This window comes from Wolffia australiana, chromosome 14 (assembly GCF_029677425.1).
Source record: "Wolffia australiana isolate 7733 chromosome 14, ASM2967742v1".
Lineage (NCBI taxonomy): Eukaryota > Viridiplantae > Streptophyta > Magnoliopsida > Alismatales > Araceae > Wolffia > Wolffia australiana.
Window position 1 is genome coordinate 15,668,014 of NC_135848.1, and position 137,845 is coordinate 15,805,858.

The 137,845-nt window shown below is 42.1% G+C and overlaps 10 protein-coding genes, 2 long non-coding RNA genes and 2 other non-coding genes across 16 annotated transcripts; 7 read left to right on the forward strand and 7 right to left on the reverse strand.

Annotated features, from left to right (window-relative positions):
- Positions 1–26,673: 26,673 nt before the first annotated feature.
- Positions 26,674–34,234, reverse strand: LOC144711794 (dehydratase family). The gene is made up of 14 exons (XM_078585850.1): positions 33,564–34,234; positions 32,942–33,013; positions 32,568–32,615; positions 32,145–32,299; positions 31,874–32,068; positions 31,684–31,795; positions 31,360–31,429; positions 31,220–31,278; positions 30,956–31,079; positions 30,804–30,874; positions 27,453–27,554; positions 27,294–27,374; positions 27,063–27,221; positions 26,674–26,974 (listed from the first exon to the last, which is right to left on the reverse strand). Exons 1-14 carry the CDS (start codon positions 34,143–34,145, stop codon positions 26,924–26,926), a joined length of 1,881 nt encoding a protein of 626 aa, XP_078441976.1. The 5' UTR covers positions 34,146–34,234; the 3' UTR covers positions 26,674–26,923.
- A 555-nt stretch (positions 34,235–34,789) lies between these two features.
- LOC144711950 (uncharacterized) lies at positions 34,790–36,202 on the forward strand. The gene is made up of 3 exons (XR_013583694.1): positions 34,790–35,067; positions 35,429–35,575; positions 35,643–36,202. It is a non-coding gene; the product is annotated as an uncharacterized LOC144711950 (long non-coding RNA).
- A 14,125-nt stretch (positions 36,203–50,327) lies between these two features.
- On the forward strand, positions 50,328–52,546 carry LOC144711723 (Pentatricopeptide repeat (PPR) superfamily protein). Its single transcript, XM_078585741.1, has one exon. It carries the CDS (start codon positions 50,678–50,680, stop codon positions 52,316–52,318), a length of 1,641 nt encoding a protein of 546 aa, XP_078441867.1. The 5' UTR covers positions 50,328–50,677; the 3' UTR covers positions 52,319–52,546.
- Positions 52,547–52,644: 98 nt separating this feature from the next.
- LOC144711720 (uncharacterized) lies at positions 52,645–57,296 on the forward strand. Of its 2 annotated transcripts, none has more exons than XM_078585736.1 (12): positions 52,645–52,847; positions 53,173–53,352; positions 53,456–53,576; positions 53,664–53,715; positions 53,941–53,993; positions 54,074–54,126; positions 54,241–54,393; positions 54,510–54,751; positions 54,847–55,769; positions 55,868–56,632; positions 56,694–56,994; positions 57,080–57,296. In XM_078585736.1, exons 1-12 carry the CDS (start codon positions 52,789–52,791, stop codon positions 57,136–57,138), a joined length of 2,961 nt encoding a protein of 986 aa, XP_078441862.1. In that variant the 5' UTR covers positions 52,645–52,788; the 3' UTR covers positions 57,139–57,296. The 2 variants fall into 2 exon arrangements, with proteins under 2 accessions (XP_078441862.1, XP_078441864.1); XM_078585738.1 differs by having other exon boundaries at positions 53,664–53,703.
- Positions 57,202–58,958, reverse strand: RIC7 (ROP-interactive CRIB motif-containing protein 7). Its single transcript, XM_078585742.1, has one exon. It carries the CDS (start codon positions 58,768–58,770, stop codon positions 57,316–57,318), a length of 1,455 nt encoding a protein of 484 aa, XP_078441868.1. The 5' UTR covers positions 58,771–58,958; the 3' UTR covers positions 57,202–57,315.
- Positions 58,959–59,664: 706 nt separating this feature from the next.
- NOP10 (nucleolar RNA-binding Nop10p family protein) lies at positions 59,665–61,909 on the forward strand. The gene is made up of 4 exons (XM_078585743.1): positions 59,665–59,754; positions 59,907–59,998; positions 60,677–60,719; positions 61,594–61,909. The coding sequence occupies exons 2-4, from the start codon at positions 59,945–59,947 to the stop codon at positions 61,689–61,691; spliced, it is 195 nt and encodes a 64-aa protein (XP_078441869.1). The 5' UTR covers positions 59,665–59,754; positions 59,907–59,944; the 3' UTR covers positions 61,692–61,909.
- Positions 61,910–73,280: 11,371 nt separating this feature from the next.
- LOC144711721 (pentatricopeptide repeat-containing protein At3g09040, mitochondrial-like) lies at positions 73,281–76,216 on the forward strand. The gene has a single exon (XM_078585739.1). The coding sequence runs from the start codon at positions 73,343–73,345 to the stop codon at positions 76,145–76,147; it is 2,805 nt and encodes a 934-aa protein (XP_078441865.1). The 5' UTR covers positions 73,281–73,342; the 3' UTR covers positions 76,148–76,216.
- Positions 76,217–76,360: 144 nt separating this feature from the next.
- Positions 76,361–76,433, reverse strand: TRNAR-CCU (transfer RNA arginine (anticodon CCU)). Its single transcript has one exon. It is a non-coding gene; the product is annotated as a tRNA-Arg (tRNA).
- A 20-nt stretch (positions 76,434–76,453) lies between these two features.
- On the reverse strand, positions 76,454–82,787 carry HAP6 (ribophorin II (RPN2) family protein). The gene is made up of 19 exons (XM_078585740.1): positions 82,551–82,787; positions 81,353–81,545; positions 81,150–81,239; positions 80,922–80,978; positions 80,739–80,808; positions 80,527–80,591; positions 80,067–80,121; positions 79,588–79,715; positions 79,356–79,471; positions 79,019–79,088; positions 78,524–78,628; positions 78,278–78,367; positions 78,041–78,183; positions 77,682–77,793; positions 77,503–77,586; positions 77,338–77,418; positions 77,021–77,245; positions 76,787–76,909; positions 76,454–76,711 (listed from the first exon to the last, which is right to left on the reverse strand). Exons 1-19 carry the CDS (start codon positions 82,703–82,705, stop codon positions 76,595–76,597), a joined length of 2,079 nt encoding a protein of 692 aa, XP_078441866.1. The 5' UTR covers positions 82,706–82,787; the 3' UTR covers positions 76,454–76,594.
- Positions 82,788–83,009: 222 nt separating this feature from the next.
- On the forward strand, positions 83,010–84,485 carry LOC144712519 (pentatricopeptide repeat-containing protein At5g66500, mitochondrial-like). Its single transcript, XM_078586812.1, has one exon. It carries the CDS (start codon positions 83,010–83,012, stop codon positions 84,483–84,485), a length of 1,476 nt encoding a protein of 491 aa, XP_078442938.1.
- TTN8 (Structural maintenance of chromosomes (SMC) family protein) lies at positions 84,195–99,128 on the forward strand. The gene is made up of 18 exons (XM_078585735.1): positions 84,195–85,193; positions 85,676–85,912; positions 86,540–86,773; positions 87,240–87,478; positions 87,809–88,075; positions 88,159–88,429; positions 94,848–94,972; positions 95,483–95,592; positions 95,686–95,793; positions 95,880–96,019; positions 96,196–96,285; positions 96,388–96,596; positions 96,693–96,862; positions 97,518–97,627; positions 97,710–98,092; positions 98,234–98,485; positions 98,585–98,809; positions 98,893–99,128. The coding sequence occupies exons 1-18, from the start codon at positions 84,756–84,758 to the stop codon at positions 98,936–98,938; spliced, it is 3,654 nt and encodes a 1,217-aa protein (XP_078441861.1). The 5' UTR covers positions 84,195–84,755; the 3' UTR covers positions 98,939–99,128.
- Positions 99,129–101,221: 2,093 nt separating this feature from the next.
- TRNAR-CCG (transfer RNA arginine (anticodon CCG)) lies at positions 101,222–101,294 on the reverse strand. Its single transcript has one exon. It is a non-coding gene; the product is annotated as a tRNA-Arg (tRNA).
- Positions 101,295–110,612: 9,318 nt separating this feature from the next.
- On the reverse strand, positions 110,613–112,456 carry LOC144712318 (2-oxoglutarate (2OG) and Fe(II)-dependent oxygenase superfamily protein). Of its 2 annotated transcripts, none has more exons than XM_078586555.1 (3): positions 111,302–112,456; positions 111,131–111,205; positions 110,613–111,067 (listed from the first exon to the last, which is right to left on the reverse strand). In XM_078586555.1, the coding sequence occupies exons 1-3, from the start codon at positions 112,177–112,179 to the stop codon at positions 110,827–110,829; spliced, it is 1,194 nt and encodes a 397-aa protein (XP_078442681.1). In that variant the 5' UTR covers positions 112,180–112,456; the 3' UTR covers positions 110,613–110,826. The 2 variants fall into 2 exon arrangements, with proteins under 2 accessions (XP_078442681.1, XP_078442682.1); XM_078586556.1 differs by having other exon boundaries at positions 111,135–111,205; positions 111,302–112,446.
- Positions 112,457–123,122: 10,666 nt separating this feature from the next.
- On the reverse strand, positions 123,123–126,337 carry LOC144712433 (uncharacterized). Its single transcript, XR_013583795.1, has 4 exons — positions 126,265–126,337; positions 124,893–125,002; positions 124,739–124,818; positions 123,123–123,471 (listed from the first exon to the last, which is right to left on the reverse strand). It is a non-coding gene; the product is annotated as an uncharacterized LOC144712433 (long non-coding RNA).
- Between the last annotated feature and the right edge of the window lie 11,508 nt (positions 126,338–137,845).

Here is a 137,845-nt window from a genome sequence, read left to right on the forward strand (position 1 = left end):
GGTGCTGTCGGGCAATGATAAATCCAAATATAGGTTTGGATGTCGTCGTTACTATTTGGATTTAAACAATAAAATTTATCTTCCCTTAACTAATCTATATGAAAAATATAGCAAGAGTGAGGAGTCGGTCCATAGGGAGCAGGAATTAACAAAGTAGAAATTTCAGTTCATTTAGTTTTTTAAAGGATTTTTAGATAGGTTCAACTATTTACTCTTTAATGTCCTAAGCAAAATAACTATACTGAGAAGAACTAACCTAAATAGTTATTATATATCTAGAATGTGGAAAATAATCTTCAGTATTTTCTAGGCATTAAATGATAGAAGCTCTAAATTAGAGAAATAGTAAAAACAAATACATGTACCTCCGCTAGATCACCGACGGTGTCCAACGGCGTAGCGGTGGCACATGGGTGCAAGAGCGCAGTTGTCAAGCGCAGGCGAGCGGCGGTCTGCAGTGGGCACAAGGTTGCTTTAGAACTTAGCCAAAATTTGGATAAATCCAGAATTGAAGGTGATGGGCGCTCCCGTTGGGCACTCAGGCAATAGCGGATGTTGAATAGTAGAGGATGCTTCACTCAAGCCACCATAACTCAAGCTATAGAGCTCCGATTGGGGCGACCTTGGTGGCGTTAGAAATAGGAGAGACAGAGCTTTCCAATGCTAGGTAAAATATCTCAATTAGAGAAGATAAAAGGGGAAAAAGGCAGATGGACACGGGGTATTTTTCACTCTCTTGTGATCACACCTAACTAGGGATTATTGATCTCCAAGGGAGGCTTTCTCACTTTCTGGCTATCTCTGTCCCTACAAGGGGTTCTTCTTCAATCCGCTCTAGGTCAGGATCTTCACAAAAACCTCGAGCAAAATTTTCATAAAAATCAAGACAATCTTACAAGAGAAGAAAGAAGAAAGATGTAAGTAGAGGAAGTTAGGTTGATCTTGGCCATTGGATCCTCAAATGGAATGAATGGCCAAATTTACTTTTGGAGCCTTGAATTGGTGATCAAGGCCTACTCCAATTGGCTTTCAGCTCCCAATATAACAATGGAAGGGATGACCATCCATTTAATTATTGTGGGCTTCTCTTCTTTCTATTTATTTTTAGAGCCGCGATTGAAGTGGACTTCTTATAGCTCTTGAATGGGCTCCTACGCTAGTCGGGGCCCATGGTTTTGGGCTAAGGATGGGTCTCTTTTACTTCCTAGAACCATGCCCCAATCCACTCCAGCTCGTCATGCTTTCTAGTTACTATGCATATTCCTAAATCCTACTATACACAAACACTTGAGAGATAATTAGATGTTTCACCACTTGACTTGGAAGGTCAAGTGGGGTTAGTTCTGATATTCAATAATTAACACAAAATGAGGATTCAGGACTAAATATTGAACAATCATGATTATTTAGTAATTATGGCATTTCATTCATTTATCTAGCTATATTAGGATAATTAATCATTCAAATGCTCTTAATTAGATGTGATAACTTAGAATTATCAGGGGGGGCTGCAGGCCTCGAGGCGCAGGAGCGCCCCTACCAAGGTGCGTAGCGCCTCATCTCGTTACTTCGTTAACAACTCTGGTTTTCTCTTGTGTCATGCTTGTGACGACTATGTAACCCTTTTATGATATCAATGCAATGACCTATTCATCAACGGGGCTATGTCCCCACCCTCTCCTCTAACCCCTTCTATGCGATCTTAAGCTATTGCAAAAGACTTCCACTGTAAGAGATCAAGGCTGCTCAATGTTCTACTTTAAGCACTGAGGCCGGCACGCACCAGATTCCAGCAATTGTCCTAGCTCGGAATTTTACCGCGTGACAACTATGCTTAGCATCTTTGGATGGATTTACATTTCTGCATATCTCGGTCATAGGACTTGCATTTTTCAAAATTCATAGCATATCATTTTCATTCACATTCATTTTCTCTTACAAACTTGTATCCTGTACTTAGTATCTGGCTAGGACAATGATTCGGACGCGTAGCACCGTCCGAGGAAAGTACATGTTGGTTTAGGGATGGGAGAATGACCCCGTCACTTACGAACTTCTGGTGGAAGATCAACTTTATACTCATTATTGGGGCACTTACCCCAATGATGATGACCTGGACACCTATCCGAATGATAGAGAATCACCTTTTCACAATTCTACCTCACCTCGTAGATAGAGACGACCCACCAATGTCGATTCCGGTGATATCAGTCTCCCGAGCCGGTTGTAGCCATAGTTTATGGAAGGAACCTGACTCGTGGGATGATCGTTTCCCCGCTAGCCCCTCAACCCTACCCACCTGCGTATGCATATCTGCCTTTGCAGGACTACGCTTTGGGTTACATATTCACCATCACATCCACCTTACGTGCATCACACCCCCCTTACTCCCCGATGCCGGCAGGGTTATATACGCCTCTAGCCCCCTACTATGCTTAAGACCCACATGGGGATGTATACCCCCATGTGTCGTCATACCTACACACCTTGTAGTATCCCTAAGGCACCACTTTATGGGGCTCCACTGGCACTCTTGGCCACGCCCGAGTATCTTGCGCCTTACGCGCAGACCTACCCAGCGACACACGAAGGACACAATTCCCCACCGCCCCCCCAGACATCAAAGGCCCCTTACATCCAGTAGCCCCTTTTGCAGCATATCCTTATGGGTTGCCTCATGGAACCCTGGCACAATACCCGCCATATGCGCTGGCGCTGACCCACGTGCCGCACGCTCCTTATGATGCACACAACATGCCACTGGCACCTCAAATGCCTCTGCCACAACATTCCTACCAGCAAAGAACATTTACCATGCATTATGTTGCCCCGATGCCTTTTTGTTCTGCCACCGGTAACGCCTGCCCCTTACACGCCCCTCGTCCAATATGGGTAGTATGCCCCACTGACACCACCATTCCCATTACTCAAAGCGTGCCTAAGGAACATCATATTAGGTGGCATTCGGATAATACAGGGCCTTGGACCTTGACTCCGACACCCAGCGCCGCCAAGCTTGCTCTGGATACCCCCTCAATTTTTGAGTGATCACGAGACTTAATATGATACACACAATTGCAGGGGGGATGACTATCCTACTAGGGCTGTGAGAATCGATAGGTTGGATGATCTGATCTACCGAACACACTCCCACCATCGTCACTCATCTACCACATTGGCAGCGAAGCCAGCCGCCCCTACTACCCCATAGCGGGTCCTCAAGACTACCCCCACACGGGCTTCTCCTATAGTATTGTCGCGTGCTTATGCGATGAGATCCCCGAGCCCTGCTCCCACGATCCCCTACTACCCCCTCCAAGGGTTCCCGAGACCGCCCCCAAGCGGGCTTATCCTTCAACACCGCTGCATGCTTCTGTGACGAGATTCCCGATCCCCACTCCAATGGAGGCTCCACGAGCCCCTACTGCCCCACCGTAGGCCCTGGAGATTACCCCCACATGAGCTTCTCCTACTGCGGCGGCATGCTCTTCTGCGACGAGGTCAATGAGCCTCAGTCCTTCACAAGGGCTCCTACTCTGACTGATCCATAATTGGCCTAGTAGCACGTCACGTTGCCGACACTATCACTGGCTCCACACCCTACCACTCCTACAGCCCCACATCGGGGCCATGAGGCCATCCTCGCATGAGCCTCACCAACACTACCGTTGTGTCACTCTAAGAGAAGACCTCTGAGCCCTACACCTTTACACTAGGCTCTTGATCATATTTTTGGGAAGTTACTACGTCCCACTGTGGGAGATAACTTCATGACTTGGGATCTTATCATCCCAAAGGTCGACTTCACCTTCAATTTGATGGTGAACTACTATATTAGACATGCCCCATGAGAGATTGTTTTCGGCCAGATACCACATAAGCCTCCCTGCCACACACCCTTAGTCATGCATTTTAGGCTCTCACAGTACGGAGTTGCATTCGCGCATCATGTGAGAGAGTTACATGATGACATTCATGCACGCATTGCATTCCAACATGAGAAGTAAAAACTCTCGCCGACTTACATCGACGCCCAGTTAGTTATTGTGAGGGAGACTTGGTTATGGATAGGTTGAGACATGACAGATATTCTCTAGGGGTCACTATGAAGCTCTGTGTCCATAGTGTCGGGCATTTCTCGATAGTCCAGATAGTTGGAAAGATTGCATATGTCACGAGTATCCCTCCAATTGGGGATGTGTCCCATAATAAACGTGTTCGACCATGCATCGTACCATTCCATGCCATCTCTTTCTCCTCCAAAAGGCCGTCCCATTTTAGCCTGAGTAGTCCACGTTCAATTGTGAGCGAGTTTGCTAGACCATCTTCCCCATTTTACGGGCCACCTTGGCATGAGAGCACAGTGGAGGTACTGGAGGAGATAATTAACATTGTAGGGAAAGGCGGCGCACGACGATTGTTCCTAATTTGATGGGAGCGTCAACCCCCCCCCCCCGAAAAAAGACTCGTCGATAATGAAAGACGAGCTCTGACAACCCCGTCTGGGTTACCTACCCCTTGGGATGATGTAGTTGGTCCCAAGCTTGACGGTGTTGAGCTTTCCCCACCCTTGGAGGATGATGGGGGACAATCTAGCTTCAAAGACTCCCTCCCAACCAGTTCATCGAGCGAAGGCTGACACGCAAGATCCGGCCTTCAAAGTACTCGGCGTAGTCAACCAGCTGCGGAGGTTGACATTATTTTTCCCTTATCTTTTCTTATTTTGTAGACCTTTAATGTAGGCTGCGTATGTGTTTGTGGGTGTTTGTTCGCACATGTTTGGACCTATGTATGGTACGACATGTTTTTGTGTTTGTGAGCCCGTGTGTGGGCCAGTTTGTGGCACGCTCTCCTATTAGGGGCCCATAGGACCCTTTATTTGGGCCTTCTCCTCTTTATTTATAAGGGGGGAGGCCCATATTTTCCCTCTGTAAGAGGGGGGGGTGGGGGGAGGTACCCATCGGAATAGAGAGAAGAAAATAAAAAAATGTGATCCTTGATGGTTTTTTTCATTACTTAAGTGTTTTCATTTCTAAGTATTTACAAAAAGGCCATTAAGATTTTGAAAAAAAATCTGAAATCCTAATCCGGTCGTCGCTGTCGTCGCCAACTATTGTTTGCCTGTCCGGATACCAATATCAAATTACAGTATCGGGACGGATGATGAATCGGATACCAAAAGGAAATTTCCGGTATTCGTCTTTTCCGATATCTGGATATAGGATATTGGTATCAGTTGCTACAGTAATGATATCATGTATTGATATCCGTCTCGATGTCACCATCCGCCATATTCTCAGGGGGAGGATGATGATATCGGATAGTGGAGTTGGATATCAGATTTTGATATCCAACTTTGAATATTGCTATAAAAATATAATTAATCGTCATAGTACGACGGTTGGAGAAGATTTACGTGGGCCAACGGGTAAGAAGAGAGCTTTCTAATTTATTATACAGCTCATTTAATATATACAGCCCATACCTTTTTTCTTCCATATGGGATCACAAGAGTTTAATCTTAAAGTCCGAATTCTTTCGTCCAATATGGAAGAAATTAGAAATTTTGAACTCTATATATTGAACAAGTAACATATATCTTAAATATATGTAATTAATAAAATATATTCCTCATTTACAGACTAAAAATGTAGTTATTATTTATTAATATATTATTATAGTGTTTAATATATTTCCTACATCGTTTAATATATAGAGCTCACTATTTATGTTTTCCTCCATATGGGACAATTGAATTCGGAGTTAATGTTAAACTCTGAATCATGTTATCCCATATGGAATAAAATCAAAAGTTTTAGCTCTTTATATAAAACGAGGTAGAATACATGTTAAAAACATATGGCATTGTTAAAATAGAGGATCTAAGATGATGATAAATATTGATTTTGCTGTTGATATCAGATATCGATATGCGGATACCGATTCTGATAAACGGATATCGAAATCTGATATCCAGTATATGATATCTGTCTCGTCCCTACCCATTCAAAATCTGTCTCCACTATTCATCTTCAACTATTGGATGGATATTGTTTGATATTCGATATACGATATCCGATGTCAGGCACCGCCCCATTTTTTCTAGATATCGGATGTCGAATGTCTGATACCGGATATGAGACGAACAATCACTATCGCCAATGCCACCTGTTGCTGCGGGCGCCCCAGCCCACAGTCTCTTGGCCGCCTCCGTTGTCACCTGCAAAGGCCACCCGCGGCCGCCCCGGTGCCTCGCTTGCAGCCCATCTACGGTGGTCGTTGCCGCCACAATCGCGACCTGCCTACGGTGAGCACCGCTGCCACCACCACGGCCCACATGCATTCGCCTATGCCTACATCCGCCAATCGCCCAGCCATCGACTGCCGTCGTTGCGCCAGCCATTTGTGCCCACCGCTGCGCCTATGCCCACAACCCGTGCTGTCATCACGCTCTTTGTTGCACCTACTCGCACCGCCTTGCCTACTTGCGTCACCACGCCGACCCACGCCACTGCGTATATTGGTGTCACAATCACGTCTACTCATGGCGCTCGCCAACCTCTGCCACCCCGCACCCCACCGCTACTAGTACACTCATAATTACCCTTTTGGTATTATATTATTTCTTTCAATTCCTCCGAACATTGTTCCATCGCTGGTGTTAGAGTAGTGATAGAAAGGAGTAACGTACAATAGGAAAGGTTTCTATCGATACAACCTTGGTTGGCGTGTCAAAGGTGCACGCACCAGCAGTAGTATCCGTGTTCGCACCGTTGGCCTTTAACCCATTGTCTAGGTCCTCGAGAGCATGGTGGCACTCCCAGTTCATGCTTACCGTAACTTAGTGGTCGTTGGTGTCCGTCGACGTCAGGTTTATACTTCTCATCGATTTCATCATCGCGTTATCCTTTGCCTTTCCCCCCCCATTATCATCTCCGCTGCCTAACATGATTTTCCCACCCTCCATGTGGTGTAACACGAGCCGTTCGATCTTGGCATCCTTCATGTCACATCAGCATGAATACGTCTAGAGACTGCACACAAGAGCATCTCAACTCATCTCACTCTAGGATCCAATAAATCATGGATGCAATCCATGCACATGTTCTTCGTTTCATGATTTTGTTGATGATGTTACAATTTGTTTAAGTACATTGCATATCATTTTGAATTGTTCATCCATATCAAGGCCTATAAAACCCAACACCTCTATCCCTCTTTACTATAAAATATGGTAAGATCAAAAATAATAATGACAAGAATAAAAGAGAGAGAGATGATAACATGCATCATGTTCATGCATATATACATCAAATTCATGTTTTTAAGGTTTGAGTTCATTCATAATGACGCATGTTCTCATTTTTTAAAGTAATTTTCCCCATGGGCATGTCAATCGCTCACATTCTGAATTTTTAGATAATTAATGACAATTATATTATTAAGTGATAGTTGCCCTTTCTCAAGGTCAACTTGTTTTGAGATTAATTATTCTCTTGAGCAAAATGATGCATGATTTGAGTGGATGTGCAAGCGAAGAAGACGATAAGAAGATGTGAGGAGAAATTTGAAGTCAACTCTTTTAGTTGACTTGGTTTTTTCTAATAAGGAATAATTCGGTAGTTTGAGCATATTAAATTTTTCTTATCTTACCTTTGGTTTCAGGTGACATTATATTAAAGAGAATTAAATTTAGAATCCAAAGTAAATTCAACAGAAATAGCTAAGTATTTTAATTTTTATGATTTTTAGAAATTTAACATATTTACTATTGTTTTTAAATGCATTAAAAAAATAGGCTAAAAAGGCAGGCCATGTGCGCACAATGGACTTGGCAGCACCGCCAAGTGGCAACGTGCTAGTGCACCAACATAGTGTAAAATAGCCTACATGGAGCACAACAGGGCAATGACGTCACGGATGCGATGGTTGCATCGCCAAGTTGGCTGTGATAGAAGTAAAGGAAGATGGAGAGACAGCAAAAGAGAGATTGAGAAGAAGATGAAACTGGGATTGGAGAGGGAAATCCCATGACCAAAATAGAGTCTCGAGTTCAATATTTATAGGCGACGGAGGCGATAGTGCAGTTAATGCTTCAAGTATTAGCCACGATGTCTGTCACCATACTGTCGTGCATGATGACAGACACAGGTGGCCATATCTGGTCGGACGGCGTGAGGTGCATCGGGATGATGCGACAGCAGTCTTCGAGTCCCATGTTGCTATCACATCAGAGTGATGGTTGAGGTAGCCAACCGTGTTTGTACACTTTGGTAGAAGCTTCTAAGGTTCTTTGTGTCTTGAGCTGTACCCGGTCCTAACACTCGTAGGCAAGTCATAATTCCAGAATGGCAGCACTTCGTGGCAGTTTAATGCTCTTGCAGGAGGCAGGTCATGATTACAGGGTGGCAGCGCTTCATGGCAGTCTGATTCTATAACAAGCAGCACCCAACAAGCCACTGTAGTGCGTGCAAGTGCGTGTTAGCGCATAGAGGGTGCGAGGGGGTGCCCAATCATTAGAGAGAGGATTGATTTTAAGCTAACTAAGGATTGACGCAGTAATATAACCGTTTCAGATCCTAAAAAATACTCAATGTGGGACTGAAGTCCCATCATTTTACTTTTATCGCAGGTGCAACATGGCAAAATCTTAGATGTAAGATGCAGTAGGGTAGAACGGAGATAGTAGATGTGAGAAGCCCAGCTGCCGAATCAAAACTAGACTACATATATAGCTGCCGAACCACATCGCGATGTGGCCCATCATGTCGTAGAACACGACATTCTCTCAACTGTCTGATCTTGCTTAAATGGATCAAATGGTTCAGAGTCCCCGAGTTCTTATTTCTACATTTATAAATCTCGTTCCTCTAAACAGGAAAACTATCATTGAATCCTTACAAAGCTGCACGTCAGGCCATGTTCTCCGATCAAAATCAAGAGCTGGATGTGTTGAGACTTAGACATCTGTTGAGGCATTGAGAGCTCACAGATTGGTCAACGGAATAGTGATATTTGACCCCTTCACGCCAACTTATTGTGAAACCATAATTTTGGTAAAGATTGACCCTTAATCTTGTTAGCAGGCTTTAGGTTTGATGGAGTTGGGTAGGAAACTCAATGTTCCTCCTGCCTTGACCTCAATATCTTAGATTTTTTTTAGTTTAGATTTAAAATTGAAATTTGATTCAAACTTACCGCAATTCATCCATTTTGTTGTAATGTCCTAGAAGAATTGATTCGGTGATTTCTCTCTAACAGTTAGATGAATTCGAGTGATTCCTATGTTATTCAAATCTCTGTATCTTCTAGAGCAAGAGTGTAGCTTGGCATTCCACTAGCTGATGAGATAACCAATTGATTAGGTTAAATTGATCGTAATTCACTTATAAATGTAACATGCGTAATTAATAAAATCAGCCAATAAATATTGGGGCATTAAAGTTATTAACTAGAATAAGACATGAGCCTAGAGGGCCACACATGCACGATTTTCAGACCTTTCTGGATATACTCTTAAGTTTAGGGTTTTTATTAAATGTTCCCAAAGGTTGGAACTTTTGCAAAAAATTCCCACAGGTTGGGATCATTTCCTCAAATAGTATTACTATAGGGGGAACCCTATTTTGATACCCATGCAAGTCTGTTTGAGTGGCCCCTTCCTCTTCTTCTTCCAAGGTGTTGCTTCTGTTGAGATTGGATGGGAAGGAAATTGGATTTCCAGAAGCATGGTTTGAGAGAAAGAAGAGGAAATATATCAATTTACAGATGGGATTAAAGATAGGTCTAGAGGTTGGATTAGCAACTCCACCTACAATACCACTTATTGGAACAAGTGATATTAATGGATTATTACTCACCACTCTTATCACTATGAGAGAATTTTTTCCCCTGGTCAACAGAAGAGTCTTCTTTCCCAGATCTTCTTATCACCATGAAGATTTTAAATAACACTAAGAAGGGGGGTTGAATTAGTGTTTGAAACATTTCCTCTTATATTTTTCTAAGTTTAGTTTTTATATTCATGGATTCTTGCTTGCCACTCTTATCACTATGAGAGAATTTTTTCCCCTGGTTTGGGAATCAACCTCCTTGGTTCGGTAATCTAGCCAAATAGAGACAATAAAACCTTGGTTGATATTTAGTCTATAAATTAAAATTTCTTCTATGTTACAAAATGAATCTGTAATATTTTCACTCTCGTCACTCAACTCTCAATATCTCCAGAATGGAGACATTTTAAACTCTCCCCTTTGATTCTTCTTCAAAAGCACCTTTGAATGCTCATTTCCCAGATGTTAACAGGTCTCTGAAGATTTTACATCTCCAAGCCTTGTTTGGTACTCTCCCTGGTAAGTCTTCTCGACCTCGGTGCTTCAATCTGAAATTTCAGTTCATAAATCCCCTGCTACAGATATCTTAGTTTTTCCTTTGATGTTTCAAATGGTTTCTTTCAAAATATGTGAAGTAACACAATGATCGGAGTTGATACGCCGTGTAGCGCTTAGCGATTAGATTCTAAATACAATGAAATTATGTGAACTTAACACAGATGATTTTGAGAAATTTAAAATGAGAAATATTACAATCGTCAGAAGAAGAGAGTGGTAGACCAATTAGGCGACACATGACGGGTTTAGTCACGATCGAGTTCCCAATGATCCACGTAACCAGATAGAAGGGTCCGACGTGGTGGGGGGCATTTTTCGTCCTAGTGCATCCACACCGCCCATGTAGACGTTCAGTTCTGGCACCGTCAATAAGGCTCCTAACACTAATCAGGTGGCTAATTGCAAGAATTCACATTCAACTCTCACTAGGCAGAGGAACATTCATAAATCAGCACTGAAAGACGTAATTAAAACTGAATAAATGGAGGGAGTGAATGGAAGTGACCTTGGCCGTAAAGTCAATAACCACTGTCTTGACAGAGCAGATTGATCACCATCTTGTGGAGAGGAAATTCAGGCACCACTCCAAGTATTCAATACGTTCGAGATGCTGCAGCTGAGAATGGGCATGGAACGAGAAGGCAATGGAGAACCAATCCGAACTGTGACTTGGCACTTGGGTGCCTTAAGCCGATCACAGTGGGTCTAGAAGAGGGCCCAATACACGAATTTCAAGAGGATGAGACCAAAGACTTTGGCAGCTTAATCACATTCTTCCTTCCCGATCCATTTTGTTTGACCCAACTAGGAATGTCGTAGCAAGCTGAATGGATCTGGAGTAAGAAGTCGTGCTCGGAATATGATTATTGGATAAGATCTAGGGCTTTGCGGTAGTCGTTGGCATCCAGAAGCAGAATTAGCGCAGCCGATGCAAGAATGCTCTCTTCACAACAGAGAAAAAATAAAGGAAAATCCACCACGAGCAGCAGAAGGAGGTTCTGTAGGCACAATCGTCGCGGTAAGAAATTTGGAGTCCATATTCACCCACAGAGATCAATACGGGGTTGGTCAAGACAATATCCTTGAGATGGTCGTATTTACGAGCATAATCGACGATCTCGTTTCCCAGTCGACCGTGCAACGATTCAAGTGGTCGGCTTTTCTTCTTCAGACAGCCAGACAAAGCTCCAGGCAGCGGCCTTCTTCTTCAGCTAAAGATTCAATGAATGATGGTCGGTCAATGTCAGATGAGAACCATCAGGAGGGCAATGAGGATCCCGAGAAATCTTCACGCCAGAAATAAATTCAATCCATGACCAAGTACTATAATGATGCCAAAATAATATTGATAAAACCAGAGATCGATGGACGGCAACAAATATTGATGATCTAGTAGTCGATGGTCGGTTGTCGAGATAGCAGCCAATATATTACGGTCGGGACAAATCGGTACAGCAATAGAACAGAATTTCAATCATCAGTAGGGGCAATCAATTTCGCTTGATCTTCTTCTATGATTTCTTCTTCTTCTTAAGCAGACAACCACAATGGGAATAGGACACCTTCTTCAACAAGAACAAAAAAAGATAAATGCCAATAGAAAACGATAGGTCTGAATTCTTCAACACAATGACATCCTCCTCTAACTTCCACTTCTCCCTCTTCTTAAAAGGTGGGGGGAAGTGGCAGTTATGGAAGCCCAACTGGGCCCCCTTTAAGGGGAAGGCCTATTGGGCTCCCCCTTAAAAGAAATTCTTTAGGGGGAGAAGAAGCCCATTATGGAGTTCCTCCCCCTAAAGATGAAAATTAAAATGATTAAAATAAACACAAACGACGGGGGAGGCCTGAACTCACGCAGGAGGGGCCTCCAAAAATTCAAAAAAAAACGATGAAAAGGAAAAAAGAACACGAAGTTGCCTCGGCACTCTCCAAGATGACGTGATTGTTGCTTCAAGCTTGATAGTGGAAGTGTTGGTTCTTCTCATCGGCTCTGGCTCTGCGTAAGGGCTGGCGACGAGCCTGGGCATGATCAGCTGGTTGGTCTTCCATCAATATGGTTCCTCAATTTCACCAAAAGGTATGTGTCAATGGCTACGTCGTAAGAAGTAAATATTTCAATATTTAAAAGCATTATGAAAAAAAATCTGATAGTGCGGATAGTTCAATTATCGGAATGCTTCAAATAGTTAAGATTAAATAAAGCTATGAATCATAAATGTCGACCATTTTGCAAATAAATTTTATTTGACACTAAAACTAATTTTTCAGAGAGAGAATGAAGGATCACAATAGGATAAAGTTGAAGAGAAATTTCAGATCCAAGACGGAAGAGATTTCAACAGAAATTTCAGATCCAAGACGAAAAGGAGTTTAACAGAATTTTCATATTCAAGACGGAAAGGAGTTTTCGAGAACTTTCAAATTCAAGATGGAAAGGATTTTTCGAGAACTTTCAGATTCAAGAATTTTTTATAGAACTTTTAGGTTTTTGAATGAAGAGAGTTGCAGAGTGAGGTTCAGCATTTATTACTGTAAATAATTGCAGAATGAGAGCTGAAGATTTTAATGCTTTGAAATTTACATACAAATATCTAAGTTGATGTAGTAGGCCATTTTCCAGAAAGAGAGATAACGATTTTGATACTGTAAAAATTGATGATAAAGATATAAATTGACACTGCAGGTAATTTTTCAGAAAGAGGGTTGAAGCTTTTAAAGATTTGAAAATTGAAAGCTATATTTGGATTGTTGTAGACAATTTTAAGAAACCAAAATCAGCTTCATATTCCTTCATATTTGGGTATTCAAAATTTAGGATTCTCTGTAGACACTATTGAAAATATCTCTGTAGATGTATTCCTATCTCTATAGACTGGGAAATTATGAGAGGAAAAAATCTCATAAATCAATTGATCTCCATTGATCACTCAGAATCATTATTGGGTAAATTGAAGAATACTTTGGAACAACATCCTTTCAGTCTTATGCATCGAAATTAATCAAATATATGAGAGGTTCACTTTATGAATCTTTTAAGTTCCTAGAAAGAAAACCTAAAGTTTTAAGTAAATGAATATCTCAATCAGATTTCATATTAAGAGATGATAAATGAGAATGATCTCTAGTAAACGTTGCACAAGGAATGATATATGAAAATGATATCTAGAAATACAATAGGGAGAAAGAGCTGATATCATTTTCACCAAAATGTCATTGCAGGAAACAAGAAATGTAATAATTCTCATCCAACACGTTGAAGGAAACAAGAACCGAGATACTTTTTATATAATACAATTGCAGGAAGCAAGAAACAAGATGGAGAATCCGAGACACCCAGGACCACCGAGAGAGAGAAAGGCCAGATCGTGAGAGAAAGAATGCCAGAAAGAGAGAGCTAGGTCGCCCAGAAAAAATGTCATCGATAGGGAGAGAGAGAGAGCTATGTCTTTCTGAAAGAATTCTAGGGAGAGAAAGAGCTGTTGAGAATCTTGAATCTTGAGGAAAAAGAGAGATTGAGAAAAAAGAGAGAAGAGGAGACAGAAGAGACACAAGAAGAGTTGAAAGATCGTTGTATTCCATAGAGATAAAAACGTAACATTGGTTGAGTATTTATAATATGTATATGGTAGTGTAAAAATAACAAGTTTCTGTTTGTATAGATATATCCGTTGTAACGGTTTACAACAGATATATTTTTTTAAAAACCAGATTTGACAGGACCATTATAACAAAATGGGTGCACCGATCACAGCCGTTGATTGGTGCCATAGACCCATTGTTCGTAACGGATATATGTGATTAAACCCTAACCGTTATAATCCTAACTAATGTTGAATCCTAGACATCTATATTGAATCCAATTCTATATTTGAACCTACATTGAATCCTAGCATCTAAGTCGCCAACAAGTATACGTTATATATTCATTTTACTATCTAATCTTGATTAAATCCTTACAAGAGATCCACGTCGAGTTTGCCGAGTTTGCTGAGATTGAGACTCCTTCCTCAACACCCCCCCCAAACACAACGGAGTAGGGAGGACGTTGAGCTTGTCCTTGAGCTGATTGAACCTTGTTGCTGGAAGAGACTTTTTAAGTACGTCAGCCACCTGCCCCTCGTTGTTGACGAATTGGACTATGATTGATTTAGCCGCTACTTGCTCCTGGACGAAATGAAAATCTATATTGATGTGCTTCATTCGTGCATGGAATATCGTATTTTCAGCCAGGTAGGTAGCCCCAAAATTGTCACACCATAGAGTTGGAGGTGTGGTTGTGGATAGTTTCAGTTCGCAAAGAATTGATTGAGGCCATAAAACTTCAGCTGTAGCATTGGCGATGGCTTTGTATTCAGCCTCAGTACTAGACTGTGCAACTGTTGGCTGCTTTTTGGAGCTCCAGGAGATGAGATTCTTTCCAAGAAAAATTAAAAATCCACTTGTAGACCTGTGGTCCACTTGATCCCTTGCCCATTCTGCATCACAAAAGATACTTATAGAGCAATCAGAAGTTCTATTAGTAAAAAGACCATCTAGAATTGTTCCTTTAAGATATTTTAGAAGATGGTTTAAAGATTTTCAATCACTAGTAGTAGGATTATGCATTTTTTTAGAAGCTTTATTAACAGCAAAGGCAATGTCAGGTCTTGTTAAAGTGAGGTATTGTAGATAACCAACAATTTTCCTATAAAGTGTGGGGTTTTCAAAGAGTTGGGTGGAATGAGAAAATTTTGCCAGGCTAGAAGGAGTGGTAATTGGTTTGCAATTTTCCATATTGGCACTTTGGAGATTCTGAAAAAGATATTTATCTTGTGACAAAAGATAACCGTTATCAGTCGGTACAAATTCTATGCCCAAAAAAATGTGAGCTGGTCCTAAGTTCTTGATAGCAAATGTGCCTTGCAGTTTCTGAACGAACACACTAATGGTGGAGGTAAAAGGTGAGATAACCAATATGTCATCAACATATATTAAGAAAGACACTTGTTTCCTTTGAGAGATTTTAAAAAACAAAGATGTGTCCGTTTTATTACCGATAAACTCTAGCTTAGAAAGAAACTGAGTTAATCTAGTAAACCAGGCTCTAGGTAATTTGTTTAAACCATATATAGATTTCTAAATAAGGCACACATGATTGGGAAACTCAGGATTTTTAAATCCAGTAGGTTGTTCCATCTAGATTGTTTCAGATGAGTCTCCATGCAAAAATGCATTGGAGACATCTAATTGATGAATGGCCCAATTATTTCTAATTGCAATTGATAGCAGTAGTCGTATAGTGGTGTGTTTTATTACAGGACTAAAATTCTCTGTAAAATCAAACCCTTCTTGATGAGTATATCCCTTTGCAACAAGCCTGGCTTTGTATTTATCAACTTCCCCATTTTGTTTGTATTTAACACAATAAACCCACTTACATCCTATTACATGTAAGTTGGAATTTCTAGGCACTAATTTCCATGTTTTATTTTGTAGTAATGATTGTATCTCCTCTTTCATGGCATGCATCCATTCAGAGCTTTTGGACGCAATCTTGTATGAAGGAGGTTCCACAATAGTTGGCAAGTACGTTATGAAGCATTGAGGCAAATTATGTTTGATAGCAGTAAAGACTAGTCAATTCCGTTTTGAATAAGAGTCAGTAGATTGATGATCATTCTGAAGATAAACATCTTTAACAGTTCTAGTTTTCCAGAGATCTCCCAGTTCAGCAGAGTAATCTAAAGTAGGGAGGATGGGAAGTTCAGCTTTTGACGGATTGTTGGGATCAAACAGCTGAATTGACTTTGAGCTATGAGATTCTGTCTCAGTCAATTCAACTTCTGATTATGTGGATGACATACAACTAATGTTGATGATTGAGTTAATGATAAGAGAGTCATCATTAGTGGAGGTAGGAGGAACATTCTCAGATTCAGAACCTTGTGTTTCATTTGAGAAATTTTGGACATTAGAATTATTAAAAGATCCTAATAATCAATTATTCTGATTACTCATGTTGATTTGATAAAAGGGAAAGGTATCTTCAAAAAATATAACATGACGTGAAATAAAAAACTTACCTATGTGAGAGATAGACACCGATATCCGAGATGCAAGGCACAGTATCCTCGAAATACACACTTCACTGATCTGGGTTCAAGCTTATGTTTGGTATAAGGTCTAAGATATGGATAGCGTAGGTACCCAAACGTTTTGAGAATAGTATAGTCAGGTGGAACATTGAAAAGAATTTCATAAGGAGATTTGTTATTTAAAATGGGAGTAATCAGACGATTCATTAGAAACGCGGCTGTCACAACAGCTTCATCCCAGAACTGCTTTGGTATTTTGGCGTGATGAAGAAGTGTAAGAGCTGTTTCTACTAAATCTCTGTGTTTTTGTTCTGATGTTCCGTTTTGTTCAGGAGTGTGGGAACAAGACACTCTGTGAACAATACCTTGAGTTTGGAGATAGTTATGGAGAGATTGATAGTCTCCTCTCCAATCTGATTGTAAGTACTTAATTTTTTAATTAAATCGTCGTTCGACTTGTTTTTGAAATGTGATGAAAATATCTAGAAGATCATTTTTTTCATTTCAAGGGATAAATCCAGACATATTTACTATAATCATCGACAAAGACAACGTAGTAAGAAAAAGAGGAGTGGGAAACTAAGGTAGCTGGCCCCCAGCGATCAGAATGTATTATTCCAAGACATTTAACTGAGTGATGCAAAGTGCTAGAAAATGGGAGTTATGAGCTTTTGAGACATTACATGAATCACAAATAAAGAGTTTCCTAGTATGTAAAACTGGAAGACCATAGTTTTGAATTAAATATTTTAAGGTCTTGAATAGGGGATGTCATAGTCTCTGATGCCAAGTAGCTTCAAAGGTTTTTACCCCAATGCAAGCAGTTTTATGTGGCTGTCTATCCAAGAAGTAGAGTCTGTTTCTAGTTATTCCTTTGAGAAGAATCTTGTTGGTGACTTTGTCCTTCACACGAAGAAAAGAATTATGAAATTCAACTAACGCGTTATTATCAGAGGTTAGTTTTTGAATGGATAATAATTTTTTAGTAATTGATGGAACATGAAGTATGCTTTTTAGATAAAGAGTTTTATCGCACGTAGTTATCTTGGAGTTTCCAATTGCAAGGATATTCAAACCAGTACCATTACCTATTTTAAGATGATCATTTCCTTGGTATGCTTGAATTTGTTGCATGGAATTTGGGTCAGCCGTGACATGGTTAGTGGCACCACTGTCTGGGTACCATCCATGTTGTTCTGGAGAGTAAGCTTGAGGATACTCACCCTGTCTACTTTGATGATTTGCAGAGTTCCCCGAAGATAATCTTATGAATTCCTGGCATTCTCTGGCTCGATGCCCATATTGGGAAAAAATTTGGCATAAGTGGGAATCCATTGATTTCTTCCTCTTCAGTTGTCATTTCTGGAGCTGTGTACTTGTTCCGTAGTGCTTCTTTGAAAATTTTCGTTCTTGAAATAGCGTCCCTGATCAGCAGAGTTTCTTTGAATATTATCACTTCTTCGATTTTGATCAATGTTTTTGTAGTTTTGCCTTTGAATTGAATTTGCCATAAGCGGGAATCCATTGGAGCTGCCTTTGTGGTAATGATTTAAATAATCATCATGAGCCTTCAAATTTGTGACAATCTTCTCAAATCCCATATGATCGATGTTGACGTTGATGCTAATTATAAAAGAAGAATATTCTGGAGGTAACCCCTCAGAAAGGTGTAAATCTTTGAGGGCTCATTGACAGGATGACCTGCAATTTCTAAAGCTTCAACTATTGATCTAAACTGCTTAATGTAATCTTCAATTGATATTGTACCTTTGGCAATGTTGAAAACTTGTCGATTCAGTTCCATTATTCTAGATTGACTTCTTCCTACAAAGGTATTTTCTAGAGTTTCCCAGATTTCCCTTACTAATTTTGCTTTGACAACACATGGCAGAATTTTTTCGGAGACAGTTGATTGGATGAAACCAAGAATTTTTTTATCAACTCTCCGCCAGCTTTCAAATTCAGGATATCCACTGAATTTCCATTTTTATCTGAAATAGAAACAGGAGGTGGTGCAGTACCATTAATAAATCTATTCAAACCATTCCTGTTCAGCAGTGGATGGATGATATTCTTCCACATTTGATAATTGTTGGAATCAAGCTTGACCGGAACTCTAAGTCCTAGAGGGATAACAATAGGCATTGGTCCGAAGATAGTTGAGCTCAAAGGATTTGCAAATTGAGGGCCGGCGATCATAGAAGCTTGGTTTTCTTCTCCCAAGCTTGAATCGCCTCGCTCTGATACCATGTTGAGACTCTTGAATCTTAAGGAGAAAGAGACATTGAGAAAGAAGAGAGAAGAATAGACAGAAGAGACACAAGAAGAGTTGAAAGATTGTTGCATTCCCTCGAGATAAAAATGTAACATTAGTTGAGTATTTATAATATGCATATGGTAGTGTAAAAATAACAAGTTGCCGTTTGTATAGATATATCCGTTGTAATGGTTTACAACAGATATATTTCATTTAAACCAGATTTGAATGGACCATTATAACAAAATGGGCGCATCGATCACAGCCGTTGATCGGAGCCATAGACCCATTGTTCGTAACGGATATATGTGATTAAATCCTAACAGTTATAATCCTAACTAATGTTGAATCCTAGACGCCTATATTGAATCAAATTCTATATTTAACCTACTTTGAATCCTAACATCTAACTCTCTAACGAGTATACGTTATATCTTGAATCCTATTCTATATTTGAACCTACATTGAATCCTAGCATCTAAGTCTCCAACAAGTATATGTTATATATTCATTTTACTATCTAATCTTGATTAAATCCTAACAGGAGATCCCCGCCAAGTTTGTCGAGTTTGCCGAGTTTGAGACTCCTTCCTCAACAAGAGCTAGATCGTTGGATTAAGAGACAGTTAGATCCTTGGAGAAAGAAAGTGTCAGAATACGTGAAAGAGAGTCGGATAGTAGGAGAAAGAGAGAGTCATATCGTGAAAAAAAACATTGAGAGAGAGAGAGAATGTAACACAGTTGAAGGCGAGGGAGAGAACTCCAAAGAGGAAAATCTCCAATACTTAGAGAGAGAATGCCATATTTTTATTTTTATTATTTCTAAATGAGCCTTTCCTCATATTGGAATATTTTTTTTTTAGGGTTTTTACCATTTGAATTATCAATTTAAATAGTTTAAGAACCCTAAAAAGAAATTGTAATTACCTTCTCAAAATGTATCATATTCTTCATGATTTCTACTCATTTTTTCTGAATAACCAACTCAGATACTTCCACATTCTTTAAAATGATAGCAATAAAAATAGTCAAAATAATGCATATAGTCAACTAAATAATATCATCAAAAAATTGTCGATGTCATTCTCAACAATGAAGTTTTTCAAATAATTTAAATCTGAGGGACCTTGATTTGGTGCTCATAGATATTTTTCAGTGATATACTAGCAAAATAAATATTGATTCATCATATTTAAATTAAGTTACTTTCTAGGTTTTATGAAGATCCAAACTTAGTGATGAGATCTTCTAATCATGTTCATGTTCAATAAATAGCATCAATCAAGGCAATTAGACATTTAAGAATTGATGTACTATCTATTGTGTGTCATCACATGTGTTCAAGGATCTTTATGGATTCGCTTTATCTTTCAATATGTGTATAAAAACAATGAGAAATTAATAAAATATGTTAGGAGGATCAAACTGACCCTGTAACCTTTATTATTTCATCTATACGCCTTAAAAATAGAAAAGGTCTGCCTTTTAAGAAAATTCCCATGTACATAATTGATAGAATGTATCTTTATAAATTCATTTAGGAGACACAATCAAATAACTATATGTTCATACAGCATCAACCCACACATACAAAGGAGATTGAAAATAAGACTGCTTGACACCTGATAGCATGCTAATTCTTGGGTTACTATCACTACATTTACATGTTTATTCACATCAAAATAACTATATATGTATGCTATCTAGTTGAAATGATGAAACTATTGTTGATAGTGTTTTAAATTTCGCGGATTCTAGGTATTTCAGGGATTTAGGTATTTCAAGTCATCATGTTCTAAATTTACTTTAAAAAAAACAAAATATAAATTTATATGGATTTCTGATATTAAATTAATGAAGATATTATTTTCAACGTCAAAACTTATATTTTTATATTATTTTGAATTATATTTTATTTTCTATGAGTCAATTAAGGGTTTTGTCTTAATTCCTACCCTACAACATGTCACCATTTTATTTTTTGAATTGCAACCAATCAGCACAGCTAACCATTGCAAGAAGATGGCATTATGGTACCACAAATAACGATATCATAACAGCCAATGATTGAATGCCACATTTTTATTTTTTTAATCTCAGGGATGACATGGAATCATAGAAACAAGGGTGTGTTGTAATATATGCATGTGCAATGACCTAGGAAAATGACTTGTAAATTTTCCTTATTTTATTCATATTATACATGGATATACCTAGCGCATACACACGTACACATGGTGGACACATGTGTACATGGAAGAGAAGAAAAGCATTGGCATGGCTCACGCTTACCCAAAACCATGTGACATGCTCATCATTATTAGTATGCTAATTTTTAGCTTTTAAATGCAAGGACACATATCACCTCTATGAACGGTTGATTGAGAATGATGCAACAAATCTGGGCCAATAATTACATTGAATTTAAGAAAAATAACCCTAGAAGTGACGTAGCAACCGCGGCAACGAGAGAGAATATTTTTACAATGGTTATGATTTCTGATAATGATATAGAAGGTCGATCAATCCGAAATTTGTAAAGCTTCAACTTTATCTCTTTTCATCCATGGCCTCAAATCTATAAGATGAGGTGCAACTCACAGTAAAAAAAAATCTATGAACTCGCTTCCTACATTGGTAGAGTGATTGAAAGACAGCGAGTTTGAAGATTTATAAACAACTTCATGGTGTCTTCTGTGAATGAGAGGGCATGCATCATCAAATTATCGTGGTCCTAGCAAAACTCAAGGACCTAGGTAAGTCTTCTTGCCTTACAATGTCTCGTCATCATCATTGCTTTTAGCTTAAATTCATCCCCTTATATCTTCACATCTCATTTTACCATCATCGTCAGCTCCTTCCTCATCATCTTCACATAGTCTACTCATCTCATCTTTACTTAAACCTAAACCCTAATCTTAATATATCCTTACCTCCATCTCTTTATCCATCTCATATTGTCACAGTCTCTTTGATCCATCGCCCATTTATATTTTCCACTTTCATATCCTCCATCCTTCATATTGCTCATCTTAATTTTATTAAATACTATCACCTTCTCACTAACCACTTTCGTCATTTCACTCTCTTTTTTATACATATCTACTCTCAGTTATCTAACTGTCATTTAAGGAATATAAATTCCTAATCATCATTCCTTATGGAGATGACCCATACTCTCCACTAGCTAAAATTATTTCGGGGAGTGCAGGTTCTTATACATTTGTTGATTAAACTTTCAATTTTTATGCCTTGGTTCAATTATGAAGACAAGTTTGTCGATTGTAAATCAATCTTTGAACAAATACATCACATGTACTTTATGGGAAACTTTTTCTACCCTTTACCTTCTTACTTTGAAATCGTTCTAAAGACGTTCATGTGCCCCACTGATAAATCCAAAATGAGTCATGTAATTATACATATATTAAGGGCATTTTGGGATCATTTCATGTGTATTTTACCCAGTTTCATAATAATGTTACATTCCCTGCATTATATAGAGAAAGCATCAAAATAATGCATTTTAAGGTCAATTTTATGCATGTTTTAGAATTTCAAAAATTTGTTAGTAAAAAAAAAATTAGGACCTTCTAATTTTCTCATTTTCTATTTAGTATGTTGTCTATGAAGCTGTAGGGGTGAAAAATCTGTATTAAATTTGAAGAAAGAAAAATATATATAATTAAAGATAATAAAGGGGAATCATATCGGGCCGGCTAAGGAACAACCAAGCAACAGGCTTCCAAAGCCAGCAGCCAGGCCAGTGAGCATTGAGCGCTTTAGCTGACCCAGCCGCCGGCAAAGCCCATGCACAGCACAGGGAGCCCAAGAGCGCACGCCCTAATCGTGCCCTAATCAAGTCCAACATGAGATGCTAAGCTCGCGTTACAGAGGTTTGTGTTTGGATTTCATTAGTAGTAAATCGCCACATATCATATAGTATATTTTATTCATAAAATTTTCAATATGGAATGCAAATCCCATGTTTATTTTGTCTGCATCGGGCCAGGCCACAGAGAGAATACAATCGCGGCCCAAGAGGTCGAGACCTTAAGAAAATAAGAAAAAAAAAATGAACCGAGCTTCAGGCCAATCTGGCCCGAAGCCCGGCTCTTTTTGGGATTATTCAAAAGACGAATATGATCGTAGCCGTCCGATCTTTTTAAAGAAGATCGAACGGCAGAGATCTACTCTGTCTCTATAACATATTTCTATTTTGGGCTGACACAGCCGTGGGACCCCTCGACGGACGAATCAGAAGAAGCACAGCTGACGGGGTGACTGACCGTGCTCGCTAACGTGGTGGCATATTTCGATGAATAATCTCCAACGGCCAGGGGTATTTTGGTCCACCCTCGCCCCTGGCCATCAACGCCGCCGGCCGGAGGCTGTTTTCGGCCGGCGAAAAGGACCATTTAGCAATCCAACGGTGGGGGAAGACTCCCAAGTCCTTCCCCTCCATCGGACGACTTAAGTCGTCCCTCCCAAGCCATTAAAAGGGGATGGAGAGCCCCAATTTGAGTATCTCCGGCCGCAAGAAAAGAGGGACGGCGGAGGGCTCTCGCATGTGACCCAGTACCTGGTGAGGCGCAGTGACACGCCTCTAAAGGCTCAAAGGACTCTCGAGAAGACCTGGGAAGTCAGATCTCCATCGAGTCGCACCCGGACGGAGGAGGAGAGCAGGTGAACGACTAAACGGAAGCTCGACGACAGCGACCGGCACCCCTAACCCGATTCTCCAAATCAGGGCGTTCGATGAGATTTAAACTTCTTAGATTATCCCTCAGATATCCGTTTTGATCTTAGCAGAGATTTTCACCAAGTATTTCACTATATATTGCATTAACGATTGATTTTGATTCACGGATTTTGTTGTGGCATTTCATCGAACACCTAGCGTGTTCGATCAATATTCTTTGATTTAACTAAGTTCTAGGCTAATCAACCATATCAAAATAATAGAATATATTCCCTCTTCTTTTGAGCATTCGGTCGAATAGCTCACGGGCGTTCGACAGAATCAACCCTTTTATCTCCTCTCACTTACTACTCGAAATCTATCGGGCATTCTGTCAAACACCTCACGGGCGTTCGACAGAAACACCCTCTTCTCTTTATAAAACCTATATAAAATATTTAAAAACTTACTATTAAGTAATTATTATATAAATATCTGTTCTTCTACCCCCCTTACGGGCATCTAGTCGAACACCACTTGGGTATTTGACTAAAGCGACCCAATATTCTTGAAATCGAATATAAATAAACATGTAGACTATACAAAATCTTCTAAATAGTACATTAACTCCTATTTCGACTTCGTTTGAGCATTTGGTCGAATACCTATTAGGTGTTCGACTAAATCGAGCCTTATAATCTCAGAAGTCGAACTTAAAATGCCATAAAAATATATATAGAAATATAAAAATGTTTAAAACTACCTATATTAATTCTGTGATAAAAATATTACTTATATGAGTAGTACTCTATAATTCTAACCTATTCTATAGTTCTATAAAGACTTCTTATGATTATTATTATCCTTTCACTTCTTCCCAATATTATAGTTAGATACTCATTTATTCTCTTCCTATCTATCTTATTAATATATAAATACTTCTCTATTCCCTTTGTTCTCTCTTAGTATATATATATACCCATCTATATAACTCTTCTTTTTTCTGCCATCCTCTTATTACTAATTACTCTTATTAAGTACTTTATATTTCTTCACTAGCTACCTAGTATCTTAATTCTTTCTTATTCTTAGTAGCTATAATAGATATATCCATATATCTAATATTCCCCTTTCTATACCTATCTTATTAAAGTAATATCCCCTATAGTTATTAATTAGTATCTCTTCTTATTACCGTTATCTTTAGTATTATTATTAAATTTTATTAACTAATAACTCAACTATTGAATCTACACCTAAAGGCCAGTCCCTGTGGAGACGACCTTACTCTCACGTATACATCTTTGAGTAAGTTTCTATTTTTACAAATTTATTTGATTGAAGGCAAATTAAATTTACAGCGACAATTAAAATAACTACGCAATTTTCCTCCGTCACCCACCTCTAAAATTATCCATGTGATAACATTGCTCTTAGGTCTCTTTTTCTTCTTCTTCAACCCTCCTTGAAAACACTCTAACTGGTTGAGTAGAGAAGACATCAGAGTAGAGATAGGGGACTCGCAATTCTGTATGGCAGGGGTGTTTCAAATGGGTGCTCCTTCCCAATTTATGTTTTACTTAAGTTTTTCTCAAAACCCCATTAAGTAAAATATAGTCACCAACAGCCTTATGATCTTATACGCGTGACCCCCTAGGCTCACGTATCATTCTAGTTAATAAATTTAGTGGCTCAATAATAATTATTAGCCAACCTAATTAGTTAATTATATCGACATATAGATTAATTATCTGAATATCAATTTAATCCAATTGATAGGTTAAGTTTCCAGCTCGTGGGGTGCCAAGCTACACCTCGTGCTCTAGAAGATACCGAGATGTGTTTGAACTCTCTCATGGAACCTTTACCATCATCTATTACCGTATATCTATAATCTATCATCAGCGCGAGACTCTCTAACGACTTAGGGTATGGTTTATCGTCAAACCCTAATGTGTCATTTAATTAGTACCGATGCGTAACGAGGATCATGGTAGAACGCCTTCTCCAACATCCTCACTACCTTGGCCAGGGTTTTGTGGCATCGTCTTCCTTGAGTCAATCTCCTCTTATACTAAGGGCAGATGATCATATCTTGACTTCTCAATCACCTCCATGAGTTTCCTACAACATCCAAGCTATGGCTTTTTTGAATTCCATGATTAGAGGCTCATAAGTCGTAGACAAAATGTGGTCGTCCATCCACAAAATGTCTTTAGTGTCTCAAGTCCATGGATCCCTTAAACCATTCACTTAACCACCTGATTGTTGTTTAGATATAACACCTTTTAGGGATTCTTCAAATCAAGTTAGTAAATTATTTTTCCAAAGAGCACCCACTATTTGTCCTTAGTGTAGCCACACTAAGGGCCACGAGATCAGCTATACTTAGCATAAGTAAGATTGATTAGTGTTATTTTATCTGGATAATTCGGTGTCCATCTTGACTATCCATCAAATATGAATATTTATAAACTAGTGATCATTGTAATATTATCCCATCATAATTCACAATGTCGTGGCATGTATTCATAGACTTCATTATAAACACCACACTGGAATAATAATGAACATAATAGTTTTATTCAATGAACTTAAATAAAACATGGTGGTGTGATATAACTTAGACGACCACATAATATCCATCATAACCTTAGCATCATCTACGATTTACATTAAAACACTAATTTTGAACCTATCAACACCATTTTTATAAATATATGTTGAAGCTGTAAATACGTCAGCAGATAGATTTGAAGTACAATGGCACATTGACTGGGTGAAATAAGATAAAATTTCAATTGAAAACTGAAAAAAAATCAGCAAAGGCTATTTTTTAATGGCAAATTAAAGGACTTTGCTTCAATATCAAAGATTAAACAGATATTAATACTACATAAGATACAACTGGGAAAGTACATAATTGAGTAGATGTGACATTCTCAATACAACTGCATAAGTGTAAATACAACTGCATTCTCTAATAAACCAGTTCAATTTTCATGAGGCATTTAATTAATGGTTTAACACTGTTAGACACATTATATTTGTACTAGATTGGTTAATTTTCTCCGTATTACGCCCTCACCCTCTTCTCCCTCATTCTTCTATACCCACTCAAGCCAAAACTGTACATTTGCCGGTCAACAGGTAGCGATCAAGGGCATAGATAGTGTACCATCACAGAACTTTCCAACTGAGGCTACATTTCAGACAACCTTATATTAGTTCACAGCGTGTAATAGTTATTCAATGGGGGAATAAAGATACTTATTCATGAAAAGGGCGAAGATTTTTAGATTGGTACCAATGAACGTAATCATGACCAAATTCTACAAATCCACGACGAAAGTCCTCAGTTGATTGACCTACTACGTTTATTGCATCTCAGAGGAGAGATTAACAGAGAAAATCTTTCCAAGAGATGGAATGCCGCAAGACTAGTTAAGCACAAAGAAATGCTTCAAAACAGATCTCTGAAAAAGATCTGCACCTTCAAAATTGGAGGATCAACAACAGTTCACTCGTCCGTCACGCACCCTCTTGAAGCAGTTTGCACATTCTTTATGTACTGTTGGAGGAGAAGAGCATGCAAGGTAAGATAAAGAAACAAGGAATAAGAAATGGGACAAAAGTCTTCAGAGAACACAGGCCCTGACCTTGTAGAGAACACCCCTTGAAGCCTTGTAAGGAGGTGCAGTCCACTTGCTTCTCCTCTGAGCCAGCTCCTCATCAGTCAAGTGGACATTTATACTTTTCTTCTCAATGTCAATCGTTATTACGTCTCCGTTTTCCACCAATCCGATGGGTCCGCCTTCCTGGAATATCATCAATGTCGATCTAATGAGAAATAATAACTAGGCAAAAAAGTGAAACCGAGTTAATTGAACCTGTGCTTCAGGGCAAATGTGGCCAACAACATATCCATGGGACCCACCAGAGAACCTGCCATCGGTGAGCAACGCGACCTCCTACAATTGGTAGATATTAAAAATAGGTTAATGCTTCAGCGATAAGCATGTATTCAGCTTTAAAGCACAGATTAATACCTTGCCAAGACCAGCACCCATAATAGCACTGGTAGGCGATAGCATTTCGGGCATGCCTGGACCGCCCTTGGGTCCTTCCCCTCTGATAACTACAACTTTACCCTGAACAGAACATAAACAAAAAAGGCCGTTTGAATTCATTAATATGAGTATTCGTCGTTCAATTCCCAAGCCTACAAGACTTTTAATGATTTCCATCACCACACCAGCTGGAGTTCTTTTTTTTTTTAACTAAAAAAGGTAGAAGACAGGATGCAAGGACAGGACGAGAAGCGTCCCTGTCTGACGCCCTGGAATTCATGTCCCATCCTGCATTCTATGAGGGTGAACAGGATGCTGGGAGATGTCCAGGAAGGGACTCGGTAATATTTATGGAATTTTTGTAATAGTTAGCATACAGATATTCTCTTCTTTCTTTTGTCTATTCCATATGTGGGTCAGGAGTTATATATGGCCCAGGACTTGTTCCAACTTGTGACAGTGGGCCTTGAATAAATGGCCCGTGTATGCCAGTATTTCATAAGCTAATTTGAGCGTAAAAGAAGAGGGTTTTATTTTTTTGTCTTTCTTTCTCCACTTTTTCTGATCGAAAGAGAGGAGAATACTGGTGACGGTGAACTGGGGGGATATTTCTAATCGACAGTAATGTTGCCGTATAGACATTAGGGATCAAATCAAAGCAAATTTAATCAATTAAATTTTGATCGGGCAAGTCGAACGATCAAAATACAATTCAACTTGATCTGATCGAATTACTCAAAGAGATAGAGAGAGACTGAGCAAGAGAGGGCAAGCAAGAGAAAAAGAGATAGAGATGGGGGTGGGTGGGAGAGGGGAGAGAAGGCAAGAAAGAGAGGCTGAGAGTAAGAGAGAGAGCCTGAGAGCGAGAGAGGGCAAGCGAGAGAGATCAAAAGAGCGATAAAGTGAGAGATTGAACAAGAGAAAAGTGAGTGAGAGAGAGAGAAAGATTGAACGAGAGAAAAGTGAGTGAGAGAGAAAGAAAGATTGAACGAGAGAAAAGTGAGAGAGAGAGAGAGAAAGATTGAACAAGAGAGAAAATGAGAGAGAGAGAGAGAGAAAGATTGAACAAGAGAGAAAATGAGAGAGAGAGAGAGAAAGATTGAACAAGAGAGAAAATGAGAGAGATTGAACGAGAGAGAGTGAGGGAGAGAGAGAGTGAACGAGTAAGAAAGTGAGAGAGAGAGAGAGATTGAAAGAGAGAAAGATTGAACAAGAGAGAAAATGTGAGAGAGAGAGAGAGTGAACGAGAGAGAAAGCGAGACAGAGAGAGATCGAAAGACAGAAAATGAGAGAGAGAGAGATACTGAACGAGAGAGAAAGTGAGAGAGAGAGGGTGTGACCGTACGAGAGAGAAAGAAGGCAAGAGAGAGTGCATGAGAAAGCGAGAGAGAGATTCAGAAACACAGAGAAAGCAAGAGAGGGAGAGAAAGAGGGTGAAAGATAGAGAGAAGGCAAGAAATAGAGAGATTGAGAGAGAGAGAGGAGGTGAGAGATGAGAGACTGAGAGAGAGAGAAAGCGAGAGATAGAGAGACTGAGATAGGGGGTGAGAGAGAAGCCGGGAGATGGAGAAACTGAGAGAGAAGGCGAGAGATAGAGAGACAGAGAGAGTGAGAGAGAAGGCGAGAGATAGAGACTGAGAGAGAAAGAGGGAGAAAAGGTGTGAGATAGAGAGAGAGAGAGGAGGTGATAGATGAGAGACTGAGAGAGAGAGAAAGCGAGAGATAGAGAGACTGAGATAGGGGGTGAGAGAGAAGCCGGGAGATGGAGAAACTGAGAAAGAAGGCGACAGATAGAGAGACAGAGAGTGAGAGAGAAGGCGAGAGATAGAGACTGAGAGAGAAAGTGAGAGAAAAGGTGTGAGATAGAGAGACAGAGAGAGAGAGAGTGAGAGAAAACGCGAGAGATAGAGAGACTGAGAGAGAAGGCGACAGATAGAGAGACAGAGAGTGAGAGAGAAGGCGAGAGATAGAGACTGAGAGAGAAAGTGAGAGAAAAGGTGTGAGATAGAGAGACAGAGAGAGAGAGAGAGTGAGAGAAAACGCGAGAGATAGAGAGACTGAGAGAGAAGGCGAGAGATAGAGAGACAGAGAGAGAAGGTGGAGATAGAGACACTGAGAATGAGAGAAGGCGAGAGATAGAGAGAGTGAGAGAGAGAAGGCGAGAGATAGAGACACTGAGAAAGAGAAGGCGAGAGATAGAGAGACTGAGAGAGAAGGCGAGAGATAGAGACGCTGAGAATGAGAGAGAGAAGGCGAGAGATAGAGAGACTGAGAGAGAGAGAGAGACACTGAGAATGAGAGAGAGAAGGCGAGAGATAGAGAGACACTGAGAATGAGAGAGAGAAGGCGAGAGATAGAGAGACTGAGAGAGAGAGAGATAGAGACGCTGAGAATGAGAGAGAAAAGCCGAGAGATAGAGACACTGAGAATGAGAGAGAAAAGACGAGAGATAGAGACACTGAGAATGAGAGAGAGAAGGCGAGAGATAGAGACACTGAGAATGAGAGAGAGAAGGCGAGAGATAGAGGCACTGAGAGAGAAAAGGCGAGAGATAGAGACACTGAGAGAGAGAAGGAGAGAGATAGAGACACTGAGAATGAGAGAGAGAAGGCGAGAGATAGAGAGACTGAGAGAGAGAGAGAGAGAGAAAAGGCGAAAGATAGAGAGACAGAGAGAGAGTGAGAGAGAAGGCGAGAGATAGAGAAAGCGGGAGAGACTGAGAGGAGAGAGAAGGCGAGAGATAGAGAAAGCGGGAGAGACTGAGACGAGACGGAAGGCGAGAGATAGAGAAAGCGGGAGAGACTGAGACGAGACAGAAGGCAAAAGAGAGTGAATGAGACAGAGAGAGCGGAGAGCTTTCCAATTTATATTTTTAAATCTAAAATAAGATTTTATTTCTATTGTTTAGATTGACCAAATCAATCCGATCCGATTTGAAACGAACGGTTCAAATAGATTTGGGCAAGGTTAGTTGATTCGACCATTGGGTTCGATACTTAAAGTTGATCCGATCCAATGATTGGATCATGTCCGAATCGAATATTGGGCTCTGATTACCGATCTTTCTAACGATCAGACTGAATCCCCGATGTCTATTACCCAAGGACTTAGCAATTTAAAGGGACAAGGCGTATATATTATATCTTTTAATTTTCTCATGTGAACTGGATGCTCCCAGACATCCCAGTCTCTTCTTGGATACCGAGATGGGACGTGAGATTAGACTTGATCTGAGGCATCGCATCCCATCCAACATCTGGGGTCTCAGGAATGGAAGGGACATGAAACCAAGTTTTGGCTCCCTAAATCTAAATTAATAAAATAATATACCTTGAAGCTCATTGGGTTCTCAGCAATGGCCGCCATCATTGCCTCCTCACCTTCAAATACAAGAGCAGCACCTGCAGTCGATTGCTTCCAATACATAAGAATTTTGTATGAAAAATAAATAGTTCATTGTAATACTGATGAGTGTAATATACCGGAGAAGAACAAGCCCTCCTTGCCAGTTATTTTTGCCACGGAACCTTCAGGGGCAAGATTGCCGTACAAAATCTGAATGTGGCCAGTTTCTTTAATGGGCTTGTCCAGTGGCCTTATAACTTGCTGCCACAATTTTCAGGAATTGGATTATTATCATCTCACAAAACAGTAAGTTTTCGAGCAAGAACACTGTGACGGATAGCCTTGTAACGGAATTGATGCTGATCAAAAGATTAAGAAAAAAATTATATGCTTTAAGTTACCTGTCCTTCGGATAGAGCAGGGAATAGCTTGGCATTTTCGGCGATTGTCTTCCCGGTAACTTAAAGAAAAAGTAATTATACAATAAGAACACAGCCACAGTAAAATCGTTACGAAAATAGACGGCGTTAAAATCATATACCTGTGAGGCAATCGCCATCCAGAAGCTCCTGCTCCAAGAGATAGCGAATCACTGCCGGTGTACCTCCAATCTGCCAACATAAGGGTTGGTTTCCAATAATTCTAAATGTTCTCTCCAAATATCATTAAGAAAATTTTGGACTTTATTGGTAAATAATCAACACAAAATAAATAAAAAATTAAGTTAACTTTAAAGTTAATCCAATTGTGTAAAACTAAGGGCAAAAGAACGGTATGCTCATTCTTGCTCTAGCACTAAACGCAAGGAGAGATGACGTGGAAATGCTCATGCTGTTGGAAAGTTATTTGGTCTAGTAGAGCTTACTTTGTGAACATCTTCCATGACATATTTGCCACTTGGTTTCAGGTCTGCCAGGAAGGGAATTTGATCACTGACCTTCTGAAAATCATCCAAAGTCAACTCAAGACCAACCGACCTGGAAAGGAAAAAACATTAGCAAGATGTAAAATTGACAATCAGTTGGCAAAGATCAAATAACTATCCAACAGCATACCTTGCAATTGCAATCAAATGCAACACAGCATTGGTAGATCCACCGAGGGCCATCACGATAACCATTGCATTTCTCAACGATTTCGGGGTGATGATGTCCCTAGGCTTCAGATCCATTTTTATAAGGTCCAAAAGGTATTTTCCAGCCAAGCGACATTCATCTAGTTTTAGTGAATCTTCTGCCGGCGTTGAAGAGCTAGAGAAAATTTATATTAAAATATATAATTGTTACAAGATATACTCTTTTTGAAGCTGAATTGAGAAATCCAAACCTGTATGGAAGAGACATGCCCATGGTCTCAATGGCCGAGGCCATCGTATTGGCTGTATACATGCCACCACAAGCCCCTGCGCCAGGGCATGAGTTCCGCAGAACGTTCATCCTTTGATCATCACTTATTGCACCACTCACATACTCTCCGTAGCACTAAAATGGCATAACAGTTTGATCATCATAAAAGTTTTCACTCCGGAAGTTAGATGAAGTAAAAATATAAAAACAAGTCAAAGTTCTTACCACTCACATAAGACTAATTTTTTTCATTAAAGCCCTTCTAATTGATTAGAGACTACAAATTCAAGCTTTCGTAAAAATGTATCAACTGCACTTCTCAGGGAAAGTAGATCCACTAAAACGCCGAGGAAAAAGATGGATACTGCAAACACAAAAAAAAAAAAAATTGCACTGTACAGACCTGAAATGCCGAGACGATATCATAAGAATTTCCTTGAAAGAGCCCTGGCTGCAGAGTGTAAGACAAACATCAAATACTTGAACTAATTAATCGTATGCTAGAATCAAGGAGTTGTCGCAGATATCTAAGCCTCAAAGTTGATGCTGATCATGTGACTAAATAGATGGGAATTAGAATTTTCTTTTGAAAAGTAACGTTATCGGTATTAATCATATAACTTATTGACAATTATGACCTTGCCAGGAAAAAAGAAAATTAAGAGTTCCGTCCACAGATCTTTCTTCTCTTAGGAGTTATATAAATTCAGGCAACAATAGAAGTTCCAAAATATTTCAAAAGAAATTACACAAAAGTGAAGCTCTCCGAAAATATACTTTGATTGTTCCACCGTAAACCATAATGCTTGGCCGATTAAGTCTCCCCATTGCCATTATCGTTCCAGGCATCTGCACGCATGAAAAGAAAGATGTTTAAGCAAAAGATGACAGTACTATCAAATGAAAACTTGGGTTGAACAGCAGAAGACTTTAATATGGCATTGAAATATTTAAGCGGAAGGATAGATCACCGAAACCCCAAACCCGCTTTATCTCAATCAGTTTGCTTTCGTTCACAGAGCAAAACCGGTCGATTTCGATCAACCAGCAGAAAGTCATAAACGAAATGAACCCCGGACCACAGGAGAGACTACTGCCCGAATGTATCGTTTACGCAGTCCGAAAGCCATCATTTGATTCATAAAATATGAAAACAACATGGAAAGGGAAATGTTTCTCACGCACCGGTCCATAACCGAAGCTAAAAAGAGCTGAACCAGAGACAGGGGACGAGAAATTGATTAGAAGGCAATCAGTGAGGCAAGAATTAAATAGAATGTCGTCAAGACACAAAAGAAGCTCAAGCTAGAGGAGGATATGAAAGGAAAATTAATAAGAAAAAAGTGTTCAATTCTAAACGAAAATTACAAAAATTGAAAAGCTTATGCGGATGCCTCACATTCTTATCGCAGCCGGGGATGGAGATGTTTCCATCATACCACTGAGCAGACATGACAGTCTCGACGCTGTCGGCGATCAGATCTCTGGACTGCAAGCTATAGCACATTCCCCGAGTGCCCATCGAGATAGCATCACTGACACCAATGGTATTGAACCGAAAGCCAATCATCCCGGCCGCCTGCACGCCCTCCTTCACCGCCTCCGCAAGTCGAAGAAGGTGCATATTGCAAGTGTTACCCTCGTACCAGACGGAGGAGATACCGATCTGCGGCTTACCCATGTCCTCATCGGTGAGGCCAACTCCGTAGAGCACGGCCTGGGACGCCCCCTGGGACTTGGGCTCGGTGATTCGGGAGCTGTAACGGTTGAGCTTGTGGGGCGGGGAGGTTGATGTCGGAGTTGGGGATTCTACTTCCGTGGCGGTGGTGGCGGCGGCGCCGCCGGAAGCTCCGGCAGCTGAGGAAGAAGCGCGAATCGCCAAGTGGCGCGGCCGGTAACAGAGGTGGCGGCGAGGCCTCGCCGCCAGCGCTGACGCATGGAGAGCCGAGGGAGACGAAGAGCTGAGCCCCTGCGACTGCATCTCCGCTCTGGGGTTTAGGGTTTAGCCGCGGGCTCGCGGAGAACGCCGACGACAACAGAGAGCTTCTCGAATGCCAGCACGCTCTGAGTGGATGTGGATAGCAACTGGACTAGCTAAATGTGATCAAGAGGATCTGATCCACGTGGCATCCGATGATTCGCTCTGTTCGTCTGCGTGCGCGTAGACATGCGCGTGCGGTGCAGTGCGGAAATTCGCACCAAATGTGCGAATTTCCGCACGCACAAATGGCCATGGGCGGTGGGCGGTGCGGTTATGTACGCATAAACGCACCGCACACCGCACCAAATTCGCACGGTGCGCGTGTTGGAAGGCTAACTCTGCATGGGCCGATAACTCGGCCCATGATGATCGAGCCCGACCCAGTCTAGATCCGTCACCAGCATCGGCATCGTTATCGTCATCTTCATCGTCATCCTTTCCGGAACGGGACGGAACGGAACGGAACGGCGCAGGTATAGCTGGACCGTTGTCCGTTTTCCGCCATGCGGTACTTCCCATCTCTAGAATAGAGCGAGACTGAGTGAGAGAGAGAGTACGTCTTGTAGTACAACGTGGCCGGGAGAGGAGGAGATAGAAGAGAACAAGTTGAGTTCGGCGGTCGGATTGTAACGGTGCAGTACTCTGGGGGAGGTGAAGTTCCCGGCTTTGTACTTCTGGTTAAGCGTCTTAGGCGAATTGAGAGAGACGGAGAGAGGGCGATAAAGAGGCGGGAAGGGAGACTCGAGAGAAGAAGGCGGAGGAGTGGAGAGGAGCTCCAGCGGGAGCGTCCTTAGAACACACGGGCAGGCCGGACCTGAATTGGGTGAGCTCCTCCGCCGCCATCGCCGACCCGACCCGTGTGTTCTCAGGTCGCCCCTGCAGGAGCTTCATTCCCGGCTCGGCGTACAAGAAGATCGATAATGTATTGTTTTAATTCGAATTCCCGGCTCGTCGTATTGGTGAATATCTTGGTAGTTTTAATTCTTGTTTATTTAGCTTCTTCCTCGTATTGGTGTCTTACTGTAAATCAATAGTGTATTGTTTATTAGACTTGTTCACCGTATTCATGTTTTACCGTGTATCAATAATTATCGTTTATCAGCCGTCTATCATTCGTTTCCAAGTTATCACTTGTGCAATTCGAATTTCTCATCTTGGAAGCGTCGGAGGTAGCTTTCTGCTCGCGATCCATGTCAACTTGAGAATGACATATCCTTTCAACATCAAAAGAACGAGGTTTAATGTAAATACTCAGAATCGATGTATTGTTCTTAATGAAACAGTACTAATGGGGGAAGGCGCGAACGGGTGATTCGTCAGCGTGTCTACGTCCAGAAGAAGACTCGATAGTGGTCCGACCCGGTAGTGCATGCTCAGACTGCTTTAGCACCTTGTTAAGCCCTTCCTCTAGGGCAGGAAGAAAATCACTGGTGAGTCCCTCTAGTACCCTCTCCTCTGCATCGTTCTGGACATGACTCTCCCTCTCTATGCTCGCAGGCCCAGCGTCGTCCCCCTGCTGAGCAACGACAGTTCATCAGCGATCCTTCATCATTCTTACGACCATTTCCGTTCTCTCCGCTCTACCCTGGGAGCTTCGCTCTCGTCTCTCTGTGAACGACTATGGACGCGTCTTGATCATTGGAAAATCCTTTTGGTCGGAGTCATGTTGCAAGGGCAGTTCGATCATGCTCTCAAGCAGGGTTTGTATCATTGGTATCAGAGCCAGACCACCCCGCCTCCGCCGTCGCCATGGAAGCCAAATCTGAACATTCCTCAGCTATGAGCGGAGACGATGCTTTGGCAAAGACTTTCGTCGATGCCTTGGAGCGCCATCTCTCCACTTACGCTGAGAAAGCGAAGCTTATGATGGTTGCACATCACCCCCAAGCCACCATTGTCGCACCACGGCCCTTGGACGCTCCTTCCAAGTCTCCGTGGGGCCTCCCTCGTTGCGCCAAACTCGATATCCAACTACGAGGTGTTAATATGTAGTTATTATGTAGTTAGATGTGTTAATATGTAGTTATTACTTTCACTTCAATCAAATAATATTTATAAATCTTTAACGTTACTCAAGGATGTATATTAGAAAGCAGGTTCGTCTTCTCAGGGATCGGCTCTTAGAGATAGAATTAGTTGAGGAGTTAGAAGAGAGGGATAAGAGATAATAGGATAACAATGATAATAGGAAATAAAATATTATTATATAAATTCCTATTATTAATATTTAATAGGAAAAAATAATAAAAATATTATTATTTAAATTATTTATATCTGTGGAGATGGATAAGCAGAATATAAAGAAGCTGTTAGAGGGGTAAAGAATGGTCTGGAAGGAGAGAAAATATGAAGAATTCAGAGGGCATTCCAGGTGTTCGTGGAAATAGTATAATAAGATGGTAATTGTTTAAGGGGTAGTAGGCATTTTTATATTTTTTCATTGAATTAAAAACGCAGAGAAGGAAAAAATTAACCAAAAATGAATGATTGAAAGGTGTTTAATTGAATGCATGTAAGAGAATATACACTTTTTATGCGATATTATTGCTTGTATCATACTTAGTTCTCATGCTTAGCTTCGTATAAATGAAATTAATATGAGTTCTTCAAATGAAGACTTACCAGATTTTGTCGTCATTTGATGGTTGTCGTTTGACTATCATTGTCGGCCTAGATCGTCAACTTATGGTGATGTTCTCCTTCACATTTGTATCCACACTCCCCCTCTTCTCACTCGTCACTCGCCCTTTCTTAGGAACCCAAGGATGTCACCTCCTCAGACCGAAACATTGAGAGGTCGAATGGAAATCAGACACAGATCTTCCCTAATTACAATTCATAATAGTTCCAAATTTTACCATAAAACACGATTTTACACTAATAAAGTTCAACTTTTAAGAGGTAGAAATGCCATAAAAGTGTAGACAATCGATGTGGGTTTAATCCTAGCTCATCTCCAGCATCTAGGTGGTAGTTCCATCCATCTTAATTGCTAGAAACCGCCTGTCGGTGACGGAGATGAATGTCAAGGCCTGCAATGGAAAATATTTCCCCTGGTCATTTGCTCCCTGTTTTTGAGGATCTGACGGCTGGAATTTAATCGCAAGCATGGACCCTTGCAGTTCTGGTGGTCCTCAGCATGTCAGCTGATTTTGCCAATTGGCACGTTCATCTTCGTCCATGTTGGTGGGTGGCCTAGTTGTTTAATCCCCCATCCTAACCAGTTGTTCTCCTTTAAGAAGATCGAGGATCAGGATTAAATTGCATCATTCTAAAGAAAGCATTCTTTGAGCGGGGCTTCAGGTCGTGTCGCCACAAACGAGCCCATTCTCTTCTTATGCCTATGTTTCTTCATGATACAGCCCATAGGCCACATTCCCTTGCCCCTTGGCCCAATGTGCACCTTTTTGAAAGCGCAACCGGAGTTATCCCTATTGGATTCTATGCCTTGGTTCAACCATGGAAAACATGATTCCATGATACGGAAGACATGTGAATCGATTCACAATTGATTCAAAAAATAATACATCAAATGTACATTTTGTGGAAATTGTTTTACCCTTGACTTTCCCTTACTGAGATCGTTCTGAAGCCATTCACGTGTACGGCCTCTAGAAGTATCCACGCGATCACTGATCGCGTATATCTACACCTCTTATTCTTCAAATCTTCTTGAAAATATTAAAAATCTTCTCACCATGAAGACCTCTCCTTGGTTGAATGAAGAAAAAAAGTATAGTGGAGAAAGAGGAGCTCTTAAATCTGGTTAGACTTGGTGCTTCAAATAGGTGCCCCTTCCCATTTTGTATTTCTCTCAAGTTTTTCTCAAAAATCCTACAGAGTAAAATATATTCTCTAATGCCCCTATGATCTTATGTGCATGACCCTCTAGGCCCATGTATCATTCTAGCTAATAACTTTAGTGGCCCAATATCAATTGTTGACCAACTTTATTAATTAACTATATCAACATATAGATTAATTAACTAAGGATTGATTTAACCCAATCGATAGGTTAAGTTTCCAGCCCATGGAGTGCCAAGGTACATCTCATGCTCTAGAAGATACCGAGTAGTGTTTGAACTCTCTCATAGAACCTCTACCGTCATCAATTACCGTATATGTATAATCCTTCATCCACGCGAGACTCTCGAATGACTTAGGGTATTCGATTAGTACTGATGCATAAAGGGGATCATTGGAGAAGTCTTCCTCCAATATCCTCACTACCTTGGCCAGGAATTTTCTACATCATCTTCCTTGAGTCAATATCCTCTTATACCAGGGGCAGATGATCCCATCTTAACCACTCAATCACCTTTGTGAGCTTCTCACTACATCCCAGCTATGACTTATTTGAATTCCATGATTAGAAGCTTTTAAGTCGTAGTCAAAATGTAGTCGTCCGTTCACCAGATGTCTTTGGCGTCTCAGGATAGTGGATCACTTATACGGCCGTGACATGAATCAACTTGATTAACGTTTAGGTATAATACCATTCCTGGATTCGTACGGATCAATTAGCGAACTCTTTCTCCAAAGAGCACCCACTATTTGTCCTTAATGTCGCCACACTAATAGCCACATGAACAACTATACATATCGTATAAGAAGGATCGGCTAGTGCTACTTTATCATGATAATTTGATGTTCGTCTCAACGATCCATTGAATAGGAATATTTAGAATACATGTTTAAAGAGTAGTGATATTTGTATTATGATCTCATTATAATTCACTATGTCATTACACGTATTCATCGAATATTATAAACATCACATTGGAATAATAATAAACTTAATATTTTATTCAATGGACTTAAATAAACATGGTGGTGTGATTAGCTTGACGGCCACATAATATCCATCACTTTCCACACCCAAGACACCAAGAACACACTTGATGGATCTCAAAACTCACTATCTTTCAATCAACCAACATAAGCAGGAATCAAGTTCTAGGTGAATTTGAAAGTGATCTAGGCCTCTATTTATAGATCAGAGGGTATAGATGGAAAGACGAGGGGGTGACGAAGTAATGCTGAAAATATTAGCTCAATCGGAGCTATAGATCGTCAGATGTCGCCATTTGAAGTTGGAGCAATCCTAACCCTTGATTTGTCTCTCTCTCTCCTCATCAGCGTCACTAACGCTTCCTCTTTTTCAGTTTCAATTCAATTGTCATGTTGTTAGGATTACGTACTGCATTGTCTTCTGCTCTCACGTCTTTTGTAGTTGCCACATATACCTGCAGTTGGAAAAAAGACAAAAGATAATAATAATTGATGGCGCGACGCAGCCCGAGCCCCCAGGAACGTCTTTGGAGATGTCGCCATCGTCATCGACATCGTCGCCGGTTCACGTTCAGCCCGCCCGACAAGCCAAGGCGATGGTGCGCACACCCAGATTCAAATATCCCGGGTAACGGGCACGCTATCATCGTTTTCTTTCGTCGTTTCATCCGAACCTCTATCCACGTTTTCTTGCATTTTCTATCACCAGTTTTGCCTCTCTCTCGCCTTTTGTTTATCTTTTTCCCCTATCAATTTCATGTTGTAGTGAGGGGAAATCCATGCTATAAGGATTTTCCCCTCCCCTTTATTTTCCCTAATGGGCCTTAAAACCCCTGTTTCCTTCCTTTTTAGTTTGTTAGGGGCCCATTCATGTCCTTCCCAATAAAAAGGAAAGGATGGGCGCCCTAACATTTTGGACTTGTTAATTTATGAATTGTGTTGTTGAAGAAGAATACATGCCCCATCGAGAGGAAGAGGAGTGAGAGGAAGCCAAAGCTTGGGGAAAAGGGAGCTCTTGGAGGACGACGGTCACCTTGTGGGATACCCACTGACCGTGCCTGACCCACTCTACCCTGGCGTCGCTTCCCCGTGGTGCACCGAAATTTGCCGTTCACGGCGAACATCACCATCGGTTTTGCACTCCACGTCGAGAGGGCCCTATCACCTCCGTTGACGTAGAATCCCTTACAACCCGATGGAACAGCCTTGCTGCGTTGACCGCTCATCGAGTCACTGGGTTTGGAGCGACGATCGTCCCGCAAAAACCCTCGACGCTTGGCCACCGGGCGTAGCTTGATTGGGAGTTTCTTGTCAACCAACCCCACTCGCCCCGTCCACTCAGACGGACGCGACTGACTTTGACAGTTCTCAGGCAGGAGTTCTCTCACGTCTCGTGCCCTGGGAGCCACGGCCCCGGCCTGACTGGTTGACCGTGCCCTCCCGCTATTGGTCCGATCTTGGGCGATCGCGGCTATCTCCCCGACCACTCGCCGGCTCTGCCACTATCGGTCATCCGGCGTGGGACTGTCAGGTTCTTTACCCCACCCGGCCCTCCTGTTCTCTTCTGCCGAGGTTGTTAAACCTCCACCGACACCACCTCCAGCTTCCCCTGTCTGACGCCGCCCTGATTGCTCTGGACGTACGAAGCTGAAGAATATCGACTCGCGGACATCGACGAGGTACGTCCTCATTCTGCCCGCTCATCTCTTATTTCTTTTAGTGCATTTTTTGTTTGCCTCTACCACGCTCGGGTTAGACGTAGGTGAGCGGGACAGGAGAGTGAACAATACGACATTGCAAGAGCATCTTACCCGTTTGGTACGAGTCGGGCTTGCCCCTCCCGTGAGAGCAAAACCCGGGGGAGTTGCTCCCTTCAGCACTGTGACGTCCTCGACCCCCCGGACGAGGCTTGAGAGACCTAACTTACCACCACTGGGCGACTTCGTTGATTTCCTGGTAGTCGGCATCCACAATTAGTCAGCGTTTGTACGTACCATAGCCTCTCGCATCTTGCATTGCATCGTAGTGTATTTCCTGTTTAGGAATTTCGGTCTGATGACGCCGTTGTCGTAGTCTGACACTACTGTCATCCTCCGGCACCGAACCATCACATTTGGCGTTGACCGGACGACGTCCTGATGATGTCCGGCATCAGTAACAATTTATTATTATTATATTTAATAAGGTACTTGCCCGTGGCTGACATGGCAGCTCGTCAACACACGCCACATCATCATTTTCTTCTTTTCGTCCAATCAGATGCCGACACGTGTGTGCCATGTGTGTTGACTCAAAGGAGAAAGAGAGAATAAAAAGTTAAATTTATCTTTTTTTGCCTCGGTCCACGCACCATTTATTGCAAAAAAAGCATACCTTTTTTATTGGTCCACGTTGCTCCTGGTCCAAAAATTATTCATTAATCATAAATGCATTCATGGCTTCGCTAATCGTGATGCCATGACTGCTCGACTAAATGATTGGCTTTCTCTATTCATCGTTGTTTGGCGATGAATATCTTCTAAAATTAAGCTTAAAATATGATTCATCGCCGTTCGACGAATCAAACGGGGACACGTGGCGGTGCAAAATAAATACTTAAAACATCTTCTAAAATTCATATAATACAAAATAAAAGCGCAAAAAATAAATATAAATATATTTCTTGGCTTAGAAAATTCATATATCTCCTAATTTAATGTCAAAAAATTCCAGAAAAAATCATATGTTGTCTCCAAAAATTATATTCTTTCATAATCTATTGTCATAAAAATCCCCAAAAATACATAAAACTGCAGAAAATTCAGAACATCACTCTGAAAATATATTTCATCATATTAAGCTTGATGACGTGAAAATATAAGTAATTTAACACAAATAAATGTGTATCTGTGATCAGATTAAGGCACTAAAATGTATGTTATCAACGCAGTGAGGTAAACGGTCTCAGCCCAAGGACCAATGATGAGTTGATTGTGTGGGTATTTGGAATAGAGTCAACCCTCATCGAGTTCCAATGCCAATGGGACAGTTGAGCAAGGTGACCATTTTTCTACCTTTAACACACAACCCTCGAGCCTCGTGATAAGCCAAAAATAGGGGTAAATTTTATGCGATTTTAAACCCTTGTCGTTATCAATTTTAGCTTATACAATAAAATTTATAAAACCTCACTTAAGACGTACAATGATGAGTAGAGGCATTGTCCAAGGGAGGCTAGTAAGGAGTTCTATTCGATGATTTTTTTATAATTAGGATTAATTTGATCTTCAATGACGATCAAATCAATCTAATTAGACAAGGAATTTAGAGAGGGAGGTAGAAGAGATGAGAAGAGTAGAAGTAAGGGAGCTCTAAGTTGAATTAATTGATCCAAATGACAGATCAAGGAATTTAATTAGAGGGATTTAGAAGGAAATTTTGATTTGGTTGGTTGGTTTTCGTAGGTTTGATAATTCAGAACTAGCTACACTATTAGATAATAATGAAAAAAGAAATTTTAATACCCTAGAGTTTAAAGTTTTTTTATATATTTTTCTTTTGAAATTCACTTGAATACTCAGTTAAATCTCTCAATTACTCCTCCCAATCCTAATCAGGGCTTGTACATGCCGCTCAAGCCAAGCAATTTAGAGGTTCAGACCAGAATCAAGAAGAACAATCAAGAAATTAAACTAACTTCATCCAAAATGCACAAAACTTTAAATACAATGAAGGGAAAGGTACCAAACAGGTTGATCCAGGCTGGGGCTTCTTTCTGTCTTGCAGTTGCGGTAGAGAACCATCAAGAATGACCCCCTCCTCTTGAAATTCGGCTTTTATACCTAGGTAAAATGGTAAAAATTGCCCTTTTATCCCTAATTAGTAATTAATTTTTATCTTTCAATGTAGGCTTTATGATCCAATCATACAGAAAGAGGGGATCAATATGAGAAAATCCATAAAAAAAATCATCTCAATTGGACTTCTGGATCAAAAGTTATGAATAAATGAATTTAAACCAATATTAGCCATTGGATTTAAATCCATTTATTTATAATTTAATTTTTATTTTAACCTGCGCGCTGAGGTGTCATCCTCTGATTGGCCAGCGACTTTTCAACTTATCCAGCCTGTGCGTCCTCGTTGCGCCACGTACTCCCTGGCGAAAATAAAAAACAAAGAAAATTTTCAAACGCGCGATTTGAATGCTTTTTGATACTCACGTACACATGCGTTTCTTCTTCACTCTCTCCATTCATAATTTACCACATCACCGCCCGTACGCGCATTGTACACGCTGTGCGGGCGGTGAACTTACCTCCCAGCGCTGGTCCTCATCAAGCGCCGTCGGATTCTCATCTGACTGCCACGATGAGTCCATGTCGGTTGGTCGATAACTTCCCTGAACTTTTGTAAAAAGATCCTTCCTAAAAGCTGGAATTGCCGTATGACGCCGCCCATAGGTAATTGCGTTTCTTCTTCACTCTCTCCATTCATAATTTACCACATCACCGCCCGTACGCGCATTGTACACGCTGTGCGGGCGGTGAACTTACCTCCCAGCGCTGGTCCTCATCAAGCGCCGTCGGATTCTCATCTGACTGCCACGATGAGTCCATGTCGGTTGGTCGATAACTTCCCTGAACTTTTGTAAAAAGATCCTTCCTAAAAGCTGGAATTGCCGTATGACGCCGCCCATAGGTAATTGTGTATATGCCCTTTGCGCACTCTCTCTCCTCTGGTTTTTTCCCTAAAACATTAAAACAAATATTAAATCATTTGCAATAAAACCCTAGAAAAATTTAAATGACATCTTTATGCCTGCAACCACAACCGAGAGCTTTTTTGAGGGCATCATTGCAACAAAAATTTACGAAAAGCCCTTCAATGTTCGAAAATAATCTCAGTACTCATTTTTTTATTATAAATATATCATTTTTTTCTTTAAAAAATGTATTTCTTCCTCAAATAAATCTCAGAAAAATCCAATAACATCCTAAAAAATTCTAGAAAATTCACTGATTCATCCCTATACTGATAATTCTCGAAATTAAATATTAAACTTGCCATTTTCATTCAAAAATAATTAATTCAAGCTCAAATAAATCCCTTAAAATTCATAATAATTAACAGAAATTTAGGGGAAAATCAGGAATCATTTGAAAACATTAAATTTATGTAAATACATGATAACAACCCCATTTTAAGCTTTTTAAATGCATAAAATTGTGCTAATAGTAGGAAATAAAAACTGAATTTAGGGTGTTATCACCTCGTTAGTTGCAACCCACGCCCCTAGTGCCAAGAGGGACCGACACCCATGGCATACCTCTTGAACCTCACAGAGGACGAGTTCCTTTATTGTCGGTGACAAGGTATTTTCTTCCACCGTAATAAATGATTCACGCTGGATTATTGCTGCAAGAAGGACCTCCACATCCACATTACCAGCTATCACATCGATGAACCCAGGGCTGATCCACTCAAGATTGATGACCCATCGTTAGAGTAAGAAGACCCCATCGACGATGCTCCACTTAATCTAATGCAAGTGGAGTTTCTGGCCGCCACACGCCTCACCTTGCCCCACATTCTCCAAATATAAGAAGACATCCATGGCAAACTTCATCTGCCGCTGACACGCTCTCAAGCTAGGGTTCCCCCTTTTAGTCGTGCACACTTGTGTCAGGTTTGTAATGGCAAGAACACATTCACCAACGGCAATGAGCAAGTATCAAGCATTTCGGTGGGTCTCTAGGCTACACAACATCGGTCACCTTCTTATTGGTTTTTGAACTGAGCACGTACATCATCTTGGGGTATTTGTGGCTTCACATCCTCGGCTAGATATAGGCCGCCTAGTGATAAAATCAGATTTAGGGTAAAAATCACGTCATCGTGAAATTGAGTTTAATTATTAAAATTTTAAAAACCTTTAGTCATAAAATACTCTGATTAGTTAGTAAAGAGTAAGGGTTGTCTCCATAGGGAACATATCTTAGGGAAATAACTCCCTTCGTAGGGTGAATTTTAGATGGCGAGAAGGGATATGTATAGTGTAAAAGATAGTGGTAGGAGGACAGTAGTTATTAAAGATATGGGTAGTAGTAATTTAAGAAGAATGGAACGAGTATCAAACGAGTAATGGATTGTGATCAAAGTGAGTGAAAATGAGTTGGAAGGATAAAGATGATGGTGTGAGATGTGGTGACGAAGGTAGTGGAATAGCAATAGAGTGATGAATAAAATAGGGGAAGACAATGCTTTAGGTTTTCTTAGAGAAAAGGACAGGGGACACATGACAAGATTGTGATGGTAAAGGTAATACGTGACGTATACACTAGATGAAGATAGATAGGAGTAAAGATGGATGAAGATGGATGTCGATGGATATGATGATCTACCTGAATATATTGATGAATGACCAATATAAGGCAGTAGGCTAACCTTTGATCCCTATGTTCTGTAAGACTCAAGGCATCTTCTTGATGTATACCAGCCCTATGTTCTATAACCTTTGATTCCCACATCTCTATTGATTCTCCCCAAGCACTCAGACCACCAAGAACACACTTGAGAGACCTTAAAATTATCCCTTTCATTCAATTTACCTCTCTATGAGGCAGTGAGCTGAAATATGTTTTCTAAAAATGTTGAGAGCTCATCTATAGATTCAACCACACTGATGGATAGAGGACATAAAGACAAAGGTACCCTAAAAATTTCAGCTCAATCGAAGTTCTAGATCATCAAATGTCAAGCTTGGAAGTTGGAAATTTTATAGTTATCGATTCAATCTAAAGATTTCTCTACCCTCCTATTCATCAACGTCATCTCGTAATTTTATCATCATCCTCTAGAAGTATCCACTTCTTGGAGCAAGTTATTCTTGGATCTCCACTTCTTCTTCTCCAACTCTTCTTGAAATCTGTGTAGACCTTCTCATCATGAAGACTCTCTTCTGAATGAGTGGAGAAAGCTCATAAGGAAGAAAAGGGCGCTACTCAGCTCTACCTAGCCTAGGTACCTGAAATGGTTGCCCCTCCACTATTTATATTTTACATAAGATTTTTTAAAAAAAACCATTAAGTAGAATATATTCACCAATGACTCTATATTTTTTTTTGTGTGAACCTCTAGGCCCATATATCATGCTAGTAAATAACTTTGTGTCCTAATTACAATTATTGGTCATCGTTAGTAATTCATTATCAACATATATATTAATTAACTAGGAATCGATTTAACCCAATTGATAGGTTAATTTTTTAGCTCGCGGGGTGCCAAGCTACACCTCGTGTTGTAGAAGATACATAGTAGTGTTCAAACTCTCTCATGGAACCTTTGCCGTCATCAATTACTCTATATGTATAATCTTTCATCAGCCTGAGACTCGTGACCAACTTAGGGTATGGTAGATCGTCAAACTATAATCCGTCATTCAATTAGTACCAATGTGTAACGGGGGTCACTGGAGAACATCGTCTCCAATATCCTCACTGCCCTGGTCAGGGATTTAGCTACATCATCTTCCTTAAGTCAATCTCCTCTTATACTAATGGTGGTTGATCCCGTCTTGACCACTCAATCATTAATGTGTGCTTCTTACTATATCCAACCTATGACTCGTTTGAATTCCATGGTTAGAGACTAGTAAGTCATAGTCAAAACATAGTCAAAACATAGTCAAAACATAGTCAAAACATAGTTTTCCATCCACGAGATATCTTTGGTGTCTCGAGTCACTTATAAAATTGTGACTTGAATCAGCCTGATTGACGTTTAGGTATAAGACTATTCAAGGATTCATACAGATCAATTCATTGAACTCTTTCTCCAAACATAAACAACCATCTGTCCTCAGCGTCTCCGCACTAATAGCAATACGATAAACCATACTTATCATATAAGTAGGATCATATACTGCTATTATATTTGGATTATTGGATGTCCATCTTGACTATCCATTGAATACGGATATGTAGAATGCATGTTTAAAGACTAATGATCATTGTAATATGATCTCATCATAATTCACTTGGTCATAACACGTGTTCATGGGATTCACTATTAATGTCAAACATAAATAATAAAAAACTTAAGTAAAACATTGTGGTGTGATTGGCTTGATGGCCACATGATATCCATCATGCCCTTCACACATAGAGTGAGTTCCTCATTTTGGGCAAGGCATGGGTACAATGAAATTGTTTTGAATGGAAAAAGTGGAGAGTAAAAATACCATTGATTTAAATGAAAAAAATGGAGAGTAAAAATACCATTGATTTAAATGAAAAAAATGGAGAGTAAAAATACCATTGATTTAAATGAAAAAAATGGAGAGTAAAAATACCATTGATTGAATGGAAAAAATGGAGAGTAAAAATACCATTGCCTCATCTAAGGCTACACATTTATGCCACTTCTCTATTTGATTTAAATTCTAAGATTTATTAAAATTCATATAATATGATGATGAACGTTATTTCAATATAAATCATAGTTTCCTTACAACAGAAAAATGAGTATGTTTTTTATGATGTAAGACGTACAAAATATGCTTAAATAAACATACTAAATTATGATAATGATGGTTCTTCATAGAGTAAAGATATATTTGAACTAATTAGTCAAAAATAAATAAGTACCAATTTATCATTGCTACAAGCCTAACAAAAATATATGAAAGCTGATACCTAGTAAAACTTAAACGAGTCAGAATCTCACATTTCGCATCTTGCTTCTAAGATAATACGTATGAATAGTTTTTATAAGCTTTATTTTCAAACTTAACCACAAATACAGATCAAATTCCAATGACCCATTGAATAATTGTGATGCGAATCAAACTAATTTAAACTCTTATATAAAAATATTCAGGGGCTCATATAGATCAATTTAATAAACCATATCTCTAGATAGCACCCAGTGTTCCTCAATATCTCCAGAAAAATGTTATAATATCGGCCATCATTGTCATCATCAACATCATATGAGTGACAATATTTAATATTATTCTATCATGACAGTTTGACTTCCTTCTCAAATATCCTATACATATAAGTTCATAGATAAGCAAAAAATGCAGAAAAATATTGTTATAATACAATATTTAATGCACACATCCGCATTCTTTGTTATTAACTTTGCATGTGAATTATAGTGAACATTAGTTCACTTAATCAATTCAAACAGTATGAATAAATGTGATTGGATTGCGCAGCATATTATTCGACCACCTAGTCAATGGATCCAAAAATCACATATCTAATTCATATATTATTTAACACAAAACAATCAATAAATGTGTGTCTAGATCCATAGTTGTGATTGAATTTTTTAAAAAAATCATAAAAAATTATTTCCAAAATTTTACCAAATTAATGGCATTCCAAACTACATAGGGTGATAAGTTTCAAGTCGCTGGCTACCTCAAACTTCCTGGCATCATTTATCAAATTTTGTATTATCACGACTTTTGAACAAAAAGGGAGAACTGAATGTAAACACCAACATCAAGGGACCTCATGATAGGATAAAATTTTGGTGTGATCAAACTAAACACATGTTATCAGTATGTACTTCTTTGAGAAACCAAAAAAATCGGTCTGATTTGGATCCCAGCCTGTATATCAAATTGATATTGAACTATACTATTAAATATCAAAAGTATATCTCTTGCTCTCGTGATCTGCCTTTATTTCTTTGTATACTTATGTTTCATATATCCCTCCCTCTTTCTCTCCTTCTCTCTATTTTGTTTCTAATCTCTGTCTCTCTCTTTTTCCCCATATCTCTCTCTTGCTCTTTTGATCTTTCCCTACTTCTCTTGATCATTCTCATACTCTCATGATCTATCTCTTTCAATTCTATTATATTTATCTCTTTTTAATTATAGATTAATCTATTTCTCTCCCAATCTGTCTCATATTCTTTTATTATCTCCCTCTTAATCCAGCGAGTTAAACCCCCCCCTCACTCTTTAGTTTATGCCTTCCCTTTCACTCTATTTAATTTCTCTCTTTCTCCCCTTTTCTCTTTATCACTCAGTCACGTTCTCTCTCTCTCTCTCTCTCTCTCTCTCTTTCTCTCTCGATACATCTCTCTAGCCTCTGCCTTTTTGTAGTAACTCGTATCTCTATCGTGATCATTCTGTTCATATTCTTAATTATCTCTATTTCTTTTGATAGTTCTATCTTTTTCTTTTTTTCTCCCCTTCTGTATATATAGTATGCCTGATTTATTTTTTATCGTGTCGGTGATTCTCACTGAGCTCTCTCTTATCTGTTTACGATCTTATAATTTCCATTTTTCTGTATAATTCAAATTTTCTATTACATCATAGTTTTTGCATAAACATCAAATCTAATGATTCCATGACCAGGTTTACCTTTCAACCTTATTGTTTTGGATATGCCATTTACTTTGATTACAACTTTCAATTATTAACTTTGATTATTTCCGTGACCCATATATGAAAAAATTATAGATTTGAGAGAACCAACACCATTTTCGACTAAATGGAAACCGAACAAAAATTTAGGTATAGGGTCATGTGGTGATCAAATATAGTCTGTAATTAGGGATGGGCTGACCAAGTGCATTGGGCGGTTGTGTGGTCATTGCACAATGCAGTTCAATTTTTTTATCAGCCAATCATTTTGGAGCGAGGAGCGGTTAGACCGGGCCGAACTGGGACAGTAGGTTCTACATTTAGGTCCCAGGGTCAAACAGGACCGGAAGTAAATTATTAAATATTTATGTATTATTTTTTGTAAAATTCTAAAAGTATTAGTTCAGCATAGCCGAGGTGTATTTGGCCCACTTAATAAAGAGGAGTTCTTTTTTGACATCAGCTACAAGAACCCATCAAAACCTCTTCCTCAATTGAACTTTTCTTCCTTCTCTATTTACTCTGATAATTCTCCATGAAGAAATGGAGGTGCGAAGGACGAAAGATCTAGAGTGGGAGACTGAGAGACCGGGAAAGAAAGAAGGAAGGCAAAGGGACATTCCATCAATGATTCTAAAGCTTGTTATGTTGACATTCAATATAACCATCAACATAAATTTTCTACATTGACTTTGACATTGATTAGTCAGCCTGACCAGACCTGAACCAGATCAGACCAAACAGGGACCAAAAAATAAGGGACTGGAAGCAGGCCAAACTTTAGGTAAGGTTTAAATCTTTGCTAAAAACCCAGACTGGACGGGGACCATCAAACCCTACAGGCTGCTAAGCACTTGCTGGCCTGCCACCTGGGGCCTGGAGTGGAGAAAATGCACAGTTTTCATAGGTTATACTTAAGTAAATGACTCATGGAGTGATTACTTAAGAGGCTTCAATTATATGTATGTATAGATCACTGATTCAAATCTCGATAAGACATACTTTAGGCTGAATTTAGGCAGTCAGCGACTTCAGTTTTGTGGCAGGGCGGTTTTGATCGGAAGACGGTTCGGATTTCCGCCCCAGCTCACCGCTCACGGGGTTCGGGGCGGTCGGAAATTCGGCCAGTTGGGGCGAATGCCCGCGTCTCAGAGTCGCGCGAGCATCCCTAGCTGTACTGTTGTAACACGGTCTCAGAGTCGCGAGGGCTGAGCAGCCGGCGAAGAGGAAGAAGAGGAGGCGGCGGCGGAGAGCGGAGAAGACGATGCCAGCGGCGGCGGCCACCTCCGGCGCGCCGACAGCGGAGGTCGATCCCCTCAAGTCACCCCTCGGCGAGGAGGCCCTTCGGGGGAGCAGCTGGCCCAGATGAATGGCGCGAGGACGGCACCCATGGCCCCCCCCTCCGTCTCCTCTCCCCCTCCGCCATTCTCCGGTCTCCTCCGACGAGAGAATCTCTCTCTTCCACCCTTGCCTGCGCCCCCTCCTCTTCTGCCGGACCCTCCGGCAGCTCACCCAGGCCCAGGCTCGGCTCGTCGTCTGCGGGCTCTTCTTCGGCGACACCTTCGCCGCCAGCCGCGTCCTCAAGGCCGCCGCCGACCTCGGCTGCCTCGAGCACGCGGCCCTCGTCTTCCGCCACCTCCGGCCCGCCGCCGACGCCTTCTGCGCCAACACTCTCCTCAAGGCCGAGTCCCTGTCCGGCGCCCCCGCGCGCGCCGTGGCCTTCTTCTTCGAGCTGGCCCGGGAGGGCTTTGCCCACAACAGCTTCGCCTTCCCCCCGCTCCTCAACGCCTGCGCCCGGAGCCGCTCCCTCGGCGACGGCGGCAAGTGCCACGGCCAGGCCGTGAAGAACGGCGTCGACGGCGTCGTCCACGTGGAGAACGCCCTGGTCAACATGTACGCGAGCTGCGGCGCGCCGGGGCTCGCCCGGTCCCTGTTCGACGAAATGCCGACGAGGGACGCTTGCTCGTGGAACTCCATGATCGACGGGTACGTCAAGTGCGGGGATCTGCCGAGCGCGAGTCGGCTGTTCGATGAAATGCCCGACCGGACGGTCATCTCGTGGAACGTGATGATCAGCGGGTTCGTGAAGGGCAGGACGCCGGAGCGAGGGCTGGAGCTGTTCAGGGAGATGGTTCGGTCGGGGGTGAAGGGCACGGCGACGACCTTGGTGAGCGCGGCCACGGCGTGCGCCCGGCTGGGCAGGCTGAACCAGGGCCGGTCGGTGCACGGCTTCTGGCTCAAGAACTTCGTGCAGCGGCTGAGCAACGTGATCCTGGAGACCGCGCTGGTGGACATGTACAGCAAGTGCCTGCGGCTGGAGACGGCGAGGTCGGTGTTCGACCGGATCCAGGGCAAGAACGTGGTGTCCTGGAACGCCATGATCCTGGGGTACTGCATCCACGGCTGCCCGGAAGAGGGGCTGGCGCTGTTCGGAGACATGGCGGCGCCGCCGGACGAGGTGACCTTCGTGGGCGTGCTCTGCGCGTGCTCGCGCGCGGGCCGGCTGGCGGAGGGGAAGCTCTACTTCGAGGAGATGGGGAGCAGGTACGGGGTGGCCCGGTCGTTTGCGCACTACTGGTGCATGGCCAACCTCTACGCCGGCGCGGGGCTGGCCGGAGAGGCGGAGGGTCTGCTGAGGTCCATGCCGGAGGAGAGACAGTGTCTGGTGTGGGCGAGCATGTTCTGGCTGTGCCGGTTCCGCAACGACGTCGGCCCGGGCGAGCAGATCGCGAGGAGGTTGATCGAGCTTCAGCCCTTCAACTGCGCCTTCTACGCGCTGCTGTGGAACGTGTACGTGGCCGCGGGGCGGTGGGAGGACGCCGGGAAGGTGACGGAAGCGATGAGGGCGAGGGGGCTGGCCGCCGTCCATAGCCGCTGCCTCGTCGACCTCACCGAGCTCGTCCACAACTTCAAAGTGACGGGCTTGGAAGGGGTCTGCGCCATGATGGAGGACTTGGCCGCTGGCTTCGGCTTCCAGAGAGAAGATGCTCCAGAGCTCCGGGTTTCATGATGGATTCTTAAATCTTAACCAGCTGCGGAGAGCGGCGGCGCGCCGCCGGTCGCGGCGGAGCAGCGGGCGGCGGGTCGGCCGTTGAGTTTTAGGAGAAGAGAGTGGGGGGCTTTGTCCTTCTCCCTCTCTGCCCGAGGAAGCCGCCTCCCTACCGGAGTACTGTGTCGTCTTCTTCCTTGTGGCAGAATAATCATGTATGCATCTCTGTTCATCAATCAATTCGAGCGAGCGCCAAGTCGTCGCAGTACTCCCAAAAATTCCACGGCGTGTCGATCTTTTTTCTTTGTGAGAGCTTGTCCGAGTGCCTGACGTCAGCACCAGTTCGTGAACCCGGGCAAGCAATAAATCAATCCTCCGTGCCGTTGGGAGAGGACTGTCTTTCCTGTTCTGCGTTCGCCCGTTGGGAAAGAAGAAGAAGAAGCTCTGCGACGCGCAATCTCCGCGGCGGCGTTGGCGGCGGCGCCGGGGGGATGAAGGCGGAGACGCGGCTCGACGCGGCGGTGTTCCTGCTCACCCCCACCAGAACGAGGTGAAGTTTTTTTCCTTAGCTTCTCGGAGGTCGGACCGGGCAATGCAGAGGATAGTTCATTCGCGCTGGGCGATGGGGTTTTCTCGCGCTTTAGGTCTATCTATCCGGGCAGCTTTTCTCTTGCTCTCATCTCTCTCGGCATTGCAGTATTCCAACGCGTCTTGTTCGATTTCTCCTGTGCGCTTGTTTCGTGCCATTTCTCAAGCGTTTCCTCGATCAACGGTTCAGCATCCTTCTCTGCGGGATTGAATATCGATGGACGAATCAATCAATCTGCGGTTGCACGGATTAACCAGCGTGCGCGGTGATGATCTCTGTTGGTCAGGTGCGAGCTGGTAATAAGAGCGAATGGCGCGGCGGAGAAGATCGCGTCGGGGCTTCTGAACCCATTTCTCGCGCACTTGAAGACGGCGAGGGAGCAGATGGCCAAAGGAGGTTACTCCATCACGCTCGAGCCGCATCCCGACGACGACGCTCCCTGGTTCACCAAAGCCACGCTCGAGAGGTACGGGTCGGCGGCGAGCTCCGTCGACTTCGTTGTTGAAACCTAGACACGAAGCCGTGCTATTTTCTTTGAAATTTCAACGGCGGGAGCTTCCTCTATGCAGATTCGTTCGTTTTGTGAGCACGCCCGAGGTTCTGGAACGCGTGGATACGATAGAATCTGAGATACTGCAATTCGATGAGGCTATTCGTATTCAAAGCCACGAGAATTTCTGCTTGAACACTGTAAGAGGGAGGGAAACAGTTTGTTAACATCGATTTGCTGTACGCTGTTTTACTTCTCTGTATTTATTTTTTTTGCATTTGTGGTAGGTTGAAGAAGAGCATTCGGGGTTCGGTGATCATGCTGCTGGTACAACACGAAGTTATTCTTTGACCCTTTATCTTACGATCTTTTTTATGGGAATTTTTTGTTTGCCTCGTCTTCCCTTGGGCAATTATTAATGTCCCAGTCGCGGCATTTCTTATCTTCTCTGAAAGTAATCCAAGCACTGAACTTTTCGAAAGAATCTTGCGTATATTTTAATGGATGAACTCTCTTTTGGCTTGATGCCAGTTTTTTTTTCCGTCTTCTTGTCTATCTCAACAGGTTCAAGGAAGTCGTTATGCTCTGATGCTGCAAGCGCCATTGTGCTATACCAGGTAGGAAATAATCTTCTGTATTTTGAGAGACGGTAATCTCCATGAGAGGTTGGTGACGTTTATTAATTTGTTCATCTCAGCCGGGGCTTCTCCCTGAACCAGGCGGATGTAAAGCTCGCCATGAAGATTCAAAGTATGTTTGGTTTGAACATTTAAATTACGACAATAAGATCTTCTGCTGTGTCATTGCAAGATTCCCAGCTTGAAAGAAGTTTTTTACCGACAAAAACATGAATTTCTTCTCCAGGGAGCACTTCTTGAGGGTGTTGGAGTCTCGGAAGATGGTTTTGCAGAACGAACAGGGCATGGCTTTCGCCCGAGCCGCGGCAGCCGGCTTCCATGCCGGGAACATGGCCGATCTTATATCATTTGCAGATTGCTTTGGGGCTAAACGCATGTTGTAAGTCTGGTATTATCTATCAATCTCAGATAATTTCATCGTCGTTTGTAGGTATCACCGCATTTGGTTTCTGAATTTAAACCCCCTTTGTTTCTGTGTTATTATTTTTCTTACAGGAAAGCTTGCCTCAGATTTGAGGAACTATGGAGGAGCAAGGATGAAACAACTCGACATGTCGATGTTGATGTTAACATCCATCCACCAGACGCAATGTCCATGAAATCTGAACTTCCTTCTTGCATGAGCTCTATCGACGTCCATCTTTCTCCTGACACGGCAAAACGCAGAGACTTCACAGAACAGTGGGCAACATCCCATCCAAATTTGACGGCTGGGGACAATCATGAAAACTCTCCAGGTACTAACAACTCGCATGTTTTCCTTATTAGCAAATTCTTTTTCCATTACTTACGAGGGCGATATTCATCTAATCACTTAACCATTGACCGTCAGAGGGGAGGAGCCGGAACCCTGGCTGGAACTCTCAAGTGCCACTGTATGCTCATCCCTATTATGTTCTTCCCCACTGCCCGGTTCATCCTTCATCAAACGCGGCGCCGTTCCCTTTCCAACCCTACGGCGTGCCGTGCTATCAGAACCACTTCAGCTACGGTCCCAACTTCCCCCCGACCCAATCGGATCAAGGTTTCAAGGTTGATCGAAGAAGGGATCTCGGAGAAGGCCAGAGACATGGGTCCTTTGATTTGGGAGGAGAGCAGACGACTGCCTGTGCACAGAGCAGGGAAGTTGAAGGGTGTAGAAAAACCTCTGAGAACCAGGGTCCTTGCCGCCGATCATCGTTCTCTGAATTCCAGCGTGAAGATCCTGTTCCTGAAGAAAGAACTCCGATTTCTAAGAAACCGGAGCAGGAAACCGAGCTTGACCCTGGGAACTGGCATCTTCCTCCGAGCTTATTGCCCAGAATTGGAGGAGAGTTCAGCGGAGAAGATCCCGTCCTTGTTCGCGATAGGGGCCGAGCGTTTTTCCCCGAGGAAATCACAACCTTTGATGGGATCAAGAAGCAGCAGCCGAGCCATGATCAAGACGACGCAAGCTTGATGATGATGATGAACGCGGCGAGAGGGACGGAGGGGGAATCCGACGGTCTTGATCCGTCTAGGGAATTCAGCAAAATCCTGATGAGATCGTTCGCTAACAGATGCAACGTCCTGGAGGAAAAAAGCGCAGAGCTGGTCAAGGAAGGAACTGAGAAGGAGGCGGAGGAGAAGGAGAATAAGAAGAAGATGAAGACGGCGGGCTCCTTGCTGCGAAAGAAGAGCAGCCCGGTAAAGCTCAGCCCGTCGGCTGAAGCTCAAGCGCGCGCCAACAAGCTTCGGGCGTTCAAAGCTGACCTTCAGAGAGCCAAGAAGGAGAAGGTACTGTACACCAACGCCTCGAACAATCTTCAACTATCTTCTTATCCTTCTCTGTCTACCTTGTTGAGGAAACTCACCTTCGGTCTTGGGATCGTCAGGAGGAGGAAGAGCAGAAACGATTGGAAGCGTTGAAGAAGCAAAGGCAGCAGAGAATCGCGACGAAGTCCTCCTCCGCCGCGCGTTCTCCCGTGACGCCAGACCAGAAGAAGCCGTCATCGTTTACTTGGTCGAGAGCAGCAGCCTCGGGTTCTACCCGTTCTCGTCCTACTGCTTCTATCAAGTCGAAGCTTGGGGGATCCAGCTCTTCTCTGGGAACGCCGCCGGGCAGAGCCGAGGCGCTGAAGCGGACGGCGGCGCCAGGGGGAGCTCGGTCGACGCAGCGCACGTCCTTGCCGGAGGCGGCGAGGCGGAAGGAGGAAGCTGGCGGCGCCGCGTCTCTGACCAAGAGAGCTTCTCAGGCTCTGAGGAGATTGACAGAGGCCCGTAGCGGCGGCGGCAGTCAAACCCAGCGCTCTTCTGCTCCTCCCGAGCGCGGCGGCAGCGGCGGGCTCGCTGCTTCCCCGGCGGCGAGGTCAGCGAGCAGACCGAAGAAGACGGCGTCGCCGGCGGCCGCCGCGGATCGGCGGCGGCGGCCCTGGGGGGCTCCCGGAGCTGAGAAGAAGCCCGCCCCCAGCCAGGCAGGCAGCAGGTTTTCTCGTATCTTGGGGGCCAAGACGAAGACATTAACACAGGAGAAGGCGAGGAATGAGGAGAAGGCGTTGGCGGAGATGGGGAACAGATTCCCGCAAGCGGAGGCGGCGCCGCCGCCGTTAACCGACGACTGTCAACCTTCCTCCGCCGCCATCGTGGCCGTCGAAGAGGAGGTACTAGTCTTTTGTGTGATGTATAGAGTCGACAGAGAGTGCTGAACTCGTCGAATGGCAGAGGAAGATTGGAGCTCCAGCGAAGGAGCCTCTGGCGAAGAGCGTGCGATTCTCTCTGGCGGATCAACAGCAGCGGCAGCGGGGCCACCACCGCCGGGCAGCGTCGCTGGGGGAGACCAGCGCGGTGCAGAACCCGACGCCGGGCGAGGCGCGCAGACTGCCGGTCGCTGCGACCGGCGGACACAAGGACGTCGTACGAGGCTCGAGAGAAACCCTGAAAGGGCTCAGAAACCTGTTCAAGCTCGGAAAGAAGACAGCCGGGGACTCTTCCTTGCACCCCACCTCTCCGCAGGAGCCCAATGGTCCATCTCTCTCTCTTTCTCTCTTTCTTTCTTTTTCGTTCACGTACTTCGCATGCTGACTTCCGTCCGTTACGTTGCATGGCAGCCTTTCGACGCTTCTCCATCCTTTCCTCGTTCCGGAGCAAGAAATCGTCTGCCGCGTGAAGAGAGAAAGAGAGCGCGAGAGAATCGACTTGATTAATTAAAACCGTGAATGTGGTTGTGTACATACAGAACAGGGTGACGATTGTCAGCACGCGGGACCGTGAATGTTGGAATTCTATTTGTCGTGCAAAAAACCTTGCGCAGTCGCTGTTTTTTTTTTCTTCTCTCTTTTTTTCCTTAGATGAAAGCGGCAAATGGAGGGATTACAGGCTGCAGCAGAAGCTCGAAGAGGAAAATACTAGTGATGATGATGAGGGTGATGAAGAAGGAGAATGAAGGTGGGCCCCCGCTTCGGGCGCCGCCGGTTGGCAGGGGTGGCAGCGTGGGATGCGGAAGCTCCGCGGCGGGGCAGGCCGCCAGAGAGGCGGCCAGCACCGCCACCGGCCCGCGGCGGCGCCGCCCGGTCTCCGCCAGCTCGCCGTCGAGGCAGAGCGCTGGGTTTCCCGCGAGCTTCAGCTTCCTGCCGATGGTGGCCACGAAGTGCGCGGAGAAGGGGACGCGGCCGCTGAGCCTGTTGTTCTCGAGGTTGATCTCCCTCGCGGTGGCCTCTACGCGGCGGAGCTCCTCCGGCAGGGCGCCCTCCAAGCCGTTGTTGTCCAGCGCGAGGAAGCTCAGGTTCCCCAGGAAGACGCCCATGGCCGGAGGAATCCTCCCCACCAGCCCCGCGCCGGAGATGCGCAGCCCGAGCAGGCCCGTCAAGCCCTGCCATATCCCCGCCGGTATCTCCTCCCCCAGCGGGTTCCCGCTCAGATGGAGCTCCCTGAGCTCCGTCATGCCCGCCACCTCCGCCGGCACCCCGCCGGTCAGCGCGTTGTCGCTCAGGTCCAGCAGCTGCAGCCGCCGGAGCCCCGCGAGCTCGCCCGGGACCGCGCCGGAGATGCGGTTCTTGCTGAGGTCCATCTTCAACAGCCCGTCGAGCCGCCCGAGCCCCTCCGGCAGTGGGCCCTCGAGCCGGTTACCGCTGAGATCGAGGACCTTAAGGCCTCCGCACCGGCCGAGGGCCCCCGGTACTTCTCCGCCGAGGCGGCTCCTCGACAGCGTAAGCTCGCGCAGCTCCGTCAACTGGCCGAGCTCGGCGGGGACGGCGCCGGCGACGGCGCTGCCGGAGACGACGAGCCGGGCGAGTCGGGCGAAGCCGCCGAGCCGCGGGCTGAGCCGCCCGCCGAGCGCGGGGTTCTCGACGAAGACGAGCTCCTCGAGCGAGGCGGACGGGAGCTGGGCCCAGAAGGCGTCGGTCAGCGCGGCGGAGGGGGTGGCGTTGGCGCGGGTGAAGCAGCGGTAGAAGAAGAGCTTCCGGAGGAAGGGGAAGGAGGCGGCGGAGAGGTGCGGCGACAGGGCGGGGCTATCACCGCAGCTGGGGTTGGGGGAGTAGTCGGAGACGTAGCCCAAGTTGAGCTCGACGACGTGGACGACGTCGACGTCGCCGGGGAAGAGGTCGCAGACGACGCCGTGGGGGCCGGACAGGCAGAGGTCCTCCGGGAACAGAGACCGCCACTCGACCCCCGGGTTGACCGCCTCCAGAACGCGGTACGCCGCCTCCTGTTCCGCCGCCGGCAGGCCCACGTCCGCCATGGCCGCTGCCGCCGCCGCGAGCAGCAGCGCGCTGCACAACAGAGCCGCGGCGGAGAACATCTCGCGTTTGCCTCGTCGCCCCGCCCGCGCTAGATTATAAAAGAAAAGCTGTTGTTCATAGGCTACGTACCCCGTCTAATTGTTGCCCAAGGAAAATGAGTTTACTGCCTACGTCCTAGGACAGGGCTCCGGTACGGCGGCGCGCCTCTCGCGCTGCATGGCCGTTTCCGGCCGACTCTATCTTGCCACGTGTCCGGCGGAGGGACGCCCTCGACACGCTCGATCCTCGCATCCCCACCGTCCGATGACGATACTAGTTCGCGGCTAGAGAGTTTAGAGAGCGAGAGCTATGTAGGACGGCGCTCTTTCCCCAGACTTGGGCCCGCGTCTCGGCGTGGCGTGTTAGACGGACGGCCCAGATCACGATGAGCTGCGGTAGCCGCCGAGACAGCGCGAACAGCGGCCGGATCGCGCGCGACGGCGACATCTGACCGTGCATGGGACGAGCCCACCTGGGACAGCGGCCGTCCGATCACCAAATCAACGGCTCCCTCGTAGAATCATTCGCTACTCATTGAATACTATATTCTCTTACGTGTTTTTCAACCTAAGTCGAGTGGTGCCCCAGTGATAAATGGGAAGGAATCTCGTGACTTTCCCGGTTAAATACCCGGATTTATTCGAATTCTATCCCTTGAATTTTAAGCGTAGTAAATGCTGCGTTTTAATGTTATAAATCGATTTAGTTCCATAATGACGGCAGACTGGCCAAAGGCAGCTTCGGGCAGAACTCCAAACTTAATACACGACAGCACGAGTTCGCCCAAAAGATATTTAATTTTTTTTATTTACTTATTATGTAGGAACATTTTTTATTTCCTCGTCACGTCGCCAGCTGGCATTCTCTGATTAGCTATTTGAATGCGGGGCATAAATGTAAATCATTACCCCTCCGTTTCGTACTTGTACTGTTTTGATGAGCAATCTGCCGAGGGTTTATCGGCTAGGGTTTTGGCAAGGGCATCGGAGTTGCGGTGCGCAGTGGTAAACGATCATCTTTCCGCTCTTGTTCCTTTTGATTGATCTCATATGTTTAGTCCATACGAGCGATCGTGCTTGCCGATGTTCGTGGGGACTTCCTCGCTACTTTTTTCTTAATTTTCTGGCTTATTTATTGTCCTCGTGCTGATCAACAGAGGCGGCTGATTCCGAGGCGGTTGCCGTCGTTTACACCATGTATCTTCAATTTTACATCAACGAAAACGGGGACAAGGTCTACACGACGAAGGTTTGGTCCCTCGGACTTCGTTTGATTCCTTTGGGCGGTATATTTCGTTTACTTGGTGCTTTTATCCCCCACCGTGCGGTCTTCTTTTGATTCTGCCAAAGCTGGATCGTCTCTTCGGTTTCGGTTTCAATCTCTCGACAATCTTCTGGTCCTCGGCGTAACTCTTTGTCCGTCAACTCGGCAAGCAGTATTTTTTACTGCTGTAAAATTTGAGGGGTGGATAGCTGGCTTCTAGGTTTCTCAAAGGCCCTTGAGTTTTACTCCGATGAACCATTAAATCAAGGCGGGGCTATTTATTTTCCCGTCCCATTATCTTAAATTTGCGACTTCTGCTATCGTTGCAGTTTGTCTTTTCTTCCATTCTGTTATCTATATTAAATTCTTTCATTCAATAAAAATTAATTCTTAGCTACAAAAAATTGAGTCATATTTTCTCTACCTAAATTTTCACTTCCAAAATTTTCCCCATCGGTACCGAATGTACCCCTCTGCCAATTGTTTATTGAGTCATGTTTTCTTTTGTCTTAATAAAGAAATTTAATCGTGAGAATTTCCGATATTGTTCTCCAACTAACGTGCAACATCTTTTTCGTTTCGATGTAATTCTTAGTTACAAAACTTTGAGAATCGGTTCTTAGTTAACATGTTTTTCTAATCTGTCTCTCCATGGTTTTACAGAAAGAATCCCCCCTTGGCCTCGTGACACACTCAGCTCATCCAGGTAACGAAACTATCGTAATATGATGCTTTCTAAATTGAGTTATCGGTTGGGTAATTATCCTTTTTATGATCTTGAGAGAGTCATCTATTTTTGTTGAATCCTGCATTTATTCTACTTTATACTTCCAAATATTTGGGGTGCCAACAACATTGTTTTGAATATATAATAACTAATTAGACGTACTTTGGGTTTTCGTTGAACTGCTGCTTTTTTCTTTATTCTATTGGATTTTGTCGTTCCTCTACTGCTTACAAATTGCATTTTACCAATCCTGGGCTTCCAGTAATCGCCTATTTTACTCTCCAGTCTCCATTTCAAATTCATGTTGGTGCGTATAAAGATAAGTCTCTGATATGATTCCATACTACATAGGGTTAGTTTGGTCATTTTAGAGCAGAAAGGGCATTTTGGTCGTTTGGTCATAATGTATATCCTTCAAATAGGGCAGCCGTCCCTGTAGGAAGGCAGTTAAGACGATTGAAGTTCAAGTTCCTTGTCTCTTCCCCTATCAATGCATTGTGTCCGGTCTCTCCCTTAACAATCTTCGTCCCTCGCGATTGTCTCCACTTCCCTGGTCGATCCCTACCCTTCTTTTCGATTTCTCCTCACATCATTGCAATTCTACTCTCCAACCTCAGGAGCATCCACCCTTTCATGTATCCACCTTTCCCAATACAAACTACTTCCAGGTTCCTTTCAGTATCTCAATACAAATTTGGTTATTGGTGAATTTAGATTTTTTTACTGTAGGTCCTGCGGAGGAACTACCCATTCATCCTGCACTACAAATGCGTTCACCTGTTTATTCCAAATATTTATTTTCTAATTTTGCGTCGAATTTTGCGACTGAGTCTGGCTGGGTATTTCTACGCAGCTCGTTTCTCTCCAGATGACAAGTATTCTAGGCAAAGAGTTTTGCTGAAAAAACGCTTTGGGCTGCTTCCCACACAGAAGCCGCCGCCCAAGTACTGATAGAGATGTGGGTTTTCTTCTCCCTCTCCGTGGATTCGAATGTGGGAACGTGACGGGTCTTTAACCTTTACTTTCTCAACTTGGTGGTCTCTAGATTTATCTAAACCTTAATCAGACATGCTTTATTTTAAGTATAATTTAAAGCAATATGTATACCAAGAGACATGTTCAGAATTTCGGTTCTATCCATGAAAGGACAGAGACATGAATTTTCTTAACTCGTTCTCACTTCCTTCTATCGGAGATTTGACCCAAATGAGGAAAACACTCCAGCTATCCCATTTGTACAGCTTGTCTCATTATTGATTGGATTACAGGAACCATTGGGTTTCATTGATTGGAGGTGTCAGGTTCATATTTCTAGCCTGTGTTGGGATCAAGTATCTTGGGCAAGTGATCATATGTGGTGCATTCAGGTGTAGCGGTGTGCATGTAGGGAGCGTGCATAAATTTGCAGATTATTTTGAGTACCTAATACTAAAAAATCACATGAACCTGTGAAAGAATTAACTTGAGTAGATAACCAAAGGTTATGAAATTAATTAGGTCATCCCATCATGTCATCTTAAGTACTAACTCGCGACATGCTAATGGACTAAAAAAAGTGTAATGTCCTTGACCTACTTAATCGGTCATTATGTTCCTTGAGGTATTTGACTTTGTCAGGCGTAACAATTGAATCATGCCATCATTCATCCCTAGTCCATCCTAAGATTGATTATTGATAGGAAATAGCACTTCGTGCTTGAATTGATATTAAGTTTAGCGCTCTTTTGGTTATAGTTAATAGTCAACATTTATAAACCAGTAAGTCATCAACGTCAGCCTACGTCTCTTATGGTGATTCAAAATTTTAGTATTAAAATAATGGAATTTTAACCATGGTATGAATTACGTGAATGTTTTTATATATGATGATGAGTCGTGTACAAATAAAATTAATGATGTGCTGAATCTGTTATGTATGAATATAGGTCTGAGAATGTGATACATTACTGTATCGAATGGTAAATTATTTTGATAAGTGGGACTCACAGATTGGATCCTTGCTCCTAGCCCTGGTCGTATAGAACACCCCACGTCGTCTCCGTTCTTCTCTGCAACCACGACCCTTGAAGAGCCTCATTCCAAATGCAACTCCCGCTCCTCAAGAATAGCTTGCTCCATAAATTCCCAAAGCCTCCGTCCCTTTTCCCATCCTCCTTTTATTTATAACCCCCTTTTCTCTATTTCCTTCCTAAGCTATATTTCAAGAAACCGTGAGTCAGTTGACCAGCTCAGTTCCAGCTGGCCCATTAACTTTCAGCCCCTTCCTTCTTCTCCTTTCATATGTTCTTATAGGAACGATACATTTCCCCCTCGTCGACTACCACCTTGTCCACAAGGTGGATGTCTGGACATTGCTTGCGAATGACTGCTAACGGTTCCCACGAGGCATCTTCATCAGGAAGCCCTTCCAGCTTGATTAAAACATCCACTCTTCCATTTCTCTTTCTGGCACATATGACCTCTGCCCGATATAATGGCCACTCCACGGTATCAGTAAATGTCAGAGGAAGAAACTTGATGTGTCCTGCCTGGGCCCATGGCTTTCTGTTGGTTAGAAATGTGGAAAATCGGATGAAAAGGGCAGTCTTCTGGAAGCTCTAACTTGTAAGCGATGGGTCCAATTCTTTGCACAACTCTGAAGGGACCAAAGTATTTTGGAAATAATTTCTCATTTACTCTTTTAGCGAGACATTTCATTTTGTATGGTCGTATCCGTAGATAAACTTGATCGCCCACTTTCAATTCTAAGTTTCTCCTGTGACTATCAGCCTTACGCTTCATGCTGGATTGTGCTGCTTGTAAATTGTGTCGCGGTAATTTCAGGGTATCATCCCTTTCTTTCAACAGCGTGTCTACTGACTCGATCGGTGATGCTGGGGAAACATAATGTAACAATTTTGGGGGATCTCGCCCATAAACAGCCTTGAACGGGGTCATCTGGATAGCCGAATGAAATGCAGTATTGTAGGAAACTCAGCCCAGTGTAACCATTTAGACCATGACTTACGTTTTTTGGATGCGAAGCAGCCTAGATGCGCATCCAAAGCATCTGTTTTACCACTTCTGTTTGACCGTCTTTTTGCAGATGGTAAGTCGAGCTCATACATAGCGTGGTCCCTTGGAGGCGAAATAATTCCTTCCAAAGAGTGCTAGTAAAAATTTTGTCTTTGTCACACACAATGGATCTGCCACAATTTCTCTGACAAATAGATCTGCCACACCAACAGCTGTGAATGTATGTTTCAAGGGTAGGAAGTGACTAAATTTGCTCATTTTGTCAACAATAACCATAATGCAATCGAACCCCTGTGAAGAAGGCAGTCCTTTTATAAAGTACAGGGACATATCTTCCCAGATTTGCTCCAGGATGGGTAGAGGTTGTAACAACCCTACCTGTGATAGGGATGATATCTTGTTAACCTGACATGTGTGACATTGACTAACATATGTTTTGATGTGATCTTTCATGTGTGGCCAATACAAATCCTGAGCAATTTTCTTATATGTTCTTCGACAGCCTATATGTCCCCCTAACACTGAATCATGGTATGTTTGTAATACTTTGGGTAGAAATGAGGAATTCTTTGCTAGCACCAGTCTGCCCTTATACAATAGGGTACCATGATGAAGCTTGAATTTGGGATTTGATAGCGGGCTGGGGTTTAATTCTTGAATCACCTTCTGAAACTTCGGGTCTTGAGAGATCTCTTTTTGATTGATAGTTTGGTCTAACAGTTGTAGTCATGATATGTGCAAAGACTGGATTTCTGAGAGTATTGGGGCTCGAGATAAAGCATCTGCTACTATATTACTCTTACCAGGTTTGTATTCGATTTCAAAGTTGAAACTCAGTAGTTTGTAGCCCCATTTACTGTAAGGTTCTTGAATCTGCTTCTGGCATAACAAAAAATTGAGACTGTACTGGTCAGTTGGGATAATAAAAGGCATATGGCTCAAATTGTGACGCCATTTCTGAACTGACAACACGATGGTCATCAACTCTCTTTCATATGCTGACTTAATCTGACTTCTTGGGAAGAACTTGACTGTAGTAGGCGATGGGTCACCCTTTTTGCAAGAGAACAGCCCCCACTCCGATCCCTAACGCACCAGTTTTAATGACAAAAGGTAACTCAAAATTTGGTAATGCAAGGACCTGAGTGGAGCTCATAGCTTTTTTTAGTAGCTCAAATACTGCCTATGCATCATCATTCCAAGCGAACACATTCTTCTTTAATAATGCTGTTAGGGGTGCTGCTTTTAAGGAATAGTCCATGATGAATCTCCGATAGTAACCGGTTAATCCCAAAAACCCACACAAGTGTTTAATAGTTTGAGGCGTTGGCCAGCTCAACATTACTTCCACCTTGCCTTTGTAGACATGACCACATGCTGAGAAATCCAGTGTCCCAAAAATTCTAGTTGTTCACGCGCCAATTGACACTTTTTGGAATTAACATGAAGATTGTTTTCACCCAGTACATGAAATACTTTCTGTAGGTGCTTCTCATGATCCTCTTGTGAAGTGCTATAAACCAAGATATCGTCAAATAACACTAACAAAAAATTTCTGAGAAAAGGGTGAAACATGTGATTGGAATGTTGCTAGGGCATTCATAAGTCCAAAAAGCATGACTTTCAACTCATAATGTCCCTCATGGGTCTTAAATGCAGTTTTATGGATATCTTCTTCCTTCCTCCTCATCTGATGATACCCTGACTTAAGATCTAACTTTGAGAATATAGTTGCACCTTGCAGCTCATCAAGTAATTCTTTCACCACTGGAATTGGGAAATGGTTGGGTACCTTTATTTTGTTAAGTGCTCTATAGTCTACGCAAAATCGCCAACCCTGATCTTTTTTCTTGACCAATAAGACTGGACTTGTGAAAGGGACTATGAGATGGCCTGATGAATTCAGCCTTTAAGAGCTCGCTGACCAGTTTTTTCAATCTCGTCCTTTGTAAGTATGAGTATATTTACGGTCTCTGGTTGATCGGCTGGGCTTTGGGGTATAAGTTGTATAGCATGATCTGTTGGCCTTGCAGGTGGTAATTTGGACAACGGCTCAAAGACCCTGGAGAATTTCTTGAGCTTGTCTTCTAGAGCGTTACCTTTTAATGTTTGCGGCAGATTGATACTCATGTCTAAATGATATAATTCAATCATCAACAATTGGCTTTTCTTCAGCTCATTGTCAACGGAGTGGTTCTTAATACCTGTCTTGGACAAGTTCTGGTCCCCATTCAAGGTAACCACTTTGTCTCCTCTTCTGAACTTTAAAATATGTCGCTCCTAATGGATATGGGTCCATCCCAAAGATGATTACCACGCCATACCTATGATCATGTCAATTCCTTCCACCTTAAATGGCAGAAAATCACTAGTCATTTCAATACCTTGAAGAGTATATTGGACTCCCACACATAATCTGTGACCTTTATTAGACTTCCCATTCCCCAATGTCACCTGGAACAGTACTGAGGTATCAGTTCTGAAATGGAATTCCTCCACAATTTGTGCACAAAGGAAATTATGGGAAGCTCTGCTGTCAATTAATATTGTGATATCTTTGCCTTGTAGTTCTCCTTTCAGCTTGATGGACATTGGATTTGTCCATCCCAACATAGAGTTCAGTGAAACATGTGCTGATAACAGTCATGCCTCCGGTGGGATGTCATTTTCTTCTACCTCCACAATGTCATTAGTGTCGGGATCTAATTTATTCCATTTTTCTTCACTTACAGTCAAGATTTGTAGAGTTTTCTTGCATGGATGCCCAGGGCCAAAATTTTCATTGCACTTATAACAAAGGCCTTCCTCTCTGCATTTCTGAAACTCTTCTCCTGTTAACCTAAGTTTCCTTCTATACACAGGGGTCTCTTGAGTGCTTTCTTTTACTTTGGCCTTGATCTTGCGATAACTCCCTCCTGTTCCTTGAGACTGAAGAGAGTGAATGTGGTTTCCCTGGTAACGTGATCTAGCATTCGGTGGTCTTCCCCGTTTTTGACTATGACTTTCCCATACTTGCCAAAGGGCATTGAGTTGTTTTCTGTCTTAAGTGCTAAATCCACAAGCCTTCTTAGTCCCACAAATTCTTCGATATCCATCTCGGTCTGTATCTCTGTCTTCAATCCCTTCAAGAATTTGTCGTACATTATACCTTCTGGCATAGGAGGCAGATAAAACGATAGTCTTTCAAACTCTTTCCGGTATTCCTTCACTTTCCCTATCTGTTTGATATCCATAAACTGGTGTTTGATATTATATTCTAGCGTTTCATCAAATCGTTTCCCAATATGGATCTTAAAGTCATTCCAACCGATAAAGGTGTACCTGTCGATGGTCCATAGGTAATGCTGTAGGGCTTCGCCTTCCAGATTGGCCATTGCTACATCAATCCGATCTTCCAATTGTTCTTCTTGGACCTGAAAGAACCTCTCCATACCTGGCACCCAACCTTCAACATCGTCCCCTCGAAATTTTGGTGCCTCCATCTAACTTCGAACTTGTTGTACAAGCTCTTGTGCCGATTCTCAATGCACGTTTCATTTCTTGTCTCAACTTCCCCTGATACACAGCTCTTATTCTCTTGATGGCTTCTTGGAAACTCCTCTTTCGGCCCATGTTCCCCAGACGTGCTTCCTTGATTAAGTGTTGCAAGGGTGTGCGACACTTGCCTTAACAGTTCGCCGTTCTCTATGGCCTCATCACGGATCAGTTTCATTTCCTCTGTGATCCTCTTATGCTCTGCCTTCAGCTCATCCAACTCTGCCTCTTTCTCTTCCAATCTTGCTTCCACTTCTTTCAGCATCATTGTGGCCAATATCATTGCTCTGATACCAATGATACACTACCATATCGAATGGTAAAAAGTTCTGATAAATGGGACTCACAGATTGGATCCTCACTCCTAGCCCTGGTCGTACAGAACACCCCACGTCGCCTCCCTTCTTCTCTGCAACCTCGACCCTTGTAGAGCCTCATTCCAAATGCAGCTCCCGCTCCTCAAGAATAGCTTGCTCCATAAAATTCCAAAGCCTCTGTCCTTTTTTCCATCCTCCCTTCCTTTATTTCTAACCCCCTTTTCTTTATTTCCTTCCTAAACTATTTTTCAAGAAAACATTAGTCAGTTGACCAGCTCAATGCCAGCTGGCCCACTAACTTTCAGCCCCTTCCTTCTTCTCCTTTCATATGTTCTTATAGGAACCATATCAGAATGCATTCTTGTTTAGGTAACACGGCAGATGTTTTAGTATAACAATTAGCAAGTGTATTGATTTAGAAATTCATAAGATCAAACATATATTTAAAAGCTTGACAATGCCATAAATATAATTGGCCGGTGTGGTTTTTCCTCTGCGATTCGTCACCAAATGTGATGTTTGTATTTTTTTGCGGAAGTGCTTTTAAAGTTTGCACTGAAATGTTCAAGTAAAAAGTGCAGGTCGATTAAACTATGTACGCAATGTAATCTGTCTTCTTCCTTTTGACGCTTTGCTTGACTAAAGAGATCTCATTAGCTTAAAAGGATGTATCAATAGTTCATAAAGCATCTCAAGATAATATATTCTTAACTTATAATAAAAAAGTTTTCTTATATCCTCATTCCTACAAAAATAATGTAACATTTATATCATAACTATATAACTATACTATACATAATTCTTTATTATTTTAATTTAAAGCTCAAGGAATTTATGTCGGGTTTATCTAGATGATATGGTTATTTTCAGGGGTTCATAATGTAGGAAATTATTAAACAGACATTGAGTTACTCGAATACATAAAAAACACTTACTCTTGATTTTAATAAAAACTATTAATGGATGCTTACATGAGGGAATACATTTGTATCCATTATTATGTAAAACATGTCATCTAGATAATTGTGTATCACAATAATAGATGTCACTTGTCATTTTTAATGGAAATATATGTGCCTGGGTAGAAAATCACACATTCCACATCTCATTCACTTTTCGTCAGTACACTATATTCATTTTAGCGCATGTATGATGCTCTTAATGAAGTTTGTTAATACATGCTCTAACCTAGTGAATGATGATGAGATCATAAAAGAAGATCATGGGTCCTTAGGCATGTGTTATAAATATTCTTATTTGAGACACTCAATAAAGACTCACAAATTGTGATAGAATAATACTATATAGTCCTGCATATATGATGAGTATGACCGCTCTTATAACCATTTGTATGTAGACACTAAGAACAAGTAGCAGGTCCTATTCATCATAAAGAGTTCACTGATTTGATATATATGGAATCCTGAATGGTATTATACCAAACTAGCGATCAGGTTGATTCACACAATAGTTGTCTAAGTGGTCCTTACGCCAGATGTACCAAATATATCTTATGGATGGACGCTTGCATTTTCACTATTAAATGTGAGTTCCTAATCTTGGAATTCTATGTAATCTTATTGGGTGCAAGAACAAATTCAAAAAGTTGATTGAGTGATCAAGATGGGATTGTCTTACCTCGATAGAAGAGGAGTAAGACTAATTAAGACAATGCAATAAACTCCTTAGCCAAAACAATAGAATATTGGAAAAGACTTCTCCAATTATTTTATGAATAGATAACACTAACTCATGAGTGATTAGGTTTTGATAATTGGGATATCCTAAGTCACCCAACGCGCATGAAGTAGATGAGGGACTTCACATACATAACAATCGGTGACAGACATCTAGTGGATAAACAGCTATATTTTCACTAAGCGTGGGATTCAAACAAGTCATAGCTCGTATTAGGAAGAAACCCATGGAGATGATGGAGTGGTAAAAATGGGATCATCCACCCTTGCTATAAGAGGATATTGACTCAAGAAAGACGATTTAGCTATATCCGTAGCCCGAGGGACTAAGGATATTGGAGAAGGAATTCTCTAATGATCCATGTTACGCATTGATATGAGTCAAATGATGGATAAGGGTTTGACAATCAACCATAGCTTAAGTTGTTCGAGAGTGTCACATGGATTAAGGACTAATACGATAATCGATAGTGATAGAATGTTTGAACCTACTCGGTATCTTATCCTAGCTTAGCGCATGGTGTAGCTTAGCAGGCCGCGGACTTAAAACTTATCCTATTGATTGTGTTAAATCAATCGTTAGTTAATTAATCTATAGGTTGTTTAATATATTTATTGGGTTAGTGACATTATTAGCTAGAATACTCTGTGTGACTTAAGGGTCACATACACAATATCATAGGGGTATTAGTGAATATATTTTACTTAATATTTTTTTAATGATAAGCTTACGTAACTCCCCCATATTTGCTTCCTTTTGAGTTTTCTCCGCTCATCCAAGAAGAGAGTCTTCATTGTGAGAAGTTCTACATGAACTTGAAGAAGCGTAGGAGGAAGAAGCAGACTTCCAAGAGCAACCTGATCGCATAGATACTTCTAGAGGCTAGACAAATAAATAGCTTTAAAAACATCTCCAAGGGAGCAAGTCTAGGGTAGAATAGGTTACTCATGAGGTACATGTGATGTATTGTGTTTTTAAGATTACTTTTTAATTGATAAATTCTTCTATTACAGAGAAAATGTTTTCTATCATTCAATCAAGGCACCATAACCCAACATGCACGTCAAAGTAAAGGAGCAGACTTGATGCGAAAAGTATTGCCTGGATACATCTAGAGGATACACATGTGAGCGTCTGGACACATCTCACACAACCATTTGAGAATTCATAGATCTGAACTATACATATGTGATTTGATTTATACGTTTTGAATGTCGTTATGATTCGGGTCATAATATTCTGTTGCATAAATTGATAAGGCTTCATTCCAACCAAAGCCATACAATGCAAAAACACCAAAATATTCAATCAGACTCACGGAGACAATCACCTCAAAGTGATTTGCACGGTTATATATAGCTCTTAGTTTTTGTTGATTGTTCTTGTCCATTTTAATATATATGAGACTAAAAAAAATAAAAGGTCCACAATCATACACCGATCATTTACTTCGGGAAAGACAGATTTCATACCCACATTATAACATTCGAACATATTAAACTAAATATTTTATTTATCAATCACTTAAAATGGTACTTCCTTACAATGACACATTGCCATATCATTTAATTTACAAAGCGGCGAAAAAATATACCTACGAATAGATGTTTTCATTCATTCCAGTTCAAACTAGAAACAATAAACTCATTACCAAAACTTACACAGAAATAATGCTAGTGTATACACTTTATCATTTCTACCAAATATTCAAACTAAAAAATTACTTGGAACATGATTATGCCGGTGTGTGGATACTTGAACCCTAATAAAATTAGTCAACAAAATCCAAGAATGGTATCCACGGAGTTTCATATAATTGGAAATTTAAGTTTGGAAACAAACACACTCACAGACAAAGGATGCATCAGTGTCAACCAACCTAACAAACGAAAGGTCGTCAAATTTCTGCGGAAACTTGCAAGTGTATACATTTAGTAATCCTATCTGGAAATCAAAATGAAAGTGACTAGAAACTTCAGAAATTGGCATGATTTCTTATTTATATTTACCATAAAATCATTATAACCTAGACACTCAAATGATTATTTTTTGGGAATTCCAAAGCATAGAAATAATAAATGTCACTTCGTCCACTCTATAGACAATTTGTGATCAGTAGATTTGTGCCTTTCACGAGGATAAAATCCACTTTATCATTTATAAATCAGACCAAGAACATAACTACATCTCATGCGCACGCCTTGGTTAGCAAGTTGAATCATATCACAAGACAATGTGGTAGACAAACTTCAGGAATTATGTTGGATGAAAAAAATAAATTAGATCTGTTGTCATCGTATCCAAAAGAGACATTGAACAAACTGAAGACATCAGACTAGTGTGAAAATTGGGATCTAAACTCCAGCCAATCTTCATCTAAACAACTTTAAATAATCTAATTCATCATTAACGAAATTAACATTCAGCATGAGGAAATGTAGAAAGAGTCATGGAAACTATATTGGCAGCAATATTAGCACGTAAACCGACTAGTTACACAATAGTTAACTAATTTTGAAACCACTTCGTTACCCCCATTCAGAAAACCTGAAAATGGACGAGGATGTTGTTGCATCATATAAAGACATAGAGAAAGGCCTCCTATATTTTAACATCATAGACATTCTTAAATTTTTTTCTAAGGAATGCGACTTTATTTGAAGGGCAAATACTACGAAAGAGCATGAACTTACGTTTTTGTCAGCCAGGCATCATGAACTTTCATGATTGTTCAAAAAATAGCAGGAACCAATAAGAAGACGCCAAGTGGCATCTTCTTTTTTGTCAGCGACGGTCAACTGCTGACGTGGCTTCCACGGTGGCAACCAGGTGGACTCCACAATGGCATCCACGTCTCAGGCCGCCGCCGACGCCGCCCGTCTCCGTCCGCCGACGCCGCCGCCCGTCTCCGTCCCCCGCCGCCGCCCGTCTCCGGCCGCCGCCGCCACCGCCCGTCTCCGGCCGTCGACGCCGCCCGTCTCCGGCCGTCGACGCCGCCCGTCTTCAAACTGGCGGCCGACGCCGCCCATCTTCAAACCGCGGACGCCGCCCGTATCCGGCCGCCGACGAAGAAGAGGAAGAAGAAGAAGAAGAAAAAGAGGAAGAGGAAGAAGAAGAAGAAGAAGAAGAAGAAGAAGAAGAAGAAGAAGAAGAGGAAGAGGAAGAAGAAGAAGAAGAAGAAGAAGAAGAAGAGGAAGAGGAAGAAGAAGAAGAAGAAGAAGAAGAAGAAGAAGAAGAAGAAGAAGAGGAAGAGGAAGAAGAAGAAGAAGAAGAAGAAGAAGAAGAAGAAGAAGAAGAAGAAGAGGAAGAAGAAGAAGAGGAAGAAGAGGAAGAAGAAGAAGAAGAGTCGGCGGGCGGCGTCCGCGGTTTGAAGACGGGAGGCGTCGGCTGCCGGTTTGAAGACGGGCGGCGTCAGCGGCCGGAGACGGGCGGCGGCGGCCGGAGATGGGCGGTGTCGGCGGCCGGAGAGGGGCGACGGCGGCGGCGGCCGGAGATGCGCAGCGGCGGCGACCGGAGACGGGCGGCGTCGGCGGATGGAGACGGGCGGCGTCGGCGGCGGCCTGAGACGTGGATGCCACCGTGGAGTCCATCTGGCTGCCACAGTGGAAGCCACGTCAGTAGACCATCGCTGACAAAAAAGAAGACGCCACTTGGCGTCTTCTTATTGGTTCTTGCTATTTTTTGAACAAGCATGAAAGTTCATGCTGCCCGGCTGACAAAGACGAAAGTTCATGCTCTTTCGTAGTATTTGCCCTTATTTGAAAATGACAAACATAAATATTACGGTACTATGATTCAATTATAGGAACGTTTATTTAAACTTCTATTTTTAAAAGTTATAAAAAATATAACTTTATTAAGTAGCAGTGTATAAAAAATCCTTCCTTTTCCTAATTGAGTCTTACAACTAAAGAATTAGTAATAGAGATAATAAATTCGTAGTATAACCATCATCTCTTTCTTCTTTGGAGGGGGTAGGGAAGGAGGGAGGGAGGGAGAGAGAGTCTTTGCACTCTGCAGTGCCAGCGATGAAGTCAGATGCCTCCGTCGTGTCGCCGGCGGCGGATTAGCTCGTTCCTCCGGTTCTCGTGGTGGCGGGTCCTTTCTTCCTCTCTCCGCCGAGACGATGCAGATCTCTTCCCCTGCACCATGCTCTCAACGGTCCTCGCCAGGCCCGGGAGGAAGGCGTTCTCTTCCGATGCCGCGCCGGCGGCGGCGGCGGCGCTGTCTGCCCACGCGAGGCGCGGCGCCGCGGGGGACGTCGTCCGCGAGGTGGGCGCCATGCGCCTCGCCGGCGTGCCCCTCGACGAGCGCTGCCTCGCCGTCGCGCTGTCCTCCTGCGCGCGGCTGGTGGAGCTCCGCTTCGGCCGTCGCACCCACGGCGACGTCGTGAAGATGGGCTTCGGCGGCAGCGCCGTCTGCCAGGGATCGCTGCTCAACATGTACGCCAAGTGCGGCCGCCTCGACGACGCCCGCCGGGTCTTCGACGGTGTGGATCGCCCCGACGCGGTCTCCTGGACGGCCATGATCGGCGCCTACGTGCAGGCCGGCAGGCCCGAGGACGCCCTCCACCTGTTCGACAGAATGCGGCGGCCGGAGAGCGGCGCCGTCCCCGACGAGGTGGCGCTGGTAACGGCCGTCACCGCCTGCGTTCACCTCGGCCGGCTGGCGGAGGCGAGGGCCCTCTTCCACACCATGCCCTCCCCGGGCTGCATCGCCTGGAACGCCATCATCTCCGGCCACGCCCGCGACGGGAGTGAGCTCGAGGCGCTCGCCATGTTCAGAGAGATGCTGCGCGCCGGGGTCGAGCCCACCCGCTCCACGCTGGGCAGCGTCCTCAGCGCCGCCGCCAACCTGGCCGCTCTCGGCGAGGGGCGGCAGGTCCACGGCGCTGCCCTCCGGCGCGGCCTGGCTTCCAACGTCTACGTCGGGAGCTCGCTGATCAGCCTCTACGCCAAGTGCCAAGTACCGGGAGAAGCCCGCCTCGTCTTCGACGCCATGCCCCAGAGGAACCTCGTCTCCTGCAACGCCATGCTCGCCGGGCACGCGCAGAGCGGGCTGGCGGAGGCGGCGGCGGCGCTCTTCTCGGCGATGCGAGAGCGCGACGCGTGCAGCTTCGTGAGCCTCTTCTGCGCCGCCGCGGGAGCGGGTGGCGAGGGCGGGCTGTCGATGGGAAAGCAGCTGCACGGGCTCGCGCTGAAGGCGGGCTACGACTCGGACGCCTTCGTGGGCAACTCCATGGTCGATTTCTACGGCAAGTGCGGCGACCTCGGCGGCGCGGCCAGGCAGCTGGAGCTCCTCCCTCGGCGCGACGCTGTCTCCTGGAACGCGCTCATGGTGGGGCAAGCCCGCGGCGGCCGCGAGGGCGAGGCCCTGCGCACCTTCCTCCGCATGAGACGCGACGGCGGCGGCGCGGCGCCGGACGCCGTCTCCCTGGCGGCGGCGGTCGGCGCGGCGGCTGCGGTCCGAGGAAGCGGGGGGCTTGTCGGGGAGCAGGTGCACGGCCTGGCGGTGAAGCTGGGGTTGGAGGCGAGCGCCCGCGTCGGCGTCTCCCTGGTGGACCTGTACGGGAAGCTTGGGGACATGGACTCGGCCAGCAAGGCCTTCGTCCTCGTCTCGGGAGCGGCGGAGGCGGACTCCGCCGCCGAGGTGCCCTCCAACGCGCTGATCGCGGGCTACGCCCGCAACGGCGACGCGGACGAGGCGCTGCGGTGCTTCCGGCAGGTGCTGCGGGGGGGCCTCCCGCCGTCCGCCATCACGCTGGCCGCTGTCCTCCCCGCCGGCGGCGACGGCGCCGCCAAGCCCCTGCATGCGCAGGCGCTGCGGCGAGGGCTCCTCCGCGGCGGCGGGCACGTGGACGTGGGGCTGGTGGCGGCGTATCTGCGGCGGCGGGGCGGAGAAGGGGACGCGCTGAGGCTGCTGGCGGAGGTTCCCGTCGCGGAGCGGGGGCTGGTGATTTGGACGGCAGCCGTCTCCGGGCTGGCGCAGGCGGGCAGCCCGGCGGTGGCCTTGACCCTGTTCGGGAAGATGATGGCCCACGGCGTCGCTCCCGACGAGTCCGCCCTGGCGAGCGCGCTCGGCGCCTGCGCGGACCTCGCCTGCCTCCGGCGCGGGACGGCGGTCCATGCCGTGCTGGCGCGGAGCGGGTTCGGCGGAGACGAGCACCCGAGCAGCGCGCTGGTGGACATGTACGCCAAGTGCGGGGACATGGGCGGCGCCGCCAGGGCCTTCGAGGAGACGGGCGAGGCGGGGACCGAACAAGCGACCAGCTGGAACGCGATGATAGCGGGGCTGGCGAGCAACGGGCGCGCCGCGGAGGCTCTGGCGCTGTTCCGTCGGATGGCGGAGGGGGGCGGGCCGGCGCCGGACGCGGTGACGTTCCTGGCGGCGCTGACGGCGTGCAGCCACGCGGGGCTGGTGGAGGAGGCGGGCGGGGTGCTGGACGCCATGGCCGCGTTTGGGGTGAGCCCGAGGGCGGACCACGTCGGGTGCGTGGTGGATCTGCTGGCCCGGGGGGGTCACTTAGCGGAGGCCGAGGCGCTGGCGGCGCGGGGGGCGCTGTCCGATCCGGAGCCGGCCGTGGCCTGGGGCGCGGTGGCGTCGGGTTGCTCAGTCCACGGCGACGGCGACCGGGGAGCCCGGGCGGCGGAGGAGCTGATGAACGCCCACCCTTTGGCGGCGGCGCCGTACCTATTGCTGCTGCGGATGCGCGCGGAGTGCGGAGACTGGGACGGCGCCGCCAGGGTCAGGGACGCCATGGCCCAAAGGCGCATCGCCAAGACTGCGCAGGCCCGCAGCTGGCTCACCGCCGCCGCGGCGAACATTTCATGGGAAAACGATTGAACACGACTCTTAGAATGTAAATTTTCATTTGAAAACATCGACGAGATCGGGCAGCTGGCCCACCGCGCCGCCGCGTGGACGAATGACGAATTTTAACAGAATAAAGAGTTTGACGACAATTTACATATTTACAAGAACTTACCTACAAAATATCCACTAGGTTTCTAAATTCAAGAATTTACGTACTAAAAGATTGACGGTGGAGTGTAAGCACGCGCCAGGTAGGGGTCGAACCTACGGCCTTCTGCTTAGGAAACAGACGCTCTATCCACTGAGCTACAGGCGCATTCTTGTATGAGTTGGATCTTTGCCAAAGTAAAATTCGTTTTTGGGCTGTTCGTACTGAACTGAAATTTGGTTAACAAAATTTCTTCAACACGAGTATTGGCTAGAGAACATCCGTAAAAAAGAAAAAGTGATTAAACAGAAGGAGAAGCGCCTGGTTGATCACGAGGACTTGAGCTTGGCGGACGTCGAAGCAAGGTGGGCGAGCGCGCGGTGGCCGACGAGGACGAGAAACCCGCCGAGGAACACCAGCGCCTTGAGAGCCGTGAAAAGATCCAGCTGCAGGGAGAGACAAACAACACCGATCAGTCCCATCCCCCGTCTTCCAATCGAAGAAAATGATAGCTAGCAGACCTTGAGCCAGAAGAGCGCGTAGAGGGCGAGCACAGCGCCGAGGCCGACGTGGAAGAGGACGGCGAACAAGGCTGGTGTCGGCGAAGCCGGGAAGCCCTTCAGGTTGGCTCCAAGCCTCAGCAACTGCAACAGGCAGAAGAAACAAGCAAATGATCAGCAAAACGCAAGTTCACGATTACGAACACGCGGTAAGACAGAGGAAAGGAAGAAGCGGAAGAGTGGCGAGCATCTCACCCCAAAGAGGAAGACCAGAAGGGGGACGAGGGTGAGGGCCGAGAAGGCGAGAGAGAGCTGCTCGGGCGGGCGCTTCTCCGGCGCGCGGAATATGTGAGCGATCTCCGCTGCCGGGCCGAACCTCGAGTACGGGTCTGCCGGCTGGGCCGGCGGCCGCGCGGCTTTCTCTGGCGCCTTTGGCAGCTCCAGAGCCAGCTGCCCTACGCTCCACAAGAACGAGTTCTCCTGCGTTCAACCGCATCCCCCCATCGTCAGTCTCAAGGCAAAAACTTGTATTTGGAATCAGAAAGAAGGGAAAATTAGAGCGAGATCGGGACCATTGCTGCGTCGCCTACGCCGAGTTGGATCCGGTATGATCCGGAGAGATAGTACAGCTTGTCCGCCAGGCCCAGAAAGTCCTGTCGTGTAAGGATGAAATGTATGAGAAATCGCCAAGACGTTACCAAGGTAGTGTCGGCCGGAAACAGCAAGGTAGTGCATACCAGTACGATCTTGTACTGCTTGTCATCTCCGCCCACGAGAAACACGTGTTCCACGCCAGACTCGTGTCTCAGCTTGAGGAAATTCTGCACCAGAGGGTGGGCCGCCGGAAACAGCAAAATTGAGATCACCGTGGGGAAAAAGAAATACTCGGCGTTTATTGTTGGGTAAATCAACGAACCTGCTGCGGGTCGAATGGTTGACCGAGCGGTGAGGAGAGACGGAAGGCCAGAATCAGCCTCTGGAGATGACTGGCGGAGAGCGCTACATCATTTTCCTGGGTCAAATCTAGCCTGAAACCTCAAAGCAAATAAACACTGACGATGAGTTTTTTGTTCCCCGGATCCCAGAATCAAGAGGATTCAACCCACTTAAGACAAGGGAAAATCAAGGAAAACGCAAACCAAGAACTCGTATAGGACCTAAAGTAGCCAAATTAGAGATGTATTTCCAAGATGCACACACAATTGTAAAGGGAAAAAATGAGTCGAAAAAATATTAAATAAATTGTTTCTCAGAAAAAGCAATTGGATGCCTTACGTTTTGGAAGTTCCTGTACCATCAGCTTCCAAAACCCCAATTTCCCCACCATCGATTTCGAAGATGCCCGTGATCACAACGGGCACTTGGACAATACCAGGAGTGGCAAAATTACTTTCGGACTCCGACTCGTGAAGCAAAATCTGAAGGAAATGACACAGACGTGTAGAGAAGATCAGTCCCCAACTTGGTCAGAAAAAGAGAACCAATAACATATAATCTGACAAATACCGATACCTTAAAGGATAGGTAGTACTTCCCCACATCCACGTTCAGAGATGCAAAATCCAGATAATACACTGAATTGTCGGAGTCAAACCGTAAATCCTATCAAACGAAACGCACGTTATTATCAAAATATCACTTAAACAATGATACAACATCTCTAAACACGCCAACACAGTATCTATCGGTACGATGCCTGCCCAGAATGACATCTTTTAAAGTATCTTTAGACCTGGTAAAAGACGACGTATTTCATACCTTATTCTCCAACGCAGGGACATTCTTTGAATTGGAATCCAAAGCTCGCACAAGTATGACCGTAAGAGGAGGTGCTTTGGACCCAAAGACGGTCGTCACTTTTACCTAGCAGAGTGAAAAAAGGAACCAAGAGTGATTTCCTCACCCGTCTTAAATCATTAAGTGAAAAAGAGTTTTTTCAAAATAAAATTAAGAGAAAACGAGATGTCTTGCACAATTAGAGAAGCACTTTGTTAACAGATTTTGTCTTTGGCGAGTCAATTAAGACGCTTGCGACACAGGCGCATGTTTTATTAGACAAAAAATATTGCACGTTTTGCACGTCGTTCTGATTAGAATTTTACGTTACTAAATGGGAGGCGACAATACATTCACTGCCGAAGTTTGTAAACCCATCAAAAACTTGCAAGGCCAGAATCAAATCCCAGAAGTTACAGAATGTAGAGTTGTACTCCAAATAGTACTTCCTGTAGACTTTAATATAAACACACGCACCTTCAACAGGTCCTTAGAAGTCAGTGACAAATCAGATGCAGGGAGAGATAGAATGAGAGGAACACCGAGCCTGCATCAAAGACGGATTGTTAACGACAGAGCGAGTTGTACAGCCTGCCAGCAAGTAGAAAACTAGATTTTGAGTTCACAATTTCGTCGTCATTTAAAAATAGTGAATCAAAGTAGAAAACTAGGAATCGGAACTACTCTAAGACCTCAATAAGCAAACACCAATTCCAACGGATAAATAACGAAGGAAGAAGAAAAAGACGTTCGGTGAGGCCTTGAAGAGCCCTTGAAGAGCATTGACGTCAACTCAATCAAACCATCTATTTACCTGCTGGTTTCCAAGTTACTCAAAGAATCAATCTGGTAATAAAGATCTTTAGCACTGCCAGGGACTCCGACACTAAGCAAGAATTTCGCCAAACCAACGATCTTCTCCCCAGGAATCTGCAATTAAGACATCATTTAAGAATGAGACAGAGCTTTCACGGGGAGCAAATACATCCGTATCATTAAAGAAAAATTGCACGAAAATTCGAAAAATTTTCTGTAGCACAACGCACATCCAACTGCCCCGGTGCCACTGCAGCATATTTGCTCATCCCTCGGATGACAGCGGCAGTGGTAGAAAGTGGCCCACGGTATTCTTTGATATCGAGTTCCTTTGCGCTAAAGAACAATGCCCCGTCGTCTGTTAAAAATGAGAACCCCTCAATGAGGAAAACACAAAAAGCACAAACACTCATGCCACAGCAAGGATGGGCCCAGCATGATTCATTAAATCGCAAACAAGCTACGGAACACACTATTGAAAGGAATTAAAATGGAAAAGAATCTCCAGAAAAAAATTGCAAACAAGAATTTTCAACAAACTATAAGCACGATGTTGACTCCCCAAAAAATATACGGCTACAATACGGAGCTCTATGATACTATACAGCAGCCACAACGAAAGAATTGGGGAAACAGATAAACGCCAATGCAACAAAAAAATTGAGGGAACGAAAATGTGCAAGGTCAAAAAATCTGAAAAATACCATACCATAACTTTCAATGATGTCAAACAACTTCACAATGTCTCTTTTCACGCTGGAAACCTGCATGCCACGCAAAACCATATTTGGATCATGCCCTAAGCGATATTTGAACAAAGAAGTTGAAAATGAGAAATCCCCGTGTGGAGATTAACTCCAGTACTTTTCAGCAGTTAGCATGAGAATGTGGGAGACGCTAAGGAAGAGTAACTTCGTTTCAGGCTCCTCTTTATGGGGCGTGATTAGATGCTATGGTCGTAAATATGCTAAGCGGCAAGAAACTTCCTGCCTCTGGTTCTTAATCACTGCAAGCTCTCGTAACTCGGAAATGGATAGAGTTCAGCCGTTTGGTTTTCCGAACTATAGAAATGTAGGCCGTGAGGTTTTACAGGCCGAGCACGCAAAAAAAGAATCTTCGGCAAGAAGATACATAGGGCATGACTAATAAGAGCATTGTTTAAACTATACCTTGGACTTATCAATTTCATCAGTTGATAAAGAGATAACTCCAGCAAGGGCTTCGAGTGCTATACCTGAAGCAAATTAAAGTGTCGAATAGTCATTCAATGGCGAATGAAAGAAAGCAAAAGAGAAAAACACACGCGGAATATTTACAGCACACAAGATTGCAATTAACTTTTCATTTGCAATGTCAATGAAGTATATTTTACTTGAAATACCTGTAGCATATACGCTTGCTTCACCACCTGTGGGATTGTACCGCCATCTCCCATCCCTTTGACTGAGAGACTTTTCAAAGCAAATGCTAGTCAGCACATAAAACGTCCTCAACTTAAAGATACAAGCTCATGGAAAGTGGAACAGAAAAATCATTTTCACGAAGGCCTGAGAGAATTTTTAACCTTGATTGAATCTAGAATCCCATCAACGTTAACAGGAGCAACAGAGAAGCCTTCTTCCTGCATGAAAGCCCAGAAGGTGAGTGATGAGAATATCTCTAATACTCAATGACAATCGAGCAGTTAGTACCACTTCAAGAAAAGTACAACTATACCAGAAAAGGCAGCCATAGGAGAAAACTGTGTTACACAATGCAGAGACAGTGAAACATAAAGAAACGGATAAAATACCTTAAGAATAAGCAGCCCTAATATTGCCTGGTGGAGGTTTTCGAGGGAAGTAGCTTCACCAACAGCTGTTTGAAATTTAGAGGAGGCATCCTTGGAGCCAAAAAAAAGAATACAAAATAAGTAAAAAGTTGATACAGCGATTTGGGTCGTAGATGTGAAGTGGTGAAATGCGCAAATACGTTAGAAACGATAAAATATCAAACCTTAATTTTGTTGGTATCAGGTTCACACTTCAGAATGCTATTAACTCTGAACGCATGATATAGGTCCGCGACACTAGAGGACGAAGAGCTAAGGCGGTCCACAACACTAAGACATGTCTTCCGCTTCACATCTGTAACCTGGTCAATTCCAAGAATCTGAAATACCCACAAAGCCTCATATGTTTCTTGTAACCTGCAGCCAGGAGACAAAATGCAGACCGATAAATGATCAGGTGACTTAACTTAGAGGCAAGATTTGAAGAGTTACTATCACGTCAAATACACGTGAAAGGACCAACGAACGATGAACACTACGAGAAAACTTGAAACTAACAGGAATAAGCGAGATTGCGATTGAAAGATCACTGGATAAGGCCAATCTTAATATTTCAACCTAATGTTTTCCATTATAGCACATAATTTCAGTTGAACGGCAGGCCAACATTAGTACAGTATATTACTTACTCACAGGTACGATAGAGGAAAAATTAAGCATTGACAAGATAAGTGTAACCGAAATGGATTTTGCATGGGCTTCTACTCCGAGACAGCTTTCAACTTTGAAGCCCACGGTTTTTCAGTAGTTCAACGTAGCATAAACTAGATGGATCTCTGTCGCATTACTGATTGAAGGGATCCTATGACGAGGAAGCATATTATAGTTTAGAGACACGCATGGCTCAACGAGCACGTTGAATCCAAGAATAAGATGGAATATGATGACAATCGCAAGTACGGTTAAATCATCGAGGTAACAAACGGAAAGCAAAAGGCAACCAAGATCAAACGTGTAAACCATAGAAGTCATACGACGATAAAATCATATATCAAATGGCATACGACAACAAAAAAATTCCGGGTCACCTTCCCACTGAATTGAAGATGGAACAAGGAAAACAGATCGGAAGAACTACATCCTTCTGATCCATACAACGAAAGAACTGCATTACTGAAAATGTGTTTACTTATCATCCAAAATTCACTTCTTCAGGACAGAAGCCCAAAAATGAGGTCAATTAAAAAACTTGACAAGGGAAGCAAGAGAGTGAGCAAAGGGCAACGAAGGAAAGAAAGCCAAAGGACTAGGCATATCTCAGCCGAATTCGCATCTGGCTGAAATGTAACCGGATCGAGCTCTCGAAAGGAAAAATCACTCAAAAGAAAAGCGATCGCAGGCAAGAGGCATTGCGCAACTCACCCCCCGAACGATCCATCAGAAACTACGAACGCCTCCAGAGCAGCTGAGCGATGCAAATCGAGGTCGATCGGCGTGACGGATCCCGCCAACCCAATTACTGACAGACAAAGTGAGATCAAGCAAATCGCCCCCAGAAATCTCTTGCCCCCGGCCATCGGCGAAGTCTGGGGATCGCCCAGCGCAGGAGATCGATCGGTCCAGTCTACGCTACAAGCAGACAGCCAAGACGCTATCCGAAGATCTAGGGTTTTATTCGACTACCTACTAAACTGATTAAGTTACCGGTTACACAAACACACTCCGGTGGACCGCCCGGTTCAGTGAACCGGACCGGTCCAAGATGAATACAACAACGACCACGTCTCCTTGGCCTCTCGTCGACGACTTTGATGGAGCCTGCGAGACTGCGAAGCGGGTGGAAGGCCGCGACTGCGCTCTCTCCTCGCATGTACGCGAGCGATGAGAGCGCGAAGCTCTCCAAGCCTTCGCCTGAATGCTTCTCTGTCCGCCCACGTCAGGGCGGGGGAACACGACGGCGCCCTTCTCCTCCTCCGCCGGATGCACCGCCGCGGCGTCCCCCTCGATAGCTTCTCCTTCACGCCCGCCTTCTCCGCCTGCGCCGCGCTTTCCTCGGCCCGCGGCCGGCTCGCCGGCCGAAACCTCCACGCCCTGGCGCTCAAGACCGGGGCCCTCTCCGGCTCCATCACGTGCACCGCTCTCCTCGACGCGTACGCCAAGTGCGCCGGCGAGCCCCCCGACGATGACGCCACCCGGCTGTTCGACGAAATGCCGAGCCGGGACACCGTCGCTTGGAACGCGCTGCTCGCGTGCCTGTCCCGGCGTGGCCGCGCGGCCGACGTCTTGACCACGTTCCGGAGGATGGCTCTCCCCGCTCGGGTCCGCGCCACCGAGTTCACCCTCGCCACGCTGCTGACAGCCTGCGGCTCGTTGACCGCACGGCAGCTTGGCGAGCAGGTCCACGCCGCCGCCGTCGTCGCCGGCGCTTGCGACTCCGTCGTGCTCTCCACGACCCTCGTGGGCTTCTACGCCGACTGCGGCCTCGTCGACCGCGCGTCGACGGTCTTCGACCTTCATCTCCGGCGCGGCGGGGACGAGGCGGCGCGCAACGCGTTGATCGCGGGGTGGGTCAGGAACGGGCGGCGCGGGGAGGCGTTCGCGGCGCTGCGGGAGGTGGCGGCGGAGCTGAACGCGAAGGCCCTTACGGCTGCCCTCGCCGCCTGCGAGCTCCGCCGGGGGCGAGAGATCCACGGCGCCGCCGTGCGGCGCGCCATCACCGGCGGCAGTCCGGTCCTCTGCGACGCGCTGTCGGACATGTACGCGCGATGCGGGGAGCTGGAGCCGGCCCGGCGCGTGTTCGAGCACGCCCCGGCACGGGACGCGGTCTCCTGGGCGGGCCTCATCCGCGCGTACGGGCGCCACGGGCGCGCCGGCGAGGCGGTGGCGCTGTTCAGGAAGATGCCCGGAGGAGCGGACGGCGGGGCGCTGCTCGCGGTGCTGTCGGCGTGCGGGCACGCGGGGCTGGTCGAGGAGGGGAGCGAGTGCTTGCTGGCGGCGCGGGCGGGGGGCGGCGTGGAGCCGGCGGCGGAGCACCGGGCCTGCTTCATCGACCTGCTGGGGCGGGCGGGGCGGGTGGAGGAGGCGTGGCGGGTGTTCGACGGCGCGGGGCCGGAGGTGTGCGCGTGCGTGGCCGTGCTCAACGCCTGCGCGGCCAACATGGACCCCGAGAGAGGGCTCGTCGCGGCGGAGCGGCTGCTGGGCCTGGCGGCGACGGGCGGCGGCGGCGCTGCCGCGTACGTCGCGCTGGCCAAGTTCTACGCCGGCGTGGGGATGTGGGAGAAGGCGGAGGAGATGAGGCGCTCGATCAGGAGCCGGGGCCTGCGCAAGGAGCTGGGCTTCAGCCGCCAGATCGACTGAGACCCTCTCTTTCGAATAGAGTCGGTTTCTCGGCCGTCCGATCCGCATCGTTCCATCGGACGGCGGGAAGATGTGATCCCGATCATTGCAATTTCACTTTATTTTCATTTTTCACTGCCTCAGCAAGCCTACATCTGTTTCCCGCCTGAACTCGTCGGAAGAGGGTTTTCTCTGCTTCGCCGTCGAAATTTTCGTCAGATCGGTTGTGAGCGAGCTCTTCCCCGACATGTGAGCATCGCCGGAGTGTAGAAGGCTGAGATTTCGCCGAAGATGCCTTCCGTTGTTTCCCAGGGTAAGATCCATCGCCTGGAACTCGAGAACTTCAAGTCCTACAAGGGATTGCAAACCATCGGCCCCTTCTATGATTTCACCGCCATCATCGGTCCGAATGGGGCCGGCAAGTCCAACCTCATGGACGCCATAAGCTTCGTCCTCGGCGTGCGGTCGGTCCAGCTCCGCGGCGCGCAGCTCAAGGATTTGATTTATGCGTTTGACGACAAGGAAAAGGAGCAGAAAGGGAGGAAGGCCTTTGTGCGGCTGGTGTACTTGATGGCCAATGGCTCGGAGCTGCACTTCACCAGGTCCATCACGAGCTCTGGAGGAAGTGAATATAGAATTGACGGCAAGGTCGTGACATGGGAGGAGTATAATGCTAAGTTGAAGTCCCTTGGGATCCTTGTCAAAGCACGGAATTTCCTTGTCTTTCAGGTGATTATCTACGCCTTCTCTTGTCTAGTGTCACCCCAGATGAAACCACGATATCTTCAATCTATATTTGAATTCACAATAACCCTTCATTTCCCCTATTCATGGATCTTAGGATTCTGGATAATTTTCTTCCGTTGGTCTTGCTTCATTTTAATCCGACCGCCATTTTTATCAGGGAGCCACCTCCTTATCAGAAGAGAGATAATAAATGGATATATTATAGAGAGTTTTTGTGGCTTCAATCACTCGGTTGATCGATGCACATTCAAATGAAGGGAAAACTTATTGCAAAACAGAGGCTTTTGATGTCACTCCTCATCTTAATTATTCTGTCAATCTTGCCTCCGCTGCGTGTGCTTTTATTTAAATGATTGTAGCTGCCTTTCCGATGGTTTTCAGCTCCCTGTATTCTGATAACATGTCTGGAGAAATTAAATAATTGACGAAAATTTAATTAATCATCTTATGAAATACTTGTCCAGGGGGATGTGGAGTCGATTGCGTCAAAGAATCCCAAGGAACTTACTGCACTCATTGAGCAGATATCTGGATCTGATGAACTTAAAAAAGACTATGAAGACCTCGAGGAACAAAAGACAAGAGCTGAAGAGAAGTCAGCTCTAATCTATCAAAAAAAGAAGACGGTTGTATTGGAAAGAAAACAAAAGAAGGCTCAGAAGGAAGAAGCAGAAAAGCATCTCCGCTTGCAAGATCAGCTGGTATCCTTTTTCTAACCTACCCTCTTCTCTGAAAATGGTCTTTAGTGGAAGTCCATTTACGTTGCCACATAATCATTCTTGATGCAACGATCTCCAATTCCTACGAAATTTGACTCTCCCTAAAAAAGACGTTAGCATAAGGCGGACCAGAATAATGTTGTATATTTCTCCACAAGAGTCCACTGTCATGGAAAGTTAAGTTATCGTCGCGTGTGTTTATAGTTGACGAGAAGATGTCCTTGACAAGGTCACATTGGTGCGAATATTAGAATCTTAGAGATATGGTTCTGGATTCGTTGCAGAGGTGATGATTTCTGTTCAGGTGTCAAACATATGTGTTCATTGCATTTTATATTCATCAAGACTAACGTGCTACTAAAGTTATCGTTTGGTTGGCAAATTCAGACTTTAATGTTGGGCTCTATATTTTTTTCATTCTCCCACTTAAATCTTTTATTTGTACTTTTTATTTTTTCTTTTATGGGGCATAATACTTAATCTTTAATGACATTTAACTCAATTTATTGCTCAGCGTTTGTTATTAGAGTTTTTCCTCGAGTTACTTCGTCGACTTTTTTAAGACTCTTTTAAGACTCCCCCCTCTGAGTTGAAATTGTTTGCGTGCAGAAATCAGTGAAGAAGGAGCATTTTCTATGGCAACTTCTTAACATACAGCGAGATATGACAAAGATAAATAGCGAACTTGAGGCTGAAAGGGATAACTTCGAGGGGAGTGTAAAGGAACAAGACACTAGTGACAACGCCGTCAATGTGAAGAAGAAGGAGCAGGCTGGATATTTAAAAGAAATAGCGCTTTGTGACAAAAGGATAGCTAAGAAGAAAATTGAACTTGATAAAAAGGTTTTTTCCCCGTCAATGCTTTCGAGGAATTTTCCTTATTTATTCTGTCCCATGGTTGGGATCTCCCTTTCCTTGTATTTTGTCATTTTTTTATCCATTGGGATTCTTACCATTTCTTGTACCTGCACGTCAAGTCAAAAGAGTATCGCAGATTCTCCCGTTCGTGGCGAATCATGCTCAATCGGAGAGCAAAGGGAGTATCTAACTCCTCGTTTTTGGAAAACATTGCCAAATAAGCTTTTTGATGGGGGGCTTTCTACTTTTTATTGGAAACCGTCGCAGAACTAACTATTGGAGCTCCAATCGTTTGAGCTTGGTTTTTAATACTTCGAAGAAATTATCTGTTCTTTTTTCTACCGTCAAAAGCTTGATGGCTTTTTTCTACATTACATATTTTACCCAGTTCAGATTCAGCCTGATTGATTTCAGTGCATAACGATGAGACCATTCTTTGTTTTTGTTTTAGCAACCAGAAGCTCTCAAGTTGAAGGAGGAAATTTCTCGAATTAAATCCAAAATTAAAAGTGGCAAGAAAGAGCTAGAAAAGAAGAAGGAAGAGCAAAAAAATCACGCTAAAGAAGTTCAGAAACTGAAGAAAGACCTTCGGGATGTCACCCATTCTCTGCAAGAGCTGAACGAGAAAGGACACGATGAAGCCGGTAAACTTCAGCTGGGAAGCAGCCAATTGGAAGAATACAATAGAATGTGAGTTGCTTGGCTTCTTAGCATTGACAGATATCATTCTTGTGCTTTAATATTTATCATTAACCCCAATAAATACTCCTACGGGTCACCAATTTTATGTGATCTTTCCAATAATTCTTCAAAAAATAAACCTTAAACTTCTTATTGTGCTTTTCCTGAGACTCCGCAATGAGTAGGTTTGATATTTATGAACTAAGTTTTCTGTTGTAGCTACTGCAGAACTAGGGGAAATCTCCTTCTTGTGTTAAAATCATGTTGATCTTTGTCAATTCTTATTAGAGTTTCTGGTGCTAATGTGTGGTGACGAATTTTCGTCAATCACAATTATAGAAAGGAAGACGCAGGCATGAAGACCGCAAAACTGAGGGATGAAAAGGAAGTTCATGATAGGCAGCTTCATGCTGACATTGAAACACAGAAAAATCTGGAGGAGAATCTCCTGCAGTTGGCCAATCGTGAGCAAGAACTCAAATTGCAAGAGGAGCAAATCGAAGCAAGGCTGCAAAAGCTGGCTGATGCGGTGGGCAAACATAAGGAAGAGCTGTCTCGGCTAAAGAAAGAATTAGGTGAAATAAAAGTTAAGCACCAGAAAGCTGGGTAAGTCACAGATTAGTCAACTCCTTAATGTGAACCATCCTGCATATTCACCATTTGTCATCCTTTCGTTTAACTTTTTTTAGGGCCAAGTATCAGAACCTGAGACAGAAAATTGAGGAAGTAGAGACAAAGGTGCGGGAACTCAAAGCTGATAAGTACGAGAGCCAACGAGATGCCCGGTTGTCAGAAGCAGTGGAAAGTCTCAAACGCCTTTTTCCGGGTGTCCATGGGCGAATGACTGAACTATGTAGGCCCTCCCAAAAGAAGTATAACCTTGCTGTGACTGTTGCGATGGGTAAATTTATGGATGCTGTGGTCGTTGAAGATGAAAACACCGGAAAAGACTGCATTAAGGTGTCCCCTCAACTGTTCCAGTTTCACGTCAATCTGCTACCATAATGATTATTGTTCGTTTTATGTATTAACTGTGGGCGCTGTGAATTAGGATATTTCCTAATAGAGCATTTTTTTATTCATGCTCTATATGCTGATCCTAGAAAAAAAGTTGATCTCAATAAGATTTGACTGCCGGCTGGTCAACAATTTATATCCTATTTTGAATGGCACTTCAGCTGATAACTTGTGTTATGGAAAATTCAAGTTTTCCTAATATCATCTTTATTTTTTCCCTGGATAAGATTTTTTATGATGAACAGCGTTTCCTCTTTTGCCTTAGTCTTCTGTTTCATTCCTATTGCGGCAGCTTTATTCATCTTTTTGTTCTTGCTATATTTCAAAAAAAAATCTTTTCGTTCTTGCTTTTAATTTTAATTGTTTGGTGTTTTGATCCACCAAACTATTCCTTTCTGATAGAAATATGATAAGAACCCACGAGTTCTTTTTGAGGAAGATGAGGATAGAGGAGAACCAATGGTAATATCGTCACCTGGTACTCGGAGGGACAGGAAGAACGGCGAAAATATCATCAGCTGTAGGCATCTTTCAAAAGTGTGAAGAATGCAGAGAATTCTGCCTTTGGGAACAGATAGGACAAATGAGGCCTTTTTGAGACAAATGAGAAATATGCAGAAGAAGTTTATTGAGATTTTTGATACAGAGAAAAGGGGAAAAAACTCACATATAAACAGGTTGGGAAAGACTTTCCTTTATAGGCTAAGTCCTTTCTCAAGATAGCCGTTGGGGGCAACGGTCATATAGCCGTTGCCCCAACGGCTATTTTAAGGGGCAAAAAGGTCATTCTTTGGGGAGCGATAGAAAAAGAAAGAAAAAGAAGGAAAAGAGAAAGGAAAAAGGAAGAGAAAGTAGGAGAGAGATAGGTGGGCCATTTATAACTCATGGCCCACCTTTTTACATGTGTGTCAAAATAGAAAAGGATGAAATTAGATGTTTAACACTCCCCCTCAAGTTGGGCATAGATGTTAATCATGCCCAACTTGGACGCCAAATCTTGAAACTGTCTTCCTGGTAGTCCTTTGGTCAGAATGTCAGCCACCTGTTGCGGTGATGGTATGTATTCTGGACTGATGAGTCCAGAATTAATCTTCTCTTTGATGTAGTGTCTGTCAATTCTTGTATGCTTAAATGCGATCATGATGCACGGGGTTCTTGGCCATAGCAATAGCTGATTGACTGTCAGAATATAAGATGATTGGCTTTGGAGGAATGAGTTTTAAATCAGTTAGAATATCGTTAAGCCACATTCCTTCGCAAACACCTTTCTTTAAAGCCCTGAGTTCTGCTTCAGCACTCGATATTGAGACTTCCCGCTGCTTCTTGCTACGCCAGGTGATTAAATTTCTTCCCAAAAAACTGCAGTATCCAGATGTAGATCGACTATCATCCAGAGAGCTTGCATAATCTGAATCGGTGAAGATTTTAACCGTAGGGTCTCCCCCTGCCTGAAATAGAAGACCCTTCCCAATTGTCCCTTTCAAATAGGAGAGAATACGGTCAGCTGCTGTCTGATGAAACTGTCGTGGATCTGACATATACTGACTTAAAGAGTTCACAGCAAAGGATATATCTGGTCTTGTGTGGTTTAGATAGAGTAATCTGCCAATCAATCTCTGAAATGATGTCTTATCGATGGGGTCGTCCTTGTCGCTCTGCTTGGCTTGAAGTTTGACATTTGTATCCACTGGAGTGCTTACTGGCTTACAATCCAATTTACCTGTATCCTTGAGTAGATCCAGGACGTACTTGTGTTGAGATAGGACAATGCCGATCCTGGAATAAGCTACTTCAATACCAAGAAAATAAGTGAGTTGACCTAAAGATTTAATATCAAAGTTGCTGGTCAGATGACGTTTTAGATTTCCAATTTCCTTGATATCGTTGCCAGTAACGATAATATCATCAACATAGACGATTAAAATAGCCAGTTTGGAGTCTTGGCCATGTTTGAAGAATAGGGTATGATCACCCTCACTTTGTGAGTATCCAACTGATATGAGTAGATGAAAATTTCTCAAACCATGCTCTTGGGGATTGCTTTAATCCATACAGAGATTTCTTTGCGACACACATATGATGAGTTTTCATGCAATAGATAACCGGGGGGAGGAGCCATATATACCTCTTCTTGCAGTTCTCCATGTAGGAATGCATTTTTAACATCAAATTGCGAAAGATCCCACTGATGCATGGCTGCAAGTGCAATTACTAATCTTACTGTATTCAGCTTGGCGACTGGAGCGAATGTCTCATGATAGTCTATTCCATAAGACTGGGTATATCCTCTGGCCACCAGTCGAGCTTTATACCTTGCAATAGAGCCATCTGAATTATATTTAATCGTATATACCCATCTGCTACCAACCAATTTCTTTCCTTCTGGGAGTGGGCCCATATCCCATGTACCATTCTTCCTTAATGCCAACATTTCAGTCATCCATAGCAGTTTTCCATTCGGCTTGAGACATAGCTTCTTGAACATTTCTTGGAATGACAGTGGTCAGTAGTACCTGAACAATCTTTCTGTAACCTGAGGACAGACGATCATAAGACACATAATTGCATATGGGATATAATTTCTTACTGCGGCATTCCGAGTACCCTTGCTGATGGCAATAGACCAACCTTGATTAGCTGGTGCGAAAGGTCTTCATGAGTATCTTCCTCGTTCTCCATCTGAGTAAACTCTTGTTCTCCATCTAACTCTGGATTGTCCTCAGCCGTTTCCGCTCGATCCATAGCTGGAGAGGAATTTTCAGATGGATTAAATCCCAGATTTTCCGTATCTAAATCTGTTCCTGTTTCATTTACTTCCAAATAACAGTCAGATCGATGTCCCTCATTGTAGAACATGCTGTATTCATCAAACTTCACGCTCATGTAACAAATGTTTTCTTAGTAAGAGGATGGTAACACACATAACCTTTCTGAGTAGATGAATACCCACAAAAATGCACTTGAAAGCTCTGGAGTCCAATTTTCCTGCAAAGTGGGAATAAACATATGCTACACACCCAAATACTTTAGCAACCAAATTTGTATGAAGAGATAATTCTGGGTGACTTGAGGCTAATAGATCAATCGGTGACAGTAATGACAGGGTTCTAGATGGCGTTCGGTTGATAAGATGTACAGCAGTAGCCACAGCATCACTCCAATAAGTCTTGGGGCAGTTTCCTTGAAATAATAGAGATCTGGCTGAAGACATAATGTGCCCAATCTTTCTTTCAGCAAGTCCATTTTGCTGAGGAGTGTTCACACATGAGGATTCATGGATAATTCCATGATCATTCATGTATTGATTAACTTCAGAACTGAAATACTCCCTTGCATTATCAGATCGAAGTATTCTAACCCTTTTCCCAAACTGGTTATTGATCAACTCGATGAATCGGATGATCACGGTTGGGACTTCTGATTTGTGTTTAAGCAGGTAGATCCAGGAATATCTTGAGTAATCATCCACAAAGATTATAAACCATCGGTGCTGCGATCTTCCTGTAGTAGAACAAGGACCCCAAACGTCACTATGAACCATATCGAATGGAAATTTCTTCCTATGATCAGTTCTTGAAAAATGAGATCTTCTATGCTTGGCAAATTGACAAGACTCACAAACCAATCTTTGGATATCAATGTTTTTAAACAAATCAGGGTACACTTGTTTCAGAAGATGAAAGGAAGGGTGTCCAAGTCTCCTGTGCAGTAAGAAAATACTGTTTCTTGACTGAGTGTTGAGAACCATCTTCAGAGTCCTCTGTCCTTCTAGTCCGTCCACTAGCAGGAGTCCCCCTTGCCTTCTAGCAGATAAAGTCTTCTGGCCGGTTTCCTTTTCACACAAAAAACAGTTAGATGAGTCAAATATAAATCTCCAACCTGTGTCGTCCACTAGTCGTTGTAGTGACAACAAGTTGGCTTTAAGTCCTGGTACATGAAGAGCACTTTGTAGTAATACATCTTTAATCTTTATTTTCCCAATTCCTGCCACTTTTAGAATCCCACCATTGGCAGTAAAGACAACATGATTATCATCTATTACTTTATATTCCTCAAAGCATGATTTATCAGGTGACATGTGATCTGTGGCTCCAGAATCTACTATCCATCCATGAGATTGAAGATTTTCATATGTAGTAAATGCAATACTTTTATATTCACCTGATTGGGCGAGAGACGCGGAGCTGAATTTCTTGAATACTTTCTCGACTTCTTCAGCTATGAGCTTTTGAATATCTCCTTCTTCTTTCTTTGGTGCTTCTCCCACTTGACTGCTGGAGGATGCAACATAGGCTTTATTCTTTGCTCCTGCTTTCCATAACCCTTTCTTTTGAGGTCTTCCTTCCATGCCAGCTTCCGGCACTCCTTAATATGATGTCCTGGCTTGGTGCAGTAGGCGCAGACTACGGGTTCTGTGCCGGTTGCTTCCTTAGACACGTGCTTAGACGATTTTTCTCTTGACTCTTCTTTTTTAGCGGCATGTGCTACTGAGACAGAGGGCTCAGTCGATAATTGTTGCTTTTGGCCTTCTGGCGGCTTGATCTTCTTTCTACAATCGGCACTTGTTGCCTCCGAGATCGCTTCTTCCAATGTAGGGAATTTCTCCCGATGGATTAGCTGGGATCGGAGACTTTCATATTCAGAATTTAAGCCCATGAGGAAGGTAAGTGTTCTTACTTTAATCTCCCTTTGCCAGTACTCGAGATTCTGAATTGAGACTGGCCATAGCTGATCAATTTCCCTCCATATTGCCTTGAGTTGGGACGCATATGAAGCTACTGATAATTCCTTCTGCCGGATGAACTTTACTTGAAGAAGGAGGTCATACACCCTCCAATCGTTTTGCATTTCTGCACAGGATTTACGGATTTCCCTCCATATATCTGCAACAACATCCATTAGATAATACTGATTTCTTTGTTCTACCTCCATATTTCTCACCATCCAGTTGGTGATGTATGCTTCTTCTGCGCGCCAAAGCTTCAATCTGAGCCTATCGGTAGGTGGTGAATCATCAGTAAGATGGTCACCCATGAAGGCGGCGACCAGTGACCTTTCGGTCAATTTCATCCAACTATATCCGTTTGTACCATCATACTTAAGATCCAGATCTGGTATGACCAGTCTGTTCTTAGTATAATCATATATATGAAGCACTTCGTCTGCAGAGGATTCTTCTTCCGAGCTGTATGCAGAAGCTTTGGCCTGCTTGGAAACTTTCCTGGAAGCAGCCTTTTTTCCCATATGATGATAGAACTTGCTTGCAGACTTGCAGACTATGGAGCTCCTTTCGTCAGGGAAGGTTGAATGAATCAACCTTGCTCTGATACCATGTGAAGAATGCAGAGAATTCTGCCTTTGGGAACAGATAGGACAAATGAGGCCTTTTTGAGACAAATGAGAAATATGCAGAAGAAGTTTATTGAGATTTTTGATACAGAGAAAAGGGGAAAAAACTCACATATAAACAGGTTGGGAAAGACTTTCCTTTATAGGCTAAGTCCTTTCTCAAGATAGCCGTTGGGGGCAACGGTCATATAGCCGTTGCCCCAACGGCTATTTTAAGGGGCAAAAAGGTCATTCTTTGGGGAGCGATAGAAAAAGAAAGAAAAAGAAGGAAAAGAGAAAGGAAAAAGGAAGAGAAAGTAGGAGAGAGATAGGTGGGCCATTTATAACTCATGGCCCACCTTTTTACATGTGTGTCAAAATAGAAAAGGATGAAATTAGATGTTTAACAAAAAGAAATCGTCTGCTGAAGGAGGTAGACAAAAGGAAGAACATCGCTGGAGGAGATATGAGAACCGACAGCTACTATTTACTTCTTGGCTGCCCTCCTAAAATGAAGGCTGCCCGATTTAAAGAAGAATGCATCCAGCGGAAAATGATGGAAATATCTTAAGATATGATGGGGATTTTATCAAATTGATTTCACATATTCAGCCGGAAATATTTATTTAGTGCTATCGATAAAACGTTGAATTGAAATTCTATTAACTAAACCTGATTAAGTGGTAAGGATTGAACACAGCTTGTAGTGAGAACTTCAAAAATTTTCCTTCAAGCTTTACATCTGTGAACTTCTCATTTGAGGGCATTATTTTCTGCCGTAAGTTGAAGAGGGATGATGTGACTGTGCATCTCTAGGTTCATTTAGTTTAATTGTGACTTTCAACCGCATTAATGTTCATTCTACTGCGAAAATAAGTATACTTCTTTGGGATTTTCCAACTGGTTTTCATATTTAACTGTCCAGAGTGTCAAATGGGAGCCAAAAATTTTATTCACCTCTCATGATGCTCTTCTAAAATTGACGAATTACTTTCATACGAGTTATGTATTTATCTCATGTCTCTCTTAACAGTATTTGAAGGAACAGAGGCTTCCTCCTCAGACATTCATTCCACTGCAATCCGTTCGTGTAAAACCAATAGCAGAAAGACTGCGCACTCTTGGCGGAACCGCTCAGCTTATTTTCGATGTGATACAATATCCTTGTCAACAAATATCTTCAGAATCTGATATTTCATTAATGCCTAAAAAATAAGGTTCTGATGATTATTATGCTCGTATTCTGGTCTTCGTTTCCCTAATGGCCGTCATTTGGTAATAGATATTATGTAATCGGAAGCTAGTATTTTTTGTTTTAGATAGCTTACATCATCTTAAGTTATTCCACTGTTTGGCGTGTGGCTCACTTCGTTGACTCCCGCAGAATACATCATTTTTTGTCTTTCAGATGAAAAATCTCATGTTTCCTCCCATGAGTCGTTGTTTCACTGATGCATTTTATGTAGCCAATATTACTTTCTGCTTAGTTTTATACTTCAAATTTTTTTTTTTTTTAGTTTTAAAGAAAGATATGGAGAAAGTAATCATTCAGATATGTTGAACTCTTTATGAGGTCTGTTCACTGGGACTGTTAAACATGGATGAATGAGCGGCATAAGGGTGCTAGTTAGAATATGCTTATTATTCTTGTTAACTTAACGCTTGTACATTCGACCGAGCGCTAGAAAGGGCCATTCTGTACGCTGTCGGGAGTACTCTAGTATGTGATGGACTGGATGAGGCCAAAGGACTAAGCTGGAGCGGGGAGCGCCACAAAGGCAACTCTCTCATTTCCTCTCTCTATGTTGTTGCTTTTATGCATTCGCATTTTTCCATTATTTATAATTTTCTTTCCAAATGTGGTTATCTAGTTGTAACTGTCGATGGAATCCTGCTCACCAAAGCTGGCACAATGACTGGCGGAATTAGTGGAGGGATGGAAGCGAGGTCTCAGAAGTGGGATGATAAAGCTATTGATGGTCTCTGTACCATACTTTTAACCTCGGTGATTTATCAGTAGATTCAGGTTATTATTTTCACGCGTAACACTTTTTATCGACTCCAGATCTCAAAAAACGGAAAGAACAGTATGAATCAGAGCTTGAAGGATTAGGAACAATCAGAGAGTTGCAAATGAGAGAGGCTGATACGGCAGAAAAGGTATCAGGGCTTGAACGGAAGATCCATTATGCCACCATTGAAGAGGTGGGTTCCCTTCTCTAAAGTGGTTTTTCTCTTTTCGCCGTCCACGTCTTCAATAGAGGCCTTGATTTCTTGTTTTCTTGCGATGTATATCTATAATTGAAGCCCTGGTATTTTCGTTTTATTGCTATGTCACGAGTCAACGGTCTTTATTATGTCTCTTTATGGCTACTATGCAGAGCAAGATGCGAGACAAACTTTCAAGATTAAAGGATGAAAAGCGAAATGTGAAAGGGGAGATTGACCGTCAAGCTCCTGACGTGGAAAAGGTGTAACATTGTTCTCGTATTGTGCACCATTGTTCTTGAGGTTTGATTCTGGGTCTTTGGAATTAATTCAAACTTTGTAATTTGCGTCCTTTCTTTTTATAGTTGAAAAAAGTGGTGAGTAAAAGTAGAGAACAGATCCAAAAGCTCGAGAAGAGAATCAATGAGATTGTTGACATGATATATAAAGACTTCAGCGAATCTGTCGGCGTAAACAACATCAGGGAGTATGAAGAAAATCAGCTGAAGTTTGCACAAGAATTATCCGAAAGAAGACTTAGACTCAGCAACCAGATGTCGAAGTTAAAGTATCAGTACGTGTGGAAAATTGAACTTCAAGGATTTTACTTTCCAAATTCAAGTGTTCATACTGGGAAAAGAGAACAGATCTTCGTCATTTTCTTTTGCAGGTTGGAATATGAACAGAAGCGGGACTTGATGTCACCAATTGAGGAGCTGAAGTCATCTATAAAACATTTGAATGAAGAACTAGATAGGATTCAGGGGAAAGATTTGGAGGCTCAGTTGGCTGCTGAGGAAACAGCAACACAGATGAATAAATTGAAGGAGCATGCTGATGGTAAAAGCTTATCCAGTAGTCCATTATCGTCTGTATTAAATTTTTAGTGTCCCTCTAGATTTTGTCATAGTAATATCAGATATATTAGTCTGTTAACAGTTATCTTATAGAGACGTTTATGTAGGTTTCTACCAGTATGCGAATTTCTGAAAGAAATAAAACACACTATAGACGATAAATCAAGAAAATGGAAGACTACGTTCAAGCAGTGGCGGTACAGGCCCAGATTGACTCCTGTACAGCTTCTAGGGAGGATCTAGCATACCGACTTAGCCCTCGATTATGTTTCGTTTAGACATTCCACTGAATGACTCAATCTGCTCATTCTCTTTCCAGCTGGAGTCTAATGATGGCGGAACGCCAATGAGAGTACTACCTTGTGCTTCGCCCTCTTAGTTCTTGGTCGTCAAACTAAATTTTTTTCATAGTATTAGACTAGTATCGATTGCCCCGCTGATGTTCTTGGCCACCCAACTACATTGATTTTCATTGTACCAGACTAGTATTGACTGCCTTATGCTTCTCCCGCTTATGTTCTTGGCCGTCTAATTAGATTATCATTGTATAAGACTAGTTTAGTCTTATACAATATGTGAAAGAATTTTGCCTCTTCTGATTTTTACCATCAGCATTGATGTGTTCGCTCTCTGTACAGAGTGGAAATCCAAGGCTGATGAATGCGAACTAGCCCTTGGAGAGCTTCGGAAACAAATTGCTGATATCACCGCACGAATAGGAAAACTGAAGCGCTTGATAAATTCAAAGGTAAGCCGTTAACCGTCTCTGCTAATTCGATTCCTTGTCAACACCCAATTTCTCTAGGCCTGCATTTAATTCTATTTTGCAGGAGTCCCAAATAGAACAACTCAAGTCTCGTCAGCAGGAAATAATGGAAAAATGTGAGCTGGAACAGATACAGCTCCCAATCATTGAAGAAGACTCTATGGAAACCGATTTGGACTCTCGGACTCCGGCGTTTGACTTTAGCCAGCTGAGCAGATCACACTCACATGAAATGCGTACCGCCGAAAGAGAAAAACTCGAGGTCGAATTCAAGCACAAGTGGGAGTCGCTGGTGAGCGAAATCGAACGGACAGCTCCAAATCTGAAGGCGCTGGACCAGTATGAGGCTCTCCAAGAGAGGGAGAGAGAAGTGGTGGAGGAATATGAAGCCGTCCGCAATGAAGAGAAAGATGTCGCTGATAGATATAATGCTATCAAGCAGCGGAGGTATGCCTCAAAGACTGATCATCGTTCTTTGGAATTATTTTACAATGCTAACTATTGGGGTTTTGGTGCTGTTGTTTCGTTGGATGGTAGACCGTCTTTTTTTTACATTTTCTGTAAAAACTTGTGTGATTTTTATTTTAGATACGAGCTTTTCATGGAGGCTTTTGATCATATTTCTACAAACATCGATAAGATATACAAGCTTCTGACGAAAAGCCAGACACATCCCTTGGGGGGAACGGCTTATCTGAACCTTGAGAACGAGGACGATCCATTCTTGCAAGGCATCAAATACACAGCCATGCCTCCTACCAAGCGTTTTCGAGAGATGGAACAGTTATCTGGGGGGGAGAAGACCGTCGCGGCTCTGGCGCTGCTCTTTTCCATTCATAGGTATAGGTTTAAAATGCCTTTTTCCGTGAATTATTTATAATGTCGACCGCCTTCTCCCTGTTTGACTTGAGGATCTACTGAATCGAGCAACTCGTTCAGCTTCAAGCCATCCCCGTTCTTCATTCTGGACGAAGTCGATGCGGCTCTCGACAACCTAAACGTTTCCAAGGTGGCCGGATTTATCCGGTTCAAGTCATGTGGAAACAGGCAAGAATCTTCTTCTGACGGCACAAGCGGCTTCCAGAGCATTGTGATTTCGCTGAAAGATAGCTTCTATGACAAGGCTGAGGCGTTGGTCGGAGTTTACAGGGACTCGGAGAGAAGGTGACGACCCCGTTTTACTTGCTAATTCTTTTAAAAAAAATGAGAACTCAGCCTCATTGTCAACACTCTGGTGTGTTCTGCAGCTGCTCTAGAACCCTTACGTTCGATCTGACCAAGTACAGGGAGTGAGGACTCAAGGTGATCTCCATAAACCTGTAAATTCTTTGTTCTCATATTCATGCGTCTGGCTAATATAGATGTCTGCCCTGTATGGAGTTCTCATGGCTTTGATCTTTCCACCTAACCCAGAAAAGAACTGGAGCTCTGTACATGGCTCCTTAATTTGTAGTCAATGTTAATTTCTTTGTTCTCCGTGCCAGATTTACTGTCCATGGGGGATTTTTTGCTGGATCAGATTTTTGTTTCAGTGTGTCCTCGTTTATTGACCAAATCGGCCTCTCGAGGCTGAGTCGACCTTTCAAGTTTATTAATTCAAAACGAATAATACTTGCTAAATGCGTGATCCACTGAGAAATGTGCTGACAGTTTAAGGATTTGACATACGATCATCGGCTGCCATTAAAAATTAGGAGGCTAGATCTCGTGTTCAGGCTAATGATTTTGCACACCTCATGCAAAGGATCACAAAAGGTGGTTGAATTGGGGCTTCTTTTTATGGTCTCTCTAAAAGAGTTCTACATATGATTCCAAGTATGACGCCGTGACTTTATCTACCAAACAATGCAAGATGTACCAACTTTCTCTCGGATACTTCCTGTTCCAGATTAGCATTTCATCGGAGCGGACTTAGAGATCTCTCTACATAAATCATTGTTGATGTGTAGTACCTTCATGTCTATTGTCCTGACTAATTATGCATATCTTGAAACTCTCAATTTTTTATGCATCCCACTCCGTTCTATTTTCTCAGTCTTGTCTACGTGCGTATTTTTGTGTATCTTGTAAGATTCATTTGAGAAATAACGAGCAAGAAAAATCGCTTTGTTTTAATTGGTAACAACTTTTATGAAAAATACATATATGTGTGTGTGGTTCAAGACAAACAATCCACTTTGAAAATAGGGCATTCGAAAGTCAAATGTTGGACAATGCGAATCTTTTATAGGAAAATTGGTCCAATCCCAGAGGATTTCTTCAAACAATTTACTCTAGGAAATACGTGGCAAATATCATGTGTATAACACTGACGTGGATGCCAACAAAGATCATTTTGAACTACAGAGAATCAAATATGTGACCGCATTACTCCGTACCATAAATTAGAATGAGGTAATAAAGGCAGATCATTAAGGAACAAATGTCAAAGCTTTAAAGTCAGCTCCCGAGAGTATGACCAGTTAAGTAACGCAGTTGGAAAATTATTCATCAAATATTCTGTATCTCTTTCAAAATTCATGAATACAAATCACATTCATTACTATGCACATGTGGTGCGTATAAGACTCTAATGAAATACAAGGATTTGATAAGTAGATTATGATAAGAAAATACTGTTGATTACTTATGTAAAACATTGATCCTAAACTTTCCTATTCATAAGAGAAGACCATCAAAATATATAAATATATTTTGCTGATAACTCATCACTTAATCATTTGTATGAGGAGAACACCGATAAATAATGGGTGCTCCTAAGGAAAAAAGTTAAATGAATATACCAGTATGAATATATATATTTTTTCATACCTAAATATTAATCAAGTAGATTCAAATGGTTCTGTAAGTGGCTCTTAGATCTTAGACCCCAATCCGATCTTTTGGGTAGATGGTCGTATTGTGATTGTGACTTACATGTCTTTGATGATGGGATTACAACTTTTCTTCATCTTAATTTATATTTCAGGAAATTTTATACTACGATAACAATTATTTGATTATCATAGTAAACAGGCATGGATTATTTGAGAAAAATCCAACTCCACAAGGGCCTGATGAACTCGCAATATTTCATCATGTAACATTATTCGAGACCTTTCAAAAGAAATGGGTCACAGGATAGGTGCGTCAGAACTTTGAGACTCATGGAATAGGTAGTGGGGAAGGTACTTGCTTGGTTGGCGAAGGAGAAAAATGGCATCAATGAAACAATTAGGTTGGCAACGACAGCATTTCTTGAAATTCTAATGGGATTTGGGCATGCACCAAGAGAATGTGAGCCCATTCAGAAGTATGTCACACATTTTGCGGTGATAGACGGAATTTCACTTTGTTTAATATAAGAAGCCATAGAGGAACTAAATGAGCTCTTGTCAATCAGAACATTCAACATGAATACAGGTTGGTAGAAAGTTTTCGATCTCAAGATAACATAGAAAACGGAAAGGTCCATGATTAAAGTTGCGGAAACAAAATTCAATCTCGGCAAGTTTAAATCAAGTAAAAACATCAATGTATTATAATTATAATTGTTAGCATATATTTGATTACTGCAGTCACCGATGCGACATGCATCGATCACGATGGGACTCGAACCCACAATCTCCCGCTCCGGAGGCGAGCGCCTTATCCATTAGGCCACGCGATCAATTTATAATCTAACGATTGTTTGTAAAATGTAAATTTTTAAGCAAACAAACTATTTCAATGTCCACTGTTTCTATTTGTGTTTTGACGATAGACAACAGATGGTCGTTCCACGTGCTTCCATATCATAACCAATGTCCTGGCTATCAATGTGGAAAAATTCAGCTGAACGGCAAAAAATGTCCGTGCCGTCGATTTGGGATTTCACACCCTCCCCGTCATGTTTTGAAATTTGATTTTTTACGCGTAGAATTTCACTGTCGACGATGCTGGATATATGGTACCAAACATCAAATGTGAAAATCATTAGCTAATCATAGATGGGCCACACCATCACTCGAAAAAACTGATTTAGTCTTATTTTACTAAGAGTCGCACATGATTTGAATTCAAATTATTGTTAAACTATTTTAAATCTTAAACTTACATTTATATAGTATCGTAATACTTGTCATTTCTCCACTAAATAAATTTCGTAGGAATGTAAAAATTCTTAAAACTCCTTTAAAGTTCGTATAATTAAAATTTTGTCAGCTTAACGAGAAAATGTGGTAAAATAATACATTTATAAGAAAAATAAATACTATGTATTTATCATGTTATTAACTAACTCTCAAGTATTCAAGACTTCACCTGACCATGATTCTTTCACTAACCTCGTAAAACTGCATCATTCAGCACAGAATAGGCAAACCACCAAGTCTGGCAGATGGTTTTAGTCCTGGTATCTAAGTTAGGCAAAACTTAAACCTATATCTATACTACAGTATGCCATTGGTTCTGAAAAACCTCAAAGTACGGTCAAAGGCATCTGACAAAATAAAATTCAAAGTTAAAAAGAAAATTTAAAACATAGGTCAAAATAATATTTAAAAGTGTTAAATTGCGAGTTTCAGTTGGTAAATTTACCATTTTTTGACATGGGTTCACTAAAAAATCAAAGATAAAACTATATTTCTATAGAGTTTTTATATCTGTATTTACATTTATATTTGTATGTATGATTACATTTATTTTTAATATTTGTACTTGTACTTATATTTTGATTTACGTATATTATTATTATTCAATTGTATTTCAAATAACGTGTAGTGGTTTAGCTGGCAAAAGAGTCTAATTTACTATTTGGAACTTTAGACAAACCAATTAATCCCTACCAATAGTTTCGGTTTGGTCTGGTTTCACGGAAGTTTAATGAAACCCATAAATAGCATTGGCCCGCATCTTGCTTCCATGTCCGCAACAATGCAGATCACTCCTCATGCCTCGTACAAGGCATGTGATGATTGCAGTATTGTTTGAAAAAGAACAACGATATGTGCATAATTGCTTTCAGTTTTAAATACATCAAAATTTGACTTCACAAAAAATATGAAACAATGTGTATGGATGACGAAGGCGAAAATGTGGTGTAATTTTGTCGTTGTTATTTTCGCTTCGTTCAAATAAAATTTTTAATTTGTAAAGTTACTCAGGGATGTATAGCGTTGAGTAAGGTCATCTCCACAGGGATTGGCATTTAGAGTTAGAATTAACTAATGAGTAGGACGGCTAACAAACACAACTAGGTGTTTGTTTTAATCTCTAAGTGAAAGTAAGGAAGAATTTAATGGTGATTTATAAAGTAAAATATCCTTACTGATTCATAGATAGGTAGAGGAAGTACATTAGTATTTTAGGAAATTTTTGTAGAATTTTTAGAGGTCGAATTATAGGAGAAGAAGTAGGGTCAATATTGAAGTCAACATGTTTGTTAAAATGTCTAAAAGAGGATTTGAGATTTTTATGATTTTTTGTAAGGTATTTTATCAGGATATGAATGTAGGTTAGGAAGTATAGCTTCCTAAAACTCTATTAAGCAATATGCTTAATAGAGTTTTCGGTTTTTTATGTTTTTACTCAAAATCGATTTCATTCGATTTCGAGAAAATGGTTTGATGAGATGATTCTTCAATCATTGATTCTGCTAAAGTTCTAAATCAATTAAACTCTTAACTAGAGCAATCGAAACACTTACCGGATTTTTGTGCCAGCTCGGAGTCGCCGACGGCTCCAGACTCCGCTCCGGCCGCGTCGTCCTTCAGGTAAGGATTTCTTCTCCATCTTCCACCCTTCTCTCTTCTAATCTACCTTCAGGTCACAGCTCTGTCACCGCCGTTGACCGAGAGACCGAGGAGAAACAATGAGGAGACGGAGGATCTTCTCCTCCAGCGATTAAATTTCAAAATATCAGTTCAATAGTCCGGCAGCCAAAGATAGTTTTCCAGCGACTTGTGGCCATTTTATAGGTCAGGAATGGTCCGAAGACCTTCCTGACCGGTATGGGACAACTCCAGCGAAGTATCCGGCGACAAATCGGTGAAAATCTGCCTTCTCGTTGCCAGATTGACTTCGCCGGCGACCGTAACGATGATGAGAGAATGGATTTTGGTCGAGTATTTCTCAACCGTTAGATCTCACAAGTGGGGGGTTCAACGGCTACGATTAAATCGTAGCCGTGGACCCCTTTAGTTCCGGTAGACCCCTACTCAGTCAGCCTGCAAGTCCGTTTTAGTCATTCACGTGCCTTCCTTAGATTCGTCCACATCGGCGCTCAGGGATGAGTTGTCACCTAGAACAAAAAAAAAGAAAATTAATAAAATAGAAATATGATCTTGACCTTTTGATCTTCTGAAAGAAGATCGACGGTCAAGATTATAATATTGTATTTAAGTGAGGCCCATTTCAATACGGGCTTCGGGTCGGGTCGGCTCGAAGCCTGTTCAGAATGTTAGTGTATTTTTCTTTAGATCGCGGCCCATCGGGCCGCGATCGTTCTCTTTCCATCATTGGCCCGGCTTGATTGCGTTTGAGGAACAATGTTATATGTCAATCCCATATTGCTCGTTTTAGGAAATGGAAACGGTATATAAATTCTGTGTTTCTCTCTAGGGTGAATTCAAATAAACTCTTACTTTGGGCGCTGGCTAAGATTACCTATGGGTTGCTTTGAGGCTCGGCCGGGGCTGGGCTTGTACTATGGCTGTGGCCTTTATTGCGGCTGCGGGTGGCGCCTGCTGTGCGCTTACCTCGTCTTGGCAGCTCCATATGAGCCCATTTTTTTATTTCTTCTATTTATCTTTTTAATAATATTTTTTTATTTTTTAATTTCTTATTTCCTTTCTTCTTAATCAACAAAATTTATGCTATCTCTTATTAGTGCAAAAACTCATTAAAAACATAACATTTTACATAATGAATGAAAAAGTGCATAATAATAGAATTTAACATAAAAATGCATGTTTGTTTCCTTTATGACTTCATAAACCCTTAAGAAATGTTGATTTACATGCCTGATTAATGACTCGTCAATGGACATCACACCAATACCTCTAATGTGAATATCTCTAATGGTAACTGCCCCGTAATGCCCAAGGTGGTATAATCAGACTAATGCTTGTCGATGTAAAAGTAGTAAATATACTTATAATGATATTTTGTGAATGTAAAAATTCTATATGTTCCGTGGGTCATGGATATACATAGTAATAATCATAGTTATATGACTCTAAGGAGATGAAGGCGTTTGTTGTATACTAACTTCAATGTTCCAAGGTGAATGTAAAATAGTAATGATGATAGATATTGGGTGCTCTTTGGAAAAAGAGTTCAATGAATAGATCTGTACGAATCCCTGAATGGTATTATGTCAAACTATTAACCATGTTGATTCACGTCACGGTTGTGTATGTGGTCCTTAGACCTGAGACACCAAATACATCTCATGGATGGACGACTACATTTCGACTACGACTTACGAGCCTCTAATCATGGAATTCAAACAAGTCATAGTTTGGATGCATCAAGAATTTCAAGAAGACAATTGAGTGGTCAAGATGGGATTGTCCACCCTTGGTATAAGAGGTGACAGCTCAGGGAAGATGATGCGATGAAGTCCTTGTCCAAGGCAGTGAAATATCGGGAGAAGAGTTCTCCCATGATTTTTGAATGCATCAATACTAACTCAGATGACCGATTGGGTTTGACAGTTGACCATACCCTAAGTCGTCCTAGGAGCGTCTAGTGGATGAGGGACTATACATACAATGTAACTGATGAGGGATAATCATGTTCCATGAGTGAGTCGATATACACTCCATTGTATCTTCAAGAGCACGAGGTATATCTTGGCACCCCTCGTGTTGGATACAACCTATTGATTAGGTTAAATAAATCTGATCTTAATTAAGCTATATGGTGACACAGTTAATTAATTTCAAAGGCCAACAAAGTTCATTGGGAAGATTGAGTTGTTAACTAGAATGATACATGGGCATAGAGGGCCACACGCAAATGGTCTTTTGGACGTCAGAAGATATACTTAAGCTTTGTGGGTTTTTGTAAAAAATACACATTTAGTGTAAATAGGGGAAGGTTCTAAAGAAATTCACCCAGGCCAGAATTATTTAGGGGCCTTTCCCTTCTTCTGCCTTCTCCTCACATCCCCTCTCCATTCCCGATGCGATCAGGATGGGTAACGACGGTGACAAAGATTAAACGGGGCTCGTCAACGAGAAGGAGGAGATTCGACATGCCAAAGATCACATGGATCGGGTGGATAGCGTAGATATTGTTCTCGCTCTGGGATCCAAGAATTCACAGATGCGACCTGTGCACAGATTCTTAGTTTAATATTTTTAATGATGCCGTTTGATTACATTTAAGTATTCCACTACGGAACGTTTTGATTTCTTCATCCAGATATAGGCCTATAGAACCCAGCAATAAGAAGTTCACGGAGGTGATTGAGTGGTCAAGACGGGATCATCCGACTTCGGTACAAGAGGAGATTGACTCAAGGAAGACGATGCAGAAAAATCCCAGTCAAGGGTAGTGATGATATTGGAAAAGGTATTCTCCAATGACCCCAATTACGCATCAATACTTTTCGAATGACGGATTAGGGTTTGAAAATCAACCCTACCCTAAGCCATTTGAGAGTCTCGCGTGGATGATGGATTATAAATATACGGTAATCGATGATGGTAAAGGTTTCATGAGAGAGTTCAAACACTAGTCAGTATCCTCAAGAGCACGAGGTATAGCTTGGCACCCCACAGGTTGGAAACTTAACCTATCGATTGGGTTAAATTGATACTTTGTTAACTAATCTATATGTAGTTAATTAATAAGGTTGGCTAATAAATGTTATTGGGCCACTCAACTTATTTATTGGATTGATACATGGGCATTGAGTCTCACACACATAAGATCATTGGGGCATTGGTGAATATATAATCCTTAATAGGGTTTTTGAGAAAAATGTAAGTAAACTAAAAATCGGGAAGGGTGACGCATTTCAAGCACCCAGGCCCGCCAAAATTAAGAGGCCCCCTCCACTCTGCTCTCTTCTCTACTCAACTAAGGAGAGTGTCTTCATGGTGAGAAAATCTTCAAAATTTTCAAGGAGAGTTGAAGAAGAAGAGGTGGAGATCCAAGCACAACATGATTGCGTGAATACTTCTAGAGATCGAGCATGTGAACGGCTTCAGAAGAAAATTCAAAGTGAGCCAGTCATGGGAGGAACAAGTTCCCCATAAGGTACATGTGATGTATTGATTTTATAGATCGATTGAGAATCGATTGATGCTTTTGCATCACGAAACCATGTTTTCATGGTTGAACCAAGGCACATAACCCAACACAAACTTGATCAAAACTCCATAAAATATAAATAAACATATTCCCCTTCTTAGATATATCATTTATTGATCATACAATTTTAATCTAAAATTTGGTAAAAATCTTGTTTTAGTAATTGGACATAATATGTATTTTTTATTGTTGAACAATGGATTCTTTTAGGAAGATGATCATTAAGGAACATAATGATTCAACGCTAGAGCCCTCAAAATTTTGAGGTATATTTCTTTATATTTGCTTAATAATTTTCACTTTAGAAAACTTAAAATCGTGATGGATCTGGTATAATTTAGTCTGTATAATTACACAAGGTAGCTCGTTGGATTTTCCCTTTCATAGTAATACAAAACTCATTGGGATATGTCAAAGAGTACCTAATATTTATGTTTTTTTTCATAAATCTTACTATAGTTATTCATGTCATTTTTAACTCCAGGTTATCATTAACATTAATAGATATTGAATATTTTTTTATCCAACTTTCTCTAATTGACTAATCATGAAACATAAATTAGTTTAAGTAATTCCTTTCCAACCCCTCTAGTGATGAAAAATTGTCATTAAATTTAGATTTTATTTAAATTAAATTACCCTTGAGATGAAATTAGGGAAGTTGATATTTTCATAAATTTTTAGTGACATTCTATCACATAGCCCTTTTTAGGACAGACTGTACTTAAAACAAAGTAAGAATGATTCTATGTGTTGGGTTGTGGGGCTCTGGATAATGGCGCACAAAACAAATTTCAATGAATTGGAAGCTAGGATAAATTCATAATTAATATCTAAAACACATATAATAGGAAGCATCTTGTGGGTAAATGTTTCTCCCTTGACTTGCTTCTTGGGAGAGATTTTTCTAGCCATTTAATTTTCAGGCCTCCAAAAGTATCCACACGATTAGTAGGTTGTTAGATCTCCTCTCCTTCTTGACCACTTATTCTTCAAGATCTTATGGATCTTTTAGTACCAAACAGATCTTGTGGAGTGAGTGGATAAATTAGGGAAGAAGAAAGGGGGGGCAAGTCTGGTTGGCATGGGCACCTAAAATGGGTGCCCTCCTTATTTATACCTATTAAGGATTTTTCATAAAAATCCTTAAAATAAAATATATCTTCCAACGTCCATTTAGTCTTATGCGTGGGACTCTCTAGGCCCATATGCCAAACATCATTCTACATTAATATGTTTTGACCAACCTCATTTATAAACCATATCAATATATAGATTATTTAATCAAAGATCGATTAAACCCAATTGATAGGTTAAGATTCCAGTCCTTGGGGTGCCAAGCTGCACCTCATGCTCGTGAAGATATAGAGTCGTCTTTGAACTCTATTATGAAATATTTTCTGTCATCGATTACTGGATATGTATAATCCTTCGTATATTACTTTGGGAAGGGTTAATCTTCAAACCCTAGTCCATCATTCGCTAAGTATCGAGGTGTAATGTGGATAATTTGAGAATGTTCTATTTGATATCCTAACTACCCTGGCCACATATTTATACGTGTCATGTTCCTTGAGTTAGTCTCCTCCTATACCAAGGGCGGAAAATCTCATCTTGACCACTCAATCACTTTCGTGTACTTTTTACTGTATCCAAGCTAAGACTTGATCAAATCCAATGATTACAGACTCATAAGCCCATGGTCAAAACATAGCCTTTCATCCATGATATGTCCTTTGTGTCATAGGTTAACGGGCCACATATACAACCATTACATGAATTAATCGGAATGCCATTTAGGTGTAATAATGTTCACGTATTCATACAGATCAATTCAATAAAATATTTCTCCAAAGAACACCTTCCATATGTCCTTAGTGTATCCACACTAACGAATACATGATCAATCATACTTAACATTGTAAGAAGGATCATATAGTGTTATATCTATCTAGATAGTTTGATGCCCATCTCAATTATCCATCGAATATGGATATTTAACATTTGCGTTTAAAGACTAGTGATCAGTGTATTATGGTATCATCATAATTTCACTAAGTCATTGCATGCACTCGTGGAATTCATTATAAACATAAAAAAAGTAATAATGAATATATGTTTCTTTAAAGGAACTTTAATAAACATGGTGGTGTCGTTGGCTTGACGATCACATAATATCCATCACTATATTCTTCTATACTAGTAATAGAGTAGCATGCCATATGCCATTCTAAGATTGTATATTGGGTGAGTTCAACTAGAAGGATTTCACCAGGTTAAATCAATCGAAGATTTATAAGTTAAATATCATAAACTAACAAGGCACGCCAATAATGAGTTAGATTGGTCCAAAAGAGACACACTTTGTTTGTTGTTGGAGGATATATGTTAAAATGTAGGGGTTTTTAAAAAAGGTTATTTCATTATATGGGGACATGAAGTCCAAGGTAAGGGACCAATAAAACATTCTTGTTGGGAGCCCCTTTTTTTGATCATGTCTCCCTATATGCCATCCCTCTAGGTGTGACAAAGGATGGTCAATACATCTGGTATCTTCAACTTGAAACTGATATATTAGAAGACAAAGATATATGCATTCTAAGAAGCGTGTCAAAACTTTCGGAGACCAGACTTTTGCACAGGTTGAAAAAAAAGAAAAAGAAACCAATGGTGGTGAATTTGATTTAGTAAAATGCAGTGTTATGATAATATTTATATTTTGAGTTTATGTCAAAGGTTGGAGTCAATTAATTTTTACTTTTGATATGAAAAATTGATTTGGACACCAATTGTTTACAAATCTAACACTTCTAACTTTAAAAAAGGTCAAAATTTTCACACATTTTTTAAGGAAACTTTTGCAGTCAAATGAGAACATCTTCTGATCACTTAAATTATCCTCCTAATAAAACTAGTTTCCTTATCACACGAAGCATAGTTATTATTTTTTTATAGTAAACTTGCAAGAAGAACTATACAAACCTCGAAAAAGAAATCCAACTCTAAATGATGGAAGAGAAATAAAAGAAAACGAGGAAAGAAAACGAAACCAATAAGTCTCGACGAAGATCCATATGTACTTGAAGAAGTCGCGAAGTTAGGCGCAACTTCAGGAGCAGGTTCTGAAATCACTTTATTAAGGGTGCATGTAAATATGATAATATCCGTCCCTCTCATATATGCCATAAAACAAACTATCTTTCATGACAATTTCACAATTCTTACTAGTTCACACTTATTGAGCTATGTCCCCATGTAATATGTCCCTATGGGAATATTTATGTACTAAAATTTAAGTGAAAAAACCATTATTTGGCCATAATCCTTATCAATATTTATAATGAAATTCTAAACTAAGAGCAGATTTTTCGTATGCGCAATTGACTAACGGGCCATGTGGGCAACCGAGTTGGTAAAATCAGCCTAATTCTTGCAGTATATTTACTTTGTGTGTGTGTGTGTTTTTTTTAATAACCTTCGCGCTATGTTTTATTAATTGATTAGATTGGGATATTATTTTGTTTTATTATTTGGAGATATCTACCAAATCATTTGATGTAGTTTATATCATACTTTTACCTAGTTTCTGAGTTAATTGATATTTCCTAAGGAAATTATCAAACTGGTTTAGTAAGCCAAATCAAGGTTTCCATTGATTAAAAAATAAACCTTCACACGTACTTGATATCTTGCAAAATATTATCACTGCATTGACCCCAAAGTTTACAATCTTGTATACATAAACATTTCCAACATGCAAGTAATCATCTAATTCTTGAATATTCAAGCGCGGTGCATCACATCATTAGATTGCTACTCAAGATCTCACTTCTTTCCAGCTTGCATGCCATTTTTTGTTTGACCTTTCCATGGCCTTTTTAGTATGAAGTGAAGGAAACTTACTGGAGGGTGCAGACTGCAGAAGAATTGACCATGGAAAGCACAGGCGCGAGGCCAGCATTCCGTCGAGCATCCCCCCGCCGCTTTTGGCGGACTATTCGTACCCCGCCGCCCGCTGCTCCGCAGTGAGCGGCGGCGGGCCGTCCCGGGGCTCTCTCTCTTCCTTGGTCGGAGGAGGGTATTCGATGGACTGCAGGAGATTGAAGTAGGCGTACTTGATGTCGAAGCGCATGTCGTACCCTGCCACCGCAAAAGGAATCGTCAAGCCCATCGGAATCAAGCATAAGAAGCTCACAGACTCACTCACAGTAGTTGACGGCGATGGCCAGGCCGGACCTGTCCGGCGTCTGTCTGACATGGTGGAACCACATGCTCGGCCTACGAGAATCAAACAACCAATCAATCAATCAATCAATCAATCAATCGCGGGTTGTTGTGTTGGAGATGGACGATGAACTGGGAGGAAGAAGCTACAGGTAGAGGATGTCCCCAGCCTTGACGGTGCACTGGAACGGCGGCGGCCCGTCAAAGTAGAGCGGCGTCTCCTTCCTCGCCATCGCCGCCGCCTCCGGCGTGACCGGGTACGGCTCGACGCTGCACCAGGGCAGCTCCCTCGGAGGGTCCTCCAGCTCCAGCCGCAGCCGCTCACAGTCGTGCCTGTAGCAAGCGGCGGGGTAGCGGCGGACGTAGAGGCGGTGCACGTCGGTGGGGGGAAGGAGCAGGAAGTGCTTCTCCCCCGTGACCACGGCGTAGAGATTCTCGTAGTGGTCCTTGTGGAAGGATGTCTCCGACCGCCCGTTGCCGATCCACAGGTTCACCGCCTCCGGCGCACCGCCCACCGCTGCCGTCGCCCACGCTAGCTCCGCCTCCACGTCCGCAGCCAGCTTCGAACCCCCGTACTCCTCCGGCGTGCGGAAGCAGTCGTTCTGCTCTTGCGCGTACGCCACCACCGGGAAGGTCGGGTTCATCCCCGAGTCGGCAATCAGCCGCAGAGCTTCGGCCATGTGCAGCCGCTGGACGCAGGCCGACGCGAAGCAGCGGCCGGCCTCGTCATTTCCGCCGCCGCCGGGGAGGGCGGCGAGCGCGTCGGCGCGGCCGTCGGGGGTCAGATGGACGGAGACCTGCCTGTCCTTGCCTGCCGCGGCGGCGAGATACGTGGGGCTGGACCAGAGCCCGCGTGCGACGGCGGGCCAATGGGCGGCGCCGCCGCGAATCAGGCAGGGCTTGTTGGCGGAGACGTAGTCCCGGAGGAAAGCCAGCGGCGACGGCGCCCCGTCGAGCACGTCGATGGCCGGCGTCGTTCCGAGGCTCAGCTCCCTCACCTCCGCCCACAGAGCCGGCACCGGCCCCATTTCCTCCTCCAAGCAAATCAACAAACAACGCCAGTTCTTCCTCTCGTCCCAGCTCCCCTGATAATAACCTCGTTCTCCGAGACGACTATGCTGTTGGGCATTTAATCGAACATGTTGCACACTCTAGGCAGATCTCCGCACTTGCGGTCCCGTCCGGCCCCGGTCCTGGTCCGGTCGCAGTCCAGTCATGTTGACTAGTCAAAGTTGAATAACAAAAAGTCCAATCTTGAAATTTGAAAAGAAGAATAAAAAAAAGATTGAAAGAGGAGTAATTGAAGAATTAAAGAAGAACGGAAGATGAAAAGGAAGAAGGTAAAGAAACATAATGAGAAATAAGAAAATTAGGAGAAAGAGGAAGAAGGAAAAGAGTAGGAAAACGATAACGAAGAAGAAAAGGTAAAAGAAGACTAGAAAAGGTGAATAAGAATAATAAAATAAAGATGAGAAGAAGATGGAAAGAAGAAGAAAGAGGAATAAAATAAGAATAAAAGAATAATAAAAAATAGGAGAAAAAGAAATAAAAGAATAACGGATGATGAAAAGAAGAATAAAATAAAAATAGAAGAAAACTAAAAGAAATGGAGAAAACTTGACAGAGTAGAGTGTAGAGTGGAGAAACCTAACATAGCTTGAAATACACTGAAACAAACTAGACAGTTGGAGGAGATAAAGAAACAAGGATAAACTAAACATTCTCAAGATTGAGAGCAAGAAAGAGGGACTAAGAGAGTGGGAGAGAGAGAGAGAACTTGAGAGGGAGAGCAAGCGTGCGCGCGAGAGAGAATGAGAGAGAGAGAGAAGAGAACGTGAGAGAGAGAGCAAGCGTGCACGTGATAGAGAATGGGAGAGAGAGAAGAGAGTGTGCGAGAGAGAGAACGTGAGAGGGAGAGCAAGCGTGCGCGCGAGAGAATGGGAGAGAGAGAAGAGAGAGTGCGAGAGAGCGTGCGAGTGAGAGAGAGAGAACGTGAGAGAGAGAGAATGGGAGATAAAGAGTGTGCGAGAGAGAGAACGGGAGAGAGAGAGTGCACGCAGGCCTTTGGGCAGGAATGTTGCCTAGTTAGGGGTCTAACAGTGCAAGAGAGAGAGAGAACGGGAGAGAGCATGTGAGAGAGTGACAGAGAGAGAGAGCATGCAAAAGAGAAAGAGAGAGATAAAGAGAGAGAGAGATAGAAGGGGCGAGAGAGAGAAAACGGTAGAGAGAGAGTGCAAAAAAGAGCACCAGAGAGAAAGCGAGAGAGGGAGGGACAGAGAAAGCGAGGGAGTCAAAGGGAGTGAGAGGGGGGACGCGACCAGGCAGGTGTGGGGGAGGGCGAAGTGGGGATGATATGTTTTATTTTTTATTTAATCTGGTCCTGGTCCGGTTCAACCATCGGCCCGGATCCGGCCCGAACAGCCGGTTCACCCTAAAATGGTGGACTGGCCGTCCTAGTTTAGTCTGGCGAGATTGATCCCCCGTCCAAAATGTCAAACCCTACTTGCGAGTATAAATTGAGTTGTACTGAAAAATAAAAAAATTGAATTTCTGAATTCCTGAAAAGAATGAATATCGCCATTTGTCTTGTTATCCAAATTTGGTATGCTCTTTCGTCTCAGGCAAAGAGAGAGAGAAAGAGGACCGAGAGAGGATCAGAAAAGGCAACGGCAGACATCTTCTGTCACGTCACACATCATGGTGATGGCACCGTGACGGATGACATGACAGTGATGATGACGAAATTGGTGATCTGTAACGGAGACGGTGACGAATTATCTGTGACAGTGATGGAGGTCCACAGACGGGTGACGTGATGGGATGGACATCACGGATGATGTCGGTGACAGATTTGTAAAAACATTTAAAAAGGCAAAAAACCTTTAAATTTTTTCTCCTTAGAAATTTAGTACTTTAGTACTCTTAAATATTAAGGAGTTCATTTAGGTGTATTGTTTTAATTACATAATTGAGAGGAATTTTTATTGGTGACATTAGGTATAATTTTTTCCCTTGATATATTGGGAATATTGTATAAGATCCTATGTTGTATAAAAGTTCCAAAATATGGAGAAAGCTAATTAATGGGATTTTTTTCCTCCCTAGAATAATATGACTAATAGTGTGCAACATCTTTAATACATTCAGTACTCTAAAGTATTGAGGATTTCATTAAGGTGTATTCTTTTAATTACATAATTGGGAGGAATTTTTATTGATCAAATTAGGCATAATCTTTTCCCCAGATATATCAGGAATATTATATCAGAGCCTATGTTGTATAAAAGTTCCAAAATAAGGAGAAAGCTAAGTAAAGGGATTTTTTCTGCGTAGAATAATATGGTTAATAGAGTGCAATATCTTTAATACATTTAGTACTCTAAAATATTGAGGAATTCATTAAGGTGTATTGTTTCAATTACATAATTGAGAGGACTTTTTAATGATCACATTATGTATACTTTTCTTCCCTGTGCATATAGAGAATATTATATAAAAGCCAATGTTGTATAAAAGTTCTAAAATATGGAGAAGGCTTATTAAAGGGAATTTTTTTCCTCCCTAGAATAAGATTAATAGTGTGAAAAATCTTTAATACATTTAGTACTCTTAAATATTAAGGAGTTCATTAAGGTGTATTATTTTATTTACATAATTGTGAGGATTTTTTTTGGTCACATTAGGTATAATTTTTCCCTAGATATATAGGGAGGATACAAAAATTAAAATATGGAAAAATTAAATTAAAGGTAAATTTAAAAGTAAATGAGATAAAAGTGAGCTGCATCCATACATAAGTGTAATGAATGATACAATTCTTTCGTCTTGGATGCCTCTGAGAATGACACAGTCCATGCGTCTTGTGCTTCTACTTGGGCACCTCCGAGAAGCTCCTACACCATCTCTTCTAACCGAAAGCTTTGATTCTTTTGCAAAAAGTGAACTGGATGGGTAAATATCAAAAAAAAATTCACATGAAGCGTTGTGGTATTTAAGATCAAAATTATTACCTCATACTAGTCGTCATCATTAGAAAAGCCCTTGTAATTTTCACCATCACAAAGTTGAGCATTCTCGGCAGGTAACCAACACTTCGCACTGACAAGGAGCTTAATGTTTTCAGTAGTAAGACATGCCCTTTTGAAGGTGATGATTGCATGTCCTACGGAGAATAAACACTCTGTTGGGGCATTGGTCGCACATATAGGAAAAAACTCATGAGCAAGGGTAGATAGTCGAAGGTACATCCGTACGCCTATGCGTGCCCACCATCCTCGAGCTGTCTCTATGTTCCTCCTCTATGTTGATTCTCTCTAGGGGGAGTACCCCATCGATGAGTTCAGTGAGCCAATCATCATCTTCATGGTCATACATGCTAGATCTTGGTCCCCATGAAGGGACATTAGTCGTCGTATGAATACCAATGCATCATGACTGATGCTAGGATTGAGTGATGATCCCTTGTTGAAAGGGTCAAGAATGGTCGTTGTTATGGTTGTATGGTTCTTTAATATGATTGACTCATACTTCAATATCTTGATATTTATATTGTCACACGCTTGTCGAATCGACGTGATTTGTTCAACAATCAGCTTTCTTCCCGAAATAAAGATTGTAGACATATCAAACTTATGTAGGGTAGTATCAGTATGTCTCATCAATGCCTTCAAAATGCGAAGTACTTTCATGACTCTCATTGTCTTTGAGCCACTAACATAGTTTGTTGTCCTGTAAAATGGCCCTAGGATGTCGCTGAAGTCAGCCAACATTTCTCACTCTTCACGGGAGACTCTCAAGTCCTTCTCTGTTACAGAGAAGATCTGTAAAGCCATGAAATCGTTGACATCTCGCTTCTCCAAAGCAGCATGTAACATGGCATATGTACTATTCGATCGTGGTGGGCAATCTAATGGGATTTGGTTATGATTCTTTTGCTCGAGGTCTTTGTATGTCTTCACGTACTGTTAGTGTCGTTGTGTCGATGCTCGGATGCTTGTGACTAAGGATCTCAGATGAGCGAAGACATCCCTGAAGACTAGGGAAGTATCATGAATGACCATGTTTTCATGACTCACCACGGCCTTGCACATGGCATCCAAATCATCTATGTTGGCGTCATAAGTAGTATCATCTCCTTCGCTAATATATAACTATCCACAATCCTGGGGGAGCTACATTCACTACTGCACGCGACGATTACAAGGCAGCTTGAACAATGATGTTCAGTACATGGGCAATACATGGGACATGTCGGTCCACTATGAGATGGTCATTCACTGGCCTAAGCTCCTTTGCCAATAGTGATGCCATCCACTCGTTGCTTGAGGCATTTTCTATGGTGATAACGCCAACCTACATTAAAAAATGGTGAGTTATCTAGTAAAAGTAATATAACACATAAGTTTGATGGGTTGTCATAAACCTTCGTCCTCAAACCGAAGTCATCCAACGCTTGAAGCACAATTGAACTCATATTATCACCATCAGGTTTCCCCACAAGCTCGCGTATTACAAGCACACATTGACATAGTTCCCATTAGTTGTTCACCCAGTGAACCATGATGCCCAGAAGACCACACAAATTCGCAGCAATCCACGCGTCCATAGTCAACGAGACCTTGGGGACATTTGCTAATAACTCTACGAGCCTCCCTTTCATGACCTCGCATAGTTTCTGTGTCACGGCCTTTATTGCCTTTGATGCCTGGTGGTCAATAGTCGTCTCAGCGGCATACTTCTACATGATCTTGAACCCCACATTGTCCACGATGGCACATCTTTTCTAGCCTCTTCGTCACTACATGGCCTTGCACATACGCCTCAGATATTGAGCGGTGATCAGTAGGAATGCCCTTCAGCTTAACATAGATTCTATGGGTTAACTTTTTGGTCGCGACATAGTAGGCACGCCCATATGCCTGACCCAACCTCTATGAAATATTTCAATATTTCTGCATTCCCTTTACGTTTGGTACAAGATGTCCCAACCACAAGCAAAGGGGTTTCTTGAACATCGTCTGCCCATGACTCTTCATTCGAGTCAAAGCGCAAGTCGCCACATGGGATTTCCATTCAAGACTGTGTAATACACATGTAAGTATGGATAGAGGATGAACAAGTAATAGTTATGTTAAATAAGCATACCCAAAATTATAACGCAAAATAAAATTCCAACAGAAATTAGGTGAAAGAGATAGTGCATCAAGGAATTATATAGGTGAAAGAAAATAAAGCATTGAGGAATTAAATTAGGTGAAAGAAAATCTGATCAGCTCATTAAGATGAATCTCAATGGAACTACCCTTTGTGGTTTGGTCATTTCAAATGGCCTAGATCCTAGTCATCCTTTTAGGGGGACATTTATCTCCAACATAGACATTCTCCGTAGAACACTGAACTATAGTGTGAAGATATTAAGATGGAGAGAGTAGAAACTTTAGAGAAAGGGATAAATATGGAGGGAGAAAAAGGTGGAGAAGGAGGATGGGCAGAAATTACGATGAAGAGAGTTGAAACTTCAGAGAAAGAGAGATAGATGGAGGAGGAAAAGGTGGAGAAGGAGGATGGGAAGAAGTTACGATGGAGAGAGTTGAAACTTCAGAAAAAGAGAGATAGATGGAGGAGAAAAAGGTGGAGAAGGAGGATGTGCAGAAATTACGATGGAGAGAGTTGAAACTTCAGAGAAAGAGAGATAGATGGAGGAGAAAAAGGTGGAGAAGGAGGATGTGCAGAAATTACGATGGAGAGAGTTGAAACATCAGAGAAAGAGAGATAGATGGAGGATAAAAAGGTGGAGAAGGAGGATGTGAAGAAATTAATATGGAGATAGTAGAAAATGCAGAGAAAGAGAGAAAGATGAAGAGAGAATTACATGGAAAAAGAAGATGTGCAGAGATACAGATGAAAATAGTAGACAATACAGAGAAAGAGAGAAAGATGGAGGGAGAAGAAGATGGAGAAGGAGGATGTGTAGAGAGATATATGGAGATGCAGCCTATTTTAACTACATCAATCTAATAAATAACGCTTCACATGATAATGAAATCAAGGCACGACAAAAATAAGAGACAATTCACTGGACTCAATTCAAATACTTTCGGAATATGCAATTGAATTTCAAGGTTGTAAAAAGTAGGTTTAATTACTCTGTCTCTATTAAACAATTTCAAAGTAGCATACCAACCATTTCACGATCAGAAAATACAGCAATCACTCACCAACAAAAGACACTGAGTGGAACATCATTGATCAAACTAGAAAATACAGGATCCAAGTATGAACAACCATGAGAAGAAAAATAATGTGACAGAAATTCCTACAAACGTAACTCAATATTTTAAAATAAACAGAGTCTCTAACTATGATATTGAAGTTAAGAGCAAGTTTCTTGAAAGTGAAGACAAATTGTCTGAATGATAATCATACAATATCATGTCATTATTTTTTCTTCAAAAAAATGAAGCATTAATGAAAGAAGCACCTGAAGACGTGACAAAACAGCGTCTTCCTGTCTTGTTGACTTCTGTTCATGTCAAACAGGAGATCAAACCGAGCCCAGAAGAGAGTTTTCTACAGAGATAAATGGGGAGATTCAATGGAGATGCTATCATCGTGCGATTGGGAGTGATAGAGACAAGCGATAGAGGACAAGCAAAAGCGGGCAAGAGAGATGGAGAGAGCAATATAGCAATGTGTGTAGCAGCTCTAGAGAGAGACAGAGAACAAGCGAGAGTGAGCAAGAGAGAATGAGAGAAAGATACAAGAGAGAGAGAGAGAGAGAGAAAATACAAGCGTCGTCTTTTTGTCACCTATGACGGTGACGCCGTCTGGTGACGGGACAGTGACAGGATGACGCGTGCGGAGACACGTGACGGGAACACGATGGAAATTTGCAAAATGATGGGACGTGTGATGGGACGGGAACATGACGGACTACTCATCACATCCCCGTCCCTCACCATGCATCATCCGACTTGTCACATTCGGGCCGTCATGTCTCGGACGACTCGTTCCCTAGGTCAGAGAGACTGACAAAGAGAGTCACCCTGAAAATAATATATTGCTCATAAGACCGTATGTCCTGTGTGACAGGGATGCCGTTCCATGACCTGACCAAGAGGGGACCAAGGGCCATGACGTGTGACACAACTGTGACAAATTTTCTCCAAACCCAGAGACATGTGATGGGACGTGGCCGAGATAAACTTACCACAATTCCCTTTGTCACAGATTTTTATCCATCCCATCACGTCTTGTTGTCCCCTCTGGGATGTGCCATTGCCTAGTCCCAGGAGTTGGATGATTTAGGGTTTTGGTGCCAGGTTTAGGGTTTTTTTCTGATATCTGAGAAATTAACCAAAATATCATTTAATTAATTTTGAGTATTAGCATGAAACATCTACATATGTAATCAAGCATTGAACTTACATCTTCTTCTCCATATGGATAAACTAATAGTTGTTAATCTAGCTATTGATATTCAATAAAATAGAAGAGGTTTAAATCATTGGACCGCACTGACTTTCTTTTTCAGATCTTAATAATTGTATCTTTTTCTATTCGTTATGAATATTGCTCACAAATCGATATCCAAGATTTGACATCAGACAATTCAATATTTGATATCCGATTGAAATCATGATGATTCCAGATGCTGGTATCATTTAACCAATATTGGAAATTGAGTAATACATTAAAATTCATACATTCAACCTTATCATTTAACGGATGCTGGTGTCACTTATACATTAAAAATCTTACACTTCAAATTTAAAAAAAGAAATATGAAATAAACATAGAATAATGATATTGATTTGTTTTGGAATAAACATTAAGATCTTAGTTTTCATCTTGAGAAAATCAGTTCGCGTTTTGGGTCTCCATCTTGAGAAAATCCCAGGTTTCGTATTGCCCTGGGCCACATATGTCCACTTCAATATATTATTCCTCATACTATTCTCATAGTATGATATCTTATTTTTGGAATTTTAATGTATATATTTTTAGATCTTAGAAATTGTAAAACAAATCTGTCTGGTCTTGTTTTATTAGATTTCATGAAGATGAATATTTTTTTTGATCTATTTTGGATCTGATTCAAGAAAAAAGGAAAATTATATGATGCGATGAATCAGATTAAAAAAAAGGAAAATTTTTTTTAATCAATAACTTATTTGTCTATGAATAAAATTCAGAAAAAAATGATAGCTTATTTTTTTTTTAATAAGATTAAAAAATGGTTGATCATAAAATGAGAATTCTATTGTAATAAACATTGGTCGAGCCAATCACACCATCATGTTATGTTAAAGTTCATTGAAATAAATATTTATTTTTATTCTAGTGTGATGTTTATAATGAAGCCCAAGAATAAATGCAATCACCAAGTGAATTATGATGATATCATAATACAATGATCACCAGCCTTTAAACATGTATTTCGAATATATCTATTCAACGGATAGTCAAGATGAACATCAAATTATCTATAGACAAAATAAAATTATATGATTGTACTTGTAGGATAAGCATGGCTGATCCATTGGCCATTAGTGTGGAGATACTAAGGATAGATGGTGGGTGCTTTGTAGAGAAAGAATTCATTGAATTTTATAGTATAAATTCTTGAATGGGATTACACCTAAACATCAATCAGGTTGATTCATCTCTCTATCATATAAGTGGTATGTTGATTGGAGACACCAAGAACATTTTGTAAATGGACGCCTCTATTTTCACCATGACGTATGAGTCTCTAATCAGGGATTCAAATAAGTCTTAGCTTAGATGTATTAAGAAGTACACAGAAATTATTTAGTGGTCAATACGGGATTGTTCTTCCTCAATGTAGGAGTAGATTGACTTAAGCAAGAAGATGCATTAAATACCAGGTCAAGTGTAGTGGAGATATTGGAGGAGTTATCCAATGACCTCCATTAGTCAATTGTACTAATTGGAATTATAGATTAGGATTTGAAAATCAAAAAACAGAGCCATATTGGTTGACTTTTACATATATGTTTTTAGATATCACATCTTGAATATTTATATTATTTTTTGTGTTAATGTGGGCACCATGACATTATCTGGGACACACCAGAGTGTCTTCCAAGGTATGAAAAGTGTCCCAATGAATTATTGAGCTGGTAAAAGGGAGAGATTTTAAAGGCTTTAAAGGTCAGGAATGCACTTCAATTAAAATACTTTCCATTTATAGATATTTCTCGATCCCTCTCTAAAAAATCCATATACATGTTTCCCAAAGAGACAAGTCATAAAATTTTGATGATTTAATCAGGATTTTAATTAGATTTTAATGCAGGTTTAATGTGGGACATCGTTTCGTGGAACATAATGTGCCAAATTAAACCATTGTGATTACTTTTTCTATGATAAAATAATTATTTCATGTATATAACCCGAATTAGGAACCCATATTATACAGTGAGGTAATCTCCCCAGTTACTAGCGTTTAGAGATAGAGTAAATTAGAAGGTTATAAGAAGAGAGAATATACATATGCTAGTAAGGGATAGACTCAACTATTATTATCACTATTATGTAAACTATAGATAAAAATGAATATATATGCATATATAGAATAGGTATAAGATAGTGAAATAGGAAGAGAGAGGAAAAAACTTCAGGAAAGAGCAAAAAGAAGGCAAAAACTGAAGGAAATGAATATGTAAAACATAGTTAGAAATTTCTAGAAACGGGACATTTGCACAAATGCGTGAATGAGAGACTTTATGTAATAATTTATATATAAATTATATCATTATTATTTAATTAAAAGCAAAACATTGACAGATGAGACGATTATTAAATTACAGAATTTATGTAATTTTTGAGATTGTATTGAATTAAAAATGCAGAAAATGCACAGAATAAGTTTTAGAATGGATAATTGTAAGGTGTTGGACATGATGCCTGAAAAAGAATTTAAAATTTTTATACAAAAATATTGGTCGTATGTTACCTAGTTTTTTTATATGTTTACTTACATTTATATAAACTGAATCTACGCGAATTATTCAAATGGCGACTTACCAGATTCCATCATTATATGGATGGTTTCCGTCGTCTCTAGACCATCATCTTCTAGCCACATCCTCCTTCATGCTTGTCGTCCACACCCCTTTTCTTACTCATCCCGCTCCTTTCTTCAGGGACACGAAAATGTCACCCTGGGTGAACAGCAATCGTCATCCGTCACGTCACACGTCACCATGAAGAAAACGTGACGGATGACATGACAGAATTCAGGGGTAATGACGGTCATGGTGACGCGTGACGAGGTTTACATGATGGTGACATGATGGTGACGTGATGGTGACGGGGTGCCATGGACATGTGACATGACGAAATGTTCATCACGGATGACGACTGTGACGTTTATTTAATACATTTTAAAAATGAATTTAGTGACTGAAAATTATGAATATAATGAATTTAATAAATTAATATATTGATTGAAAAATTAAGGAATCAATATCTTCTGTTTAAATATATTGAGATAATCAAATTATTGATGTAAAATTGTGAATATAATTTATTTAATAGTTAATTTCTTGATGGAAAAATTAAAGATTTAGGGAGGTTTTTCTTGAAAACAATGTAATAATTATTATATTGAACATGAAATTAGGAATATAATAATTAATTTCGTGACAAAAAATTAAAATTTTATTGATTTTTAAAATTATTTTTAGTAATTAATTTTCTGACAGAAAATGTGTATAAATAGTTTATTAATTAATTTCTTGACGAAAAAATTAAGGATTTAGTGACGTATTTTTAAATAAAATTTAATGACTAATTTACGGAAGGAAAATTATAAATAACATATCTTTAAATACAACCAGGGTTTTAAAAAGTAGCATATCTTTATCCTCTTTTGGATGAAATTTCTGCAATTTTTTCTAGGGCTGGCAAGTTTTATAATTTTTATCTTAGGAACGCACCGGGCCACGAGGGGCTGAAAGTGTTATGACTGGCCGACCGTTGCCCGAACTAAATTAGCGCACATGGGATTGACCCCAATATCACACAAAAATTAATGCTTCGAGAACATAATCATGTTCATGTCTGCCTAAATTAGCCCACATGGGATTCTCCCAAATATCAGACACAAATTAATGCTTCGGGAACATGATCATGTTCATGTCCGTTCACAAGCATTCATTCCAAACAGAAATTCATGGCATAATATAACAAAAAACATTCTCAGAGAGATAATTAGAGGAAAATTGTTGCAATGGAGTGTAGAGAGACCCCGGGCCAGCTGCGTAGAATGTTTCACATGCTGTCAGTTCCATCTGAGACATCATATAGACATGGTTAATGTCACTGTCTAATACTACATTATTCGTATAAAGATGGTTAACATTACTTTCTCAAACTACATTAAGTGTAAATTATTCATATAAGTATGAGTAACATCATTTCCTAAGAGTGTCATTCACCCAAGAATGGTTAACGTCATTTTCTAAGAGTATGTCATTCATATAAACATCTTCAACATCATTTTTAAATAGTAACAATACACAAAAATAGGCATGACGAAACAGATAATAAAAGAACTTTGGTTGAAAGAAAAAGGTTTTAAAGACGATTTGATCTCTAAAACAATATCAAAAAGTGGATTAAGGAAGATCGACAAGAGACAACGAGGATTCTGGCCATTAGTGGTGGATTGAAAGACGTAAACTGCCAGCTAAGCATCATGAATGACAAATAAACAACTGTTGAAGCTTCAGAATATATAAAAAAAATTAAGTTCCTCCATGGAAATTCTCCGGTAATAGCTACCAGATAAATAAGCAGCTACTCAACAGCTTGTATATAGTTTTGAAGAAGTGGTTAAAAAGAATGGAAGGTGAATGTACCAACAATTGAAGACTCCAAACAAAAAATAAAAGAGAGTTTGCATTGTCACCCCCGATAATGAGATCGGATTCCATCATTAGCCATGAGATGAACAAAAAAGAAGAAAAGAGTTGGCATCACGATATCAAGTTCATACAAGCAATGCAGAGGAGAAGCAAAGTGATATGGCACACGCCAATGATGAGTCATCCATTGGCAAGAAAGAGCAAATTTCACTCATAACTCTAAGGCCAATTTATTCTATTTGGGAAGCGTGTAAGAAAAGTTTTGAAAAAATTAAACATGCTTTAATTGAAGGGATCATGGTCAGTTTTTGTCAGAATACCCTGAATTGACAAGGGTCATAATAAGATAATCAAAGTGTAAAGGAAATACGACTCTCCAATATATAAAAATTCAAATTGAATACACGGATAAAACCTGTAAGACCATAAAAAGTGTGGAACTTAAATCATTAAAAAGTGGAGAAGAATAATACAAGAATAAAGATGTTGATCTTTGTTAGAGCGCATACATCAGCTTCAAAGGACTAACTATGAATAATCTTTTATTTGATGTGATGGATGGGGATGATCATAAATAGATGATGTTTAAAAAATGATGCATTTGCCAAGAAAAATGTAAGGTTGTAAAGAATTAAAAAATGTAGAGTATTTAAGGAGGATTGCGAGTTAGTTTAGTCCTAAAAAAAGGTACCTGCACTCGGATCAAGGTAAAAGACATCGATCCGGCTAGAAGAATGGAAGAGACAATTTTCCCAATGCCGATTGTCGTAGCTGCAAAAAAAATTTCCAATAAAATTACCTTAGAAGATTGGACCGACAGAAGTAAATTAAGAGTAATGACTTACACCAGTCTTCATCGTTAGAAAAGTCATTCGCAACCAACGCTTGACTGTGACCAGGAGCTTGATGCTTTCAGCATTAAGACGTACCCACTTGAAAGTGACGACTACACGTCCTGTAGAGAATAAACGTTCAGTTGGGGCACTGGTTGCACATACTGAGAGAAACTCTTGCGCAAGGGTAGAAAGTTGCGGGTAGGTTCGTGCGCCTATGTGTGCCCACCATCCCAGTGTTGTCTCTTTGTCCTTCCTCTTCGTTGATTTTAGATATGTCTCCAATTCCTCGGCTGGAGATGGTACTCGTCATTCCTTCTCCCTAGTTGGCACTACGCCATCGATGAGTTCTGTGAGCCAATCATCATCCTCGGGGTCGTCACCATCCCAATGCTATCTCCGTATCCTTCCTCTTCGTTGATTTTTGATACATCTCCAATTCCTCGGCTGGAGATGGTACTCGTCATTCCTTCTCCCTAGTTGGCACTACGCTATCAATGAGTTCTATGAACCAGTCATCATCCTTGGGGTCATTGCCGATTCTGTCTTGGTCACCCTATAGGGACATAAGTCGGCGGACAAATGCCTATGCATCCTGAATGCCACTAGGATCGAGTGAGGTGATAAGCCGAAAAATCACGTAAAATTACGTGGTCGTTGCGCTTTTTAGACTTATGCAATAAATTTATAATTCCCTTAATTACTAAATAAGAATATAGAGCAAGCAAGGGGTCGATCCGCAAGGAGGCAACAATTCAGAATTTTCAAACAATTTTTATGAATCAAGTCAAGTAATTTTGAATTTTGCAATATTTAATTCAATTAATATTAAATAATATTCTTAAAATAATCAAAATTAAGTAAAACTTAATTTTGATTTCGGTCAGATAATTCCAGATAAGAATATTATTATTATTTTAAGCTCATAAAAATATAAATTATTAATTTCCCAATTTAATAAAATTTATAATAATTTTCAGAATTAAAATTGGGAATTTAATAATCAAGAAAGTGATTTTTGAATTGGAGTTCAAAATGGATGAATTTTCGGTAAAAATTTTATTTTTGGGTTTTTTGTATATTAAATTAAATTCCTAAACAATAAAAACCGAAATCTAGAGAGAGAAACAAATCAAATTAACCTAGAGAGAGAAAGTGAAGATATTGGGGAAAGCCCCAATTTCGACCCTAAATTAAAAATGTAATGAAGCAGAAATGTCCTAAAATGATTAAGAATTAATTATCAAAAGTCAGATCTCGAATCCAAATCAAAAAAGAAGTGCTGATGCATTCAAAACATGAATCTAGGGCATGTACATTTCGCCCATGCCAAGGCGTTTTCGAATCGTTCTAGAAGATGATCAAATACAATTCAGAAACTTACAAATTTGATAAAGAGATCCAGATCTGACGACTTCCAGAATGCCTCCTGTGTCCTTCGTGGCCAATTGCTTGGGGAGAGCCTCCAAAAGTGATTTTTGCCCTTTTCCAGACCTCCATTTAAAGATCCAACCGTCTGGCTTGTAGAGGGGGAAAAGACGAACCTACCCTCAAAATTTCAGCCCAATCGGACATGTAGATCTCAAGATATCAAGGTTTTAGTGAGAAAAAATCTGAGCCGTTGGATTTATTTATCTCTCCTCCAATGATCTTGGAAATGGCGCGTTTTGATTGGCTAGCATGATTATTTCTCGTTTTCCGCTTTCTCGGATCACGCCCTGACACGTTGTTGTGCGCGTCGTCCGCCCGCAATCATTGGCAAGTGATTTCGTCATTTGAACGGCTAGGAATTATCCACGTCACCCTGAAATAATAAAAACAAAAGAAAAGGACAAAAGGTCTTTTTTAAAAAAATATATTTTTTTATTCTCTTAGCCGTAATCTTTGACCATTCTTCTCTCTTTTTCTCTCTTTAAATATTTTAAATCATAAGCCGCTATTCTTCTCTCTCTTCTCTCTTTAAATATTTTAAATCATAGCCACTTATGTTGACTATTCTTCTCTCTCTCTTCTCTCTTTTATATATTTTAAATCATAGCCGCTTATGTTGACTATTCTTCTCTCTCTCTTCTCTCTATTTATTATATAATAATAACCACTCATTCTCTCGCTCTCTCTTTATTCTTATTTAAATAAATATATCCATTTATTCGCCCGGGCGAATGACGTGGATACTCCTTAGTAAATATTTAAATATATTATAAATGCCAAATAAATAATATATGTGTTATTTAAATATGTAAAAATCATTTCTTGGCTATATAATGGTAAAAAAATTATATAAAAATATGGAAAATTCCAGAAAAATCATGGAAACACTTACCAACCTTTAGCCAAGTATTTAAAACCCTATAAAAAATATTTCTTCACTGAAATGAAGTTAAATTCCATAAAAAATGATAAAAAATCAGAATTAATAATAAAATGAAAGGTTAAATGATCTATCTTTATTTTAATATGATAACATGGAAATATAGTCATTAAAACACATAAATATAATATAAAATTCATTAATTAATCATGTTAATTTGCAAGTTATCATGAGGCTCCCTTGTTCAAGGGTCAAGAATTGTTGTTGTTGTCATCGCACGATTATTTGAAATCATCTTCTCATATTTCACCATCTTACACTTCATGCTTTCACAAGTTTTATGGATGGACACAATTTGTGCAGTAGTCATCTTTCTTCCCGATGTGAATATTGTAGACATATCAAACTTGAGCAAGATGGTGTCGATATGTCGCATCAGCGTCTTCAAGATGCGAATGACTTCCACAACTCACTCTCTTCAAGCCACTAACATAGTTTGTCATCCTGTATAATGGCCCTAGAATGTTTCCGAAGTCGACCAACATTCCCCACTCTTCACATGAGAGTTTCATGTACTTATCTGTTACCGACAAGATTTTTGAAGCCATAAAATCTATGACTTCTCGCTTCTCCAATGCGACATGCAACATGTCATGTGTACTGTTCCACCGCGTTGGGCAGTCTAATGAGATTTGGTTGTGATTCTTCTGCATGTCTTTGCACGCCTTTACGTACTACGATCATCGTTGTGTCGATGCTTGGATGCTTGTCACTAAGTGCCTAAGACGAGCAACCGCATCCCCCAGGGCAAGGCCACTGTCATGAATGACCATTTTTGCATGACTTGCCAAAGCCTCCCGCATGGCGTCTAAATCATCTATATCAGCGTCATAATTAGGATCATATGTTATGTTTGCTACGTAGCTGTCCGCAGTCTTGGGGGTGTTCACCGATACACGTAATGATTTCAATGCAGCCTGGACGATAATGTTCAGCACGTGGCCAACGCACGGGATATGTCGGTCCTCTATGAAATGGTCATTCACTGGCTTGAGTTCCTTTACGAGCAATGCTATTATACGCTCGGTACTTGACGCATTGTCCGTAGTGATAGATCCAACGTGCATGCTCAAAAGGTTAATCTTGCAATAAGGTTGTACGAACCAAAATGAAGCCAAACGGGATGTCACCAATCTTTGTCTTCAACCCGAAGTCTTCAAATGCTTGGAGCACTATTGTGCTCATATTCTTGCCATCATACTTCCCCACTAGCTCGCGTATAGCAAGTACACGTTCGCATAGTTCCCAACAGTTGGTCACCCAATGAACCGTGATGCCGAGAAGACAACACAAATTCTCAACGGTCCATGCATCCATCGTCAGTGAGACCTTGGTGAACTCTACGAGCCTCCCGTTCATCGTACCATATAGCTTACGCGCCACAGCCTTTATTGCCTTCGAACCTGGCGGGTCAACTGTCATCTCCGCAGCATACTTCCACTTAATCTTGAACCCCACATTGTCCACGATTGCCCATGGGGAATCCGTGAGGCAAACAAACTGCGCTATGATCTCCTTTATCTTCTCCAACATCTTTGTGATGACACCACCTTGCTCGTACGCCTCAGCTATTGTCCATTGATTGGGATTAATGCCCTTTAGCTTGTTGTATACTCTGCCATGACTGAACTCCAAGTGCCTATGGAATATGTTTGTTGACCCGTCTTTTTGCCGCTTCAACCTATTCCGTAATAGATCAACTTTTGGTCGCGGCATAATAGGCATGCCTATATGCCTGACCCAACCTCCATGAAATATCGCAATATTTCAGCCTTCCCTTTGCGTCTGGGACATGACAGCTCTACCACTAGTAGAGGAGTTTCTTGAACATCCTCCTCCGATGACTCTATTGCCAAGTCAACACACATGTGCCCAATTGGAGTTTCCATCGGCGACTATGTCATAGAGAATAGGTGAAAATTCTCATTTACTCAAATTCAAAAAATAAATCATTCAATGGATAAATCTCCATGAAATTTACAGAAAGATACTATGAACATTAGAGACAGCACATGAAACTATTAGAGCTACGTCATCATCACATGAGCCCAATTATTTATGTGATCTGCCATAAATATTTTTAAACTTTCAAGGCTCCTATTTGTCTTTTGAGAATTTGGGGAGTGAAGAAAATCACACCATTTGACATAGTGAAGAGAAAAATCACTAAGACTCTGAATATATGAAGAGCGTAACCATCATTCTAAACTAAAAAAAATCACAGAAATGCAAACCTGTAGATAATGACTGGTTACAGATCACAAAATAGACATCAGAAATATGGAGCCATGTGTGTAATTATTGCCTTCAAGTGTACCTCATTTACGGGGCACCCAAAGTTTGACATTGAAACTTCCGTACTACGAATGGCAACTCAAGCAGAATGTCAGAATTTTCGGTCATCGAATGACCTCTCTTTCCTTGATGAGATTGACAGACACATGGATATCTGGATTGGAGGAGTGAGTAACAAACGTAAATTAATTAATATTGTTGAAGTCTGAAGTATTAAGGAGTACATTGATAGATGGAAAATAATGAATCAAGTCGGTACCAAACAATTGCATGTCCATTATGGAGATAAATATTATGTTAGATAATCAATCAATCATACAAGATGGCTAAAAAAACACATGTGTACAATCAGATAGACATGAAGCTAGATCGGTATATATGTAGATAGAAAATGAGACTGAAACATAGGAAGGGAAACACGAAAGATGTATGCAGCCAGGTAACAAAGTTCAAAGAAAAGTGATAGAGATAGTAAAATAGAGACATTGAGATAATAAGATAGAGAAATAGATGGAATGGAGTGGGATGGAGGTAGGGAGATAGAGAAATTGATAGAGTAGAGAGGGATGGAGGTAGGGAGATAGAGAAATTGATAGAGTAGAGAGGGATGGAGAAAGGAAGATAGAGAGATAGAAATAGGGAGATAGAGAGAGTGAGAGCAGAGAATGATTGAGATAGGGAAATAGAGAGATTGAGATAGCGAGATAGAGAAATAGGGAGAGCAGAGATGGATGGATATAGGGAGATGGAGAGATAGAAATACGGAGATAGAGAGAGTGAGAGCAGAGAATGATCAAGATAGGGAGATAGAGAGATTTTTTGAGATAGGGAGATAGAGAAATAGGGAGAGCAGAGACGAATGGAGATAGGGAGATGGAGAGAGACAAATACGGAGATAGAGAGAGTGAGAGCAGAGCGTGATTGAGATAGGGATATAGAGAGATTGAGATAGGGAGATCCAGAAATAGAGAGAGCAGAGATGGATGGAGATAGGGAGATGGAGAGATAGAAATAGGGAGATAGAGAGAGTGAGAGCAGAGAATGATTGAGATAGGGAAATAGAGAGATTGAGATTGGGAGAAATAGAAATAGGGAGAGAAGAGAGGGATGGAGAAAGGGAGATGGAGAGATAGAAATACGGAGATAGAGAGAGTGAGACCAGAGAGTGACCGCTCTAGGGAGATAGAGAAATTGAGATTGGGAGATAGTGAAATAGGGAGAGCAGAGAGGGATGGAGAAAGGGAGATGAAGAGATAGAAATAGGGAGATAGAGAGAGTTTACCTGAGAGTGATCGGGATAGGAAGATAGAGAGATTGAGATAGGGAGAGTAGAGAGATATGGAGATAGGGAGATAGAGAGAGTGAGACCAGAGAGTGATCTAGATAGTGAGATAGAGAGATTGAGATTGGGAGATAGAGAAATAGGGAGAGCAGAGAGGATGGAGATAGGGAGATAGAGAGATAGACATAGGGAGATAGAGAAAGTGAGACCAGAGAGTGATCGAGATAGGGAGATATCGAAATTAAGATAGGGAGATTGAGAAATAGAGAGATTCAATGTCGCCAAAATTGCATACGCGGATCAACTTCAAAATATCATCAGAGTTTACTCAGATAACCACTGAGGCTAGATCAAAGAGACATTCTATTTGCAAAAAAACAATGGAGAATCGATGGAGAAGACAACTTACTGCTTCACGGAGAAGCTCCTTTTGGCTGAAGCAGTCCCCGATTGACGGTGAATCGATGGAGAAGAAGGAACTCAAAAAAGAGGTTGACCTGGCAAGAGCTCTCTCGACATGGGAAGAGCATTTGACCTGGAGAGAGCTCGACGAAAAATCAATGGAGATTGGAGAAGAGCATTCGACCTGACAGGGAATCCTTAGAGAAGGTTAGGGAACAGCTAATTTAGAAACTATTTTCCATCACCAGTGATGGTGACTCCGTCACGGTGACAGTGACGTGACGGGATGACTCTGGAGGGACGTGTGATGGGTATGTGACGGTTTTTTTTGTAAAACCTGGGACGTGTGACGTGACGATATGTTCGTCATGTCACCGTTTGTCACTAGCCGTCATTCATTCCATCATGTCCACGACGTCATGTCCCGAAAGTTCCGTTCCCTAGTCACCCCTCATACCAAATAAATGATAATCATAAAGCGAACCTTACTCCATTAAAAAATCAAGATCATGTTTTTTATTGAAGTTAGAAAGATGGTGCATAAAATGACAAAATGGTGAATTCATGGTTAAGGAGGGCAGCTAATTTCCCTGTTGACCAATATGGGAGCTTCTGGAGACTTATCTACAAATATATGAGCATATTTTGACCTCCTTGTTGCCATGAATTGCAAATTTCTGGAAAAGAGGACAATCAATGGTGGAAAATAATGGTTTTTCCCCCACTACTGGGATTCAATGATTGCAATTAAAATTATAGTTGTGGATATAATCTTCGGTTGTGCATGCTTGAGTTTTCATATGTCATCCTTCTTGAGGATGCCTTGATAGCTCTTAATCATAAGAAGTAACATTTAATGCCCTTAATGATGCATGTTTCTGTCTCCTAACTTTGATGCCAAATTTAAAGGGCGTCTTTGAACTTTCTAGGGCATCACTTGGAATATTCAACTTCAAGATGAAGGCGGTGCCACCTACAAGAGAAAATAATCAAACATCTAAAGCATACAAAGTTTTTCATCCACTCTCTCTTTAGATCATTTTTTGTTTGAAAGGAATATCACGGATCATCTTCCCAGACCCATTTATGGATATCTACCATGGAAATCATGGAGTTTTAAGTGTCTTGGATAAACTACACCTACTTAATTTCCGTCACATCATTCATGGGGTCTAGTTTTTTCTCCACTGAGTTTTCTCCCGATAACATTAATATAAATTTAGTTGTGCTATTTTTATTCAGGGTTCATATGGACATAGTTATCATTAGAAATTTTTAATAATTATGCCATAATATATTTTACCTAGTGCTCTATAGCATAGTGTCCCTGATATGTTTTTTATTAAGATTACAAATATCATGTTTTATAAATATATCTTTTAAGATGTATTCTTATAGGTTGACTTTTTTCTCAAATAACTAATAATTATATCGTTTGAACTATTTGTGACCTGCAATCCAATTGCAGGTTTCATATGTGTTCAATATTCATTCATTATTTATATTCAAAATAAAAAATATGATATGCTTTTAAATGAACTCCATGAAAACATGAAAAGCCTAAACGAACTATGACGATATCATAATACAATGATTACTTATCTGTAAACATGTGCTTTATATATTCATATTAGAAGGATGTTGAAAGACATCTAGGAAGAATAACATTTTCTAGTATAGTTCATATCATGAGTATGCATAATCTCGTAGCCATTAGAGTGAAAACACTACGAATATATTGGATGCCATTTGGAGAAATAATTCATTGAATTGATTTATATGATGAATCCTATTATACCTAACATCAATTATGTTGTTTTGTGTCATAGTAGTATAAGTGGTCCTCAGACTTGAGACACCAAAGACACCTGGTGAATGGACTATTGTGTTTTTATAATAACCAATAATTATTTATCAATGAGATTGAAAACCATCATATCTCGTAGAGATCAGCAAGTCCATAAAGGTGATTGTGTATCAACATGAGATTATTTCCCTTAGTATAAGAGGAGATTAATTTAAGAAGACAAGTTCTTGGTATAATAAATATTAGAGAAATTATTCTCTAATAATTTTATTAGGTATCAATACTAATTAGAATGACTTGCTAGGGTTTGATGGTTAACCATACCCTAAGTCAATCGATAGTCCGACGTGAATGTAGAATTTTACTTACATAGTAGAGGATGATGATAAAGGTCCCATGAGAGTGTTGACATACTGTATATCTTAAGAACACGAGGTGTAGTTGGCACCTCACTTGTTGAAAATACAACCTATCTCTCGAGTGAGATAGATCCTTGATTAATTAATCCATAAGTAGGTATATGTAGTTAACAAGGTAGATAAATGACGGTTATTGGGCCACTAGAGTTATTAACAAGACTTCCACATAGGCCTTGAGGGTCACACGCACAGGATTTTTGGATATAATCTTACCTTTTGGATTTTATGAAAAGTTTCCAAGGATGGGGGCTTCTATAAAATTGTGACAAAAGGTGAAAAAGAAGGGAAGGCAGTGACTTTTGATACTCTTGCAAGTCATCCTCCATTCCCTCCCCTCTTGCTCGTACTAATCGTTGAATATGGTAAGACTTGATAGTGAGGAAATACATTAAAAATTTTAGTGACACAGATTGAAGAAATGGCGATGAGATATGGTGCGTTGGCAATTGTGTGGATATTTTTTTAGTCCTTCCATCCGAAGGGCTCTAAGAGACACAACCAAGGAACCACAAAATCATGGATTCAATGCATGCAAATACGGGGTAATCTACATTATTGGTTTTAACATATTTCTTTGATTCCATAGCCCACCTCACAATCAAGTTTAGACTAAGTCAATCTGATGGCGACAACGTCAACACGACCTCTGCGGACACGCTGCCACAAGTACCAAGCCAACGCACCGGTATCAAGCGCGTCTCCGTTTATGCAGGCCCCGTCAAGCACGTCTCCACCTGCGCACGCCTCATCACGCGTCATGACACGTCATCAACCCCAGATCGAGAACTACCCTCTAATGTGGCATGATATCACGTCGTCTACCTTTACTTTTATTTTTATCTCTCATATTTTCCTCCAAGGCCTATATATATAGGCCAAAGATGTAAAAAACTTTTTAGGCAAGTTATTTTCAGGAATTGAGTTATCTTCTTGAAAGACTTGCCCCAACCCTAGCCCTGCAGGATCATCTTCCCTACCGCCGCCGCCATCGACGAGGAGATCCCTCACTCCATTGTTGCATGCTTTCAGCCGCCCGTGCACGCCGTGTGTCGGCCGCCAGTGCTTGCCAGCCTCGCACGCGCCCTTCTGCCCGCGTGCGGCCCGCGCCCGTCTGCCCGCGTGCGGCCCGCGCCCGTCCGCCCACATGCGTCCCGCGCTTGGAAGCCAGCGCCCTCTGCTCGTCCACCACGCCCAGGCGCCCCGGGCCATCGAACGACCTGGCCTAGCCAGGTCACCCCACTGCCAGGTCCACTCACCGGCCGGATCGTCAAGCGCCCCAGGACATCGAGCGACCAGGCCTAGCCTAGCCACTCCATCACCAGGGCCGCTCAACGCCTGGATCGTCAAGCGCCCCTTGCCCGTCAGTGATACGCCGAGAATTCCCTGCAGCCTCGACACGCACTCTAGTGATGAGGTACTCCTGAACTCTTTGGTGTCGTGGGTTCTTCGTCCAGTGTTCTACGAGAAGTCTTCCACCGCCTTGGGATTTTTTTTGGGATACTCTGAAGTTTTTCAACGACTAGTGGATTAGATCTTTCTTGAGTTTTCCCGCGATAAGAATTTGATAGTATTGATTTTGGTGCTTGGCATCATCACAGAGGTTGAAGACAGTACTCCCGCCCTCGACGAGGAAAGGGGCTGCACCACTACTATTTCATCGGATTTAAGTTTTTGAATTCGACCGTGTGGATTTGTGGTTTGAATTATCCCTCTCCCTAAACCATCCCAGTCCTTAGCACTTGTCATCTTCCTTCCCGTCTCATCTGTCATTCGAAATCCATTCATCTAGATGTCCAGCATCACAATCAAAGCCATAAATTTGAATGCCATATTGTTCTATGATTAAGTAATGTGTTACACTAGTCCTCCTCTGTTGCATTTATAACATCAAATGTTGCCTTCTAATTTTCTTATCTAGGAAGAATATCAAATAAAGGGGCTCTAATGCTCCTTTCCTTCAGGCTTGAACTATGGATATTGAAGTGATATGGTGATTGGACATGTAGATGATGGAAATATGTGTGGCCGGCAAGCAAATCACACATTCCATATCTTGTTCTATGTTCATTGATAAAACATATAGTGTACGTGTGATGCTTATAATGAAGTCCATGAATATATGATGAGATTGTAGTACAGAGATCATTAGTCTTTAAGCATGTGTTCTAAATATTCATATTCGAAGGATACTCGAGAAGGACATCGAAGTATCCTGATAGAGTATCAACTATCCAACCTCAATCATACGATGAGTATGACTGGTCCCGTAGCCATAAGTGTGGAGACACTAAGGATAGATTGTGGGTGCTCTTTAGCAGAAAGAGATCACTGAATTGATCCGCATGAATCCCGGAATGGTATTATACCGAACTGTCAATCAGGTTGATTCACGTCACGGTTGTGTAAGTGGTCCTTAGACCTGAGACACCAAAGACGTTTTGTGGACGGACGGTTGCACTTTGGTTATGGCCAACGAGTCTCTAATCATGGGATTCTAAACGGTCTTAGTTCGGGTGCATCAAGAAGTACACGAAGGTGATTGAGTGGTCAAGATGGGATCACCCACCCTCGATATAAGAGGTGATAGTGCAAGGAAGATGATGCGATGAAGTCGTTGACCAAGGTAGTGAAATATCGAGAGAAGAGTTCTCTAATGATTTCGGAATGCATCAGTACTAATTCGAAAGACCAATTAGGGTTTGCAGTTGACCATACCCTAAGTTGTCCAAGGAGCGTCAAGGGGATGAGGGACTATCTCTACATGACAACCAATGATTGAACATGTTCCATGAGTGAATCGATAGACACTCCTTTATATATTCTAGAGTAGAATGTGAAGCTTGGCATTCCACATGTTGGAGACCCAACCCGTGATTAATTTTTCTACGTGATGGCATATGTAATTAATTTTTAAGGCCAAATAAAGGTTATTGGGTCGCTCGAGTCGTTAACTAGACTACTACAAGGGCATAGAGGGTCATACACATGGTCTTTTAGACGTCGGAAGATATACTTAAGTTTGGAGGATTTTTATGAAAAATACCCATAGTATAAATAGGGGAAGGCCCTGAACAAAATTCACTTAGGTCAGAATTGTTCAGGGGGCCTTCCCCTTCTTCTCTCTTCTCCCCGCACATTCTCTCCACTCTCGTTGAGATCAGGATGGCATAATGATGAGGGAGGGTGAACAGAGTTTGCAAGGATGAAGGAGGAGATTCGACGTGCCAAGGATCGTGTGGATACATCTAGAGGTTGCAAACTTGAGCAACTCGATTTGTCTCACTCTAGGATCCAAGGAATCATGGATGCAATCCGTGCACATGTTCTTCTTTTAATTATTTTAATTATGACATTATGATTTTGTTATGAGTCTTCCACTATATGAAATCCTCGTTTTCATCCAGATCAAGCCCTCTAGAACCCAGCAGTATCCTCATAGCCACATCCTAGATGTAGGTAGTAACTTTTAGATCAAAAATTTTCTCAAAACTTGTCTCAATTTAATATGTTTTCAAAATAGTTACAAGTCCTTAGATTATCCCTTAAGCAATATGTGTCTCTTATATAGTTCCAGGTTATTATCCCAACTTAAATACTAGGAATTGTGACAATTTATCCACTTGAATCAAATGAGCCAATTATTAGTCACATAAATCAATCAATACAAAACGGAGATGAACATGAGTGGAGTGGACATGATGAAAGAGATACTACGCTAGTTGTGACAGAGATGGTGGCTGTTCACATTGACAAATGGCAGAGCAGGGGTGCATGGTGATGAGTTTACTATTGCGGTGCGACGGAGATAGAAGTATACACATGCAGCAGAGAGGGGAGTTGGAGTTGGCATTCGTGATAGTGGAAACCTAGGCTATCCGCGATGATAACTTAGGAAAATGGACAAAGATGTGAGTTGGAAAAAGACGAAGATCACAGTAACCTCATCGTAGCATGTCTGAGTCAAGTGGTGCTTTTTCTTTACATGTTTTGATCTAAATGTCACTCCTTCAATCCTTTGCTCTTGGAGTACAAGAATGAAACCAAATGAGATTTTTAATGAGCAAATGGCTACGTTTCGTAACGAGAAACAAAATCCAAGGGTGGGTGTCTTTTTTACAATGGTGGGGGGTTCTATTTATAGATCCAATGGTGGATGGATAGAGGAGGGAAATGAGTAACTACCCTCAAAATTTTAGCCTGAAACTCCTTTTGGTTCATAATATATAATAATTTCATATTGTAGCAATCTAAGCCATTCAATTTTATCTCGCCTCTGAATTATATGGAGGATTGCCAGCATCGCGCAAACTTCTAGGAGTGGAAAAAGTCAATTAATTTATTAAAAATATTTAAATAAATGCAAAGTGAAAATTTCTGACTTATAAATTA

Coding starts and splice junctions, on each gene's coding strand:
- LOC144711794 (XM_078585850.1), bottom strand. CDS start 34,145: ATGCAGTCGCAGGGGCTCAGCTCTTCGTCTCCCTCGGCTCTCCATGCG. Junction 32,300..32,567: donor ATATCGTCTCGGCATTTCAG/GTCTGTACAGTG, acceptor ATGCCATTTTAG/TGCTACGGAGAGTATGTGAG. Junction 31,796..31,873: donor CATTTGATTGCAATTGCAAG/GTATGCTGTTGG, acceptor TTTCCTTTCCAG/GTCGGTTGGTCTTGAGTTGA.
- LOC144711723 (XM_078585741.1), top strand. CDS start 50,678: ATGGCGCGAGGACGGCACCCATGGCCCCCCCCTCCGTCTCCTCTCCCC.
- LOC144711720 (XM_078585736.1), top strand. CDS start 52,789: ATGAAGGCGGAGACGCGGCTCGACGCGGCGGTGTTCCTGCTCACCCCC. Junction 52,848..53,172: donor CTCACCCCCACCAGAACGAG/GTGAAGTTTTTT, acceptor TCTGTTGGTCAG/GTGCGAGCTGGTAATAAGAG. Junction 55,770..55,867: donor AGAGAGCCAAGAAGGAGAAG/GTACTGTACACC, acceptor TGGGATCGTCAG/GAGGAGGAAGAGCAGAAACG.
- RIC7 (XM_078585742.1), bottom strand. CDS start 58,770: ATGTTCTCCGCCGCGGCTCTGTTGTGCAGCGCGCTGCTGCTCGCGGCG.
- NOP10 (XM_078585743.1), top strand. CDS start 59,945: ATGTATCTTCAATTTTACATCAACGAAAACGGGGACAAGGTCTACACG. Junction 59,999..60,676: donor ACAAGGTCTACACGACGAAG/GTTTGGTCCCTC, acceptor ATGGTTTTACAG/AAAGAATCCCCCCTTGGCCT. Junction 60,720..61,593: donor GACACACTCAGCTCATCCAG/GTAACGAAACTA, acceptor ATTTCTACGCAG/CTCGTTTCTCTCCAGATGAC.
- LOC144711721 (XM_078585739.1), top strand. CDS start 73,343: ATGCCTCCGTCGTGTCGCCGGCGGCGGATTAGCTCGTTCCTCCGGTTC.
- HAP6 (XM_078585740.1), bottom strand. CDS start 82,705: ATGGCCGGGGGCAAGAGATTTCTGGGGGCGATTTGCTTGATCTCACTT. Junction 81,240..81,352: donor CTGATACCAACAAAATTAAG/GTTTGATATTTT, acceptor TTTGGCTCCAAG/GATGCCTCCTCTAAATTTCA. Junction 80,809..80,921: donor GGATTCTAGATTCAATCAAG/GTTAAAAATTCT, acceptor TGCTTTGAAAAG/TCTCTCAGTCAAAGGGATGG.
- LOC144712519 (XM_078586812.1), top strand. CDS start 83,010: ATGAGAGCGCGAAGCTCTCCAAGCCTTCGCCTGAATGCTTCTCTGTCC.
- TTN8 (XM_078585735.1), top strand. CDS start 84,756: ATGCCTTCCGTTGTTTCCCAGGGTAAGATCCATCGCCTGGAACTCGAG. Junction 87,479..87,808: donor TTGGAAGAATACAATAGAAT/GTGAGTTGCTTG, acceptor TCACAATTATAG/AAAGGAAGACGCAGGCATGA. Junction 98,486..98,584: donor CTGCTCTTTTCCATTCATAG/GTATAGGTTTAA, acceptor CAACTCGTTCAG/CTTCAAGCCATCCCCGTTCT.
- LOC144712318 (XM_078586555.1), bottom strand. CDS start 112,179: ATGGGGCCGGTGCCGGCTCTGTGGGCGGAGGTGAGGGAGCTGAGCCTC. Junction 111,206..111,301: donor GCTGGGGACATCCTCTACCT/GTAGCTTCTTCC, acceptor TGATTCTCGTAG/GCCGAGCATGTGGTTCCACC. Junction 111,068..111,130: donor ATCGCCGTCAACTACTGTGA/GTGAGTCTGTGA, acceptor TTGCGGTGGCAG/GGTACGACATGCGCTTCGAC.